The sequence below is a fragment of the Scyliorhinus canicula genome, chromosome 25, assembly GCF_902713615.1.
Source record: "Scyliorhinus canicula chromosome 25, sScyCan1.1, whole genome shotgun sequence".
In the NCBI taxonomy this organism is placed as follows: Eukaryota; Metazoa; Chordata; class Chondrichthyes; order Carcharhiniformes; family Scyliorhinidae; genus Scyliorhinus; species Scyliorhinus canicula.
In genome coordinates this window covers 14,699,896-14,802,877 of record NC_052170.1, presented here as the reverse complement: position 1 = coordinate 14,802,877, position 102,982 = coordinate 14,699,896, and the positions used below count along the sequence as shown (strand labels likewise).

Sequence of the window (102,982 nt, the reverse complement as noted above, 5' to 3'; positions counted from 1 at the left end):
CTACTTGTGACACGAATAAAAATTAAAAAGATAGTGAGTTGGGGTGGTCCAACAGCAAACAGAGTCTATTTACATATTCTCCCAGCAAACAGAATCTATTTTACCACCAGCAGAGTCTATCATCTCCATCATAGCCATGACCTAATTGTCGAGTCTCTGTAATGTAGCATAAAATAAAATCTCATTTACTCTTAAATATTACTCGTTAACCTATGAGAAGAATGAGTCAGTGGAATGAAAGCTTTATTTTGTTAAGATACAATTTGTTAGGAATTTTAAATAACTCGAAAACAGTTCAGAAAATTTCAAGAATACTTTCCTTTGCAAGCATAGGTTTTTTTTTTACAGTGCAGGTAAATGTTATTCATAATGCTTACACTTCAATCCTGAAGGTGTCCGATTTTTACATATTTAGTGCAGACAGGTAAGGCTTGTGGTACACCTGGTGATCGTTCAATGTGTAAAGTGACATTGCAGTTAGTGCAAACAAGCTAGAATGCCCCAAACCTGGTTACCGTTAGCGATGAGTCAACCAATCACAGTCAGGGAGGCACTAAGGCATGATGGTCATCTGGAGAGCCAGTGTAGGCTGGATGAGACAATGGCCTCTTTCTGTGCCGCGACCATTCTGTGCGCCAGTAGGAATGCTCAGATTATGAGTGGTCGCCTCAGCGGTATCTACGTGTATGAGTGTGAAGTGTGTCTTTCTGTTGTGTGCATATGTGCGTACGTATGTGTGTGGGGGTTTGGTGCACGTATATACATCTGCATGACCACAAGTTTGTGCGATGTGTATGTGTGCGTGGTGCTATGATTATGTTCAACTCTAATGCCCTTCACTGGGCGGCACGGTGGTTAGCACTGTTGCTTCACACCGCCAGGGTCCTGGGTTCGATTCCCAGTTTGGGTCACTGTCTGTGCGGAGTCTGCACATTCTCCCCGTGTCTGCGTGGGTTTCCTCCGGGTGCTCCGGTTTCCTCCCACAAGTCCTGAAAGACGCGCTGTTGGGTGAATCGGACATTCTGAATTCTCCCTCCGTGCACCCGAACAGGCGCCGGAATGTGGCGACTAGGGGATTTTCACATTTTCACAGTAGCTTCATTGCGGTGTTAATGTAAGCCTACTTATTACAATAATGAAGGATTGTTATGGGACCACAATGTGATGCCTCCGCAGTGGAATATCTCAAAGCCAACTACTTGAGCTCAGTAATGGAAGATAGCCGGGCAAAACTTGAAAAACAATCGAGCAAAGGTCCAAGTTGCGTTTCGACGACGCGCCCGCTCACTCACTGTCACGCTGGCACAAATCACGGAGACGCATGTTGCCGCCGCCTCTCGAGCCCCCAGGTTGGCTACGCTGCTTTCGTCTGAATAGAAAAACAATGGAGGATTGTTTAACCTTTGTGCCTTTCCAATCTGCAGTTAAGAAGCAAAATTATTGGCCCGGGGTTCGCAGGGTCCGCAGGAGGGCACCTCAGTCACAACAATACCCATCTTGGAAAGAGCACGCTACCCAAGCCCACACCTCCACCTTATCCCCCTAACTCAGTAACCCCACCCAACACAAAGGGCAATTTTGGACACTACAGGCAATTTAGCACGGCCAATCCACCTAACCTGCACATCTTTGGACTGTGGGAGGAAACCGGAGCACCCGGAGGAAACCCACGCAGACACGGGGAGAACGTGCAGACTCCACACAGACAGTGACCCAGCGGGGAATCGAACCTGGGACCCTGGAGCTGTGAAACAATTGTGCTAACCACAAAGGAAAGAAGGGAAGAATTGGGAAGGAGAGGGAGTTAGTCAACTCACCAAAGCTGCTTCCGACGGCACCTTCCAAATCCCGGGACCTCCAGCACCCAGAAGGACAAAGGCACGGGAACACCACCACCTGGACATTTCCCCTCACACCACCCTGACATGGGGGTCACTGTTCCTCCAGTGTCGCTGGGCCAACATCACGGGGACACCTCATCATCACCTGCTCAAGGGCCATTAGGGATGGGCAATAAATGCTGGCCTAGCCAGTGACGGCCACATCCCCTGAAGGAATTCCAGAGAAAGTGCAGTCTTAGGGAATCGCCCTAACGCATCTCCCCCCCATGCTCCTTTCCAAGGCAACTTTTGTGAGGTTGTCACGAAGAGTCCAACACGAGTTTGTGAGTCAAACAAAATGTAACTTTATTTACGCTAATATTTACACAGCACCAGTACTTCACTACTGGTCTTCGCTCGAGCCGGTACCTAACTGGCCGGCTCTATTTATTCAACAGAAAAAGTTAACCATAGCCCCGCCCCCTTTTCGGGAACGCTCATATTCTCCAAGACCCATGGGGTCACCAATTGTCTCTGCCCAGTAGGAACTGTGCAGGTTACCACAGTAACCAAGAAACAATGGAGTCCCAGCAGCACCGGATCTCCTGCTGGTTTCCAGCTGGTTTCCAGCTGGGATTACGGCAGACAACGGATGCAACTCCCATCAAATATTTGGCTGCAACTTGACAGGATGTGACGATGGATTTGCTGGATTTGGTTAATACTCATTCTCCCTCTCTTTCTCCCTCTCTCCCCATCCTGGCTTCAGCCCAGTGCCACGTAACCCTCACAAACCCTCTCCCCACCTCTGCCGTACATCGATCCAGCTCCTGCCGAGAAGACCCCCCCCCCCCCCCCCCCCCCCAACACATCTGGTTCCCTAATGTCCTTTAGGGAAGGAAATCTGCCATCCTTCCCCTGACTGGCCTACATGTGATTCAAGGCCCTTACCTGGTCTGGTCGACATTTACAATCCATAAAATTCCTATCGTGCAGAAGGAGGCCATTCAGCCCTTCGGGTCTGCGCTGACCCTCCGAAAGAACACCCTACCTAGGCCCACTCCCCCACCCTATCCCTGTAACCCCTCCTAACCGGCACATATTTGGACACTAAGGGGCAATTGATCATGGCCAATCCGCCTAACCTGCACATCCCTGGACTGTGGGAGGAAACCGGAGCACCCGGAGGAAACCCACGCACACACGGGGAGAACGTGCAGACTCCGCACAGAGAGGCCAGAATCAAACCCGGGTCCCTGTGAGGCAGCAGTGCTGATCCCTGCACCACCGTGCCGCCCATTTGACTCCGGCCACTCAGTTCAAGGGCAATTAGCGACGGGCAACAAATGCTGGCCTTGCCCAGCGACCCCCACGTCCCGTGAAAGAATATTTATGGCCCTGCTGATTTGGTTTGATTGGTGAGGTATGAATTCATTTCCCAGAGGTGGATTGTTAAGATTTTACAGCACAGGTTGGAATGTTTTAAATAAACCTGTTCTCTTGTAGTATTAACGCTCAGAATAAGAAAACGCCTGTATTATTGTATCTGGCATGCACTCATAATTTATTTATAATAGTTTACTATAAGAAACGATGGCACACAAATTTATTACATTCACTCATGAGAAATCACCAAAATACTTATAGTTTCAATAAGTTCTCATTAATTCTGATATGCAATGGCAGGTGGAAGTGGGTCAGTGGGAAGTGGGGTCTTTTTCCTCATGCTGAGTGGTCTGTGGACAAAATGTCTGACCAGCTGCATATTTTCCAATTCCGATTCTCTTCCTGCACCTAGTGGTCACTAAGGCAGACTTTCGTCAGTTTCCGTAGCCAGCAATTCCGGAACAGGTCGCTAATTTGCCGCCAAGGTGCCTAAAAGGTTGGGGGTGGGGTGTGGGGGACCCATTCCTCATCAGACATGGCCAACCAGGAATCTCTCCCGTTCTCGCCGCCAACCTGCTGGCGCGTCTGGAAGGATTTATGCAGGTTGACGCACTCAAACCAGTTTGGCCGCGTTACGGGCGCACCGCCCTCGGCCGTCAAGTCCTGGGGTGGGATTCGAACCCGGAGGATCCGGCTGAGAGGCAGGGGGCGCTAGCCCACTGCCCCACAGGGCCTCCCTCCGCCGGTACATGGACCAAATATTATTGTGCACCCATCGTTTTCCTGAAAAACGCATCTTACCTCGGCAGAAGTCATCACAATATTTGTGGTGTCGGTGAGGGAGGCTGCACGTGTCTTGACAAACAATCTCAGAAACTCATTCTTCACCTTGAATAATAGGAGGACAATGCGGTCAGTTACTGTACTCAAAGGAAGTTGGACCATGTCAGAGTCCTTCCTGTTTGTTCCCTTTTTAGTCCCTCTATTTCCCGGTGCTTTTAGTTTTGCCGTTACATTTTTGATCCATGGATGATTCATGGACATGTGTCTTTAAGTGAGCCTTTAATTCAAACAGAGGATTACAGCAGTGGGAGGGACCCCTGTGTTATTCTGTGCTGGTACAAATCGGAGCTGTGGACCCGTCCGGCCCCAATGGCCGAGATTGACCCCGGAACTCGGTTTGATTGATTTGGCCAACGAATTGGTCCAAAAGGTGGTGCCCAGCCCCGTAACAAGTGGCGATTGGATCGGAACCCACCGGAACGTTTTCAGAGTTGCCGAGGTTCTCAGTTTGCATGCAGTTTGACTCCTGGTGACTCAGAGAGAGGTCCCGGTCTCCCTCCCCTCTGTTGTCCCCGGAAAGGCTGGGTTTGTGCACTGGCACAAAGCCTGGATGAATCTATCTACAGGAGAAACATTGAAGGCTGTGCAGGCCAAGTCTTCTAACGCTCTCCAGAAAGAAACAGCTAGCTGAAGTTTGATAAAGCAGGGACACTATTCCTCCGGGAAAGGTGTGAGGATAGGCTGCAAAACAAAGGCTGTGATTTAATAGCTTCCTTTGTGGAAAACATGCTCCAGAACCACCGTTTGAAGTGAAGACTCTTTCTTTTGACCTTCATCCATATTACTTTTACCTCCCCGTGTTTTTCTGTCTTGTGTGTGTGGGTAGAGGGATTTGTTTGGATTGGATTTGTTTATTGTCACGTGTACCGAGGTACAGTGAAAAGTATTTTTCTGCGAGCAGCTCAACAGATCATTGAGTACATGGGAAATAAAGGGAATAAAAGAAAATACATAATAGGGCAACACAAGGTACACAATGTAACTACATAAGCATTGGCATCGGGTGAAGCGTACAGGGGTGTAGTGTTAATGAGGTCAGTCCATAAGAGGATCGTTTAGGAGTCTGGTGACAGCGGGGAAGAAGCTGTTTTTGAGTCTGTTCGTGCGTGTTCTCAGACTTCTGTATCTCCTGCCCGATGGAAGAAGTTGGAAGAGTGAGTAAGCCGGGTGGGAGGGATCCTTGATTATACAGTGGGACAGTTAAAGTGGGGTTTTAGGTATTAGCTTGTCGTTAACCAGTTGTGTGTACTGATATTTCAAGCTAGTTCTTTAAAAAATTTTTTTTAGAGTACCCAATTATTTTTCTCCAACTCAGAGGCAATTTAGCGCGGCTAATCCATTTAACCTGCTCATCTTTGGGTTGCGGGGGTGAAGCCCAGGCAGACACGGGGAGAATGTGCAAACTCCACACGGACAGTGACCCGGGGCTGGGATTGAACCCAGGTCCTTGGCGCCGTGAGGCAGCTGTGCTAACCGTCTTGCTGCCCATTTCATGATAGTTCTTGGTACAAATAAACAGAAATCGTGTTTCAACTTACAAACCCGGAGACTGTAATTATCGGGCAGCCAAAGGCCAAAGATGTGGGGAATTTTTGGAAGATTTATTGGTTAATTGGCTTGTGCTGTGACTCGGGGCATATGGTGCTGGAATTGACCGCGCACTTGCGCAGGATGGCGTAGGAACTAAGCTTGTATGGCACCAGGGCTGGTGTACGCTGTGGTTATTAATGGCCTTTCTACTACAGAGTGGTCATGGAAATATTGGTGAAGGGGAAAAAAAGATTTATCCAAATGATATCAGAACGTAAATGTTTGATCCAGCAGGAAGGATAGAACAGGCTGGGGATCTTCACGATTATGGAACGATTTGATAGTTGGATGCAGAGAAGATATTGCCACTTACAGATAGGGCAGGAACTAAGGGGCCATAAATATAAGATCATCACTTATAAATCCTGTCGGGGTTTCAGGAGAACTTCTTTCACCAGCGAGTGGTGAGACTGTGGAATTCACTACTACAGGGAATAGTTGAGGTGAATCGATGCATATAAGGCAGAAGCATTGCGAGGGAGAATGCACCAGTTGATGGTGACTGACAGTTAACGGCCAAGAATTGTTTGATATTTAAACCAGGCAGCTTGATTCTGATTGGCCGAAGTATTGCCATGAGGAATGAACTGGCGAATGGCTGTCCCTTATTTTGTTTAGCTGAAACAGGTGCGACTTGTGTTCATGTTCTCAGATTTTATCACATGAGGGGGGGGGGAAGGGAATGAGGATATTGATGGGTTAATTGAAGAGGGGTGGGAGGTTGTTGATATGATATTGGCATAGACTTGTCAGGTTGAATGTCCTGCAAAATAAACCTTAGCTTCAGCAATACTGATAAATGACCTGGGGTGGCACCCCTACTGGTATAAGAGGCATTTGCTGTTTAGAAAATGCTCTTAATGCAGTAAAAACACCCAAGTCAATTATTGTGACTGTTCTGTAGGCAAGACCTGATCTAGTGATCATAAATATAAAATAGTAATTAATAAAATCCAAAGTAGTGTTTAGGAGGGAGTTCTTTACACCGGGTGTGGTGAGATTGTGAAACGTGTTGCTATAAAGTACGGTTGAAACCACTCATCTAGATGCATTTAAGGGGAAGCTAGATAAACAGTTATTTGGGAATGCAGAATTTGAGTACTGCTGAGAGAAGGGACCTTTGTTGTCAAAGCTTTTTAGCTTGCACTCATCCTGACATTTGCACAAATACTATGTAGGGGAAATCAACACATTTATACTGTGTGAAGAGGGAATGCTGATTGGTTGGAAAGTGGGCTCTGATTAGTAGAGGCAATGCCATGGAGAATGCACCAGTTGATGGTGACTGACAGTTAACTGCCAAGCATTATGTGAAGTTTAAACCAGGCATATTGACTCTGTTTGGTCAAGGCTTTTCCCTGAGGAATGAACAAATAAATGGCTGCCGCTTAATGTGTCTAGCTGAAACAGGTGCAATGCGTGCACATCTTCTTTCTGTCTGCAAGGAACAGGGCCACGTGCATTAATATGTGCGCATTAATATTTGGCAGTTAGCTGTCAGTAACCATCAACTGGTGCATTCTCCATGGCAATGCTTTGATTTCCCCGATTGGGTATTCTCGCAGAGTGTCCTGATGGGTGCAACATGAACATTTCTGACAACATTGTCTCTTTCTCAGCAATAAGCAAGTTAGAGAAGCCGATGAAGGAGAAAGGAATAGAAGGTTATGGCGATGAAGGGTGGGTGGAGGCTCATGTAACCAGTTGGACTGAATGGTTTACATTATATGTAACGCAATGTACCAATTTGGATCTCTCCATCTTTTATTCTTCTTCAATGTCGGAACAGGCTCATGATACTGAATGGCCCACTCTTGCTCCAATATTCCTCTATTAAAAGGACATTTGAGGAGGATTAGCAAGGTGTGATAATAAGCTAGAATTTTAGGATACATGGGTGGGTTGGCAAGTGTACGGGAGTGGGTATGGAGGTGTAAAACTGGGCAGCATGGCATGTTGTGCCTGTTGCCTATCCACGCACATCCACCTGCCCCCACTGCGATTTTACCAGTGGCCGAGGAGGCATCAAGTGGCTTGATCGCCCATGTTGCCCAATTAACGGCCACTCAAGGGCCACCTCCCCCCCCCCCCCCGCCACTGGAGATTTACCTGTGGCAGGAGAGGCCGGTGCCCAGTATCCAGCCTGCCATGCTGAATAGAGTCATAGAGTTTTACAGCACAGAAAGAGGCCCTTCAGCCCATCGTATCTGTGCCAACCATCAATGGAACCCCATTTTCCTTGTATGCTGCGGTGAGTCAAGTTTAAAGTTAAGTTTGAAATAAAACCAAAACATTGCGATCGATACATGAATCGATACAGGGCAGCAGGGTAGCATGGTGGTTAGCATAAATGCTTCACAGCTCCAGGGTCCCAGGTTTGATTCCCGGCTGGGTCACTGTCTGTGTGGAGTCTGCACGTCCTCCCCCTGTGTGCGTGGGTTTCCTCCGGGTGCTCCGGTTTCCTCCCACAGTCCAAAGATGTGCAGGTTAGGTGGATTGGCCATGCTAAATTGCCCATAGCGTCCTAATAAAAGTAAGGTTAAGGGGGGGTTGTTGGGTTACGGGTGTAGGGTGGATATGTGGGTTTGAGTAGGGTGATCATGGCTCGGCACAACATTGAGGGCCGAAGGGCCTGTTCTGTGCTGTACTGTTCTATGTTCTATGTTCTATGATACGGGTCGGCACAATCGAGGTCAGGGACTGCACACAAGTCCTCCAGAGCCACAGGTTGCTGGACGCTTGCACACATTCATCAGACTGGTGGCAGCCATTCATTAGACTGGTGGCAGCCATCCACCACCAAGATCTCACCCGCACTCATTTCCACTGGCCAATTTATCCTGTTACGTGCCACACATATATCACATGCAGGCAAGTCTGCTGCGTTTGTAACTGTGATGAAGTCTTACCTGCTGATTGAACACACAGTAAACAAGGAAAATAAAGAGGCCCTGGAGAGTGTTGACAACAATGAATATGTAGGAGAGGAAGGTGGTGTATTCATTGACATTAAATATCCCGAAGATCCAAGTGCATCCCACGACAAATAACCGCGCAGATGCCTTAAGGGTCAATGTTCTACAGAAAGAAAAGAAAAGAATATTCACGTGAACAGACCTCATTATAATTGTTCGCAAATCAGTTATACGCTACACTTCATGGCCTTCGCAGTCCCAAAACACCCAATTTGTACGCAGAAAGCTCCCAAACACTGCAATGTGCCAATCTGATTTAGTGATGTTGGATGGGGGATAATTAATGTCCAGGATGTCTTGCCTCACAAGTGGACATCTCCGACAGTGCAGCACTGGGTCTAACCTCAGGGGTGCTCTCTCGGCTCTCAGTCTGAATGGCAATTCACGGGCGAGCAGGGTAGCATGGTGGTTAGCATAAATGCTTCACAGCTCCAGGGTCCCAGGTTCGATTCCCGGCTGGGTCACTGTCTGTGCGGAGTCTGCACGTCCTCCCCCTGTGTGCGTGGGTTTCCTCCGGGTGCTCCGGTTTCCTCCCACAGTCCAAAGATGTGCGGGTTAGGTGGATTGGCCATGCTAAATTGCCCGTAGTGTCCTAATAAAAGTAAGGTTAAGGGGGGGGGTTGTTGGGTTACGGGTATGGGGGGATACGTGGGTTTGAGTAGGGTGATCATGGCTCGGCACAACATTGAGGGCCGAAGGGCCTGTTCTGTGCTGTACTGTTCTATGTTTCTATGAAACCCCCCCCCATCTGAGACAGGATTAAATGATGCTGTGATCTGAAGGCCACAAATCCTGTGCTAGACAGGGTGGCACGGTAGCCAGCACTGCTGCCTCAGCGCCAGGCAACCCGGGTTCGATTCTGACCTCGGGTGGTTGTCTGTCCGGAGTTTGCACGTTCTCCCCGGGTCTGCGTGGATTTCCTCCGGGTGCTCCCCCTACAGGCCAAAGATGTGTCGGTTAGGTGGATTGGCCACGCTAAATTGCCCCTTAGTGTCCAATGGTTAAGGTAGGATTACGAGGATAGGGCCTAGCTCATAGGGTGCTCTTTCCGAGGACTGGTGCAGACCCGCTGGGCCAAATGGCCTCCTTCTGCACTGCAGGGATCCTCTGATTCTGGATGTTTACCTGGTATCTTTGATCTTTGACACGTTCACATCGCGTGTGGACAAATGGTACTGCAGTAGGCACATTGTCCAGATAAACAAAACCACGTTCACCTGGGGGGAGGAAGAGAAACAAAAGGTTTGGTGAGCAATGGCGCACTGACATCGTCTATAAACGCAGCACACAGAGCAAGGAATCCGCTGAAACACTGCCATATCGGTCTTCCATTCTTTCTATTTCCTCTTTTTAAAAAAATCATCGTTGGGATGTGAACGTCGCTGGTAAGGCCGACATTTATTGTCAATTCCTAATTGCCCTCCAGCAGGTGGCGGTGTGAGCCGCGTTCTAAGGCCGCTGCAGTCCACGTGGCGCAGGTACAGTGCTTTCTCCTGCCCCAGTTAGATATCACTGAGTGTCTTCCTGGGCCGTTTCAAAAGGTAGTTCAGAGAAGAACCATGAGCGGGATTCTCCCGCATTCGGCGGGATGGCCCGAGGCTGGAGTCAAGGACGGCGCGAACCACTCCGGCGTCCGGCTGCCCGGAAGTTGCGGAATCCTCCGCACTTCCGGGGGCTAGGCCGGCGCCGGAGTCGTTGGCGCCATGCCAACCGGAGCCTGAGGGCAGAACCGCCGGCCTGTTCTTGCGCGTGCGCAAGGGATTTCTTCTCCGCGCCGACCATGGCGGAGCCCTACAGAGTGCCCCCACGGCACAGGCCCGCCCGCAGATGGGTGGGCCCCGATCGTGGGCCAGGCAATTGTGGGCCCCCCTCCCCCCCCGGGGCCGGATCCAACAGCCCCCGACCGGCGCGGCGTGAACCCCTCTCCCGCCCGAAATCCAGCGCCAGAGAATTCGGCAGCCGGCGTCGGAGCGGCGAGGCAGGATTCACGCCGCCCCCCCCCCGGCCGATCTCCAACCCGGCGGGGGGGCGGGGGGGGGGGGGGTCGGAGAATCCCGCCCCATATTCCTGTGGATCAGGAACCACATTTAGGCCAGACCAGATAAAGATTGCAGATTTCCTTCCCTAAAGGTTATCAGTGAACCGGATAGATTTGTGATTGTTGTTAACAAGACTATTCTTTCATTCCAGATTGATTAAGGGCGGCACGGTAGCACAGTGGGTAGCACTGTGGGAGGAAACAGTGGGTAGCACTGTTGCTTTAAAGCTCCAGGATCCCAGGTTCGAATCCTGGCTTGGGTCACTGTCTGTGTGGAGTCTGCACGTTCTCCCCGTGTCTGCGTGGGTTTCCTCCGGGTGCTCCGGTTTCCTCCCACAGTCCAAAGACGTGCAGGTTAGGTGGATTGGCCGTGCTAAATTGTCCTTAGTGTCCAGAAAGGTTAAGTGGGGTTACTGGTGCTCTTCTTTAAGGCTGTTGCAGGCTCGATGGACCGAATGGCCTCCTTCTGCACTGTAAATTCTATGATTATCCATGATGATCTCTGAATTTTAAATTCCCGCAGCTACCTATGTGGGATTCGAACCTGAATCTCCCAGGCCTCCCTCACATCTTCTCTTTGTTGATGTATAGCTTTGTCTCTGATTCTTTTGCTCTCTCTTCCTTTCTTTGAAATACTTCTTGTCTGTGTAGTTGCATTGTGTATTTATTCTATGTCCAATGTTTTTCATGTAAGGAACGATCTGTCTGGACTGCACGCAGAACAATACTTTCACTGTACCTCGGTACACGTGACAATAAACCCAAATCCAATCCAATCCAATCCCTTTGCACAAGCGGATGGAATGTCCTTCCCATTTGCACCCTCTCGCGTTCTTAGTCCACCTCAGGGTCCGTTCTTTATGCTGGTACCTTATGGGGCCTCACGATTATCGCCCGCAGTGATTCCCCTGCTCTGGGTCGCTGCCGAAGCGACCGATGTGCGCGGTCTACGTCTGGGGGCTTGGCGAAGCCCTCCTTGCCAACCAGCTTCCCGAGCATCGCTGCTACGTACCCCGTGGGGCTCCTCCCTTCCACTGCCATCTTGGCGGCTGCCAGGAGGCCTCCTCTCATCTCCTCCCTGTGTCTCTGGAGTTCGGAGGTGATGAAGCACGTCAGCTTGTCCATCAGCACCTGGAAGCTCTGCGCGGCCCGCCCTGCCCGGTTCCGTGCCAACGCATGTGGCTGCCAGCTCCGAGGCGGAGCTTTCCCTACCCTCATCCTGGCTGGATGTTTGCTGGGCGGCTGACTTTTTCCCATCTTACTTGGCAGTGCGACGGACGAGGGCTAGGCTGGGGGGGATTGGCGGTACTTTTGGTGCCTGCTTCCTGCGGTTGAAAAGCTGTAATCGAAGATCTCACATCTTTCGTGCGACCGATCAGCTCATGGCTGCCACCTAAAGTCCCCTTTTCTAATTTTCAAAGCATTCTGCCATAACATCCCGAACAACAGATCCTAGGAATTTCCCTACAACAGATGGTAGGCTAACTGGCCGATAGTTTTCTGTTTTTTTTGTCCAACTCCTTGCCTGAATAAAAATATTACGTCTGCTATTTTACAATCTGTTGGCACCTCTCCAGAAAGTAAGGAATTTGGGGAGATTATAACCAATGCCTCCACTTTCTCTGCAGCCAATTCTATTAAGACCCAAGGATGCAGTCCATCAACTCTCGCAGACTTGGCAGTCTGGTCCAATAGTTTCCCCCGGTGATGGTAATTGTTTTAAGCTCCTCCCTCTCTCTTCCCCTCTGGCTTTTTAAGTATCTTTGGAAGTTTTCTAAGACTTCAAACGTGAAAGCATACACAAAAGACGTGTTCAAAGCTGCCACCATTTCCTTGTTTTCCATTATTAAATTACTCTTTCCTGTTTACCTACTTGTAGAAACAATTGCTATCTGTGTTTATATTACCAACTAACCTTCTCTCATACTCCAACAGCTCCCTCTTTATTTTTTTCAATCAGTTTTTCCTGGTTCTTAAAACCTTTTGACCTACCATTGATCTTTGCAGATTTGTACAGTCTTTCTTTCAATTTTTTTAAAATTTAGAATACCCAATTTTGTTTTTTTCAAATTAAGGGGCAATTTAGCGTGTCCAATCCACCTAGCCAGCACATTTTGGGTTGTGGGGGGTGAAACCCACGCAGACACGGGGAGAATGTGCAAACTCCACATGGACAGTGACCCAGGGCTAGGATTTGAACCCAGGTCCTCAGCGCTGTCGGCAGCAGTGCTAACCACTGTGCCATGTGCCGCCCTAGTCTTTCTTTCAATCTGACACTATCCTTAACTTCCTTAGTTAGCCATGGATGATGTGTCCTTCTCAAATGTTAATGTGTTAAACTGTGAAAATGACCAATGCTTCAATAAAATATTTTCTAAATAAAAGTTGATGCGTCCTTCTCAAAGATTCACATTTTTTCACCAGATAAATCTTTGTTGAGAGTTTTAAATAGCTCCTTAAACGTCTGTCACCCTCCTACCTTAGTTTGGTTTCCCAGATTGCTTTCGCCAACTCTGCCTTCAGATTCTTCTAATGACCTTTATTTAGGTTTAACACACTCATCCTCGACCCACCTCCAAACTGAACATGAAATTCTATCATATTGTGATCGCTGTCACCTTGAGGCTCCTCAAACCCCTGTCTCATTGCACTTAACCAGGTCTAGAATAACCGGCTCCCTGGTTGGCACGAGATCCTACTGCTCTAAGAAATTGTCCAGAATACCCTCTATGAGTCCATTTTCCAGGCTAGAACATAGAACAGTACAGCACAGAACAGGCCCTTCAGCCCTCGATGTTGTGCCGAGCAATGATCACCCTACTCAAACCCACGTATCCACCCTATACCCGTAACCCAACAACCCCCCCCCCCCTTAACCTTACTTTTTAGGACACTACGGGCAATTTATCATGGCCAATCCACCTAACCCGCACATCTTTGGACTGTGGGAGGAAACCGGAGCACCCGGAGGAAACCCACGCACACACGGGGAGGACGTGCAGACTCCGCACAGACAGTGACCCAGCCGGGAATTGAACCTGGGACCCTGGAGCTGTGAAGCATTTATGCTAACCACCATGCTACCGTGCTGCCCCAAAAGGCTACCTTTGTCAATCTGATTCACTCAATCTAAAGATTAAAGTCACTCATAATGATTGCGGTATCCTTCTTACATGCCCCATTTAGCACTTCCTGTGTACTCTGTTCAGCAGTATAAGTCCTGTTTGACGGTCCATAAAGTATTCTTACCTTTTCTATTTCTTATTTCAAGCCAAGCTACATCTACATCTTGCTCTATTGTTCTAAGGCCATCTCTCACTACTGCGCTAGTGAAATCATTAATTAACAGAGCTACCCACCACCAATTCTAGCTTCCATTATCTTTTCAAAATGTCAAATATCCTTCAATATCCAGGTCCCAGCTTTGGTCACCCTGAAGCCATGTTTCTGTGATGTCTACGAGGTCATCCATTTTGTTATGAATGTTGCGCACATTCCTATACTGAGCCATTAACCTGTCTTTTTACCATTTTTGCCATCTCTGGTCTTATCTGCTGGTGTGTTCTTAAGTCTGTACTCTCTGCCCCTTCCTGATTATCATGACTTAAACCATTATCCTTTCTTTGAACTCATTGTGTCCCTTTGATTTACAGCATTTCCTCTCTCATGATACCTTCGCCCAACAAAACCCTTTGCCAGACTCCTAGTTATACAAGTCACCAGAACACTGGCCCCAGGCCGGCCTCGCTGAAAACCGCCCCAACAATACAGCTCCCACTTTTCCCAGTACTGGTGCCAATGCCCCATGAATTCAAACCCATTTCTCCCACAACAGTCTTTGAGCCACTCATTCATCTCTATCATCTTACTTACCCGACGCCAATTTGCTCCTGGCTCAGGCAATGATCGCGAATTTATGTCCTTTGAGGTTCTGCTTTTTAATTTAGCTCCTACTCCCTATGAAGACCCTTGTTCCTAGTCTGGTCAATGTCGTGGGCAGCATGGTAGCATGGTGGTTAGCATCAATGCTTCACAGCTCCAGGGTCCCAGGTTCGATTCCCGGCTGGGTCACTGTCTGTGCGGAGTCTGCACATCCTCCCCGTGTGTGCGTGGGTTTCCTCCGGGTGTTTTCCGGTTTCCTCCCACAGTCCAAAGATGTGCAGGTTAGGTGGATTGGCCATAATAAATTGCCCTTAGTGTCCAAAATTGCCCTTAGTGTTGGGTGGGGTTACTGGGTTCTGGGGATAAGGTGGAGGTGTTGAACTTGGGTAGGGGGCTCTTTCCAAGAGCCGGTGCAGACTCGATGGGCCGAATGGCCTTCTGCACTGTGAATTCTAAAAAATTCTATGACATGGACCACAGGAACTGAATCCCCCTCCTCCTCCCACTGCAAGTTCCTCTCCAGCCCTGAGCGGATTTCCCAAACCCTGGCCCCCGGCAGGTGTTTTGGACCCTCGCTCTCAACTGCTGAAAAGTGTGGCTACCACCTTCGACTCTCATCCATAAGAGTGGCAAGACCTTTGAACCTGTTGTACCATTGTAAAGGGCGCTTCACTTCCACCTTCTCAATCCCTAACGCTGTCTCACCCGCCATCACAATCTGCTGCCCCTGGACATTGACTAAACCAGATGACCCTATGCTAAGGGTCGTGGCTGCCTTCTGAAACAAAGTGCCCAGGTAACATTCCCCCGCCCTGACCCGTTACAGTGTCTGCAGCTCAACGTTCGGGTCGTTGACTCTGAGCTAAAGCTCGTAGACACCTACTGCCCCGGATCACACTGGCGTCCACCAGCGCCCACATACCACAGCTGCAACACACCACCTGCCCTGCGATCTTTATCATGTGTTAATTGATTTATTTTTTTCTCGTTTAATAAAACCCCCAGTACTACTAATAAACATTCCAACTGCGAGTAAACCTCACTGCCTCTAATAAAACGTTGAGATTTTTTTTTGGAATGCCTTGAACCAGCACACTAAACTCTCCAGTTCTTCAAAGTCTCACTTACCACAATCACAAAGCAAACTGGTCCTTGGAAACTCCATCGAAACCCCGACTCGAGGTTCAACCAGCAGCTGTGGAGAGCCAGAGGATTCATTAGTGAACGTCAGTCAGCCGTTGAGGTACTTGCGAAGGGCAGTCAGTGTTGTAATGGAGGAAACACAGAAGCCAATTTGTGCACAGCAAGCTCCAACAAACAGTCGGGTGCTATTGATCAGGCAGCCACCAGTGTTGTGGGGAGGCCACCAGTGGGGATGGCACGGTAGCACAGTGGTTAGCACTGTGGCTTCACAGCACCAGGGTCGCAGGTTCGAATCCCGGCTTGGGTCACTGTCTGTGCGGAGTCTGCACTTTCTCCCCGTGTCTGCGTGGGTCTCCCCCGGGTGCTCCGGTTTCCCCTCACAGTCTAAAGGTGTGCAGGTTAGGTGGGTGGGCCATGCTAAATTGCACTTAATTGTCCAAAAGGAGGGTAAGTGGGGTTACTGGGTTACGGAGGGTGGGGTGGTGGTGTGGGCTTAAGTAGGGTGCTCTTTCCAGGGGCCAGTGCAGACTCGATGGACCAAATGGCCTCCTTTTGCACTGTAAGTTCTATGATCTAGGGGGTAATGAGGGTGATTCTGAGCCTGGACTAGCCAGTCTGCAGTGACTGTGACACAGGCGGACACTCGGGGAGAATTGGGAAACGTGATTCTATCCGGAGAGACTGCACTTCCCAATATTCCCCATCCCTTGCAGGCAACGCCACAAGGCTCATAGACACAAAGGGCGTGGACAACATTTAAATAGATTTTAAAGGGTTTGAATATTAACCAGCACCCCCGCCACATGATACCCCCTCACTCAATATTCACACCTCGCCAATGTGATGTCTCGTCGGAGAGGTTAATAATAGGTTTGATGTGGACTGCACTCGATGCTGGGAAGCTAGAATCAGACGTCTGACACTGGAGAAGGTCCAACACTGTTTTATTCAACGATAGAACTGATAAACATATTCAGCTGTGGGTCGACACGATACTGAACTGACTGGAGACCTAGTAGCAGCCTGACCAGACTTACTAGCTACCACATGGTGTTTGCACTGACTAGCTCGTGGACTCTGACTGTCTCAGAGAGAGCGGGAAACCTACTGCCTTCTGGCTTTATAGTGGTCGTGTCCACGTGGTGATTGGCTGCCCTGTGTTGTGTGTGCTGACTGGTCATCCTGTGTGTCAATCACAGCCTGTCTACACTCCATTATATACATGAGTGGATATTATGACAGGAATCAGTCGAGGGGATTCCTCCAGGGGCTCAGATGTAAGCATAGCCCCCTGGGGGGTTGCCCAGCTGGTGCCCTGGCATTGCTCCTGGCACAGGTTACTGCTAGGTTGGAGTGCCAAACTGGCAATGCCAACATGGAAGTGCCAACCAGTGTCAAGGGGCAGTGCCATGTGGAGGTGCCAGGGGTAGACCCTAGCGTGAGACCCTTGGGGGTTTTATTTTGTGTGGTGGGGCAGCTGGCACTGACGGAGGGTGGGGGTAGGGGAAGTTCCCGCGATACCTCCGTAGTGGTGGTGGTGGTTGGGGGGAATGGGTGGGGAGAATGCCAGTGATGATTGTCGTGGCGGGGGTGGAGGGAGTTGTAGGGGAATGCCGGCGATGATTGTCAGGGGGTTGGGGGGAGGGCTGGGGATGATTGTCAGGGGGTTGGGGGGAGGGCTGGGGATGATTGTCAGGGGGTTGGGGGAGGGCTGGGGATGATTGTCAGGGGGTTGGGGGGGAGGGCTGGGGATGATTGTCAGGGGGTTGGGGGGAGGGCTGGGGATGATTGTCAGGGGATTGGGGGGAGGGCTGGGGATGATTGTCAGGGGGTTGGGAGGAGGGCTGGGGATGATTGTCAGGGGGTTGGGAGGAGGGCTGGGGATGATTGTCAGGGGATGGGGGGAGGGCTGGGGATGATTGTCAGGGGGTTGGGGGAGGGCTGGGGATGATTGTCAGGGGGTTGGGGGAGGGCTGGGGATGATTGTCATCAGGGGAGTTGGGAGGAGCGGCTGGGCTGGGATGATTGTCCAGGGGGTTGGAGGAGGGCTGGGATGATTGTCATCGGGGATGGGGGATGGGCTGGGGATGATTGTCAGGGGGTTGGGGGAGGGCTGGGCATGATTGTCAGGAGGGATGGGAGGAGGGCTGGGATGATTGTCAGGGGTTGGGGGGAGGGCATGGGATGATTGTCAGGGGGTTGGAGGAGGGCTGGGGATGATTGTCAGGGGGTTGGGAGGAGGGCTGGGGATGATTGTCAGGGCGGATGGGGGGAGGGCCTGGGGATGATTGTCAGGGGGATTGGGGAGGGCTGGGGTATGATTGTCAGGGGGTGGGGGAGGGCTGGGGACGAATTGTCAGGGGGTTGGGGGAGGGTGGGATGATGGTCAGGGGGTTGGGGGGAGGGCTGGGGATGATTGTCAGGGGTTGGGGGGAGGGCTGGGGATGATTGTCAGGGGGTTGGGGGGGAGGGCTGGGGATGATTGTCAGGGGGTTGGGGGAGGGCTGGGGATGATTGTCAGGGGGTTGGGGGGAGGGCTGGGGATGATTGTCAGGGGGTTGGGGGGGGCTGGGATGATTGTCAGGGGGTTGGGGGGAGGGCTGGGGATGATTGTCAGGTGATGGGGGAGGGCTGGGGATGATTGTCAGGGGGTTGGGGGGAGGGCTGGGGATGATTGTCAGGGGGTTGGGGGGAGGGCTGGGGATGATTGTCAGGGGGTTGGGGGAGGGCTGGGGATAATTGTGGGGGACGTGGTGGGGACGGGAGGGGGGACGGGGGGCAGTTAGATTTCACTGCTGAGTAGGTCAGCCTTTAAAGATGGTGGCCAATCTTGGTGGAGCTGGTTGCCGGCTCTATCAGGCCCCGCCCCGCAAAAAGTGACAGCGTAAACCACGCCCACTCATTATTTTCTTTACAGAGGCTCAATATTTGGGGAGAAAACTGGGGCTGGATTCTCCGATTGTGAGGCTATGTCCGGAGGAAGTGTCCAGTTCTAGGGTGAAAAAGTCGGCGAGGCCCCAGCGCGGACCCTCAGGCCGCTGAGGGGCTAGCAGCCGCTCCAGGTGAAACACACGGCCTTAATCAAATAAAAGGCCGGAGAATTGCCGGGCCCGTGGCCGCGCATGGCGACGACCTTCAGCATGGCGCCGACCCGCACGTGGATCCGACCTGCCAGATAGTGCCCCCCTGCACACCCCTTCACCATCCCCCGGGCCATCCTCCATCAACCCCACCAGCCCTGGCCAAAGCCCCCCCCCCCCCCCCCGCCCCCGGCCAGTGGCGTGGCCCCCTCCCCTCCCCAAGACTGTGGGCACAGTCCGCAGCCGCCACGCCTGGTTCACGAAAACTGAGAGCACAGGTGAACTTCGCCGTCGGGAACCTGGCCCATCGGTGGCTGAGCATCGGGGGAGGGTCTTCAGCTAACTTTCTGAGGCCGTCCCAACAGCTTGCGGTGTACTCCCCGATGATGCCGTTTTGGAGGGGGCGGAGCATCTGAAAACAGGCACTGCCCCCCCCCCGATTCGGCCGTAAAAGGGATGCTCCGCCTGATCGGCGATTACAAAATCGGCGTCGGGAAACAGAATCCGGCTCTTGGTCTGTGCCAGTGGAGAGCTGCAGGCCAGTTTCCTGTCTGAGCCTGAAACTGGTAGGATTCGGCCTATCTGGTTCAAATATCGGTTGAGGAGATCACAGTTCTGGGTCACCGGGGAGAACTCCTCCCCCCAACACTGATGGCTCTGCTTCATTCTCTCATTCAGAGAAATAAAACTCCGGAGAGACACTCATCAGAATCTGTTTTTATGTTAATCGCGCCAAAGCCAGGCCCACACCCGGTGACCTTCCAGCGGGGTCGCTAGGCAACGAACAGCCAGGAGAATTCGGGCCTACTGCAATCCAAAAAAACAACTGCTGATCGATAGGCAATCGGCAGATTTGTGTTTGGTGAGTGTTGCAAGAGGATTTGGGTCAAGGTATGGCGGGACTGCCAAGTGAGGAAAGATGAAACCGGTGGGGTCTGTAGTCCTTGGAGTTCAGAAGAATGAGAGGTGTTATGACTGAAACATTGACGATCCTGAGGGGTAAATGTTGGGAGGGTGTTCCCACTCATGGGAGAGTGTAGGACCAGAGGGCGTAGGCGCAGATTTTGAGGAAGAATTTCTTCTCAGAGCGCGGTGAGCCTTTGGAATTCTTTACCCCAGGAAACTGTGGGAGGCCGAAGCCGAGGCCTTGAGTGTGTTCAAGGCCGAAGCCGAGGCCTTGAGTGTGTTCAAGGCCGAAGCCGAGGCCTTGAGTGTGTTCAAGGCCGAAGCCGAGGCCTTGAGTGTGTTCAAGGCCGAAGCCGAGGCCTTGAGCGTGTTCAAGGCCGAAGCCGACGCCTTGAGCGTGTTCAAGGCCGAAGCCGACGCCTTGAGTGTGTTCAAGGCCGAAGCCGAGGCCTTGAGTGTGTTCAAGGCCGAAGCCGAGGCCTTGAGTGTGTTCAAGGCCGAAGCCGAGGCCTTGAGTGTGTTCAAGGCCGAAGCCGAGGCCTTGAGTGTGTTCAAGGCCGAAGCCGAGGCCTTGAGTGTGTTCAAGGCCGAAGCCGAGGCCTTGAGTGTGTTCAAGGCCGAAGCCGAGGCCTTGAGTGTGTTCAAGGCCGAAGCCGAGGCCTTGAGTGTGTTCAAGGCCGAAGCCGGCGCCTTGAGTGTGTTCAAGGCCGGGATCGATAGGTTTTTAATCATTGGGGGAAGTTAAGCGTTACAGAGAGACTGCAGGAAAGTGGATTTAGTGAGTGTTAGATCCGTCACAATCATATTAATGGTTCTCAAGCTATAGTGAGACCCCATTTGTAACACTGCACAGTTTCGGGCACCACACTTGAGGAAGGATAGATTTGCATTGGGGACGGCACAGCAAGGTTCATGAGATTGGTCCCTGGGACGGGGGAGGGGGGGGGGGGGGGGGTTGTCCTATGGATCGAGGTTGAGTAAACGGGGCTTATAGAAGAATGAGAGATGGTCACTTGTTTCGAAACACGCAAGATTGTGAAGGGACTTGATCGGGTAGACGCTGTAGCAAGTGGACAGAACAACGTCCACCCCCCCGCTCGATTCCACGGTGTTGACTAAATATCAAACGACTCACTCTTTTTCTGATCCATAGCCACTGGGGCGTATCGCTGCCGAGATAATCACTATCAGCGCCGAAACAGCATAGCCAGAAGGGTACAGGTACCTCCGCCTGATAACGTGCCTGTGAGTGAACGCTTTGACGGTCAGATGTCTGCACGCAATGAAAAGCTGCAAGGCGTCCAGGAGCATCCAGGCGAAAACAGTGAGGAAAAGGTAATGTAAACATCCTGCAATTAGGGCACAAAGTATCTGGAGAAAATATCAGAACAGTTGGTTAGGTTCCAACTCTGTGCAGGGCCAAACATTGTGTGACAGAGGCACGCACGCAAGCGCAGGCAGGACACGTACAGGACTAAATGCGCGGACAGACATAAAGGCAGGTATAGACAGGCAGACACACGCAGACAGGGGGGGGGAGGGGGGGGGGGGGGGGATTGTCCAGCACCGCCTGTAGGCAGGATGTTCCAGTCCCACCATGGTCAACGGGGCTTCAAATGGAGTTGCCGGGGAAGCCATGGGCAACAGAGACAGGCATTTAGACAGACACGCGGAGGTATGCAAACAGGAACACACAAGAGGCACAGCCAAAAGCCAAAAGTGCCCATACAGGCACAGGCAGATAGAACAGTACAGCACAGAACAGGCCCTTCGGCCCTCGATGTTGTGCCAAGCAATGATCACCCTACTCAAACCCACGTATCCACCCTATACCCGTAACCCAACAACTCCCCCCCCTTAACCTTACTATTAGGACACTACGGGCAATTTAGCACGGCCAATCCACCTAACCCGCACATCTTTGGACTGTGGGAGGAAACCGGAGCACCCGGAGGAAACCCACGCACACACGGGGAGGACGTGCAGACTCCGCACAGACAGTGACCCAGCCGGGAATCGAACCTGGGACTCTGGAGCTGTGAAGCATTTATGCTAACCACCATGCTACTGTGCGGCCCCAATCACCCACATAAACACACAGACATGTACAGAGAAACGCAGACACAGACAGACACAACACAGGAAGAGACACAGACAGACATGGATAGAGACATATGAGGGACCATTAATTAAAAAAAAAAAAAATTTTTATTGAAAAATTTTGAATTGATACAACAACAACGAACCATAATAAAATACCAAAAATAACAATAATATTAGCAATCATAAACATTCGCCCCACCATTAATGATAACACACACTCATACAGACACACACACACGCATACAGAAGCAAGCAAAGCTCACATCTTATGAATGGATTGAACAAAAAAAGGGTCAAGGGTCAGGAGCCGAGCGAATCTGCCTGATGGTGGCTGGAATTGGCTGGGTTAGGAGAGGTTCGCCTGATGAATTAGTGACGTCCCGAAAACCTACACATTAACTTTGGAACGTCCCGTTCGGTGTGCTATTGGGCATTAGTTGGTAGATAGATTGACCAGTGCAGAAGGATTATAACGGAGTGGCCTGCATGGAGTAAGAGAGGGTCTGTAGTGCGAAGACCGACGATCGGAGGGATCGGGCCTCACGGAAAGTCAAATCAAAGACTGTTTCTTGATATCTATGGTGGCCTGAATGGGACGTGTTGTCAGCTGAGGGAGCTACTGGAGAGGGGAAGAGTGGCCGTCAGGCCCTCTGGCATCCAGGGGGGCCGTCAGTTCCTGCGGCCGGGCGGAGGGATGCGGCCTACAGATGGCGCTTCCTTACCTTGTTTCCCGCGTGGATCCCCGTCAGGAAGAGGAGCTGCGCAAGGAAAAGGTTGACGCTCAGGTGCTTGTGGACAGTGGTGTTGGCATTTTGGATGGAGCGGCACTTGGTGAAGACAACAATGGAGGCCGCCAGGCACAGCAGGGACACGATGAGCCCGATGGTGCTGATCACCATCATGGAGAAGTCATCCTGCAGGGAGGACAAAGAGAGAATCACATCTGTGTCCGGCTCTGACTGATGTCAATGCTGCACATGATCCTCCCCCTATCACCTCACCCTAACAACATCATCTTCTCTCCCATTCTTCCTCATCTGGTCATCTAGATTCCCCTGATATAGCTCTCTGGTAGCCAGAGTAGTTCTAATTACTCTTCAAGTAAAGATGCTTCCACTGAATCCATCGAACCATCGAATTCCTACAGTGCAGAAGGAGGCCATTTGGCCCATCGGGGATGCACCTACCCTCTGAAAGGCCACCCCTTAGGCTCAGCCCCCCCTCCCCCCCCCCCCCCACCCTAATCCCGTAACCCGACTCGCATCCACATCTTTGGACACTAAGGAGACATTTTAGTCCACTTGACCTGCACACTTTTTGACTGCGGGGGGAAACCGGAGCACCCGGAGGAAACCCACACAGACACGGGGAGAAAGTGCAAACTCCACACAGACAGTGACCCAAGGCCGAAATCGAACCCAGGTCCCTGGCACTGTAAGGCAGCAGTGCTAACCATTGTGCCACCGTGCCTCCCCGCAGTGAATTAAGTCATCTCGAAGTCTTGTGGCGCAGTGGATAGCGAATCTCCTCCAAGCCAGAAGTGCTGGGCTTAAATCCCACCATAGGACTCGATGATCATAGGAGGCGTGTTCATTAGGGCAGCACGGTAGCATTGTGTTTAGCACAATTGCTTCACAGCTCCAGGGTCCCAGGTTCGATTCCCGGCTTGGGTCACTGTCTGTGCGGAGTCTGCACGTCCTCCCCGTGTGTGCGTGGGTTTCCTCCGGGTGCTCCGGTTTCCTCCCACAGTCCAAACATGTTCAGGTTAGGTGGATTGGCCGTGTTAAATTGCCCTTAGTGATCAAAATTGCCCTGAGTGTTGGGTGGGGTTACTGGGTAATGGGGATAGGGTGGAGGTGTTGACCTTGGGTAGGGTGCTCTTTCCAAGAGCCGGTGCAGACTCGATGGGCCGGATGGCCTCCTTCTGCACTGTAAATTCTATGATAAAATCTATGATTATGTGGCCAAGCGCATCGATTTGCAACTCAAAAGGGAAAAAGTCCACCTATGGCAAGGAATAAGACTGGGAGAGGTTCCTGGTCAACCAGGACCATCAAGTAGCTGCAGTGTTACGCCACCCCCCCTAGTTAAAATACTCCACGCATGGGCTCCATGGCCAGTTCACATTGAGGGACTGGTAGTGAGAGAAATATTGAGTTTAACTATAAAATATTGGGGGTGATTTTCTGGGGCTGTTGCTCTAGCCGGCTGATAGAAACCAACTTTTCTTATAGATAATAAAAGTTTAAGGGAGGAAATGATTTAGTGACATTATACTATTAAAAATCATATATTAGCCATGACAGCAGAAAATGCTGAGAGCATGGGAAAAGATCTGATAGGAAAGTCAGTATTCAAACTGACTACCCACGTTACAGAATAGACTCATTGTTATCATTACTGGGAAAACATCGCAGTTTTTGAAAACATGGTGGGAAACAGGTGGTTCGATCACACCATATTATAGAAACATAGAGAAGTTTCCCCATGCCACATTATCTCTTAAAACTTGATAGACATTTTGATCAATTAGATGAATTATAATTATTTTCGCCCAATCACAGCCAGAAAGGGGGCAGAACCTAAAAAGATTATGATTTCCTTATGAGACAGGGAGAGAACCTTTTTATGCTCTCTCCAAAAATTATCTTTCCGCTCTCATCTCTCTCTGAATTCATCTTTAACCTAACCTTTGAACCCTAGTCCTACTTTCCTTCGCAAACAGTTATTTCCTTTTGTTTCATTTTTGTATTGTGCATTTTGATCTGAAGAAATTTCCACGAACTGAATTGTATTTTGAATTCAACTCATTCACCTGTATTGGCGTTGGACAAACACCTTTCTAGATTCTGTATTCGCATAGAATTTGACTTGATCAGTAGACTTTGAAACTGACATAAATAAAGCTGTACTTGACTTCACCCAAGCAGTTCAGTCTCGAGTTCTGTAAGATTGATTATATAGTGCGTTGATGCGTAAATATATGAACAAAGTACAGATCCATCACTGGGATTCCCGCTGGCCTGTTGAATCGGGCGTGAGGCCCAAAATGGGATTCTCGCTGGGAATCAAACCCGTTGCGAGATCAGGTGCTCGCCCCCAGAAACGGCGAGAAATTGAAAAGACCTCATTAGCGTTGTTAGGACTGTTCCCGTTGAGCCCATTAATTCCTCCCTCTTTCATTTTGCCCCTTTTCATATTTGATCCATGGACCTTTAATGGAGATATGCCTTTAAGTTGATCGGCGAAATAAGGAACACACAGTGTCAAAATAGTACACTGCGTTATAAAGTTTTGTATTTTGGACGGAGGAACCCAGACTTTATGGCACCCAAGAGATTGGAGAGGTTCATTTTGATTGGGTGGCTGATGGCCAAAGGATTGACCAGGATCAGCAATTGGCTCCGGTCAGGTGGGGTGTTTCGGAGAGAACCCAGGAGAAGCCACCAGACCCTGAAGGACCCTACTGTCTGAAGGCAGAAGCTTTAGACCCTGAAGGAAGAATCTCTCTCTCTCTGTCTCTCTTTTACTGGCTGCCTGATATTACAAGCTCAAAGAAAAGATAACATCCATCTGAAATCCGAGAGTGAAGAAGAAATTCACTGGAAGACGTCCGTCTGAAAAAATGACTCTTTCTTTTACTTTCAACATTCATTTATAGCCCTTTGCGTTTGTTTGCCTGTGTGTGTAGAGGGTGGGATGAGTTAAATGTGGGGGGGGGGGGTTACTAGAGATTAGATAGTAGTTAACCAGTTATATTTGTTGCCTAATTGATTATAATTAATGTTAACAATAAAAAGTTAATTGTGTTTAAATTTACAAACCTGGTGACTGTACTTATTGGGTAGCCGAAGACCTCGGATATTTTGAAATAGAAATTCATTTCAACCGTGTTGCGACTCAGGGTCAAGTGGGGCTGGTAGTGACCGCACACTGTCCCAAGGTGTCGTAACAGCATCCATTTCAATCTCATTAGCAAGATTGTTGTTGCTAACCACAGTGTTTTTTAAAAAAGAGGCTCTTTCTTTGCTTTGAAGTGCTTGCTGGAAAGAACAGGTGTTGTTTCTGCCCGCAATTTTTTCATCAAGGCCTTTTCGTTGTTCAGAATTCCTACCTCGAAAGTCCAGGTGTTCTGTCTGAGTGCATGCCCCCCAGAAACCTGGCAGTTCCAGCTTGCCGGGGGCAGCACTCAGACAGAGCACCTGGTCTTTCTAGGAAGCACTTCAGAACAAAGGAACAGCTGCTTTCAAAGAACTGCGGTTACAATCAACACCTGCTCAAAAGAGGAAGATCTTCAGAATTAATGAACTGTGAAGAGCTATAAAAACAAACAAAGCTTATCCACCCTTTGCAATAATATAATATTATATTCAAGAAAGTCCAGAACACCTGGACTTTCAAGGTAGGAATTCTGAACAACGAAAGGCCTTGATGAAAAAAAAGAGGCTTGTAAAAGGTAATGAACCATGAAATTGAATGTAAATAATGTAGTTCAAAGCTTTTAGGCTTTTATTTGGCGTTTGGCGCTGCCCAGAGGCTTGAAAAAGTTAAAGGTGAATGAAATTGAATGTGAAAAAAACACTTCAAAGGTATCCAACACATCTGATACATCTTTTATCTTGGCATACTGAAGAGTTTAAAGGTTTTCTTTCTTTTTTAAATTTAGAGTACCCAATTATAATTTTTTCCAATTAAGGGGCAGCTTAGCATGGTCAATCCATTGAAGCTGCACATCCTTGGGTTGTGGGGATGAAACCCACACAGACATGGGGAGAATGTGCAAACTCCACACGATCAGTGACCGAGGGCCGGGATTCGAACCCGGGTCCTCAGCGCAGTGCGCAGTAGCGCTAACCACTGTGCCACATGCCATCGAGTTTAAAGGTTTTCAAGGCTACATATGGAAGGCGTAACACATTATCCCAATCCCGGGAATGACCCCCGACCTGAGCCGCTCCAGTTCCTACCAAGCCTCCCTGATCCCCACCCCCCTGAAGGTCCCTCCCCGGCACCCCAGAGGTAAGTGTAGAGAGGGTACTCACCCCCTCACGCCCTTGACCCCCTCGGAGACCACGGCGCCAGATTGGCACTGCCAAGAGGTGGGTACAGGAGGGGTGGGGATCGTGGAAGACATGAGGGGCCTGAACTAGGGCCTCTGGAGGTGGGGTATTTGGTGAGCCCATTACTGGGTGCTGCTCACTTCGGTGGGGGGAGGGGGGTGCCTTGCCAGCGATTTGGGGGTGGGTGGGTGGTGTTGTAGGGTTATTCTGATATCAGGGCACCATTTAAAACATCACCCCGATCTCTGAGGATCCGGCCGTGCCAGTTTCTGTGGGTCCCAGAGCATGAATCTCCTTCCTGGCTCCAAATACATTTCTAAGAATGGGTGGATAACGCCCTGGATCGCGCCGATCCACACGGCGGGAATTGCACCTTGTCCCCTCCGGATGACAATCCTGATTCTTTTGCTGTCAGTCTGGTCTCAATAAAATTTGAGACGGATTTTCAGGTATCAATTATTTATTTTTAAACAACTTTGAGGGCTGACCTGCTCTATAGAGATTCAGAACACATACAGTCTCCTGAAGCTCCCAGGACCGAGTGAGGTCGAAGTCAAAGAGATCTCTGCACATATCATTCAAATGGCATCAAGTTTCACATACAAGATTCCCATAGGTCATTCGATACACCTCCTGACCTGGCCATATATCCTGATTGGCTCACTTTGCATTCCTCAACCCTGGGCCTTTTGTTACCCAGCATCCTTTTCTCCATCCTCTGCACGAGGCTCCCCTCCCCCCTTTCTGGCCATGCTTTGCTCAATTTCTTTGTTCTTTGTCTGTGAGCTCACTACCATCAGACCGGCTCTATCCTCTACATTATTCTAACTAATTATCCTATTTTATATCAGATTCCTCACGGAGACCTCACGTTTTGGGGAGAATCGGGCCCGTTATCTTCCATTTATTTTTCCTAGTGTTGCTCGAACCCCTCCCCATATTGGATGGCATGACCTGTGCCAGGCATTGCAACAGGGTTGGGTGGCGCAATGCCCAGCAGTCAGTGCCAGTTGCAGCGTTCGACGTTTCCATTGATTCTACTAAAGTCCAGCGATGCGGAATCTGGGGTCAATATTGACATTTGAGACAAACGTCCCCGGTCGTCTTTGAAGTGGTGCCCTTGTGATCCGTTACACACGCTGGAGAGGGCTAGACGGGGCATTGGTCTAACATCTCCTCTGAAGACCAGAGCCTCTGACAGTGCGGCACCCTCTTAGTGCTGCACAGGTGGCATCGGTCTAGGTTGAATGCTCAAGTCCATGAAGCCGGATTTGAACCTCCCGCCTTCCGTACTCCGAGCCAGGAGGGTGGGTCCCACTGAGTTTCCCCGGGCGAACAGAGCGCCGCGCCGTTCATGGGAGGCGAAGGTGTTCACCTCCCTCTTTGACCCGGGTTAGAGCCAAGATTTACCTCGATCTCAACTGGCGCCATTAAAATGGCGAAGCTGGTCAGATGGTCACATTGGCACATTACATGGGTTTGATTGGTGCCAAACACGGTGCAGCCCTCAGAGGACCAGATACTCTCCACTGCCGTCCTCTTCCAGTAGACGCACTCTACCTTCTGGTTGGAGTTTTTGCCCTACACACAAGAATGAACTCTGTTAAACATCATCAAAAACACCCACCCGTCACAACAAGACTAAAACGTACCCAGTCCAGAAAACATTCAGTCAGTGTACATCACGGGGTTAGATACAGAGTAAAGCTCCCTCTACATTGTCCCCATCAAACACTCCCAGGACAGGTACAGCACGGGGTTAAATACAGAGTAAAGCTCCCTCTACACTGTCCCCATCAAACACTCCCAGGACAGGTACAGCACGGGGTTAGATAGAGAGTAAAGCTCCCTCTACATTGTCCCCATCAAACACTCCCAGGACAGGTACAGCATGGGGCTAGATACAGAGTAAAGCTCCCTCTACATTGTCCCCATCAAACACTCCCAGGACAGGTACAGCACGGGGTTAAATACAGAGTAAAGCTCCCTCTACATTGTCCCCATCAAACACTCCCAGGACAGGTACAGCATGGGGCTAGATACAGAGTAAAGCTCCCTCTACATTGTCCCCATCAAACACTCCCAGGACAGGTACAGCACGGGGTTAAATACAGAGTAAAGCTCCCTCTACATTGTCCCCATCAAACACTCCCAGGACAGGTACAGCATGGGGCTAGATACAGAGTAAAGCTCCCTCTACATTGTCCCCATCAAACACTCCCAGGACAGGTACAGCACGGGGTTAGATACAGAGTAAAGCTCCCTCTACACTGTCCCCATCAAACGCTCCCAGGACAGGTACAGCACGGGGTTAGATACAGAGTAAAGCTCCCTCTACACTGTCCCCATCAAACACTCCCAGAACAGGTTCAGCACGGGGTTAGATACAGAGTAAAGCTCCCTCTACACTGTCCCCATCAAACACTCCCAGAACACTAACAACACGGGGTTAGATACAGAGTAAAATTCCCTCCACACTGTATTAATAATGTGACTTTCCTTTGGTCTCTATTTCTAATAAAATAATGTTGGTTCTACAACAATTGGTGACACAACTGCACTGGAATAACTCCTCTTGTGACCATGCAGTGACCTCCCCAGCTGCCCGTTCTGGCGAGTGTCCATTTCCTGCTTCAGACAGCCTTGTTCCTGTTCTGAATGACTGTTAATTGAGAGGCAATGACCTGACCTAACATGTTACTCCGACTCCCGCTCCATTCATATCGGCAAATCGCAACTGTCTGGAATTGAATTGGGGCCTCCAAACCTCGCCTAACTTCCCATTCTTTACTGAAACAAAAGGAAAATATCGCAGATCGTGGAAATTGACCGAAGAAAACGGAAAGTTCTGGAAACACTCAGGCAGCACCTGTGGCGGGAGAACCGGGGTTAACGATTCCGAACTCTCTTCGGAACGATCATGTCCTCAGCATCCATTTAATGCATGGCCAATGTACAATGACTGGGTGCCGGCGGAGAACATCAATTTTGATTGATCCTTTCCCTCTTTCTCTTCATTACCCCTTCCTGTCTCTGTCATCTCCTCCGACGTCACCACCCTCCGAGATTTCTGAACTCCTCTAATTCTGCCTCCTTGAGCACTCCCAATTTAAAAAAAAAAAATTTGAGAGGACCCCAATTATTTGTTTTCCGATTAATCCACCTCCCCTGCACATCTTTGGGTTATGGGGGTGGGGGTGAGACCAGTCATGGCGAGAATGTGCAAACTCCACACGGACGGTGACCCGGGGCCGGGATCGAACCCGGGTCCTTAGCGACGTGAGGCGGCAGTGCTAACCACCGCCTTGGACCCGAGTTCTGGAACGTCCAACCCACATGAAAACGCACCTCTTGGAACTTTTCGTGTCAACTGACCTAATTTCTCCTTGCGTGTCGCGGTGCGATACTTGTTTTAGTACGCACCTGCGAAGCCACTTGGGACTTCTCGTTATTCCGGGCGCTATATCGATGTCAGTTGTTCTGGGTTCTCGAAGTGCACGAAATGTCAATTCTAGTACTCAACCTCCCCGGCTAACCCAGACTAGGGATCAAGCCCGTAGCTTTCCGGGTCGGGTTTTTATTCTTTCACGGGATGTGGCCGTCGCTGGCTGGGCCAGCATTCCTGGCCCACCCCTAATTGCCCTTGGGAACGTGGTGGTAATTCAACTTCTTTGGACCCTGGCAGTCCCCGTGGAGTCGGGGGGTCCCAGGATTTTGGAATCCACAGATTCCCAACAATGCAGAAGGAGGCCATTCAGCCCATCGAGTCTGCACCGACCTTCTGAAAGGGTACCTAGATCCACTCCTCCCGCTCTAATCCCCGTAACCCCATCTAACCTGAGGACACTGAAGGTCCAATCCACCGAACCTGCAGATCTTTGCATAAAAGCAAATTACTGCGGATGCTGGAATCTGAAACCAAAGGGAAAATGCTGGAAAATCTCAGCAGGTCTGGCAGCACCTGGAGGGAGAGAAAAGAGCTAACGTTTCGAGTCCGATGACTCTTTGTCAAAGCTAACAGACAGAGAGAGTGGGAAATGTTTATACCGCGGAGTGAGAATGAAAGATGAGTCATAGCCACAGAAACCCAGGCAAACGGGGTGTTAATGGCCACAGAAACCAAGGGAAGAGAGTGCTAATGGCAGTCCCCAGAGAGAACAAAAGGTGTGAAAGGCCAAACAGCAGGGAAACTAACATCAGAGGATGAACTGTAGATGTGGGGGGAGGGGAAGGGGGAAGCAAAGAGGAGAAAGGTGAAGGAAAGGTGGGTGGAGGGGGGGGTGGGGGAATTAAATATATATTAAGAAAGAAAGAAAGGGTAAAAGGCAGTTAAAATGAAATGGGATGAAAACAAATGGGTCGAGGTGGGGCTGATCATCTGAAGTTGTTGAATTCGATGTTGAGGCCGGAAGGCTGTAACGTGCCTAACCGGAAGATGAGATGTTGTTCCTCCAGTTTGCGTTGAGCTTCACTGGAACATTGCAGCAGGCCAAGAACAGACATGTGAGCATGGGAGCAGGGTCTTTTGTTAAAATGGCAAGCAACGGGAAGGTCAGGGTCCTGAATGCTCACTCCTTCGCCTCCGTTGCATTTGTTCCCATGATGCCATTTTCCAAAATGGTGCTTTGAAAATGTGTTTCTTCTTCCTCAACCGTGATTTTCCACCTACAGTTGTGGACAGGGTCCTCAACACTGTGTGGTTCATCTCCCGTGCCACTACCCTCGCCCCCTCCACGTCCTCCCAGAACAAGGATAGAGTCTCCCTCGTTCTCACATTTCATCCCACCAGCGTCCGTATACAAAGCATAATCCTCCGCCATTCGAAACGTTAGCTCTTTTCTCTCCCTACAGATGCTGCCAGACTTGCTGAGACTTTCCAGCATTTTCTCTTTCGCTTCATATCTTTGGACTGCGGGAGGAAACCGGAGCACCCGGAGGAAACCCACGCAGACACGGGAGAAATTACAAACTCCTCACAGACAGTCACCCGAGGCCGGAATCGAACCCAGGTCCCTGGCGCTGTGAGGCAGCAGTGCTAACTGTGCCACCGTGCCGCCCATTTTGATCCGGTGACAGTGAAGGAATAAGTTAGGACTTGGAGGGAATCTTGCCGGCCTCTTCCCAATTCTTGTTCCGGGATAGGATTTTTTACGTTCTCACATCAGCGTTTTAGCTCATTATTCCAGGTGTTGACTGCCATTTCCAAGTTAAAAAAGCAAATAAAGTTGTGTGGTGTTCTTTGTGGTTTAGATCCAAGGATGGTTGGCGTAGTGTTCACAAAGACCACAACTAACTTTTATATTAAACAAAGCTAATGATTTACTTACACTACTTAATTGAATTTGACTCTTACTTCTATATAATAAACAATTGACAATACAATCTACACTCATGCATCACGAATTTCTACATTAATACAATAACTATGATCTGCTCTCACTCACACTATCTTTCCTACAGTCTGCCTTCGAGCCTTCTCCTCAACTCTCTCCCAGAAGTCTCAGCATCAATGCTTTATATAGGTCTGTATCTAGCTCCCTCAAGTGGTTGATTCGGACGTAACATTAATCCTTACGGTTCTGTACATTTCTCATAATGGCGCAGATTGGAAAAGTCCAGAGTCTTATTTACAAACCTGGTTGAGTTTCAGTGTAAAATTGACCACTTCCGACAGTTCATCGCTGGCTGCTCTGTTGCTGATTGTGGCTGTTATCACCTTGGAGTTTAACGGGACAGTGTGCGTGGCCTTTTGGGCTCCCCCACTGCTTTCTCCACGTATCTCGCTGTTCAAAATGGATTCCATGTTGCTGAATACGAGCAAGGAGACGGCAGCAAAGTCTGGTGGAGCGTAAGGGTTCTGACATTAGTGAACATGAAGAAATCGGCAGCAGAAGTGGATCTGGCTCCACGGCCAAGTCTACAGCGCACTGGCCCGTATCTGCAGATAGTCAGAGGCTGGACGTTCTCCAAAGATGTGGGACCTCCTTGGAGTGTCTCAATGCACTGACTCTGTGGGAATGGCCCAGGAGGTTTGGATTTCTGATGGGCAATTGCCCTGCTCCCTGGGACCCTCTCAGAAGCCATCGACAGATTCTGAATTACTTAAAAAAAAATATTTGTATTCTCCACCTGGAGAATCACCCATAGTCACCATTAACATATACAGTCCTTCCCCCCCCCCCCCCCAAAACCTCCCAACGCCCTCCCCACCCTAATGTTCGATGTTATCCAATTCTTGAAAGTGCTTAATGAATAACGCCCATGAATTGTAGAACCCCTCCCTCCTTCCCCTCAGTTCAAACTTAACCTTCTCAAGAGTCAAGAATTCCAGCAGGTCCCCCCGCCACGCCAGGGCACAGGGTGGAGAGGTTGCTCTCCATCCCAACAGGATCCGCCTTCGGGCGATCAACGAGGCGAAGGCTACAACATCCGCCTCCGCGCCCGTTTCCAACCCCGGCTGGTCCGACACCCCGAATATGGCCTCCCGAGGGCCCGGGTGCAGTTTCACGTGCACCACTTTAGAGATTACCCTGAAAACCTCCTTCCAGTAATCCTCCAGCTTTGGACAGGACCAAAACATATGAACGTGATTAGCGGGGGCCCCCCCGCAACGTTCACACACATCCTTTACCCACTCAAAGAGCCGGCTCCTCCTCGCCTTCGTGAGGTGTGCTCTATACACCATCTTCAGCTGTATCAGCCCCAACCTTACGCACGAGGTGGAGGCGTTCACTCTCCGGGGCACCTCACACCAGAACCCCTCCTCCATACCCTCTCCCAACTCTTCCTCCCATTTTGCTTTGATCCCTTCCAGAGGTGCCTTCTCCTCTTCCAAAATAGCCCCGTAAACCTCCGACACTACCCCCTTCTCCAGTCCCCCGTCGTCAGCACCTCCTCCAGCAATGTGGAGGCCGGCTCCACCGGGAAGCTCTGTATCTCCTTCCTGGCAAAATCCCGAACCTGCATGTATCTAAACATTTCCCCCTGCTCCAGCCCATACTTCGCTTCCAGCTCCTTCAATCCTGCAAACCGACCCCCAAGAAACGAATCGTTTAGGGTCTTAATCCCCGTCTCCTCCCAATTCCCAAAATTTCCGTCCCACGTCCCTGGCTCAAATTTGTGGTTCTCCAGAATCGACATTTCCCCTGAAGGTTCTGAATTACTTACCTGGATTTCCATTCTAATTCTCTTCCCGCACCCAATACAGACCTTTGTTTCCATAGCTACTAACGCCTGGAAAAGGCCGCTAGTCTGTCGCTGGAGGCTTGAGGGGTGTCACTCTACTTCCAGCATAAATGTCCAGTAGCCTCTCCTGCTCTTACCGCCAGCCATTGGTGTGTTGGGAAGGATTTTGCAGGTTGACACACTCAACCTGTTTGGCCGCGTTATGAGTGCACCTTCCTTGGCCGTCAAGGGGTAGGACTGAAACCCGGGGCTTCTGACTCAGAGGAAGGGGGGCGCTAACCCACTGCCCCACAAGACTTCCACTTCCCTCAATAGTTACCCAGGAAATGAAATGAAAATCGCTTATTGTCACGAGTAGGCTTCAATGAAGTTACTGTGAAAATCCCCTAGTCGCCACATTCCGGCGCCTGTCCGGGGAGGCTGGTACGGGAATCGAACCGTGCTGCTGGCCTGCTTTAAAAGCCAGCGGTTTAGCCTGGTGAGCTAAACCAGGTTCAACAGGAAAGACACATGGATAAATATACACTGACCCTTCTCCGCCCCCGACTACCTGGCCCCCACCGACCGAACCTGATCTGACCTCACCACCCTTCCCAACCACCACCCTACCCCCTTACATACTTATGTCACCCGTGTTCCCACACTCATTCACTGTCAAACGGGAAAGATGCTTCAGAATCCCAAAGCTTTGCATTTTGTAAACAAACTATTACCTGGATTGTTCAGAAAACAGTCATATTCAATTGTGTTGTTTTGTGTTTGTTGGATCTTTCCGTTTAAAGTGGTAAAACTATAAATGCCTCACGGGTGGCATGTAGCACTGGGACTACAGCGCTGAGGACCTGGGTTCGAATCCCTGCCCTGGGTCACTGTCCGTGTGGAGTTTGTACATTCTCCCCTTTTGCGTGGGTTTCACCCCCACAACCCAAAGATGTGCAGGCTAGGTGGATTGGCCACGCTAAATTGCCCCTTAATTGGAGAATTAATAATTGGGTACTCTAAAAAATTTATAACAAATAAATAAATTATAAATGCCTGAATAAAATATTTTCTAAAAAAAAAAGAAAACAGACATATTGTTGAAGCTTTTCGTCTTGCACTTATCGGGACACACCGCAAGGATCCCAGATTGTAACGGGGATGCCAAGTTATACTGCAATTTGGACTCCTTGCGATGTGGCCTGATGAGTGCAAGATGGAAAACTTCGACAACACGTTTCTTTTTTTCACGCCAATTCTCTACCTCCGTCCGACCAAACGACTAATTTAATTGCCAGAATGCGGCAGCTGGTGCCACGAAAAGGGGGGTTGGCGTCCGCGGGGCTTCCCTCTGCCGATGCCACCGGGTTTCCCTGCATTGAGTTCTGTGGGATCCTCCGCCGGAATGATTGAGCAGAAACATCGGAGGACGCTAGGTGGGCGCTTTTTTCTTTTCTCATTGCCTGGCCAGGGTTCATAAGGATACGGGGAGTCCACACCCAGTAAAATAAAGAACTTAGAATTATTTACTATAATGCTATATATGGTGGATCCCGACCGAGTTGCTTCTCTGGTGGGTGTCTTACTTTTATATAAAGGTTAATAGAGTTCGCCCTCCTCCTCAGCGGTGAGTTTGTGCTCCGCGAGGACCACGGGGAAGATAATTCACACCCCGTAAGTCCAGGTTTGGAAATAGGGGTCGCGACCCTTCCCGGAAGGTTCGGAACGTCGCCGAGTGTTTCAAAACATAAAAATCCTTAAGAGTCATAGAAAATAAAATTTGCCCCGATTATTACCAAACTGCTGCCCAGCCAACTGTGCCCCCAAGGAAAGAATAGGATACACAATACAGGAACAGGCCTTTTGGTCCATACCTCCACCTCGCTCGAACCTGACCTCGCCTATTCTCCTCTTTTTTTCTATTCGATCACTGGACGGCTGGGCCAGCATTTGTTGCCCATCCCTGAGGCCATTTCAGAATCGACCGCATTGCTGTGGGTCTGGAGTCACATGTAGGCCAGACCAGGGTAAGGACGGCAGATTTCCTTCCCTAAAGGACATTAGTGAACCAGATGGGTTTTTAACCACAATCGACAATAGCTTATGGTCGTCGTTAGACTTTTAATTCCAGGTTACGATTCAAATTCCAGCATCTGCCCTTGTGGGCTTCGAACCCATGTCCCCAGGCCCTGGATTACTAGTCCAGTGATAATACCACTACGCCACTGCATTCATCTGACCATCGAGTCATCTCGTTGCACCATCTTAACTATCTACTCCAGGGGTGGGCAAACTTTTCCGTGCAAGGGCCACATTCAGAAATTCACAATTTTAAAGGGCCGCATAAGTAAAATAATTAATATTTTAAATAGCCAAAATAAAAGGTCTTTAAAGAAAAAAAAGCACATTTATTTGAAAAACAAAGTAACTCAGTAAGTAACAGAACAATGTCAATGAGAATGATGCATCTGACTGCAGTCATTTACCAGTTTGTTGAAATCAGGTGTCAAGTTGCTTGTGCTGATCCTTAACACTGACAGAAGCACAGCCTAGCCGAGTCAACGATAAAAACGCGCGTAGTGGGGTGGATGAGTGGGGCTGCCTTATTGGTCGGTTTAGTTGGGTGTGCGACCAATAGGAGTCCAGGTTACAAACAATAATAAGGCTTATTGTTTGTAACCTGGACTCCTATTGGTCGCACACCCAACTAAACCGACCAATGAGACAGCCCCACTCATCCACCCCACTACGCGCGTTTTTATGCGGCCCGTCAATGAGGTGCCCGGAATCATAACCGGCATTTTTGAAAAGCCGCCGGGGAAAAGCCGCTGAAGTAAATGCGCTTATTCAATAATTTTATTCAATAAGCGCATTTACTTCAGCGGCTTTTCCCCGGCGGCTTTTCAAAAATGCCGGTTATGATTCCGGGCACCTCATTGACGGGCTACATAAAAACCTTTGTCGGGCCGTAGTTTGCCCACCCCTGATCTACTTCCTCCTTTGTCTTATTTCTCCTTCAATTAATCTAGACTGCGCGCTTCAACCACTTCCTGTGGTAGCGGGTTCTGCCTTCTCATCACTCTCTGGGTAAAGAGGTTTCTTCCGAATTTCCCAACCGCATTTCATGGCGACATCTAATACCGCTGGGTCCACTTCGGCAGTTCCCCATTCGGGGAAACATTCTCCCTCGGCCAAAACCTTTCATCGATTTGATGTCCTCTGCGAAGTCACCTTTCACAGCCTTGTTTTCTCAAGCGACAATTTTCTAGTTACTCTTTTCTCGACACTCGACTCATTCCTGGTCTCACCCTTTGTGTGCGACTTCTCTGCCTTCCCTTCACTGCCTCTTCATCCTTTAGAGGATATAACGAGTCGAGCTGCACGTAATACAGAAGGCTCGGTACACGTTTAGTGTAACTTCCCCAATTTTCTTCTGCCCAAAACCTGTCTGCACCCTTTCACCTGACCTCAATGATCAGAATAGCTCCCTGTGTGGTCTACCCGAGGCTCAATGCTGGTTTAGCATAACTTATTAAATTCACAACTCTAACCCTCTAGAAATTAACCCTCATGCTTCAGTCGCTCTTTTTTTTTAACAGCCTCGTTACCCGTAGAATTGCAACTGTGTAGAAGGAGGCCATTCGGCCCATCGCATCTGTACTGACTGTCTGAAAGTGCACCCTACCCCAGGCCCACTCTCCCGCCGCCTATCCCTGTAACCCCACCTAACCCGGACATTTTAGGACACAAAGGGGCAATTTAGCATGGGTAATCCACCTAACCTGCACATCTTTGGACTGTGGGAGGAAACCGGAGCACCCGGAGGAAACCCACCCAGACACGGGGAGACGGTGCAGACTCCGCACAGACAGTCACCCGAGGTCGGAATTAAACCCGGGTCCCTGGAGCTGTGAGGCAGCAGTGCTAACCACTGTGCCACCGTGTCGCCGCAGGGTGAATGGTAGACGTGAACTCTGAGATCCCTTTGTTACTTTTCCTAACCTTCCTTGAACTTTCCAAGTAATAGGAGCTGGTTTAGCTCACTGGTCTAAATAGTTGGCTTTTAAAGCAGACCAAGGCAGGCCAGCAGCACGGTTCAATTCCCGTACCAGCCTCCCCGAACAGGCGCCGGAATGTGGCGACTAGGGGCTTTTCACAGTAACTTCATTTGAAGCCGACTTGTGACAATAAGCGATCTTCATTTCATTTCATAAGTCTATTCTTCCTATCAAAATGTACCGCCTTACATTTATGAGTGTTGAATAGCGGAGGGGGTGGTGGTTTAGTATAGTGGTATTGTCGTTAGACTGATAATCCAGAGACCACCCCCCCAGGACTGGGGTGCACAATCCCAATTCCAGGATGGTGAGATCTGAATTCAATAAAAATATGGAATTCATAGACTCCCAAGTGTACAAGGAGGCCATTTGGTTGTCGAGTCTGTACTGAGTCTGAAACAGCATTGGCCAAGATCAATTGCCCCTTGGTGTCCAAAGATGTGCAGGTTACATTACGGGGATAGGATGGGCGAGTGGGCTTGGGAAGGGTGCTCTTTCCAAGGGTCGGTGCAGACTCGATGGGCTGAATGGCCTCCTTCTGCACTGTCGGGATTCTATGGGAGTCGGGCAGAGGGGCGGAGAGGTGTGTGGACCAACATGCGCCGCCAACATGAACTTAAGCCGCCTTTATGAAGAAATGGGAAGCATTTCTAAACATGGAAGGGCTGCAAAATACAAGCTGGGTTCGAGAAAGGGAAAGAATGTTACCCGAGTGGTTCACCCCAGTCACTGTTCTCCAGTTTATCTCCATTGTGTTGTTCCACACCTGCATCACCACCAAGCCGTCCGTGCTCTCATTCTGCCCTCCGGACACCTGGATCTTGAGAGCTGAGAGAAAAAAGTAAGATCCCGTGAAGTAAGCGGATTGTCCTGCCTCTCTCTCACAAGTTTACCTGTCCCGATTGATGGGGGGGTGGGGGGGGGGATTTTCCGGCCCAGGATTCAGCGGGCGGGATGGCGGGCGGGGGTGGCTGAGAATCAAGGAATCCCAAGACGGCTTTTACAAAGGCGGGATTTCCTCGCTCAATCACCCCGCCTCCCTCGCCAGTGGCATAACCCGGTCCCCCCCCCCCCCCTCCATACTATGAAAGGAACCCCATTCAAATTCATTTACATATAATTAGCGGGCTACTCGCTAGAAAACCCCCCTCCCCACCATATGGAAGGGGGGGGGGGGTCGCACGCAGGGGTATGGGGGAGGGGCTCATGCCCGTGCAGTATCCCGGGGCACTGTCCCCCGGCACTGCTCAGCCACTCCCCCCATGACATTTCCCCTTTGCACTGCCAGGGGTCACTTCCAGGGGGGGTGGGGGGGAGGGCCTCATGTCGAATCCGCCCCCTCAGCATGACGATGCGGTACCCGCCTCCAGGCGTTCTGTTTTGGCAATGTGTCAGAAAATGTAGCGGGAAGAGCCGGCAATCCTGCCGACGGGCGGGGCACCACCTTGCCCGGCCTGACATGACCAATTGTCAAAAGGAAGAGAAAATTCCTCTCATTGACTCTGTGGCCTTCTCTAGTTTCACCTCTTTCCCAGAAGCTTTCGGGCCTATGTTGACAGGCCTCTGGGTACCGCTCCTCTGAAACGTCCTGATCAGGCTTTCGGAGGTTCCACTTGATCGATTCGTGACTCTGCCATTTGGCTCTGATCGCCTGGGGTTCACCTTATTTCCGCCGGGTCAACCATCAAGGTTACAGTAGGTGGCAAAGTCCCCAGAATTGGGAGGGCACCAATGAACCTCAGAACCCTGTTCCTTAGCGTTACTTCACTGAAGCCAAATAAATATCTGGTTGTTGGACGCGGACGCGACAGAATCATAGAAATTGATGGCCACTCGTCCCATCGTGATTCTGGCTGTAAAAGCTCACATTCCAGCTCTTCGTCCATCGCCCCGTGGGTTACGTCATTGCAAAAGGCTTTTAAACGTAATGAGGGTTTCTGGCTCTTCCAGGCAGTGAGTTTGAAGGCCCATCAGCCTCAGGGTGAAAGGATTATCCTCAACTTCCCTCTGATCCTTAACCAATGAAAGATTGAGTTCAACTTTGATAGTCCCTATGGTCTAAACCTCACCCACACTCATTGGCAATAGCTTAGTAGCAGCACTCCTACCTTCGAATCCGAAGATAGTAAATTCGGGCCTCACTCCAGAGTCTTGGGTACAAAATGCCTGCTGATACATCATCGCCTTCGTGTCGCAAACAGGATTGCCAATGAAGCACATTTTAAAAAAATTCTCTCATGGAATATGGGCATCGCCGGCTAGTCCAGCATTTATTGCCCATCTCTAAATGCCCTTGAGAAAGTGGTGGTAGCCACCATCTTAGAACATAGAACAGTACAGCACAGAACAGGCCCTTCGGCCCTCGATGTTGTGCCGAGCAATGATCACCCTACTCAAACCCACGTATCCACCCTATACCCGTAACCCAACAACCCCCCCTTAACCTTACTTTTTAGGACACTACGGGCAATTTAGCATGGCCAATCCACCTAACCTGCACATCTTTGGACTGTGGGAGGAAACCGGAGCACCCGGAGGAAACCCACGCACACACGGGGAGGACGTGCAGACTCCGCACAGACAGTGACCCAGCCGGGAATCGAACCTGGGACCCTGGAGCTGTGAAGCATTTATGCTAACCACCATGCTACCGTGCTGCCCCTATTCGGTGTAGGTACACCCACCATGCTGCGAGGCAGGGAATTCCAGGATTTTCCAGTGAGGTTCCAAGGCGGGATGCGACGTGGGAAACGCGGCAGCCAATTTGCGCACAGCGATCTCCCAGAAATCAGCAATGAAGATAATTGATTGGATAATCTGTTCTAGACACCAGTCGAGGGACACAGGGTCATAGAATCCCTACAGTGCAGAAGGAGGCCATTCGGCCCATCGTGTCTGCACCAGCCCTGCGAAAGAGAACCCACCCAGGCCCAATCCCCGCCCTATTCGCATAGCCCCGCCTAACCTTTTGGACACTCGGGGACGATTTAGCGTGGCCAAATCCACCTAATCTGCACAGCCATAGAGTGCGGGAGGGAACCGGAGCACCCGGAGGAAACCCACGCAGACACGGGGGCAGGGTGCAAACTCCACACAGCCAGTCGGCCAAGGCCGGAATTGAACCCTGGTCCCCGGCGCCGTGAGGTAGCAGTGCTACCCGCTGCGCCACCGTGTCGCCAGCCTAGCTGTTGGTCAGGATGTCGGGGAGAAACCTTTTTCAAAATAGGGTTGTTGAGAGGGCGGGTGGGTGGGGGTTGGGGGAGAGGTGGGGGGGGGGGCTCGGTTCAACGGCTCTGGGAGACAGCCATTCTGACGCCACGGATCTCCCTTAATACGTCAGCCTGGATCATGTGCTCAAGTCTCTGGAGCGGCAATAATATTGCTATTGACCCAAAGGTGACACATGTGCAAGCGAGAACATTGAGTGTGGCCTATGGGTGTGTTCGATGGTGGAAGCTTGTTCCTGATCAATATTCATACTAATCACTTTCAAAGAACTAGTAACCCTATGGCTCCCACATGCAGCAACCCTCTCAAGGAGAGATGAGGTAACCCAGCACAAATCATGTGAGACCTACAGGACTTCCTCTCGATGATTCAACACCACCAGAAAAGCCACAAGCTTGTATTTGTTCCTCAAAACTAAATGCAGCAAGTTATTTCTAAAGACCACATCAGCCAGTTATTAATTGTTGCGTTTCTTAAAAAAATAACACGCCAAATAATTCTCGGGAAACCCGGGACAATAAGACATGAAATGAACCCCCCCCCCCCCCCCCGCGTTAACCTTAGCCTTGATTAAAAGCGAATTTTACAAACTCCCATCTGTGTCAGCTCGACGCCTGCTGAGCAAGGCCAGCCGGTTAGCGTTTTTACCAATTCTCTTTTACCGAAAGAGGTTTCTGAGATTGTCTGTTCTCCTGGATGAGGCAAAGTCAAAGCAATTGCCATTGCTGTGTTCTCCATGAGATCCAAGATGGCCGCTGCTGTATTTAGTCGCTGAGTCACCTCCATGTTGGCCAACTCTGAACTCCGATTGAGAAGGCCGTTTACAAATTCTGTGACGGCCTAAGGACGGAAAGAAAGCTGGTTTGTGAGTTAATGGATCTGTATTCTTTCCCTCACTTCTTTTAATTTTCTCTCTTCTCTCATTCCTTTTCTTTCTCCATTCTCCCCTGAGCCACTGTAATCCCAGATGACCATAGGCTGCTATCCTCCTTGAGGGGGAGAGCTGACTGGTGATGATTTAACCTGAGGTTCCAAATTAATTCCCTATTCTCTGAGGACCCTATTCCTATTGTTTACCTCCCAGGCAACTTGGTCACGGGATCAGTTCCTGGAAGCAAGGTGTTTTAACAGCCCCCGACATCTCCATGATGTGGGCTGGGGACCGTTTGGCTGCAGCGCTGTTGGGGCACTATCTTTAAAGATGGCTCACCTGTCTGCCTGGAGCTTGTTGCCGGCTGTATGAGGCCGTGGTGTAAGGGGCTCAAGATTCCGTGAGAAAGCTGGTCTGTGCAACTGGAGGGGTTCCACGCCAGTTTTCTGCCTGAGAATGCCACTTTGCCAAATCCTGGTAATTTTCCGGCCATTGCACCCAAACGTGCTCATAGCACAAAGATAGGAAGGAAATCAAGCTGAGAGGAGGACACAAAGAAACCTATTGAAACATACAATATTTTGAGGGTGTTTGATAGGGCAGATGCCAAGAGGATGTATCCCCTTGTGGGGAAATCGAGAACTTAGGGACACAGTTTGAAAGTAAGAGGCCTCTCTATAAGATGTCGGTGAGGAATTTCTTCCTCTTCTACTTGCTTTAGGGGCAGCACGATAGCACAGTGGTTAGCATTGTTGCTTCGCAGCAGCAGGGGCCCAGGTTCGATTCCCGGCTTGGGTCACTGTCTGTGCGGAGTCTGCACGTTCTCCCCGTGTCTGCGTGGGTTTCCTCCGGGAGCTCTGGTTTCCTTCCACAGTCCAAAGATGTGCGGGTTAGGTGGATTGGCCATGATAAATTGCCCTTCGTGTCCAAAGGGGTGGGGTTGCCGGGTTACGGGTATGGGGCAGAAATGTGGTCTTAAGTGGGGTGCTCTTTCCAAGGGCCAGCGCTGGCTCAATGGGCCGAATGGTCTCCATCTGCACTGTAAATGTTCTATGTTCTTTGCCTCTGTTCTAAAAGGGGGTATCGCAAAAGCTCTATACAGTTGTAGCAAGATTTCTCCGCTGCCACACTGCAATAAAATCCACTTGCAATAAAATCCAACCTACTATTTGCCTCCGGAACCATTTCTACAGACAGAAACGGCCACTGATATGATGGAAAAGACTTCTTTGAAAACGCTGACACAATTCTGAGTGCGACCCCAGCCACTTCTGCCTGAGGGGTCAGACAATAGCCTAACCCTGCTTTTCTACCTGTTTAACTGAAGTCAAATAGAATTCCAGTATAAGAGCAGACTGGGGTTTTAAACAGGAAAGGGTGGAGGCCACTCGGCCCCTCGAGCCAACTCTGCCACTCAATCACTTACCCATCCTATCCCCATACCCCTCGATGTCATTGGTCTCCAGAAATCTATCGGTTTCTGTCTTTTTTTTTTCAAATTTCAAGTCCCGATTCTTTTTTTTCCCAATTACGGGGCAATTTAGCATGGCCAATCCACCTACCCTGCTCATCCTCTTGGGTTGTGGGGGGTGAGACCCACGCAGAAACGGAAAGAATGTGCAAACTCACAGTGGTTAGCACTGTTACTACATAGCGACAGGGACTCGGGGTCGATTCCCGGCTTGGGTCACTGTCTGAACGGAGTCTGCACGTTCTCCCCGTGTCTGCGTGGGTTTCCTCCGGGTGCTCCGGTTTCCTCCCACAAGTCCCGAAAGACGTGCGGGTTAGGTGAATTGGACATTCTGAATTATCCCTCTGTGTACCCGAACAGGCGACGAGGATTTTTACAGTAACTTCATTGCAGTGTTAATGTAAGCCTACTTGTGACACTAATAAAGATTATTATTATTAATGCCACACGGACAGGATCCGGGGCCAGTATCGAACCCGGGTCGTCGACGCCGTGAAGCAGCAGTGCTAACCGCTGCGCCACCATGCCACCCTATCGGTTTCTGTCTTGAACATGCTCAATGATTGAGCTTCCGCAGCTCCTCTGGGGAGAAGAATCCCAAAGATTCACCACCCTCTGAGTGGAGACATTCCTCTTTGTCCCAGTTGTGCATGGCCATCCCCTTAGTCTGAGTCTGTGTCCCCTGGTTCTAGACTCACCAGCCGGCGGGGAATCATCCAATCAACAGCTACCCCGTTGCACCAGGTAAGAATTTTGCAAGTTCCAACAAAATCATGCAACCATTCTTCAGAACTCTAGGGAATACAGATTCCCCAACCTCTCCTCATAAAACAATCTCTCTATCCCAGGGATTAACCTTTAGAGCCTTAGTTCGGCCACACTTGGAGTATAGTGTTCAATTCTGGTCGCCACACTACCAGAAGGATGTGGAGGCTTTAGAGAGGGTGCAGAAGAGATTTACCAGGATGCTGCCTGGTATGGAGGGCATTAGCTATGAGGAGCGGTTGAATAGACTTGGTTTGTTCTCACTGGAACGATGGAGGTTGAGGGGTGACCTGATAGAGGTCTACAAAATTATGAGGGGCACAGACAGAGTGGATAGTCAGAGGCTTTTTCCCAGGGTAGATGGGTCAATTATTAGGGGGCAAGGTTTAGAGGAGATGTACGAGGCAAGTTTTTTACGCAGAGGGTAGTGGGTGCCTGGAACTCGCTGCCGGAGGAGGTGGTGGAAGCAGGGATGATAGTGACATTTAAGGGGCATCTTGACAAATACATGATTAGGATGGGAATAAATGGATTCGGACCCAGGAAGTGTAGAAGATTTTAGTTTAGACGGGCAGCATGGTCGGCACGGGTTTGAAGGGCCGAAGGGCCTGTTCCTATGCTGTACTTTTCTTTGTTCTTTGTTCTTAACCTCCATTGCAGTCCCTCTATGGCAAATATATCCCTCCTTAGATAAGGGAGCCAAACTGTACATAATACAGTTCTATGTAACTGAAGCAAGATATCCTTACTCTTATCGCCCAAGTTCCCTGGTGATGAAGGCCACTTGCTTCCTAACTGCTTGTCCCCCCCCCCCCCCTGCATGTTAACCTTTATTGACCCATGATTAAGGACACCCAGGTCCCTCTGAACACTCACACTTGACAACCTCTCACCATCTGAGAAATGTTTTGCCTCCCTGTCCTTTCTCCCGAACTGAATAACTTTGCATCTATTCACAATGTATTCCACCTGCCATGTTCCATCTCCTTCCTGAAGCCTTCCCCTCACTCCTTACGTTACCTCCCAGCTCGCCACCATTGGCGAATTTGGAACTATGACAATTAGTCCTGCACATTTCAAATTATTGGTCTGATTGTTGGATAGATTCCATGTTATCCTGACTTTGATACATGGGTCACTCCAGTGCATCCAATGAACAGCTCAAATTCTACTCCCCTGTGTTGGCACAGTGTGGCACAGTGGTTAGCACTGCTGCCTCACAGCTCCAGGGGTGCGGGTTCGATTCCCGGCTTGGGTGGCTGTCTGTGTGGAGTTTGCACTTCCTCCCCGTGTCTGCCTCGGTTTCCTCCGGGTGCTCCGGTTTCCTCCCACAGTCCAAAGACGTGCAGGTTAGGTGGATTGGCCATGTTAAGTTGCCCTTAGTATCCAAAAAGGGGAGGTTGGGTTACGGAGATAGGGTGGAGGCTTAAGTAGGGTGCTCTATCCAAGGGCCGGTACAGACTCGATGGGCTGAATGACCTCCTTCTACACTGTAAATATTATGATTCTATGATCAATTGCGTTTAATTATAAGAAAATGAAAAGCATTAATTGATGTGCCACTTGAGCCCAAATAACGAGTAGCTTACTGACATGGTGGGTGATTGGGTTCGGAGGCGTATGCTTCTAAGTGTTTCATTCTGCAAATAAATGTTAGTCTGTGAGTAAAGCTTGTTTCCAGTATCCCGCTGCACCCACTAGTTTTCGAGACCATAACATTCCGCACTGGAAATCATATCACTTTTGCCAAATATAAAATTCCGGGCCTGTAATTCCTTACCTGGGAATCCTTTGAGACATTGAAATTCTGACAGACTTTGTCGAGGAACCTGTGAGCTACTTCCATCGCGGAGCAGGACCCGTTATCCCAGGAGTTTGGCTGGACAGTGGAACAGGGCAACAGTTAATCAGCAACCTTTCCCAATGATAACCTGGAAAACTGGCCAAATGTGTGAACACTTCCCGAGAGCCGAACTCCTCACAATCAATTTAATATCTTCTGGGAACAAATGCGCAGAATCGACGCCATTGGCGCCAGCGTGGTCGGCGCCGCACCGGTCGGGGTGTGTGCCGATTCTCCGGCCCGGGCCGGCGTGCCGATTCTCCGGGTCGGATGGGCCAAGCGGCTGTCAACAAAAAGTCGAGGCCTGTCAGCACGATTCTAACCTGCTGTGGGCTGGCGGGGCCTCGGCGTTGAAGGGTCCGGGTGCGGCCTGTGGGGGGGGGGGGGGGGGGGGGGGGGGGGGGGGGGGGGGTGGGGGGGGGGGGGGAGTGTTGTCCGACCCCAGGGGAGGTCTCCGTAGTAGCCTGGCCCACGATCGAGGCCCACCGATTGGCGGGCCGGCCTCTCTGCCCCCCCCCCGGGCCTCCTTTCCACCACGCTGGTTCCTACAGCCCTGCGCCATTTGCCGTCGGGGCCGCCGAGGGGAAGAAGGCCACTGCGCGTGCGTTAGTTGGCGCCGGCTCAACTGCGCATGCTCGGACCCCGCGGTGCCGCGTTCAGGCCGGGATCAGCAGCTGGGGCGGCGGAGGCCTCTCCAGCGCCGTCCTAGCCCCCAGTGGGCCGCAGAATGGGGTCCCGGAACGGGAGCCGACGCCAGAGTAAAACACTCCCGTTTTTACTCCCCCGTCGTCACTTAGCCGCTCGTTGGGAGAATCCCGCCCAAAGGACCTAAAGTTCATTGGTGAACCACCCCCCCCCACCCAGCTCCTCTCCCCCCCTCCCCCCCCCCCACCCAGCTCCTCTCCCCCCCCCCTCCCACCCCACCCCCGCCACCGCACCATGGCGGAGGCCACAGACAATGGGAAATCCCACTGACAGCCCGTTGTTGGCCTATGGCGGCTGGCTTCTGCTGCTGGGTGGGGGGGGGGGGGGGGGGGGGGGGAGCATCGGAAAATCCCACCCAGCCGAGTTTGCCCCAACAGCGACGTGACAAATGATTGCATAATCTGTCGTCAGTCTTCTGTTGAGGAATAAATATGGACTTGGACCCAGGGAGAGTACTCCGGTGCCAAAGTGATCTTTATTCAACCCAAGAGGGAAGACTGGGTGTGTGGGGGGTGAGGGGTGGGGGGGGGGGGGGGATTCTCACTAATTTGGGGGTCTCAGGCCTCAAGCCTAGAGGTTGGAAATTTCCTGTACTCTTTATTGACGATTAACCGTCAGGATTCCCATTTCCCCGCGCAGCCCCGCCACTCACCGCCACACGGAAGGGGTGCTGCACTGTTGGCGATACCGTCTTTCAGGTGGGACTTTAAACCAAGGCTCCATCTCAGGTGGGTGTATGGATTATCCCAGCACTGTGCAAGGAAGGGCTCGGGAAGCCCCCCCCCCCCCCCCCCCCCCCCCCCCCCCCCCCCCCGCTGTACTGGCCAACATTCAGCCCTCAACGAACTTTGCCAAAACAGATTATTGAACCACTATCCTCCTGTTTGTGGGATCTTGCTCTGCACATCGGCTGCCATGCTCCCCGACGCCGACCGGGCTTTATTCACGGCAAGGGGACACACCTGGCCTCTTAACGGTGATCGATAAGTGCAAATGCTTTTTTCTCCTTCGTCCACAGTAACGGGAGCTCTTTCCACCTCAAAGACTGGATGGGTCATTGCGGCGGTAATGTGGGAGGGGAAACAGAAACTTTGGCCCTCCAGCCGAATCTCCATTCACCCTCGGAAAGTGCGAGCGAGGAGGACAGATTTCGGCCAATGTAAAGATCGTTAATCCGGATTTCAGCAGACGACAAAAGTTGAGAGAAAGCCTCTGAGGCTGGACAATGTCACAGACAGAAGTGAGCACAGATGCACTCAAAGGGAAGGATGTGGTGAAGGCTTTGTGACCGAATATACTTCTGTGTAAAAATAGTGATGAGTTTGAGAGGGTAGGCGAGTAAGAAAGAAACCTCCCAAACTAATTCAATGCGCAAAGGTTCGACTGAACCTTTGGGGCAGCACGGTAGCATGGTGGTTAGCATAAATGCTTCACAGCTCCAGGGTCCCAGGTTCGGTTCCCGGCTGGGTCACTGTCTGTGCGGAGTCTGCACATCCTCCCCCTGTGTGCGTGGGTTTCCTCCGGGTGCTCCGGTTTCCCCCCACAGTCCAAAGATGTGCGGGTTAGGTGGATTGGCCGTGATAAATTCCCCTTAGTGTACAAAATTGCCCGTAGTGTCCTAAAAAGTAAGGGAGGGGGGGTTGTTGGGTTACGGGTATAGGGTGGATACGTGGGTTTGAGTAGGGTGATCATTGCTCGGCACAACATCGAGGGCCGAAGGGCCTGTTCTGTGCTGTACTGCTCTATGTTCTATGAACTGTGCATGAGCGTTTCGCAGGGGCTTTTCACAATAACTTCATTGAAGCCAACTTGTGACAATGAGCGATTATTATTATTGGAACTTTGACTGGTGACACGATGGCCTGGACCGAGAAGGCAACTTTTGCGCTGTTCCTTTCGGAAGTAGGCCTCGTCGTGCGCAGCCGAGAGACCAAAACAAATCCCATCAAAGAAAAGTGCCGGCGAAGGTTGCAGGCCCGAGAGGGCGGAGTTTCATACCCCCTAGCGGCTGGGGGTTGGATCTGAAAGATGTGGTGAGCCGTTTGAAAGTCCATTGATTTTGGCGGGACCGGATCGCCCTGACGGCCGCAGGATCCGCAAAATTCCGCCTTCGTCATAGAATCATAGAGTTTTCATACCACAGAAAGAGGCCCTTCAGCCCATCCTGTCTGTGCCGGCCATCAAGCACCTATCCCATTTTCCAGCACTCGGTCCGTAGCCATGTACGCTCTGGTGTTTGAATCGCTCATCTAAAAGCTTCTTAAATGTTGTGAGGGTTCCTGCCTCTCCCACCCTTTCAGGCTGCGAGTTCCAGATTCCCACCGCCCTCTGGGTGAAATAGATTTTCCTCAAATCCCCTTTCACAAATCTACGTGCCCTGGTTATTTGCCCCCTCCACTCAGGGGAAGCGCCCTGTCTACCCTCGCTCTGTCCTTTTTGTACACCTCGATCAGGTCCCCCCTCAGCCTTCTCTGCTCTGCGGAGAACAGTCCCAGCCTGGCCAGCCTCTCTTCAAAGCTGAAACACTCCAGCCCAGGCGACATCCTCTGCACCCTCTCCAGTGAAATCACGTCCTTCCTGTAGTGTGGTGACCAGAACTGCACACAGTACTCTAGCTGTGGCCTAACCAGCATTTTATACAGCTCCATCATAACCTCCCTGCTCTTATATTCTGCACCTCGGCTAATAAAGGCAAGTATCCCATCTGCCGTCTTAACCACCTTACCTACCTGTCCAGCAGCCTTCAGGGATCTTTGGACATGCACTGCAAGGTCCCTCTGGCCCTCTGTACTTCCTAATGCCCGACCATTCATTCTGTATTTCCCTCGCCTTGTTAGTCCTCCCAAGACGCATCACCTCACACTTTTCAGGGTTAAACTGCATTTGCCACTGTTCTGCCCGTCTGACCAGCCCGTCTATATCGCTCTGTAATCTAAGTCCTTCCTCCTCACTATTTACCACAATTTTCGTGTCATCTGCAAACTCATTGATCATATCCTCCACATTCCCCTCTAGATCATTAATGGGCTCCACATACATCAAGGGACCCCCAACACCTATTCCTGAAGTACAACACTGGTCATTAAGGGACCCCCAACACCGATTCCTGAAGTACAACACTGGTTGTCACAAAAACAACCTTTGACCATTAAGCCAATTTTGGATCCAATGTGCCAAATTGCTCTGGATCCCATGGGCCCTTATATTCCTGACCAGTCTCCCATGTGGGAAAAGCCTGACTGAAGTCCTTGTAGACCACATCAACTGCGCTGTCCCCAACCTAGTCACCTCCTCGAAAAATTCAATCACATTTATTGGACATGATTACCTCTTGACAAAGTCATGTTGTCTATCCTTGCCTTTCCGAGCGATGATTGATTCTGTCCCTCAGAAATGTTTCCAATCATTTCCCTACCACTGATGTTGGACTCACTGGCCTGTAATTTCTTGATTATTCCCTGATGGCATTCCTTTAGCTGTCCTCCACTCCCTGGCTCCTTACCTATGCCCAGAGAAGTTTTGAAAATTAACGTCAAGGCCCCTGCAATCTCCTCTCTTGCCTCACACAGCAGCCTAGGATACATCTCATCTGGGCCTGGGGGTTTATCCACCTTTAATCCAGCTAACACGTTCTGCCTCTCAATGCTTAGCTGTTCAATTATATCACAGTTCCTCGCCCTGCTTTCTATATCTATATTCTGGAAATATTTGGGGCAACAGGGTAGCATTGTGGTTAGCACAATTGCTTCACAGCTCCAGGGTCCCAGGTTCGATTCTGGCTTGGGTCACTGTCTATGCGGAGTCTGCACATCCTCCCCGTGTGAGCGTGGGTTTCCTCCGGGTGCTCCGGTTTCCTCCCACAGTCCAAAGATGTGCAGGTTAGGTGGATTGGCCATGTTAAATTGTCCTTCGTGTCCAAAATTGCCCTTAGTATTGGGTGGGGTTGCTGGGTTATGGGGATAGGGTGGAGGTGTTGACCTTGGGTAGGGTGCCCTTTTCAAGAGCTGGTGCAGACTCGATGGGCCGAATGGCCTCCTTCTGCACTGTTAATTCTATGATTCTATTCTATGTCGTGCTTCTCCATAGTTAACACAGCTGTAAAATACTCATTTCATACCTCATGTATGTCTTTTGACTCCACACACAGTTTGCTACATTGGTCCTGAATGGATTCTACTCTTTCCCTGGTTACACTCTTGCCCTTAATATACTAATAAAACACCATGAGATTCTCTTTGATTTTCCCTGCCAGTGTATTTTCGTGCCCTCTTTTCTATCCTTATTTTTTTAAAGTACTCCCCTACACATTCTATATTCCTCTAAGGCATCCACTGTTTCCAGCCATCTATATCTCCCATAAGCCTCCTTTTTTTTTCCTCATCCAATCCTGCATTTCCCTTGATATCCGGGGTTCTCTGGACCTTTTGATCCCACCCTTTACCTTTCGGGGAACATGTTGGCCCTGTACTCTCTCTATTTTATTTTTTTGAATAACTCTCACTGCTCTGATATGGACTTTCCTATACGTTGCTGCTCCCGGTCCACTTTGGCCAGATCCTGTCTTATCCTATTACTCCCAATTCAGAAACTTTATTTCCAGTCCACCTTTGTCCTTGTCCATAACTACATTAAATCTTACTGAGTTATGATCACCATCACCGGAATGCTCCCCCACTGACACTTCTCCCACCTGCCTTCCCCTAAGGGAATATAATTGGGTACCTTTGTGCTTTTGAACGAAGTTTCACAGGACAGTATGGTTTACCAATATAATATTCTGATCCCATTCCTTGGAAAGGAGAATAAAAGATTGAGCACAATGGGGACCTGTGCCGCATTCGAAGGAAGCCAACCCCTTTAACTGGCGTAGGGAGATCTCAGAGCAAGAGGAAACCGGGCTAAACACCAGGAAAAGAATTGACCACCACAGGGCTTCTCGTGATCGTATGACCACGGTGGCACAGTGATCAGCACTGCTGCCTCACAGCGCCAAGGACCCGGGTTCGATCCCAGCCACGGGTCACTGTCCGTGTGGAGTTTGCACATTCTTCAGCCAGAGGGTGGTGACTCTGTCGAACTCTTTGCCGCAGGAGGCTGTGGAGGCCAAATCACTGAGTGTCTTTAAGACAGAGATAGATAGGTTTGCGATGAATAAGGGGATCAGGGGTTATGGGGAGAAGGCAGGAGAATGGGGGATGAGAAACATATCAGTCATGATTGAATGGCGGAGCAGACTCGATGGGCCGAGTGGCCTAATTCTGCTCTTATGGTCATCATAATGATGTTCCTGTAACTGTTTCAAATGCGTGTCTCATGCTTTGACTTCAATTAGATTAACCCTATTGAGCGAGTTAGCTAGTAATTCTCCTGAAGTTCAGAGATCTAAAGGACTACAAGGAGGGGCTCCCATGTAGACGTTGCTCTGGGGGCTGGCAAGCAAGGCCAGCTGCATGTTGGAAAGAGGGCAAAATGGGACTCATACCTGTTCCAGGTTTTTGAAACGTTTCGGATCACACGGCACAAGAGTAGAATTCTTCCGTTTCTCAGGGTTAGGACAGTTAAGAGGTGACTCTGCGGGAATAAGAAATAGATCATTGTCTCCATCACTGCCCATCTGCAAATCTGCCATGTTCCTGCCACAGATTCTTAATGCCAGCCTGACCACCCCAGGGCAGACAGGACCTCGGATTAACATCTTACCTAAAGGGTGCTCCTCCAACAGCGCCCTCCATTTGGGGCGCCAACGTAGCTTACGCTCCAGTCCGATAGTATGGTGCTTGGCACCATGACCTTCTGACTCCTGGGGCGCGAGCCTCCGGTGAGGAGTTGGCATCACGGGGTGGGATGGTGCGAGCGGAGCCTGATTTTGAGGCATAAAATGGACACAAACCATACCAACAAAATGGGTAGAGATTGGTTCAGGAGAGGCAGTGGCGTAGTGGCACTTTCACTAAAATAATCCCAGGGTAACGCTCCGGGGTTGCGGGTTCAAATCCCATCCAGGGCAGATGGTGGAATTTAAATTTAATAAATATCTGGAATAGTCTGACGACCACAAAACCATTGCCGAAATTGTCACTAATTTCCTTCAGAGAAGGAAATCTGCCATCCTGACCTGGTCTGGCCTACACGTGACTCCAGATCCACAGCCCAGGGATGGGAAATAAATGCTGGCCCGTCCATCGATGCCCACCTCCCTTGGACAAGTAAATAAAATTATACTTCCGAGGGTCAATTTTTAATCATCCAACAGGTCTGTCAAAGAGGGGGTCCCTCGTGCCTGCAGGATAGTTGACTATTTTAATTTTAATATGTTTCCGACACAACCCCTCTCCTCTTCCCAGTACTGGCCTCGAGGTCAACGGCAGTTGGCTGAAATTAACGAGCTGCTGGCGGAGACGCGACAGGCCTCGAGGTTGAGGCCTTAGGCCCAGTTTCCTAGGCCTCAGGCCTCTATGGTCAGACCGGGAGCTTCTCCTCCAGCAGGTGTCCGGGCATAATAATGGACTCAAACTAATTTCAATCCCTACGAGTGCAGTGCTCTCCCCCCCTCCCCCCCCCCCCCCCCAGCCCCAAAGATCCTTTATGCGCTGCTCTCTCAGTATTAATTTTACCTGGGGTGACTGGCTTTGGGCGAAATCCTGCGTCATAGATACAGCTGTAACTCCCAATAGAATTCTGACAGGTTGTATTCTTGCCACAGAGAGCTTCCTTCTTACACTCATCCACGTCTGCAATGGAGGGAGGAACAACAATCACATCAACCACTACACTTACAGAGCTGGACTGAAGGGGAGATGCCAATTGCTCTCCCACACGGGTTAACTGCCTGGATCTCTTGCTGCTTATAATCCAAATTAAATAGATTTTACAACAAAGAACCAGGCCATTCGGCCCAATAGGTTGATGATGGTATTATGCTTCATACCAGCCTTCTCGTATCCTGTCTCACCCATTAACATATCTTTTTATCCCTTTCTCTCTCTCATGTACTCATCCAGCTTCTAGAGCAGGGGTGGGCAAACTTTTCCGTGCAAGGGCTACATTCAGAAATTCACAATTTTAAAGGGCCGCATAGTATATTAAGTAAAATAATTACTTCACCCGGTTATGATTCTGGGCACCTCATATAGAACATAGAACAGTACAGCACAGAACAGGCCCTTCGGCCCTCGATGTTGTGCCGAGCAATGATCACCCTACTCAAGTCAACGTATCCACCCTATACCAGTAAGTAACCCAACAGCCCCCCCCATTAACCTTAAAAAAAATTTTTTTTTTTTTTTAATGACTTGGTGGGCCGCATAAAGACCTTTGGCGGGCCGCATGCGGCCTGCGGGCCGTAGTTTGCCCACCCCTGTTCTAGAGCATGCATCTATTATCAACTACTCTATGTGGTTCACGTTTCAACCACTCACTGGAGTGGGCGGCACGGTGGCACTGTGGTTAGCACTGCTGCCTCACAGCTCCGGTTCAATTCCGGCCTTGGGTGACTGTCTCTGGGGACTTTTCACTTTCTCCTCATGAGTTTCCTCCGGTTTCCTCCCACAGCCCAAAGATGTGCAGGTTAGGTGGATTGGCCACGCTAAATTGCCCCTTTGTGTCCAAAAGGTTGGGTGGGGTTGCTGGGTTAGGGGGATAGGGTGGAGGATTGGGCTTAATCGGGTGCTCTTTCCAAGGGCCGGTGCAGACTCGATGGGCCGATTGGTCTCTTTCTGGCACTGCAAATTCGCTGATTCTAAAGAGCTCTCTCCTGAACCCGTCACTGGATTTATTAGTGACCATTTAGATATCTGTAACCTCTAAATTTTGACTCACTCGAAAGTGGGAACATCCCTTTTATTTTTTGCCTGGAAACACCTTTCTGGAGCCATCAGGTCACCCTCCAGCCATCTCCTCTATCGAGAAAAGAGGCAAAGCCTGTTCAACCCTCACTGATAGATTACTGTTTTATTGATTCATTGAATTCTGTAGTGCCTTTAAAAAATGATTGAGTGCATAGTCACAGAATCCTATTATTCTCAAGGCCATGAATGTGGAAAGATAGTCATTGTTTCAGGTAATGAATAATATATTGCCACGTTTGTCTCATGAAATTTTGCATAAAGGTTTCATGTTATAAATAGACCATTGATCTTCAGTACATTTAGTAATGAAAATGTAACAAATATTTAACAACAGCAAGGTTAATGCAAGCACCTTCGCCGGAATTCTCCGATCCCCCGCCGATCGGACAATACGCCGATCCGACACCGGGAAACCGCGCCCGTGGGGTCGCCGCCACGCTGGTCAAGGCCCCCCCCCTCCCCCCACCCCACCGGCGATTCTCCGCTCCTCAACGGGCCGGGTGCCTGCCGAGTTCGGCCGAGTTTGGCCGGCGTGGGTTATGTATGGCCCTAACCGGTGGGACCTCGGAGTTCTGGCTGCGGGGGCCCGTCCTGGTGGAGGGTGGGGGGATCCAACTCCAGGGAAGGGGGGGGGGGGGCTCCACGGTGGCCAGGGCCTCGATCGGGGCCTACCGATCGGCGGGCGGGATAATTCCGTGGGGGGCCTATGTTCCTCCACGCCGGGCCCCTGCCATATTGCCCAGGGGCCGGCGCGGAGACAGCAACCTACGCGCATGCGCGGACCCACGCCAGCCCTGGCACAGTGGCTTTCGAGCACCGGAGCAGTGAACACCATTTCTGCGCCGTACTAGCCCCCTAGGAAGGGCTGAATGCCTGGGCCTGGAGGCCCTTTGACGCCGGAGTCGCTCACACCACTTTTGACGCCGACATCAGAACTTGGCCGCAGGATCGGAGAATCCCGGCCCTTATCTTTGTGAGATTGGCTCACGTGGGCTGGCGCACGTAGACTCAAAATTAATTTGACGGACATTAGCAAATCTTAAGTAATGACCAATGTTTGATTAACAAATCATTTTCTATGTGACTGACAGTTATTTGCATAAATCAGGGAATCTCAGCGGGGGAATTAGAAACCAATGAGAATAAATGAGGGATTAGACCATTGATAAGAATTTCTTTAAGCATAAGACTTATGCCGTGGGGCAGCACAGTAGCATTGTGGATAGCACAATTGCTTCACAGCTCCAGGGTCCCAGGTTCGATTCCGGCTTGGGTCACCGTCCCCATGTCTGCGTGGGTTTCCTCCGGGTGCTCTGGTTTCCTCCCACAGTCCAAAGATGTGCAGGTTAAGTGGATTGGCCATGCTAAATTTCCCTTAGTGTCCAAAATTGCCCTTAGTGTTGGGTGGGGTTACTGGGTTATGGGGATAGGGTGGAGGTGTTGACCTTGGGTAGGGTGCTCTTTCCAGGAGCCGGTGCAGACTTGATGGGCCGAATGGCCTCCTTCTGCACTGTAAGTTCTATGATTAAGGTTTTGTTCTGAATTTATGCCTTGATGGAAATTCTGAACCATTTATTGATTTTCTAATTTTCTTTTGTTTTCCTTACGCTTTTGCTTAACTCTTCTCACTATGTTCTGACCAGTTTATGTATTATTTTGATCAATGTTTTTGATTTAGTTTTCATGTGAGTGAATCCAGGTGAATGATTAGCCAATAAAGTTGTATTTTGGACACAACCAACCAACCGGACCGTTGATACTTATTTGAAGGGGCAGCGCGGTAGCACAGTGGGTAGCACTGTTGCTTCACAGCGCCAGGGTCCCGGGTTCGATTCCCGGCTTGGGTCACTGCCTGTGCGGAGTCTGCACATTCTCCATCGTGTCTGCGTGGGTTTCCTCCGGGTGCTCCGGTTTCCCCCCCCCCCCCCACAAGTCTCGAAAGACGTGCTGTTAGGTGAATTAGACATTCTGAATTATCCCTCTGTGTACCCGAACAGGCGGCGGAATGTGGCGACTAGGGGCTTCTCACAGTAACTTCATTGCAGTGTTAATGTCAGCCAACTTGTGACAATAAAGATCATTAATAAAAAAAAGAGATCAGGGGCTGGGTTCTCCGCCGGCGGGAGGCTCCGTTCTGCCGGCAGCCCGGGAGTTTCCCGACGGCGTGGGACTGCCCCACAATGGGAAATTCCATTGACCGGCCGGCCTAACGGAGCATCCTGCCGGGGTGCTGAAACAGAAATGTGGTGTGGCGTGACGGAGAACCAGCCCCCTATATTTACTGACAATTATAACCTCTCCGCTCGATGGCAAAACTCTTTTGCTTTATGTGTCACACCTGCAGATTGCACCATAGCCGGTTAGTGATAGAGTCGGCAGGGTGCGGGGGGGGGGTAAATAAATGTCCTCGTGGTCATTCTCCTGGGCCGATTCAGGGTTTGAAAACATTTGAATGATGACACTCCGAAATTATTACCGTGCCGCGGGGCAAAAATGGACCATGTGACTGGGGAAACAATGCAGTCGCCATGGGAGGTCGTGGGGGAGGGGGGTCGTGCCCACCCCCGTGGCCTGTGTTCTGGTGGCAGTGGCGGCTCGCCATTGGCTGCCGGTGAGATCATCCGGTCCCTCCGATGTCTCCGGTATTTTGCCTGGATACCCGTCCCACCGCCCGGCAACCCGCCGCGTGCAGTCACATTCGGTGGACTGGAAGTTCCCAGCGGCAAGACAGGGCCAGAAAGTTCAGCCCAATGGTTTTTGTTATTAATGTTGATTCATGGATAAATATCGATCAGCACAATGAGGAGCTCTCCCTGTCATTCCTGTTTATTCCCTCTTTATTCCCTTGCTTTTATTTTTTGCCGTTACATTTCTGATTCGTGGACGATTAATGGACATGTGCCTTTAAGACAAGTGGCCTGTGCCTTTAATTCAAGTTGCCGATTTCAGCAGAAGGACAGATCACTGTTCTAGTCTGTGCCGGTTCAAACTGGAGCTGCGGACTGACCAGCGCCAACAACCGAGATGGGCTGGGACTCAATTTGATTGATTTGGCTGATGGCCAATGAATTGGCCCAAAAGACTGCGCTCTGCCCAGTAATGGGTGGGGGTGGGATTTGATCCCACTCAAATGTTTCCCAGCCTCCCAAGGCTTGAGTTTGGTTTCGAATTTGGTCTCGGCAGCCCCAGGGGAGGACATGCAATCCTCTCCTCTCTGTCTTCCTTCAGAAAGGTTGTGTTTCTGGACTGGCCGAGGGCCTGGATGAATCTGTGTACAGGCAGAATCCAGAACCGACCAACACCCCCTCCAGAAAGATAGAGGCCTGAATGTGGCCCAGTTTGATGAGAAATAAGGTGTCGCTCCAGAAAGCCTGCTGCCTGTGAGTACTGCACTTTCTGAACGACAGGGAACCCGAATAAATGAATGACTCTACAAAGAAGACCTGCAAACCAGAGATTTTAATCGGCAAGCTTGCTGTGAATAAAGTGTGCCAAAGAACTAACATTTGAAGCAAGGATCTTATCTTTTGACTTTCATCCTTACTATTTATTTCCCCCCTTTCCCCCCTCTCTGTGTTTTTCTGTCGTGTGTGTGTGGGAAGACGATGGGGCAGTTTAAGTGGGAGCTGGGCGATAGGTGATAGTTCACCAATTGCATTTACTGTCTTTTTCCACGTAGTTCTTGTTATAAATAAACAATAATTGCATTTAAATCTACAAACCCGGTGATTGTGATTATTGGCCAGCCACGGGCCCAAGGCTTTGGGTATTTTTATCAGAATTATTGGTTACTTCACTTATGTTGTGACTCTGGGATGGGCGGGGCTGGAATAGATCACGCACTTGGCGGGGGAGGGGGGGGGCATAACAAAACTCATACCTTGACAAATTGTGTTCTTGCCGGCGCCCCCTGGAGTAGCGATAAATCCTTCTTGGCATAAACACGCATAGGTCCCAACAGAATTCTTACATACCATGGATTGACCACAGGGTGAGGAATCACACTCGTTGATATCTGTGCAAACATTGAAAATCTTTCACAATTGGATTTACCGCTTTGCTCCGTCAAGATCTTAAGATGCAAAAAGGGCAGGATTAGACCATTCGGCCCCTCGAGCCTGCCCCGACACTCAAGCGGATCATTGCTGATCTGTTTATGGCCTCAACTCCACTTGTCCACCTGCTCCTCCCCCCACACCCCCCCTCCCCCCCATTCCCTCCAACCCTCACCATAAGATTTGACCCTCTTTGTCTGCCTAACTCAGTCCTGAATATACACAGCGGTTAGCACTGCTGCCTCACAGCGCCAGGGACCCGGGTTCGATTCCAGCCTCGGGTGCCTGTCTGTGAGGAGTCTGCACGTTCTCCCCCGTGTCTGCGTGGGTTTCCTCCGGGTGCTCCGGTTTCCTCCCACAGTCCAAAGATGTGCAGGTTGGGTGGATTGCCCATGATCAATTGCCCCTCAGTGTCCAGGGATGTGCAGTTTAGGTGGGGTTATGGGGTGGGTGGGTGGGCCCGGGTAGGGAGCTCTTTCAGAGGGTCAATGTAGCCTATTTTCAAAAATAAATTTGCAGTACACAATTCATTTTTTTTCCAATGAAGGGGCAATTTAGCACGGCCAATCCACCGACCCTGCACATCTTTGGGTTGAGGGGGCGAGACCCATACAGACATGGGGAGAACGTGCAAACTGCACGTGGACAGTGACCCGGGGCCGGGATCGAATCTGGATCCTCGCGGCGCGAGACAGCAGTGCTAACCACTGCGCCACCATGTTGCCCTTGGGTCAGTGCCAATTAGATAGGCCGGGTGGCTTCCTTCTGCACTGTAGGGATTCTATGTGAAACTCTAATGAGTGTCGGCACCAACTTCCCTTAAAGGTTAGACAATCCCTTCCTCCCAGGAATTAAACCCAGGAACGTTCTCTGAAATGCCTTCAAATTCAAGTATTTCCCTCCTTAAACGAGGGGACCCCAACTGCACAAAGCAGCTGTGCTACCCTATGTTTATGCTCTATCCCCCTTGCAATAAAGCCAATTTTTGTTTTTACATGTATGTTAAAAAATAGCTTTCGGAACCAGGCCACCACTGCTGGGTGGGGGTGGTGATGGGCGGGCATGGGGTGGGGAGGGTTGGGAGGGGCATATTACCCAGTGCTCGTCTAGTGAGTGCCACAGTGCCCAAGAAGGCAGGCTGCATATTCCACGTTGGCCGCAGGGGGGAAACCTTGCCTGTTGCCCTTAAACCTGCCGCAGTTTCTTCAACTTAAACTTACCCACACATAAATAAACTGGATGATGCTTGAAACCTAGGGCACAGTCCTGATTCTTGCGGGAAGCAGGGCCCGAAACGCAGTAGCAGCAGTGGAACACTAGGAGCAACAAAAAGTCAACAATCAGACACGTGGACGCCATTTTCCCCTCCTCCTGTCCAGCCCCAATGCTTCGTCCGTCTTTCTCCACGTGCAGGTCAGGGATTGGGGGATCGAACTGAAACCCTGGGCGGGATTCTCCGGTCCGGCGGCAGTATGTTGATGCCGTCGTAAACGCCGGACTTCGCGCAGCTTCAGTTGCTGATACGGGCGGCGGCGTGGGCGGCGCGGGTCCGTGCGTGCGCGTGGGCTGCCTTCTCCGCAGGGGCCCTACAGGGGTCCTACAGGGGCCCGGCGTGGAGGAACATAGGCCCCCCCACGGAATTAGCCCGTCTGCCGACCGGTAGGCCCCGATCGCGGGCCTAGCCACCGTGGAGGGCCCCCCCCCCCCCTCCCCTGGAGTCGGATCCCCCCTCCCCCAGACCAGGACAGTCCCCGCAGCATGAAGGCCGAGGACCCGCTGAGTCGGAGGACACGCGAGCGACGCCCGGGGGACTCGGCGGGCACTCGGCCCATTGAGCGCGGAGAATCACCGGGGGGCCCCCGACCGGCGCTGTGGTGACCTCGCCGCGCAATTGGTACCGATTCTCTCTGGTCACTGGAGAATCGGCGGACCGGCGTCGGAGCAGCATCGCGTGATATGCGCCCCCCTCCCCCCGGGCAATTCTCTGACCCGGCGCGAGGTGGGAAAATCTTACCCCCTCTTTTCTTAGAGTTAAACTGGTTTAATCGCCAGGGCAACCGTGGCTTTGGAAAATTCTGGCGGCAATTATCTGTGTGTCCATAGCCTTCGTGACAAAGTAAACCAGCTGCGGACGATGTTGGGGGGGGCGGGGTCGGCATGCAACCCACCTGGATTACGGATGCGGCCCCCACCAGTCATTGTGTTGACCGTTGCCCATCCTCTGGGTCGCCACATTCCGCTGATTTCCGCCCGTGTAGTTTTTTTTCCTACCGATCTGACTGAAGTGACCCCCCACGTAAAGCGAGGGCGAGTGGAGTGAGGAGCGAGCTGATTGCTCACGACATCGACCGTGAGAGCCGCGGGCTCCCTCCGTGTCCAATCAGAGCCGAGATATTCTCGGCCACTTGGTGAAGAACACACGGAGGATCAAGCCCGAGATCAGAGGTGATGCCTCCTCTTGTTAACTTGGAAACTTTGTATGTCTCTCTTCTGGGGACCCTGAATTGGATTGAATTTGAACTTGAATTAGTATTTGGAGAGAACAGGGAGATGGATTAAGGGCTTGAACAGTCCACTCTGCGTATTGGCTTTGTAACTCTGAGAAAGGAATACAATTTTTGTAACGGTAATTACTTCTTTTGGAATCATGGAATTCCTACAGTGCAGAAGGAGGCCATTAGGCCCATCGAGACTGCACCGACCCTCTGAAAGAGCACCCTGCCTGCACACTGTCCCCATCACCCCACCTAACCTGCACATCTTTGGACACGAAAGGGACATTTATCATGTCCAATCCACCTAACTATTGTGTTAGGTACACTGGTCTAACACTGGCTGCAACTGGATGCAGTTTAGATCAGAAAGATACTCCAGACCTTGAAGTTAGTTCAATCAGGTTTATTGAACCATTAGCACAGTTAGCACAGTCCTCTGTGAGTTTGACTCTCTGCTAACTTAAGTGTGGTTACTCTGTCTGACTGAACCAGACTAGCTCTTAGCCACGTGGTGGAGGTGTGAGATTGTAACAACACCCTTGACTGACTCTCTAGATGTTGATCAGTGGAAAGAAATGAAAAAAAATGAAAATCGCTTATTGTCACGAGTAGGCTTCAATGAAGTTACTGTGAAAAGCCCCTAGCCGCCACATTCCGGTGCCTGTCCGGGGAGGCTGGTACGGGAATCGAACCGTGCTGCCGGCCTGCTTGGTCTGCTTTAAAAGCCAGCGATTTAGCTGAGTGAGCTAAACCAGCCCCTAAGAGGCAGAGTGTGAGCGCCTCGTGCCTTTTATAGTCAGATCCCACCCCTGAGTGACCTGCTTGCTTATTGGTCATGTCCTGTCCTCTGTGTCCATTAGCTGCCTGTCTGTATATCATTATGTGTGTGTCCACATATCATGACATCTCCCCTTTTCTTTATGTTTGGATGACATATGTGAGCATATTTACAAGAATAGGTCAATATTAACATATATACATGCAGTGGGCGTGAACATATGTACATGTGAAGCTGTCTAATGCGAGAACACAGAACATAGCAAACAGAATAAATGTTCATAAGCCCAGACTCTGTAGCTTGTGTCTGATCCTGGTCGACCGCCGGAGAGGTGGTGGTGGGGAAGACGGCACCTTGATGGGCGGGATTGAAGCCGGACTGGTGGCCTCGTGAGTCGAGGTATCAGGAGGTGGCAAAGCCACAGAAGGAAACGGAGAAGGATGTGGTTGCGGGCAGGCAGCTTTGCACAGTGCCCGTCTGCTTCGTCGCACAACAGAACCATCAGCCAGACGCACAACATACAAGCGGGGGGCAGCCTGTCGAACAACGACAGCTGGAGCTGACCAGCCACCATCAGGGATCTTGACCCGAACAGTTGTCTGACGGGGATAACACGGGCAAATCGGTGGCATGGGCATCATAGCCCTGTTTTTGCCAGTCTCGGAGTTGCTGCACCTTCTGCAGCACCGGGAGGTGATCCAGGCCGGGCACGTGTATGGCTGGAAGTGTCGTTCGCAGGTCCCTGTTCATCAGGAGTTGGGCCGGCGACATGCCAGTGGACAGTGTGGTCGCCCTGTACGCAATCAGTGCAAGATGAATGTCAGACGCTGAATCCGCGGCCTTGCAGATGAGCTGCTTTACTCTGTGCACCCCTTTCTCAACCTTCCCGTTGGACTGCGTGTAGTGTGGGCTGGAAGTGACGTGTTTGAACTGATACGATTGGGCAAACAGAGACCATTCATGGCTGCAGAAACACGGGCAAAGGCATCTGTGCCCAGCTTGAACTGGATTGGGCAGTGATTGACCTTCATCACTGCTCGCCATTCGTCCTCGGAACCCACGGCTAGGATGGATTGGACTTGCGATGTGTCTGGTGTGGCATATTCACACTTTGCAATAATGCCCACACGGTGGGCGTTACTCATCATCTGGATCCGCTACACTGCCAGGATCGGAATCCTGGAGGCGTTGTTGCCCACTCCAGATGCGCCGTCGTCGGAATTGGGAGCACCGGCTCCTGACTGGTGGGGCAGATCTGCACAGGGCTGCATAGTGGCCTGGCTTCCTGCAGTTTAAACAGCGTCTGCCTCTCGCAGGGCAGTGTTTCTTTAAATGGGCGGTGCCACAGTTCGAACACGGCATGATGTTGGCGCCCTGATGCTCCGTGCTCCGTTGCACAATGCGCAGTGCGGTTCTCAGACGTCTGCGCAGTGCGGGTTTCGGCCGGAGGTCTGCCCATGTTTAACCTGAAGCCATGAGACTTCATGGGGCCCAGAGTCAATGTTGAGGACTCCCAGGGTAACTCTCTCCTGACTGTATCCCACTGTCCCGCCACCTCTGCTGGGTCTGTCCTGCTGGTGAGACAGGACATACCCAGGAATGGTGATAGTGCTGTCTGGGACATTGTCTGTAAGGTATGATTCTGTGAGTATGACTATGTTGTTTGACTAGCCTGAGAGACAGCTCTCCCAACTTTGGCACAAGCCCCCGATGTTCGTCAGAACTTTGCAGGGTCGGCAGGGCTGGGTTTGCCGGTGTCGTTTCTGGTGTCTGGTTGGATGCCGGGTTCTCAGTCCCGTTTCATTCCTCTTTTGTGTTTTCGTAGCGGTTGAATAGAACTGAGTGTCTTGCTGGGTCATTTCAGAGGGCGTTTAAGAATCCAACACATTGCTCTGGGTCTGGAGTCACTTGTAGGGCAATCCCCCTAACCTGCACATCTTTGGACTGTGCGAGGAAACCGGAGCACTCGGAGGAAACCCACGCAGACACGGGGGAGAACGTGCAGACTCCGCACAGTCACCCCAGGTTAGAATTGAACCCGGGTCCCTGGCGTTGTGAGGCAGCAGTGCTAACCACCGTGCCACCCCAAAAGAGAGCAAATAATTGACACGTTCACTCACTCGCACACATTCTGTTGGACACACTCACTCACTCCCTCGCACACTTACTACCTCCCTCACACACACACCCACTCCCTCACACACATATTCACTCCTTCACGCACACAAAGACACTTCCTCAGACATACTCATTCACTCCCTTATGCACACTCACTCTCTCACACGCACTCTCAGACTCACTCACTCACTCCCTCACACACATATTCACTTTTTCATGCACACACACATTCACTCACGCATTGTCACTCAAACACATTCACTCTACTCACAAACTTACTCACTACACACTTCCTCAGACACACTCATTGACTCCCTCGTACACATTCACTCAGGCACATTCTCTCACTCTCTCACAGACGCTCACTCTCACACACTCTCAGACTCACTCACTCCCTCACACACCTCCGCTCACACACATATTCATTGACACTCACACTCTCCTATGCACTCTCTCAGACACACTCACGCAAACACTCAATCACTTTCTCATGCACAATTCCTCAGACACAATCACTTAGTCACATTCACACACTCTTACACGCACACTCTCTCACACTCACACTCACACTCTCACACACACTCTCACACACAAACTCTCGCACACACATTCACACACACACACACTCACACACTCTCACACACATTGGCATACACACACACACTTTCACACACACATTCAAACACACTCTCTCACACACTCTCGCACACACACACACACTCTCACACACACAGTGGCGGACTGGCCAGGGTGTCAGCTTGCCCGATGGCAAGTGGGCCTCTGATGAAGTGGGCCCCCTATATCAAATAAAAATGCAATAAAGAAACAAACACAGACAACTGTTTTAGTAATAAAAAGGAATAAGAAAAAAAAGAGAACAGGACACAAATAAGCAGTGCATGAAAAGGAACGAAGCAGGGGAGGTAGTGGAAGGATGTGGAATAGGGGGGCCCGGGTCGGGCATAATTAAGGAAATTCCATGTTTTCAGCCAGAGTGTGTGAATTTAAAGATAAAGTTACAATTCATGACTTCAAAGGATATCAAGCAGTAGTCTTGGTTCAGCCGGTACATCGGTCCGGGGCCCGGAGAGCCAAGAAGGGGCCCGTGAATCTCTGAAGGGCCCTTAAAAATTATAATTAATTAGATAAATAAATCTCCAACTTCTTTCCTGAGATTTGTATTCTAACTTAATAAAATATAATTGTTTTTAAAAAGAGCAATACCAAATAAAAATGCAATAAAGAAACAAACAAATAATCACTCAGTGTATGAAGAAACGAAGCAGCGTTAAACGGATGTGAAAAGGAGTGGGGGGGGGGGGGGGGGGGGAGGGGGGGGGGGGGGAAGGCTGATTCACCCGTGTCGGACATAGTTGGAAATCCACGTTTTCAGCTAGAGTGTGTGAATTTAAAGATAAAGTTACAGTTCGTGATTTGAGATGGTCGGCAACTTGAAAGGATATCAAGCAGTACATAGGGTCGTGAGGTCACCGAAAAGGAGAAGCGGTACCTTTGACCGTGAATCATGAGGTCAAAGATATTGAACTGATAAGCCATGATCGGTAAACTCAAAGGGTTGCGACTTGTAACACTACACTGGTATCAAACTGGACATGTTAACTTTGGTCGTGGGACCATTCTTAATGTCTTACTATAGTCGGACCAAACTTCTAAGTTTCAACAGTTGTCTCAGTTGCTTGCTGGTGTGAACACTGGACAGTGGATTGTCTCCTCTTCTGAAGCTGCATAGGCCACAGTAGTATTGACTAATGAATATAGCCTGTTGAAGTGTAAGTAAGTTATTTTATATTTTTTATCAAGTAGGGGTTTATCTGGCGTTCCTTCAAGTTATTCTTGCAATCATCAATATTCTTTTTTCCCAATGTGGGCTATTTTTAATTAAGTTTTTATTTCAGGAATATTACCCCTACCAGCATGGAAAAGAAAAAGCATAAATCTGGGTCACTAAAACGCAAAGAATAAAAAGAAGCAGAAAGGAAGGAATCAGCCAAGCGACGCAGGCCTATTACAGAGTTTATAATACCACAAGCACAATCCACATCAATATCCAGTTCTGCAACAAATAATCAAGAAGCAAGAAACAATGCTCATGGTGATGATGCAATGACATGTGAGTTACAAGAACAGAGAAGAGCTACTTTGAATGTAGAGACAAATACAAGTGCATCCATTACTAATCAACCCAGGCCCAATATTTCTTCTGGCTTCCTTGTTCCGGTATCTGTACTGCCTGTAGTTGCAACATCTGAACACATAGCTTCAACTAGTGACAGGGAATCAGATATTCCTTCAAGCATAAATGACTTGGTTTCTGAAGCACATCCTGTAAATGAACCTACGCAAGAAAATGAAAGATCAATTACTGGAATCTTCCAATATCCATCACGAGCAAAGCTAAACAGTTTTTTGCTGAACATCCACTTCAGCCACTTGATGATCTGCCATTTGATGCTCGTTTGTATGAGAGGAAAATTATGAATGACTCAGTCCCAAGAAAATGGCTAACATATAACAAAGAAAATAGATGCTTATATTGTTCATACTGCTTAGCCTTTGAGTTTCCCAACACTTGTAATCCATAACCCTTTGTACGTGGCTTTAGTAACTACAGGCGTATTAGCCAGAGCTTGACGTTACATGAATCGACAACAACACATGTCAGAAATGCTCAGCAATATATCAGTGTGGTTAATGATGGCACCTTAGATAGATTTTTTTGCAGCGTCACTAATTAAAAGGAAAGAAGAAGTATTGAAGCAGAGAAGTATTGTCATGAGGATTATAGACATCATAAAGATGTTAGGCAAGCAAGCACTTCCTTTTCGAGGTCACAGAAATGAATCGGCCTACACTCTAGATAATGACAATTTTTTAGCTACAGTGCAATTGATGGCAAAATATGACCCCATTATGGCAGCTCACGTTTCTGCAGTGCAAAACAAGTCTAAACAAAGAATCAAACGATTAGAGCAACAAGGAAAGGCTCAAAGTAAAGGCCGTGGTGGACTTGTTACATACCTGAGTAAAACAACTATAAACATGTTAATCAAAATTATGAAGAATATGATATAAGAAAGAGTTAGTCATGAAGTTTCTCAAGCAAAATATTATTCTATTCAGGTTGATTCAACACAAGATAATTCATCCATCGATCAGTTTAGCATTATTATTCGGTATATGCTTAAAGGTATTATCTGTGAGCGACTACTTTCAGTTGTGCCAAGTAATGATGGTACAGGACAGGGACTTTTTGATCTATTGATTGAAACATTACAGCATCTTAAATTGACCCCCAAAAATGTTTATCTGATAGCACAGATGGTGCTGCAAGCTACCATGGCCAGTATAATGGTTTACAAAGTAAAATTGCTGATGTGGCTGATCAACATGTTCATATATGGTGCTATGCCCATGTCTTGAATTTGGTGATAACTGAAACAACAAAATGTTGTGTGCCTGCAGTTTCTTTTTTCAATTTGCTCCAGAATATAGCAACTTTTTGTGAAAGCATCACACAAGAGAATGGCTGTATGGTTAGAGGTATGATTAAAGTTAATTGGTGAGATAGATGGTCAGGAAAATCCAATGCAGCAACAACTATATTTGGACGTTTTGATGATGCTGCTGCCAGTACTTTCGTAAATCTATTGACATGCTTATCAATGATACAAGATTCAGAAAAGTTTGATGCAAAAACAAAACATGAAGCAAATGTTTTACTTCAAAGTCTTCTAAAGTTTGAAACCATATTGACAGCATTTACTTCTATATATTTGAAACTACAACCCCGTTATCAAGTTATCTACAGACAAGTAGTTTAGATATGTTTACTGCATGGAGTTTGGTAGATTCAGCTACAACAAAGTTGAAGGAACAGACAAGAACATTTGATAACATTCACAGCAAGGCTTTGGAATTTGTAAATAAATGTAATGACAGGATTTCACAGATGAATATCAAACATTGGAAATTGATGCGTTGGAAACAGCATTGCCAGTTAAGAGGCAGAGGAAGAAGAAAAGAATGGCAGATGAGCTTATTGATGATGAAAGAAATTCCTCAGATTCTCTAGCTGATTTTCGAGTAAATGTGTTTAACCTAATAATGGATTGCATTGTCCAGTCACTAGAATCACGCTTTGTACAACACAAACAGTTGTATAAAGATTTGTCCTGATTGGACCCAGCACAGTTTAAAACTATTGCAGAGAAGGGCCTTGGAGATGAAGCATTGGAAGATATTATTAAGCTGTTTCCACAAATCAGCAAAGATCAAGTAATATTGGAATTGTTTTCTTTTGCTTCAAACTTTGATGTATTAAAGCTATTGCTTAATGATGGTGAGAATATGGTTTCCAGTTGCAACAATTATAAAATTTGCAGCACTTGCCCATCGTGTGTACTAAAAATTCTGGCATCCAACAGACTTCATGACAAGACATATGATAACCTTTATGAACTTTATAAAGTCATCTGCACACTATCAGTTACTCAAGTCCAATGTGAGAGGACATTTTCAAAGCTAAAGATCATAAAGACAAGGTTAAGAAATTCACTGTCTGAGGAGAATTTGGTATCATACATGTTGCTATCCATTGAAAAGGAATTGTTAGATGAATTGGATGCAGAAGCAATTATTGGCAGATTCGCACAATCATCTAGCGAACACAAACGATGGCTCTTAATATAGTGGACTGCATGCAATACTCTATTGTGCTTTTGAACGATCTGTTAATGTGTAAATTGTGCAGTAAACTATTTAAAAATATCAACCAATTACTTAAAATAAAAAAATAAAATAAAAAATTCAATTATAACATTCTGTATTTACATTTGGTATCTACTGCCAGTAATGTGTACAGTACATGTACACTGTAATTATTAAGAAATACACATTTTTTCCACAAAAATTTTAATTGTACCTTTTTTCCATATGTATTTTTTGAAAATTTTATTTATTCGTTATGAAAATTAAATGATAGCATTGTAGTTGTGGGTGGGCCCCCTTTGTCTCCTGGCAACCAATATTTTTAGACCCAGTCCGCCACTGCACACACACACTCTCACAAACACTTTCACACACACACTCTCACAAACACTTTCACACACACACATTCACACACACTTTCACACACACACACACACATTTACACACACTCTCGCACACATACTCTCACACACAAACTCTCTCACACACAAACTCTCACACACATTCACACACACACACACTCTCACACACAAACACTCTCACACACACTTTCACACACACACATTCACACACACTCTCGCACACATACTCTCACACACAAACTCTCTCACACACAAACTCTCTCACACACATTCACACACACACACTCTCACACACAAACTCTCTCACACACATTCACACACACACACACACATTCACACACTCTTGCACACACACTCTCACACACACTTTCACACACACTCTCACAAACACTTTCACACACACTCTCGCACACTCTCATACACACTCTCACACACACACTCACACACATTCACACACACTCTCGCACACACACTAACACACAGACTCTCACAAACACTTTCACACACTCTCACAAACACTTTCACACACACTCTCACAAACACTTTCACACACTCTCGCACACTCTCACACACAAACTCTCTCACACACATTCACACACACTCTCACAAACACTTTCACACACACACACACACATTCGCACATACTCTCACACGCTCACACACAAACTCTCTCACACACATTCACACACACTCTCGCACACACACATTCACACACACTCTCACATACAAACTCTCTCACACACATTCACACACACTCACACACACACTCACACACACACTCTCACAAACACTTTCACACACGCACACACATTCACACACACTCTTGCACACTCTCACACACAAACTCTCTCACACACATTCACACACTCTCGCACACACACTCACACACACATTCACACACACTCTCGCACACACACTCTCACACACACTCTCACAAACACTTTCACACACACTCTCACACACACTTTCACACACACACTCTCACAAACACTTTCACACACACACTCTCAGAAACACTTTCACACACACTCTCACACACACTTTCACACACACATGCACTTTCACACACACACATTCACACACACTCTCGCACACACTTTCACACACACACTCTCACACACACTTTCACACACACACACATTCACACACACTCGCACACACATTCACACACTCTCACACACAGACTCTCTCACACACATTCACACACACTTTCACACTCTCACACACACATTCACACATACTCTCGCACACTCTCACACACACACTCTCACACACACTTTCACACACACACTCTCACAAACACTTTCACACACACACTCTCAGAAACACTTTCACACACACTCTCACACACACTTTCACACACACATGCACTTTCACACACACACATTCACACACACTCTTGCACACACACACTCTCACACACACTTTCACACACACACACACATTCACACACACTCGCACACACATTCACACACTCTCACACACAGACTCTCTCACACACATTCACACACACTCTCACAAACACTTTCACACTCTCACACACATTCACACACACTCACACACACACTCACACACACATTCACACACACTCTCACAAACACTCTCTCACACACACTTTCACACACACACATTCACACACACTTTCACAGACACACTCTCACACACACTTTCACACACACACACATTCACACACCCTCTCGCACACACTCTCACACACTCTCACACACAAACTCTCTCACACACATTCACACACACTCTCACAAACACTTTCACACACACTCTCACACACACTCTCACACACACATTCACACACACTCTCACACACTCTCACACACACACTCACACACACATTCACACACACTCTCGCACACACTCTCACGCACACACACTCACACACATTCGTACACACTCACACATGCACTTTCACACACACACTCTCACACACACATTCACACACACACACTCACTCACGCTCTCACATACTTTCACACACACTCTCACACGCACACACTCTCACACACATTGGCATACACACAGTCACACACACACACACTTTCACACACACAGTCACACACACTCGCACACACACTCTCACACACTCTCGCACACACACACGCACTCTTACACACACACTCTCACACACATTCACACACACTCTCACAAACACTTTCACACACACACTCTCACACTCACTTTCACGTACACACACACATTCACACACACTTTCACACACACATTCACACACACTTTCACACACACATTCACACAAACTCTCACACACACACATTCACACTCACACTCACTCCCTCACACACACACTCTCTCACACACACTCCCACTCTCTCTCTCACACACACACACACTCACTCCCTCACAGACACACTCACTCTCTCACAGACACACACTCTCTCACACACACACTCACTCCCTCACACACACACTCACTCTCTCACACACACACTCACTCTCTCACACACACTCTCTCACACACACACACTCCACTCTCTCACACACACTCACTCTCTCACACACACACTCACTCTCTCACACACACTCTCACTCTCTCACACACACACACTCCACTCTCTCTCACACACACTCACTCTCTCTCACACACACTCACTCTCTCACACTCACACTCACTCTCTCACACACACACTCCACTCTCTCTCACACACACACACTCTCTCACACACACACTCACTCTCTCACACCCCCACTCTCTCTCTCACACACACTCACTCTCTCACACACACTCCCTCCCTCACAGACACACACTCACTCTCTCACACACACACTCATTCTCTCACACACACACACACTCACTCCCTCACACACAGACACACACACTCACTCTCACACACACACTCACTCCCTCACACACACACTCACTCCCTCACACACACACTCACTCCCTCACACACACACACACTCTCACACACACACACACTCACTCCCTCACACACACACTCACTCCCTCACACACACACTCACTCTCTCACACTCACTCACACACACACTCACTCACTCACACACTCACTCTCATACACACACACACTCACTCTCTCACACACACACTCAATCACACATCACTCACTCACACACTCACTCACTCCCTCACACACTCACACACACACTCACTCACACACATCACACACTCACACATTCACTCACACATCACTCACTCACACACTCACTCAATCACACACACACTCACTCATTCACACACTCACACACATCACACACACACTCACTCACACACACTCACTCATTCACACACTCACTCACACACTCACTCACACACATCACTCACTCACACACTCACTCACTCACACGTCACTCACTCACACACACTCACACACACTCACTCAATCACACACACACTCACACACACTCAGTCATTCACACATCACTCACTCAAACACACTCACACTCTCACTCACACACACTCAGTCACACACACACACTGATTGACACATTCTCACTCAAACACACTCATACACACACACCCTCACACACTCACACTCACTCAGTCACACACACACACTCACACACATTAAGTCACACACACACTCACACACTGTCACTCACACACACGTCACTCACTCACGAACTCACACACACACACTCACACTTACTCAGTCACACACTCACTCACACACACTCACTCACACACACTCAGTCACACACACTCACTCACACACACTCATTCACACACACTCACTCACTCACACACACTCAGTCACACACACACGCTGACTGACACACTCTCACTCACACACCTCACAGACTCACACACAGTCATTCACACATTACTCACTCAAACACACTCACTCACACATGCACTCACCTCACACACACACTCACACACACTCAGTCACACACATCACTCACACACACACTCTCTCACACACACTCCCACTCTCTCTCTCACACACACACACACTCACTCCCTCACAGACACACTCACTCTCTCACAGACACACACTCTCTCACACACACACTCACTCCCTCACACACACACTCACTCTCTCACACACACACTCACTCTCTCACACACACTCTCTCACACACACACACTCCACTCTCTCACACACACTCACTCTCTCACACACACACTCACTCTCTCACACACACTCTCACTCTCTCACACACACACACTCCACTCTCTCTCACACACACTCACTCTCTCTCACACACACTCACTCTCTCACACTCACACTCACTCTCTCACACACACACTCCACTCTCTCTCACACACACACACTCTCTCACACACACACTCACTCTCTCACACCCCCACTCTCTCTCTCACACACACTCACTCTCTCACACACACTCCCTCCCTCACAGACACACACTCACTCTCTCACACACACACTCATTCTCTCACACACACACACACTCACTCCCTCACACACAGACACACACACTCACTCTCACACACACACTCACTCCCTCACACACACACTCACTCCCTCACACACACACTCACTCCCTCACACACACACACACTCTCACACACACACACACTCACTCCCTCACACACACACTCACTCCCTCACACACACACTCACTCTCTCACACTCACTCACACACACACTCACTCACTCACACACTCACTCTCATACACACACACACACTCACTCTCTCACACACACACTCAATCACACATCACTCACTCACACACTCACTCACTCCCTCACACACTCACCACACACACTCACTCACACACATCACACACTCACACATTCACTCACACATCACTCACTCACACACTCACTCAATCACACACACACTCACTCATTCACACACTCACACACATCACACACACACTCACTCACACACACTCACTCATTCACACACTCACTCACACACTCACTCACACACATCACTCACTCACACACTCACTCACTCACACGTCACTCACTCACACACACTCACACACACTCACTCAATCACACACACACTCACACACACTCAGTCATTCACACATCACTCACTCAAACACACTCACACTCTCACTCACACACACTCAGTCACACACACACACTGATTGACACATTCTCACTCAAACACACTCATACACACACACCCTCACACACTCACACTCACTCAGTCACACACACACACTCACACACATTAAGTCACACACACACTCACACACTGTCACTCACACACACGTACTCACTCACGAACTCACACACACACACTCACACTTACTCAGTCACACACTCACTCACACACACTCACTCACACACACTCAGTCACACACACTCACTCACACACACTCATTCACACACACTCACTCACTCACACACACTCAGTCACACACACACGCTGACTGACACACTCTCACTCACACACCTCACAGACTCACACACAGTCATTCACACATTACTCACTCAAACACACTCACTCACACATGCACTCACCTCACACACACACTCACACACACTCAGTCACACACATCACTCACACACACACTCTCTCACACACACTCCCACTCTCTCTCTCACACACACACACACTCACTCCCTCACAGACACACTCACTCTCTCACAGACACACACTCTATCACACACACACTCACTCCCTCACACACACACTCACTCTCTCACACACACACTCACTCTCTCACACACACTCTCTCACACACACACACTCCACTCTCTCACACACACTCACTCTCTCACACACACACTCACTCTCTCACACACACTCTCACTCTCTCACACACACACACTCCACTCTCTCTCACACACACTCACTCTCTCTCACACACACTCACTCTCTCACACTCACACTCACTCTCTCACACACACACTCCACTCTCTCTCACACACACACACTCTCTCACACACACACTCACTCTCTCACACCCCCACTCTCTCTCTCACACACACTCACTCTCTCACACACACTCCCTCCCTCACAGACACACACTCACTCTCTCACACACACACTCATTCTCTCACACACACACACACTCACTCCCTCACACACAGACACACACACTCACTCTCACACACACACTCACTCCCTCACACACACACTCACTCCCTCACACACACACTCACTCCCTCACACACACACACACTCTCACACACACACACACTCACTCCCTCACACACACACTCACTCCCTCACACACACACTCACTCTCTCACACTCACTCACACACACACTCACTCACTCACACACTCACTCTCATACACACACACACTCACTCTCTCACACACACACTCAATCACACATCACTCACTCACACACTCACTCACTCCCTCACACACTCACACACACACTCACTCACACACATCACACACTCACACATTCACTCACACATCACTCACTCACACACTCACTCAATCACACACACACTCACTCATTCACACACTCACACACATCACACACACACTCACTCACACACACTCACTCATTCACACACTCACTCACACACTCACTCACACACATCACTCACTCACACACTCACTCACTCACACGTCACTCACTCACACACACTCACACACACTCACTCAATCACACACACACTCACACACACTCAGTCATTCACACATCACTCACTCAAACACACTCACACTCTCACTCACACACACTCAGTCACACACACACTGATTGACACATTCTCACTCAAACACACTCATACACACACACCCTCACACACTCACACTCACTCAGTCACACACACACACTCACACACATTAAGTCACACACACACTCACACACTGTCACTCACACACACGTCACTCACTCACGAACTCACACACACACACTCACACTTACTCAGTCACACACTCACTCACACACACTCACTCACACACACTCAGTCACACACACTCACTCACACACACTCATTCACACACACTCACTCACTCACACACACTCAGTCACACACACACGCTGACTGACACACTCTCACTCACACACCTCACAGACTCACACACAGTCATTCACACATTACTCACTCAAACACACTCACTCACACATGCACTCACCTCACACACACACTCACACACACTCAGTCACACACATCACTCACTCACACACTCACTCACTCACATACGCATCACTCACACACACATCACTCACACACACTCACACACACAGACTCTCTCACACACATTCACACACACTCTCACAAACACTTTCACACTCTCACACACACACACACACATTCACACACACTCTCGCACACTCTCACACACAAACTCTCTCACACACATTCACACACACTCTTACAAACACTCTCTCACACACACACTTTCACATTCACACACACTTTCACAGACACACTCTCACACACACTTTCACACACACACACATTCACACACACTCTCGCACACACACTCTCACACACTCTCACACACAAACTCTCTCACACACATTCACACACACTCTCACAAACACTTTCACACACACTCTCACACTCACTCTCACACACACATTCACACACACAGACTCTCTCACACATTCACACACACTCTCACAAACACTTTCACACTCACACACACACACACACATTCACACACACTCTCGCACACAAACTCTCTCACACACATTCACACACACTCACAGACACACTCACACACACATTCACACACACTCTCACAAACACTTTCACACTCTCACACACACACACATTCACACACACTCTCGCACACTCTCACACACAAACTCTCTCACACACATTCACACACACTCACACACACACTCACACACACATTCACACACACTCTCACAAACACTCTCTCACACACACTTTCACACACACACACACATTCACACACACTTTCACAGACACACTCTCACACACACTTTCACACACACACACATTCACACACACTCTCGCACACACACTCTCATACACTCTCACACACAAACTCTCTCACACACATTCACACACACTCTCACACACACACTCACACACACATTCACACACACTCTCGCACACACTCTCACGCACACACACTCACACACATTCGCACACACTCTCACATGCACTTTCACACACACACTCTCACACACACATTCTCACACACACACTCACTCACGCTCTCACACACTTTCACACACACTCTCACACGCACACACTCTCACACACGTTGGCATACACACATTCACACACACACACTTTCACACACACATTCACACACACTCGCACACACTCTCACACACTCTCGCACACACACACACGCACTCTTACACACACACTCTCACACACATTCACACACACTCTCACAAACACTTTCACACACACACACTCTCACACTCACTTTCACGTACACACACACATTCGCACACACTTTCACACACACATTCACACAAACTCTCACACACACTTTCACACACACACACACACACATTCACACACACACTCACTCCCTCACACACACACTCTCTCACACACACCCCCACTCTCTCTCTCACACACACACACACTCACTCCCTCACAGACACACTCACTCTCTCACACACACACTCACTCTCTCACACACACACTCACTCTCTCACACACACACACACACTCACTCCCTCACACACACACTCACTCCCTCACACACACACTCACTCTCTCACAGACACACACTCTCTCACACACACACTCACTCTCTCACACACACTCACTCCCTCACACACACACTCACTCTCTCACACGCACACTCACTCTCTCACACACACACTCACACTCTCACACACACACTCCACTCTCTCTCACACACACTCACTCTCTCACACACACACTCACTCTCTCACACACACTCTCTCTCTCACACACACACTCACTCTCTCACACACACACACTCCACTCTCTCTCACACACACTCACTCTCTCACACACACACTCACTCTCTCACACTCACACTCACTCTCTCACACACACACTCCACTCTCTCTCACACACACACACTCACTCTCTCACACCCCCACTCTCTCTCTCACACACACTCACTCTCTCACACACACACTCACTCTCTCTCACTCTCTCACTCTTACAGAGTAAAGCTCCCTCTACATTGTCCCTATCAAACACTCCCAGGACAGGTACAGCACGGGGTTAGATACAGAGTAAAGCTCCCTCTACACTGTCCCCATCAAACACTCCCAGGACAGGTACAGCACGGGGTTAGATACAGAGTAAAGCTCCCTATACACTGTCCTCATCAAACACTCCCAGGACAGGTACAGCACGGGGTTAGATACAGAGTAAAGCTCCCTCTACACTGTCCCCATCAAACACTCCCAGGACAGGTACAGCACGGGGTTAGATACAGAGTAAAGTTCCCTCTACACTATATTAAACTTTTGACATTTTAACCATTGAGAAATGTAATTACTTGCAGAATTATCTTGTCTCCCTGAGTTTGTGAAATTGGGTAATTCAGCATAATCTGAGCTTGCTGCGGACAAGCATGACAGTCCACTTCATCCTGTAAACCCCCCCCCCCCCCATCCCCCTCCACCCTGGCCCACTCCGCCATTCGACTCCTGCTGTCCTTTAGCAAGCTGGAGCTTGCGCGGTCGGACGGGAACGCAGCCATGGGCAGGCACCCTGCAGGCACTGCAGCGTCAAACAAAGTGGCCACGCAAACTCAGGCACTTGCTCCAGGAACCATTTATACCATCGAACGTTGTCCCCGAGCGCAGTCCCCCCCGCGCGCTATTTGGCGCACGCACATTGAAGCTTCAGGCGGCCGTGATGGCGAGTCTGAACCCCTCAATGGCATTGGCCCCCGGTGATTATCACGGTGCATGGCCTGCTGTCGCTGGGGGAGGGGGGGGGGTGGCGCGCTGTCAAAGAGGACGCGGAGAAAGGAGAAGTGGGGGACAAGAGGTGGGGGGGGGGAGTGAGAATGGGGGATGGGAGGAGGGAGAAGGGGGCGGGGGGGAAAATACTCAATAAATGCATTTTACCCAGAAATGCAAAGTAGCTGATGATTCTCATGATGGCCAGAAGCAGATTCCTTCGAGTTCTCTTGGTCTCCCAGCGTGGCGAGGCAGGTTAACCTCGCTCTGCATCATTTTTAATTCACATCGATTTAATCAGCAGGAACAGGAAGTGAAACGTTTTCCTGTGAGTTCTGAGCACATCCAGCATGACCCAATGTCAAACTGTTGTTGTTTAGGTGTGGTCACTTCAACCGGGGCCTTGTACACCAACAGGGCCTGGTCTCCAGGTCAACGGTGGTCTGGGAACAATAACAACGGTATCAGTGGGCCTTTAAGGCTAACATCAGTAAATCCTGCAGCCAATTAATGCTTTGCTTCTGACAGGATGAAGTGGACTGGCATGCTTGTCCACATCAAGCTCAGATTATGCTGAATCAACCCAATTTCACAAACTCAGGGAGACAAGATAATTCTGCAAGTTCTTACATTTCCTTAACAGTTAAAATGTGAAAAGTTTAATATAGTGTAGAGGGAACTTTACTCTGTATCTAACCCCGTGCTGTACCTGTCCTGGGATTAATGGGGACAGTGTAGAGGGAGCTTTACTCTGTATCTAACCCCATGCTGTACCTGTCCTGGGAGTGTTTGATGGGGACAGTGTAGAGGGAGCTTTACTCTGACTCTAACCCCGTGCTGTACCTGCCCTGGGAGTGTTTGATGGGGACAGTGTAGAGGGAGCTTTACTCTGACTCTAACCCCGTGCTGTACCTGCCATGGGAGTGTTTGATGGGGACAGTGTAGAGGGAGCTTTACTCTGAGTCTAACCCCGTGCTGTACCAGTCCTGGGAGTGTTTGATGGGGACAGTGTAGAGGGTCCTTTACTCTGACTCTAACCCCGTGCTGTACCTGTCCTGGGAGTGTTTGATGGGGACAGTGCAGAGGGAGCTTTACTCTGCATCTAACTCCGTGCTGTACCAGTCCTGGGAGTGTTTGATGGGGACAGTGTAGAGGGAGCTTTACTCAGTATCTAACCCCGTGCTGTACCTGTCCTGGGAGTGTTTGATGGGAACAGTGTAGAGGGAGCTTTACTCTGTATCTAACCCTGTGCTGTACCTGTCCTGGGAGTGTTTGATGGGGACAGTGCAGAGGGAGCGTTACTCTGTATCTAACCCCGTGCTGTACCTGTCCTGGGAGTGTTTGATGGGGACAGTGCAGAGGGAGCTTTACTCTGTATCTAACCCTGTGCTGTAACTGTTCTGGGTCAGTACAGAGGGAGCTTTACACTATCTAATCCTGTAATGCCGCTGCCCTGTGAAGGTGCTGAAATGAATTTACTCTGCAGGTTAAGGAGGCACCTTGCCCTCATGAACCTAATCCTGATGTACAGATGTTGCAGGTTATAGGAATGACGATGAACTTTATTGAGGATCAGATGTACCATCCGTGTGAAGAGATGTGAAGCCATGACCTGGTCTCCCTATTTATCATCCCATTGCCCTCAAGAACGAGAAGGAATATTCCCCTCAGTCTTGTCAGGGCCCAAGGAGATAGATATAGTTCTGATAAAAAAAACAATTTGAAGGGAAATGGGGAACAGGCGGGGATGTGAGTCTGAGACCAGGAATAGTGAACTGATTGAATGGGCGGAGAAGGTTCGAATGAGTGAATTGCCCACTTCTCCTAATTCCTATGATTCTGTTGATTCGATGGATGGTGGCTAAGGAATTGGTCAAAGGCCATATTCTGCCCGGCGACAGGCGGTGATTGAGTCCTACCCGAGCGGAATGCTTGTCAGAGGCTGCAGGAAATGAGGGTCGGGTCCTGGATACAGAGTGGAACAGCCGTGAGTGTCTGTCTCTCTCTCTCCCTCAATAGCAACAATGCCTATCTGCTGATTGCCGAACCTTGAGACCCTGGGAGAGCTCGCGTTCAATTCCAGCCCACCTCGTCCCGGAGGAGAACACAGAGTAAACATGTCGGATCTTGGCCCCAGGCTGCTCCAATCAATTACAGGCCCCAGATTTGTAAGTGAAACAGTAAGAAACGGTTTATCTATAACTAGGAAAATATATAATGATAAAAATGGAACAATGGTTCACCAATCTACCTATTCCCAAAAACCCTTCAAAAATCATCAGTGTTAGGGATGGGTTAACAGAACCATCCAATGCAATACTAATTTGATGTCAATTATCCAATAGAAGTTATTGATATATAAAGGGGTTACAGGTGGCACTGTTTTTTTGGTGGAGATTTGTGTCTGAAGTTGGATCAAAGAAATAAAGGTGTTTCGTGGAGAGGCAGAACTCTTGTCTCTAAAGCAAATTACTGCGGATACTGGAATCTGAAACGAAAGGGAAAATGCTGGAAAATCTCAGCAGGTCTGTCAGCATCTGGCGGGAGAGAAAAGAGCTGATGTTTCAAGTTCAGATGACCCTTTGTCAAAGGTAAAAGACAGAGAAAGTGGGAAATATTAATACTGTGGAGTGAGAATGAAAGATGAGTCATAACCACACAAACCCAGGGAAACCGGTTGCTAATGGCCACAGAAACCAAGGGGACAGAGTGCTAATGGCAGTCCCCAGAGAGAACAAAAGATGTGAAAGGCCAAACAGCAGAGAAACTAACATCAGAGTGAGATGTATCCTCAATAATGACATGAGAGAGTGTACTCGTCAATGAAGGCTTTAATAAGCAGAGAACTTCGCCAGCCAGAGAGATGAGTGCTCACTGAGCGCCGCCCACAGGACGTTACCTTATATCTGGAACCCTGGGAGGTGGAGCCAGAGGCGGAGTTTACCAGGGTTCCAAACCTGGTCTTAAAGGGGCATTACATGCATCGGTCTTAAAGGCACATTACCCATTCATCACAGAGGTAAACTGTGACAGATGTAGATGTGGGGGGGGGGGGGGATTGGAAGGGGTAAGCAAAGGGGAGAAAGGGTAAGGAAAGGTGGATAAGATGGGGGGGGGGGTAAATATATGTAAAGAAAGAAAGAAATGGTAGAAGACAGTTAAAATGAAATGGGATGAAAACAAATGGGTCGAGGTGGGGCTGATCATCTGAAGTTGTTGAATTCGATGTTCAGGCCGGAAGGCTGCAGCGTGCCTGACCGGAAGATGAGCTGTTGTTCCTCCAGTTTGCGTTGAGCTTCACTGGAACATTGCAGCAGGCCAAAGACAGACATGTGGGCATGGGAGCAGGGTCTTTTGTTAAAATGGCAAGCAACAGGAAGGTCAGGGTCCTGAATGCGCACAGACCGAAGATGCTCAGCAAAGCGATCACCCAGTCTGCGTTTGAACTCTCCGATATAGAGGAGACCACATTGGGAGCAGCGAATGCAGTCGACCAAATTGGAAGAGATGCAAGTGAAACGCTGCTTAACCTGGAATGAGTGTTTTGGGCCTGGAATGTTAAGCATGGAAGAGGTAAAGGGGCAGGTATTACACCTTCTGCGATTGCATGGGAAGGTGCCATGGGCGATGGGAGAGGTACTGGGTATGGTGGAGGAGTGGACTAGATTGTCTCGGAGGGAACGGTCTCTGCGGAATGCTGGCAGAGGGAGTGAAGGGAAGATGTGTTTGGTGATGGCATCACGCTGGAGTTGGCCAAATGGCGGAGGATTATGCTTTGCATATGGAGGCTGGTGGAATGAAATATGAGAACGAGGGGGACTCTATCCTGGTTCTGGGAGGGAGGGGAGGGGGCGAGGGTAGTGGCGCAGGAGGTGGACCGCGCACTATTGAGGGCCCTGTCCACCACTGTAGGTGGGAAATCACAGTTCAGGAAGAAGGGACACATTTTCGAAGCGCCATTTTGGAAAGTGGAAAACACTGATAACGGGGGTCTCCAGAGGCCAAACTAAATAGCACATCTGCCGGATGGAGGCAGTTTCAGTACTTGTTTTAAAAATTAAAAGTTTAGCCCATCCGAAAGGCGTAAATCTCAGCAACTCTGCACATGGGGAAGAGGGCCGACTGCCTGGGTTTCGCTTCCCTAATCGCCCGCTGGAGAATCCTGCTCGGCTGGTGATCAGCACCACCACCCACGGCTGCAGACTGGCTGGCACACCCGGCGGAATTTCTCCATCTGGAGAAGAGCAAGTGCACCGTCCAGGGGTCGGAGTAAGGCTTCCACAAAACGTGGGGGCCCAATTTGTCGGCCTGTTCCAAGACCTGTTCAAGGCCAACAGCGACTAGGGACAGAGCGAGAGACGGGAGAGAGCAGACAAAAACGCACAACACTGGGAGGTACAAAAGGGGAAGGGGGGGGGGGGGGGGAGGAAACCTAGGGGAACCACAGGAAGAAGCGTGGAGGAGAGGGGGGGGGAGAGGGGGCAGGAAGCACTCCCCTCCTGAACCCACAAGGCCTGCAACAAAAACCACAGAAGGAAGGGGAGGAAAAAGGGGAGAAAGGAACTCAGTGATAGAACACCCAGGGCGAAAGACGGGGATACCAAGGTGGGGTCATGGGGGAGGGGGTTGTAGGGAGATGGGGAGGGGGGGAGAAGATATATCAAGAAAGTTGTATATATATATAAGAACTGGATAAATTGTAAATATCGGAGGCAAAGTTTCACCGTGTAAAATTGAAAATGCCAATAAAAATATTTTTTAAAAAAATCTCACCAACAGTCGAGGCACAAAAGGTATAATAATAATAATCACCTATTGTCACGAGTAGACTTCAGTGAAGTTACTGTGAAAAGCCACATTCCGGCGCCTGTTCGGGGAGGCCGGTACGGGAATCGAACACCCGCTGCTGGCCTTGTTCTGCATTGCAAGCCAGCTATTTAGCCCACTGTGCTAAAGCAGCCCCTTGCAAAGAATAGCAACGAATATCAGAAAGATAAATGGAATACATGAGGGAAACCAGGTTTAAATAGAAGGATTCTTTGGGGCCTCACGCTAGCATGGTGGTTAGCATCAATGCTCCAGGGTCCCAGGTTCGATTCCCGGCTGGGTCACTGTCTGTGTGGAGTCTGCACGTCCTCCCCGTGTGTGCGTGGGTTTTCTCCGGGTGCTCTGGTTTCCTCCCACAGTCCAAAGATGTGCGGGTTAGGTGGATTGGCCATGCTAAATTGCCCGTAGTGTAAGGTTAATGGGAGGATTGCTAAATTGCCCGTAGTGTCCTAAAAAGTAAGGTTAAGGGGGAGTTGTTGGGTTACGAGTATAGGATGGATACGTGAGTTTGAGTAGGGTGATCATTGCTCGGCACAACATCGAGGGCCGAAGGGCCTGTTCTGTGCTGTACTGTTCTAAAAAAAAAAATTCTAAATACCCCCCCCCCCCCCCCCCCCAACCCCCACCCCCGTGCCCATACAAGAATGAAAAGTCAGGACACAAATGTTTCGTTACGAGGTTTGTAAGACATGCAACCCCAACACATGCCGATCTAAACTAGCCCACATTATACAAGTCCCATACATTAGTCATCAAATTATGTGACAGCGTATCAGCTATTACGTTATCCTTCCCTGGAATATGTACAACTTTCACATTGAAAAAAAGAATAAACTCCAGCAAACAATCTTGCGGTCCGCGTTTAAATGTCTCAATAGAGGCAAGGGGAAAACAGTCCCAAGCGGCCAGCACCGATTCGTCCTCCCAACATGGCTGCCGATCGTCCAGACTCGTTCCGTGGACCATGGCTGCCGATCGTCCAGACTCGCTGCGTTCCGTGGACCACGGCACTTGTGCTCGATTCTTCAACACGGCCGACATACCATTGTTCCTCAGTCTCCAACCGAGCCAGTGCCTGGGGTTTTTAGATGAGATGGATGTGGCCTGAATGGTTCAAATTGTTTTGAGGCCCGACCATGGGTAGTTGACAGAGTTCCCACACGGGGCTGCAAAGTGGACGGAGCGGGGCGGGTATGGACCAGGATAGGAGAGCCCTTGCAGACCAGATGCACCTCTTCCTGCACTGTCGGGAATTCTGTGATAATTACACTCCCAGTGCTGACACATCAGTCACCGGAATTAGGATTTAATGTTTCACTGCGAGTTTCTTCAATTGCCAAATTGTTCCCCCCCTCCCTCGAACAATCCTCCTCCTCATTCACTCCTCCTGCATCAGTATCTGCGATTCACCAGCAGAGGGCTCAGGCGAGCTATAGACAGCTCTTTTTGCTGTCAGTGGCCCCACGAGCCCCACCCTTCAGCCATGGCTCTCAGAGGCAATGGGACTCCCACCCCAACCACCTTCTCAGGCAGAGGTTCGAAACATGAGACAAAAGTTGGGTTTGCCATCCCCCCCCCCGTTTTGTTATGCTCTTGACATAGCATAAGCTGCTTCCTTGATGTGCACTCTGACAAAGGAAGGTTCAGACTTGGAGATAGCTTTAACACATTTATTAAACTGTTAACAATTCTCCTAGAAGTCAGAAGAGTGGTGGTGGATGGCAAATATTCAGCCTGGAGCCCAGTTATCAGTGGCGTACCGCAGGGATCAGTTCTGGGTCCTCTGCTGTTTGTGATTTTCATTAACGACTTGGATGAGGGGGTTGAAGGGTGGGTCAGTAAATTTGCAGACCATACGAAGATTGGTGGAGTTGTGGATAGTGAGGAGGGCTGTTGTCGGCTGCAAAGAGACATAGATAGGATGCAGAGCTGGGCTGAGAAGTGGCAGATGGAGTTTAACCCTGACAAGTGTGAGGTTGTCCATTTTGGAAGGACAAATATGAATGGGGAATACAGGGCTAATGGTAGGGTTCTTGGCAATGTGGAGGAGCAGAGAGATCTTGGGGTCTATGTTCATAGATCTTCAAAAGTTGCCACTGAAGTGGATAGAGCTGTGAAGCAGGCCTGTGGTGTGCTAGCGTTCATTAGCAGAAGGATTGAATTTAAGAGCCGTGAGGTGATGATGCAGCTGTACAAGGGGGCAGCAGGGTAGCATGGTGGTTAGCATAAATGCTTCACAGCTCCAGGGTCCCAGGTTCGATTCCCGGCTGGGTCACTGTCTGTGTGGAGTCTGCACGTCCTCCCCCTGTGTGCGTGGGTTTCCTCCGGGTGCTCCGGTTTCCTCCCACAGTCCAAAGATGTGCGGGTTAGGTGGATTGGCCATGCTAAATTGCCCGTAGTGTCCTAATAAAAGTAAGGTTAAGGGGGGGGTTGTTGGGTTACGGGTATAGGGTGGATACGTGGGTTTGAGTAGGGTGATCATGGCTCGGCACAACATTGAGGGCCGAAGGGCCTGTTCTGTGCTGTACTGCTGTATGTTCTATGTTCTACAAAACCTTGGTAAGGCCACATTTGAAGTACTGTGTGCAGTTCTGGTCACCTCATTTTAGGAAGGATGTGGAAGCTTTGGAAAAGGTGCAAAGGAGATTTACCAGGATGTTGCCTGGAATGGAGAGTAGGTCTTACGAGGAAAGGTTGAGGGTACTCGGACTTTTCTCATTAGAACGGAGAAGGATGAGGGGCGACTTGATAGAGGATTATAAGATGATCAAGGGAATAGATAGAGTAGACAGTCAGAGACTTTTTCCCCAGGTGGAACAAACCATTACAAGGGGACATAAATTTAAGGTGAATGGTGGAAGATATAGGGGGGATGTCAGAGGTAGGTTCTTTACCCAGAGAGTAGTGGGGGCATGGAATGCACTGCCTGTGGAAGTAGTTGAGTCGGAAACATTAGGGACCTTCAAGCGGCTATTGGATAGGTACATGGATTACAGTAGAATAATGGAGTGTAGATTAATTTGTTCTTAAGGGCAGCACAGTAGCATTGTGGATAGCACAATTGCTTCACAGCTCCAGGGTCCCAGGTTCGATTCCGGCTTGGGTCACTGCCTGTGCGAAGTCTGCACATCCTCCCCGTGTGTGCGTGGGTTTCCTCCGGGTGCTCCGGTTTCCTCCCACAGTCCAAAGATGTGCAGGTTAGGTAGTTTGGCCATGAAAAATTGCCCTTAGTGTCCAAAATTGTCCTTAGTGTTGGGTGGGGTTACTGAAAATGAAAATCGCTTATTGTCACGAGTAGGCTTCAATGAAGTTACTGTGAAAAGCCCCTAGTCGCCACATTCTGGCTCCTGTCCGGGGAGGCTGGTACGGGAATATGGATTATGGGGATAGGGTGGAGGTATTGACCTTGGGTAGGGTGCTCTTTCCAAGAGCTGGTGCAGACTCGATGGGCCGAATGGGCTCCTTCTGCACTGTAAATTCTATGATAATTTATGACTAATCTAGGACAAAGAGTCGGCACAACATTGTGGGCCGAAGGGCCTGTTCTGTGCTGTATTTTTCTATGTTCTACTTGGATTCGACTCTTCTGTTAATCCTGCTATAGCTACTCAGACTAACCAGTCTGCTACAATCCACGTGATGGGTGTGATATGTTTCAAATCAACCCTGTGTACTCACTAAGTGTCTCCACTGGAAAGAGGAAGATCATGTGTGCTGTGTCCTTGTATATGGGTTGGTGTAATTCCCCCCTGTGGTAGTGTCACCTCTGTGTGTATCGTGAATGCCCATTGGTCGTGTCCTATCTTACTGGCCTATTGGTTGAATGTCTGTGTGTCATGTCTCTGGTGTCTATCTAGTCTATGTGTATTTGCATGAACCCCTTGCGTATTTACAGTGATACATATCACCACACCCCCCCACCAACACCCCCTCTCACGGCATTATTCCAAGAATAGTAAACCAATGTGTGTTTAACTCCCACCCTGGTGGTTTGGGAACCCGAGCACAGCCCTTAAACTCCTAGAAAGGTAAAGCTGGTGGGCCACTCGGCCCATCGCCCCTGTGCTAGCCCATTTGAAAGAGCTGCTCATTTAGCCCTACTCCACCGCCCTCTCTACCCACACCGCTGACAATGTTTGCCTTCCAAGTGTTTCCCAATTCCCTTTTGGAAGTCACGTCGGGATTTGCCTCCACCAGCATTCCCCATCCGACCGGCGCCCTGTAAGAATGTTTTCCTCCCCAATCTCTTGTCTTCTTCTCTTGCCAGCCGTGTGAAATTGGTATCCTCTGGTCTTGTCCCCCTGGCCAGTTTCTCCTGCAGTTTGCTCTCTCAAACCCCTTCATTATTTTGGATGCCCCTCCTGAATTGCCCCATATTGCTCAAGGGAACAATCTCATCTTCTCCAGTCCCTCCTCCCGATTCCGGTGAAGTTAAATCCCTTCAGCACCCTCTCCCAGGACTGGGCACCTGTCCAAAAGTGCGATCACAGGATCACAGAATTGTTACGGTGCAGAAGGAGGCCATTCGGTCCATCGTGTCAGAACCAGCTCGCCACATGAACATCGTGACTTGGTGCCCATTCCCCTGCCTTCCCCCCCCCCCCCCCCCCCCCCCCCCACCCCCACGCCCCTGCACATTGTTTCCATTCAAATAATCACCTACGCCCCTCTCCAACGCCTCGATTGAACCGGCCTCCACCACACGTGCAGACAGTGCGTCCCAGACCCAAACGTGTCGCTGTGAGAAAAAGTTTTTTCTCGCATTACAATTTGCTTTCAATCTCTGCCCCTCGTTCTCGATCCTGTTAAGAGCGGGAGCCGTTTCTCCCTGTCTGCAATGTCCAGATTCTGAACCTTTCGATCAAATCTCCTTCCTCTCTCCCAGGAGAACAGTCCCAACCCCCGATGTTTAAGAGGCATCGTGACAAATACATGAATAGGATGGGAATGGGGGGGGGGATACAGACGGCAGAAGTGCAGAAGGTCATGGTTTAGACAGGCACCATGTTCAGCGCAGGCTTGGAGGTCTTTGTTCTCTGTTCTCTCCAACCTACCCTCATAACTAAAGTTTCTTATCCCTGGAACCATTCTTGTGAACCTCTTCTCCACTCTCTCCAAACAGTTCACATTCTTCCTGTAGTGCGGCACCCAGAATTAGAACATAGAACATTACAGCGCAGTACAGGCCCTTCGGCCCTCGATGTTGCGCCGTCCTGTGAAACCCCTCTAAAGTCCCTCTACGCTATTCCCTTATCGTCCATATGCCTATCCAATGGCCATTTGAATGCGTTTAGTGTTGGCGAGTCCACTACTGTTGCAGGCAGGGCATTCCATGCCCTTACTACTCTCTGAGTAAAGAACCTACCTCTGACATCTGTCCTATATCTCTCTCCCCTCAATTTAAAGCTATATCCCCTCGTGCTGGACATCACCATCCGAGGAAAAAGGCTCTCACTGTCCACCCTATCTAATCCTCTGATCATCTTGTATGCCTCAATTAAGTCACCTCTTAACCTTCTTCTCTCTAACGAAAACAGCCTCAAGTCCCTCAGCCTTTCCTCGTAAGATCTTCCCTCCATATCCGGCAACATCCTTGTAAATCTCCTCTGCACCCTTTCCAATGCTTCCACATCCTCCCTATAATGCGGCGACCAGAACTGCACGCAATACTCCAAATGTGGCCGCACCAGAGTTTTGTACAGAATTGTACACAATTTTCCAGCTGAGGGCTAACTAGTTGATGTACCATCAATTGAACGCGAGACGAGTTGCTGAACAAAAGTATGGCTTTAATATACTAGATGTTAAGCCCGGCGGTCGATTACAGTAGAAGGACGACCGCCGGGAGTACTGGGTATTTGTACCCCGCCCTGGAGGCGGGGTTAACTCAGCCTCTCGACCAATCGGGGAGCCGTCACATGACTGGTCTCAACCAACCGGTCGAGAGGCACATGACCGACCAGGGCCAATGGTAAGCCGGTGTTCTGCACCAATGGCAGGCAGCTATGCTAATCATACCACCACACTAGTGTCTTGTGTAAGTTCAGCATAACCTCCTTGCTCCTGTACTCTGCCGCTATTATTAAGGCTTTGAATATTGTCTGCTTCATTGATTGTCCAGGCCCAGGCACTAACCAGTGATTTGTAAAGGTTTAGCACAATTCCTTTGCTTCTCTACTTGGTGCCATTATTTATTCTGTGCGAAGAAGCCTTTCATAGCTGTTCCTGCCACCTCCAAAGGTAAATCCTCTCACAGAACGTTTAATATTTCTCTCTCTCTTGCCAGGTCGACTGCTTCTCTGTGACCTGATACATTGAAAGGTCAATTATCCTTATCGTTTAACCAGGGACCCGGGTTCCATTCGGGCCTTGCGTGACTGTGTGGAGTTTGTACGTCCTCCCCGGGTCTACGTGGGTTTCGTCCGGGTGCTCCGGTTTCCTCCCACAGATGTGCAGGTTCCGTGGATCGGCCACTCCAACATTGCCCCCCCTAGTGTCCAAAAGGTTGTGTGTGGTTACGGGCTTGGGGGTGGGGGCTTGGGCCCAAGTAGGGTGGTCTTTCAGAGGGTCGGTGCAGACTCGTTGGGCCAAATGGCCTCCCTCTGCTCTGCAGGGATTGTATGACCTGTGGAAAGTGTGTCTGACACTCGCTGGCAAAAACATACAAGGAAGAATGCTGCAGGTGCCTGAGAGAACTCCAGGGGGAGCCCTTCTACAGGCTCACCCAAACATTGAGGCAATTGAGAAAAGGCGTCAATAAATGGAGGAACCGAGGGGGACGGAGTGAGGTGATGGAGTGATTTTATTTATTTTTTTTAAATAATTTTTATTGAAATTTTTACAAAATATAAACATCTCAACTCTATTAACAAAACAACCGCGGTAACATCCCAAGAACAATACCCACCCAACTTCAAAAGCAACTACAAACAAAAGAATAAAAAAACAAAAGAACACCCAAACAACAAAAGGGAAAGAGATAACACCCTCCACATCCCACAAACCCATGTACACAGTTCTCCCTCCCCCCCCCCCCCCCCGGGTTGCTGCTGCTGACGGCCTATTTCCCTACCGTTCCGCCAGGAAGTCCAGGAAAGGCTGCCACCGCCTAAAGAACCCTTGTACTGATCCCCTCAGGGCAAATTTCACCTCCAATTTGATGAACCCCGCCATATCATTGATCCAGGCCTCCACGCTTGGGGACTCGCATCCTTCCATTGGAGCAAGATCCTCCGCCGGGCTACTAGGGACGCAAAGGCCAGAACACCGGCCTCTATCGCCTCCTGCACTCCCGGCTCCACTGCAACCCCAAAAATTGCGAGTCCCCAGCCTGGCTTGACCCTGGATCCCACCACCCTCAACACCGTCCTTGCTACCCCCTTCCAAAACTCCCCCAGCCCTGGGCACGCCCAAAACATATGGGCGCGGTTCGCTGGGCTCCCCGAGCACCTAGCACACCTGTCTTCGCCCCCGAAAAACCTACTCATCCTCGTCCCAGTCATGTGGGCCCTATGCAGCACCTTGAACTGTATGAGGCTAAGCCTCGCACAGGAAGAGGAGGAATTCACTCTCTCCAGGGCATCAGCCCACATCCCCTCCTCAATCTCCAATTCCCCAAGCTCGCGAACCTCCCCTCCACAAACAGGTCCCTCAACCTCCTAACCCCTGCCCTGTGCCGTCCCAGAAATTTGCCATCAATGCTCCCTGGGACAAACCGATGGTTCCCCCGTATCGGGGCCTCCATCGAGCCCCCCACTTCTCCCCTATGCTGTCTCCATTGCCCCCAAATTTTGAGGGTAGCCGCCACCACCGGGCTCGTGGTATACCTCGTTGGAGAAAGCGGCAACGGTGCCGTTACCAGCGCCTCCAGGCTCGTGCCCACACAGGACGCCACCTCCATCCTCTTCCATGCTGCCCCTTCCCTGTCCATTACCCACTTACGCACCATCGCTGCGTTGGCAGCCCAATAGTACCCACAGAGGTTGGGCAACGCCAGCCCCCCCCTATCCCTGCCCCATTCCAGGAACACCCTTCTAACCCTCGGAGTCCCATGCGCCCACACAAATCCCGTAATACTCCTGTTGACCCTCCTAAAAAAGGCCTTCGGGATAAGGATGGGGAGGCACTGGAACAGGAACAAAAACCTCGGGAGCACCGTCATATTAACGGACTGCACCCTCCCCGCCAGTGACAGCGGTAACATATCCCACCTCTTAAACTCCTCCTCTATCTGCTCCACCAACCTTGTGAGGTTGAGCTTGTGCAGGGCCCCCCAGCTCCCTGCCACCTGGACCCCTAGGTATCTGTAGCTCTTCCCTGCCTGCTTCAGTGGGAGCCTACCAATCCCCTCCTCTTGATCCCCCGGGTGCACCACGAACAACTCGCTCTTGCCCAGGTTCAACTTATACCCAGAGAAACCCCCAAATTCACTAAGAATCCTCATCACCTCCGGCATCCCCCCCACCGGGTCCGCCACATACAGCAACAGGCCGTCCGCATACAACGACACTCGATGCTCCTCCCTACCCCGCACCAGGCCCCTCCAGTTCCCCGACTCCTTCAATGCCATGGCCAGGGGCTCAATCGCCAATGCAAAGAGCAAGGGGGTCAGGGGGCACCCCTGTCTCGTCCCCCGGTACAACCAAAAGTACTCCGACCTCCTCCTATTTGTGGCTACACTCGCCATCGGGGCCTCGTAGAGCAGCCTCACCCACCGGATAAACCCCTCCCCAAACCCAAACCTCTCCAGCACCTCCCACAAATACTCCCGCTCAACCCTATCAAAGGCCTTCTCCGCATCCAATGCCACCACTATCTCCGCCTTCCCTTCCACAGCCGGCATCATAATGACATTGAGGAGCCTTCGCACGTTCGCATTCAACTGCCTTCCCTTCACAAACCTCGTCTGGTCCTCGTGAATGACCCCGGGCACGCAATCCTCTATTCTAGTGGCCAGGATCTTTGCCAGCAGCTTAGCGTCGGCGTTTAGCAGCAGAATCGGCCTATATGACCCGCACTGCAGAGGGTCCTTATCCCACTTCAGGATCAAGGAAATCAGCGCCCGTGACAGAGTTGGGGGCAAAGCCCCCCCCCCCCCCCCCCCCCCCCCCCCTCCTTGCCTTGTTAAAGGTCCGGACCAACAGGGGGCCCAAATACCTTTTATAAAATTCCGCCGGAAACTCGTCCAGCCCCGGCACCTTCCCTGACTGCATGCTCCCTATCCCTTTGACCACCTCCTCCAGCTCGATCAGCGCCCCCAGTCCCTCCACCTGCTCCTCCTCAACCCTCGGGAATCGCAGCTTGTCCAAGAAGCGCCCCATTCCACCCCCCTCCACCGGGGGTTCCGACCGGTACAGTTCCCCATAGAAGTCTCTGAAGACCCCATTAACATCTACTCCCCTCCGCACCACCTTCCCAGCCTTATCCGTCACTCCCCCAATCTCCCTGGCGTCCCGCTTTTGGAGCTGGTGTGCCAGCATCCTGCTCGCCTTCTCCCCGTATTCATACACCGCCCCCTGTGCTTTCCTCCACTGAGCTTCCGCCTTTCTGGTCGTCAGTAGGTCAAATCTGGCCTGAAGGCTACGCCTCTCCCCCAGCAATCCCTCCTCTGGAGCCTCCGCATATCTCCTATCCACCCGCACCATCTCCCCTATCAGTCTCTCCCTCTGCTCCCCCTCTCCCTATGGGTTCGGATGGAGATCAATTCCCCCCTCATCACCGCCTTCAATGCCTCCCAGACCGTCCCCACTCGGACCTCCCCGTTGTCATTGGCCTCAAGGTACCTCTCGATACACCCCCGAACCCTCTCGGCCACCTCCTCATCTGCCAGCAGCCCCACCTCCAAGCGCCAGAACGGACGTTGGTCCCTCTCTTCCCCCAGCCCGAGGTCCACCCAGTGCGGGGCATGATCTGAAATGGCAATGGCGGAGTATTCCACTTCCTCCACCTTCGAAACCAACCCCCTGCTCAGGACAAAAAAATCAATCCTCGAGTAGGCCGTATGTACGTGGGAGAAAAATGAGTATTCCCTGGCCCTTGGCCTCGCAAACCTCCAGGGATCCACCCCTCCCATCTAGTCCATAAACCCCCTCAACACCTTAGCCGCCGCCGACCTCCTACCCGTCCGGGACTTGGATCGATCCAATGGGGGATCCAGTACTGTGTTGAAGTCCCCCCCCCCATGATCAGGCCCCCCACCTCCAGGTCCGGAATGCGGCCTAACATACGCCGCATAAACCCCGCATCGTCCCAATTTGGTGCGTAAACATTCACCAACACTACCCGCTCCCCCTGCAGCTTGCCACTCACCATCACATACCTCCCGCCACTGTCAGCCACCACATTTAACGCCTCAAACGACACCTTCTTCCCCACTAGGATCGCCACCCCCCTACTCTTCTCATCCAGCCCTGAGTGAAATACTTGGCCCACCCACCCCTTCCTCAGCCGAACCTGGTCCACCACTCTCAGGTGTGTCTCCTGGAGCATGGCCACGTCCGCCTTCAGTCCCTTCAGGTGCGCAAATACCCGGGCCTGTTTGACCGGCCCATTCAGCCCCCTCACATTCCAGGTTATCAGTGATGGAGTGATTTTAACGCAGGGATGAGAATTTTAAAACTGTGATGTTGTTGGACAGGGAGCTAACATTGGTCAATGGGTACAAGGAGCCACGGTGGATTGGGGGAGGTGGTGGGGTAGTTTAATGACAATATAATTATTCTAGGCCGAGTGCTCTGGGGGCACGGGTTCAACTCCTGTGGATCTCAAACGGTAGAACTCCGAGTCAATGAATAGAATCTGTAACTGAATTAAAGCCGCAGTGTTGGGGAAATTCAGCTTCCAAACCGTTGGCCCCCAAGGGCGTCTCTTCTCTGCCCAATCAGTAGAGACGCTGAATAAGAAAGCCATCAAGCTGATCGAGGCTGCCCCACAGAGCAACTTGGGTTTCTAAAGATTGAGGCATCCCTTTTAGAGGCCGCCCCGATACCACAAAAAAAGGAAAAATAGAATATGTGGGCAGGAAACGCGTTGTGGGCCTCTTGGGGAATTTTCCGTTACTGCCTTTGGTCCCAACCAACGAAAATGGGAGCGGACAATCTCGCCCGCCCTGACCGGTCGGGTCGACATGTGTATCGGGGGTGTATCGGATCGGTGTACCGGGGGTAGGGGGGGTGGGGGACCTTTCCTCGCCCACTGCAGTGGCCTGGGTGGGCTGGCAATGCTGGCATTGCCAACGACACCCACATGTCATAAGAGCACAAGAACTAGGAGCAGGAGTAGGCCATCTGGTCCCTCGAGGGGCTCATTCAGTGGCTGATCTTTTGTGGACTCGGCTCCACTTTCCGGCCCGAACACCATAACCCTTAATCCCTTTATTCTCCAAAAAACTATCTACCTCTATCTTAAAAACATTTAATGAAGGGGCCTCAACTGCTTCACTGGACAGGGAATTCCATGGATTCACAGCCCTTTGGGTGAAGAAGTTCCTCCTAAACTCAGCCCTAAATCTACATCCCCTTATTTTGAGGCTATGCCCCCTAGTTCTGCTTTCACCCGCCAGTGGAAACAACCTGCCCGCATCTATCATGGAAGGAGAGAGAGTAGGAGTGCCTCGGGTTAGGAAGAGGTCTGGATGAGCTTGGGTTTACGGAGTGGGAGCACAGCCAGGAGAGCAATGGGCCACGTCTCGTGGTAGCTGAAGAATGAATGAGTGTTTGGGCAGAAAAAGAAAGAGAAAGATTTGGATTTCTGCCACGCCTTTCATCGCCGTTGGAGAATCAAGATTGCTCTCTCGCCAAAGAGCTGTTTTCAATCTGTAACTGCTGTACTGTAGGAAACACAGTTAGAGAGGCAGGTATAACTCCCCCCTGGGTGGCACCTTGGCACAGTGGTTAGCGCTGCTGCCTCACGGCGCCAGGGACCCAGGTTCGAATCCAACCTCGGGTGACTGTCTGTGCGGAGTCTGCACGTCCTCCCCCTGTGTGCGTGGGTTTCCTCCGGGTGCTCCGGTTTCCTCCCACAGTCCAAAGACGTGCAGGTTAGGTGGATTGGCCATGATAAATTGCCCCTCAGTTTCCAAAGATAAGTGGGCAGCACGGTAGCATGGTGGTTAGCATAAATGCTTCACAGCTCCAGGGTCCCAGGTTCGATTCCTGGCTTGGGTCACTGTCTGTGCGGAGTCTGCATGTCCGCCCCGTGTGTGCGTGGGTTTCCTCCGGGTGCTCCGGTTTCCTCCCACAGTCCAAAGATGTGCGGGTTAGGTGGATTGGCCATGCTAAATTGCCCATAGTGTCCTAAAAAGTAAGGTTAAGGGGGGAGGGGGGTTGTTGGGTTACGGGTATAGGGTGGATACATGGGTTTGAGTAGGGTGATCATGGCTCGGCACAACATCGAGGGCCGAAGGGCCTGTTCTGTGCTGTACTGTTCTGTATTCTATAAGTAGGTTACGTCAAGGGGTCATTGGGATAGGGCGGGGGAGTGGGCTTAAGTGGGGTGCTCTTTCAGAGGGTTGGCGCAGTCTCAATGGGCCGAATGGCCGCCTTCTGCACTGTAGGGATTCTATGTTCTCCAAATGATGCCGTTGGGACGTTTTTGATTCCTTGAGCAGCACCTTCTAAACCCACGACCATTATCATCTTGTGGACCCTCAGCACCACTGTGGAGTGTCAGCCTTCATTGCCATGGATACAGAGGCCCCGGAGCACAGATATCGGACCTACGAGGATACATCTATCAGGAAAGGCCGAGCGGGCCAGAATTCCTCTGTCGGGAAAAAGAAAGAGTTTGAGAGGGAAGATGTAGAGAGGACGGAGGCGAAGGCGGGGTAGTGCCAGAGAATTGAGAATGATACGCTCGCGTTCAAGAAGGATAAAGCTTGCAACTACACAGCAGGCAGTTTGCGTTTGGTCGGAGGCAAACATCTGGAAATTGTAGCTCTGGACAAAATCATAGATTATCATAGCATTTACAGTGCAGAAGGAGGCCATTCAGCCCACCGAGTCTGCATCGGCTCTTGGAAAGAGCACCCTACCCAAGGTCAACACCTCCACCCTATCCCCATAACCCAGTAACCCCACCCAACACTAAGGGCAATTTTGGACATGGAGGGCAATTTATCATGGCCAATCCACCTAACCTGCACATCTTTGGACTGTGGGAGGAAACCGGAGCACCCGGAGGAAACCCACGCACTCACGGGGGAGAATGTGCAGACTCCGCACAGACAGTGACCCAAGCCAGGAATCGAACCTGGGACCCTGGAGCTGTGAAGCAATTGTGCTAGCCACAATGTTACCGTGCTGCCCCCACTCAGCCACCATTTAGACAAGGGCAGGGTGATTAAGGAAAGCCGGCATGGATTCATTGAGGGAAAATCACGAGAGGTTTGAAGAAGCAGCAGAGAAGGTTGATGAGGGCAATGCTGTTGATGTGGTGTATGTGGATTTTCAAAAGGTACAGTGCCACATAACAGACTTGTGAGCACAGTTCCAGCTGATGGAATAAAAGGGAAAGTAATCTCTTGCATAAGGGACACGCTGAGTGACAGGGGAGTAGCTGTTGTTCAGATTGGAGGAGGTTTCAAACTGGAGTTCCCCAGGAGTCAGCGTTGCTTTTAGATAGCGAAATACAGCACAGAACAGGCCCTTCGGCCCACGATGTTGCGCCGAACTTTTGTCCTAGGTTAATCATAGAATTTTGGACAATTTGTCATGGCCAATCCACCCAACCTGCACATCTTTGGACTGTGGGAGGAAACCGGAGTACCCGGAGGAAACCCACGCAGTCACGGGGAGGATGTGCAGACTCCACACAGACAGTGACCCAAGTCGAAATCGAACTTGGGACCCTGGAGCTGTGAAGCAATTGTGCTATCCACAATGCCACCGTGCTGCCCTTAAGAAGTTAACCTACACTCCCTTATTCTACCCTAATCCAAGTACCTATCCAATAGCCGTTTGAAGGTCCATAAATTTTCCGACTCAACTACTACCACAGGCAGTGCATTCCATGCCCCCACTACTCTCTGGGTAAAGAACCTACCTCTGACATCCCCTCTATATCTTCCACCATTTATCTTAAATTTATGTCCCCTTGTAATGGTGTGTTCCACCCGGGGAAAAAGTCTCTGACTATCTTTTCTTGACCTATATTAATGACTGGTGTTCGGGGCATGATTTCAAAATTTGCGAATGATACGAAGATTGGAAGTGTTGTCAACTGTGATTAGGGTAGTCTCGAACTTCAAAAGGACGTCGACATGTTGGTGGATCGGGCAGGCAAGAGGCAGGTGAAGTTTAGCACAGAGTTTGTGAGGTGATTCGTTTTGGCAAGAAGATTGGAGCGAGACAGAATAAAAGGGAGAAACTCGAAAGAAGGTGCAGGTACAGAGGGGCCTCGGTGTATACCGGGCGGCACGGTAGCACAGTGGTTATCACTGTTGCTTCACAGCATCAGGGATCGGGGTTCGATTCCCGGCTTGGGTCGCTGTCTGTGCGGAGTCTGCACGTTCACCCCGTGTCTGCGTGGGTTTCCTCCGGGTGCTCCGGTTTCCTCCCACAAGTCTCAAAAAACGTGCTTGTCAGGTGAATTGGACATTCTGAATTTTCCCTCTGTGCACCTGAACAGGCTCCGGAGTGTGGCAACTAGGGGATTTTCACAGTAACTTTATTGTGGTTTAATGTAAGCCTGTGACACTAATAAAGATTATTATATGTACAAGTTATTGAAGGTGCCAGGGCAGGTTGGAAGAGCTGTTAATGAAGCAAACGTATCTTAGGTTTTGAGTAGAACAGCAAGGAGGTCACGACGAACGTGTTCAAGACACGAGTTATGCCTCAACTGGAGACTGCGTCCAGTTCCGGTCGCCATACTTGAGGAAGGATGTGAAGACATTGGAGAGAGTGCAGAGGGGATAGAAGAGTTATTCCAAGGATAAACAGCCATAGTTATGAGTACAAATTCACTGGAGAGGTTGGGACTGTTTTCCTTGAAGAAAAGGAGGCTGAGAGACAATTTGACAGAGACATTTGAGATCTTGAGGGGCGTGGACAGGGTAAACCGATCCCACTTGGAAAGAACATTAAGAACAATCGGGACCAGATTCAAAATAATTTGTCAAAAGGGGTAAAATTGATGTGAGGAAAATCTTCGTCATCCAGAGGGTGGTGGAGGCACGTTCGATCGAGGTATTCAAAAGGGAATTGGATTGTTATCTGAAATGAGAGAATGTGCGGGGGTTAAGGCAGGGGAGTGGGACAAGGTAGAATGCTCTTTCAGAGCCGGTGCAGAGTCGAAACGCCTCCTTTTGCACGGCAGCGATTCAAAGACCAAAAGTGGCGCGATTCAACCCATTTTCAAGTGTCATTTTTGGCGTGTTTGGTGGGGTGTTTCCCACTGGCTGCGTTGGCGAGATTGTGGCCCGTATTCAACGGCTCATCGGGCCGAAAATGAGCCCCCGCAAGATTCCTGCCGCCTGGTTCGCCCGTCTCGCATCGTCTCGCCGCTAACAAGCGGCAGCTGCTATTAAACGGTTCCTCACCTCTCCCTCCCAGTCAACACGCAAGCATGGCAGGGCGCAGACCCGCTCCTCGCTTTGGCGATGCCGACCTGACCAGACTCCTGGACGCTGTGGGGTGAGAGGCTTCACGTTTTTGAACAGGGGTACGAAACGACTCCCGCGTGACTTCCCGCTGGGCAGTCGGATAATTCTCAGGAGGCCGCATCATTTGACTTCAATCTCGTTAATGAAATTGAAATGAATGCAAATGAGGGTTAATGACCTCACCATTTCCGGGTGAGATCCGGAACTTTCCGTCGGCAGCGGGCCAGGCGAATTACAAAATCGTTCGCTCCCGGCCCAAATCTCGATTTTGGTCTTACCCCCTATTCACCCTGTGCGTCCTCAGCCGCGCCGGCACACCGCGATCGCTGAATAGCGCCCCGGAGGTCATAGGGCAGCGCGGTAGCACAGTGGCTAGCACTGTGGCCTCACAGCGCCAGGGTCCCAGGTTCGATTCCCGGCTGGGTCAGTGTCTGTGCGGAGTCTGCACGTTCTCCCCGTGTGTGCGTGGGTTTCCTCCGGGTGCTTCGGTTTCCTCCCACAGTCCAAAGACGTGCAGGTCAGGTGGATTGGCCGTGCTAAATTGCCCTTAGTGACCAAAAAGGTTAGGAGGGGTTATTGGGTTACGGAGATAGGGTGGAAACGAGGGCTTAAGTGGGTCGGTGCAGACTCAATGGGCCGAATGGCCTCCTTCTGCACTGTATGTTCTATGCAAATGTTAAATAGTCACTAATAGATCAAATTGGACACTCCGTGAAGGCTCCTTTTACCCAGAGAATGGTGGGAACGTGGAACTTGCTATCACATCGGGTGGTAGAGTCTGCTGCAGGGAGGGAAGGATTATGGGAGCTTTACCCTGCTCGCTGGCCTGAGAAGGAACGCTGACGCTGGCCACCTGAAAAGGGCTTAACTCCATAACAGGGGACACCGAGAAATGTGGCCAAAGTTATAAAAAGAGAGTGAATCAACGCTGACCATTGGGAAAGTTAAGTGAGTTTAGAATTTTATAGCTTTAGGAATGTCAGACTGCTCCCTCCCCGGGGAGAGGGCACAGATAGTACAGCTCAGGGACAGGATGTATCCTGTGAGTTCACTCAGTCCTCATCGGATAAGGACAAAATCTTCCTATAAATACATAAACAGCTCTTATCAGCCGGGAACGAGCCTGAGAAAGGGCAGTGGGAACGCAGACTCTCACTTGCACAGGCTTGGGAACTGAAAGAGGCCCTGAGAGAAACCTCCAGGGGCCTGCAGCCAATGGCCTAGGGTTGAGCTGACCTTTCCCCTTTCGCTCTCTGCTTCCCTCCCAACAAAGGTCTCCCCCCCTCCGCCCCATCCCCGGCCCCTTGCTCCTGACCCTGCATCACGGGTTACCCTCCGCGAAGAGGATTCTTTTAACTCCGGCCTTGGGCGAGGAACTGCCCGTGTCCTCCCCCCTCCCTTCCCCCTGCCCTCCCCACACCCGCCCACATTCCAGTTGCGGCCTAGCAGAAGGCTTTCCGTGACCATGGAGTGGAGGGAACCCCAAGCCGGCGGGGACTCCCCCCAGCACCCAGTTATCTGGATGCTCGAGGGGCAACTTGCCCTCAATCGCTGCCTCCGGCATTGTAAAAATGCCGCGAGCCACTTCGCAGGGGCCTTGTCGGAGAAAACCTTTGCTGGATTAATATTCAGCCAGGTTTGTCAGTCACCTGCTCAGTGTTTTAGGCTGCACCTTAAAGACGGAGAAAGGAGTAGCGACACAGTGAGGATTAGACCGAGAATTCCAGAACCTTCGGCCTAGACACCGAACATCACAAGAACAGGAGGAGGCCATTCAGCCCCTCAAGCCTGTTCCACCCATTCAATTAAATCACGGCTGATCTATATCTTACCTGCCTTAGTTCCACAGTCCTTGCCTGAGAAAAGAAAAGCCATCCAGCTCAATTTTAAAGAATTGTAGATTTCCTCCGTCTACCCAGTCAAATCCTTTTAATCAGCTGTAACACCTCCTTCAGATCACTGTGGCGGTTGTCCCTTTAAGGGCAACACAGCAGAGTTAGGGTCACCTGACCTGGGTGACCAACGGGGACGCAGAGTGGAGATCGCCCCAGGGATGGGGGTGTTCTCTGAGGCAGAACTAGCTGCAGACATGCCGCTGCTCATGTAGACCTTCGTAAATAAAACCTTGGCTGCTCGCGAGTGAAGGGGCGGGATTGGCCAGAGACTAGCCTCCGACGGCAAAGACGGTAGACGCCAGGTTTGACGCCAAATCGGGATCCTCCAGCACCCCGAAAATGGCGTAAATGTGTCGCTCGCCACGCAGCGTTTAAGCACCGTTGGCATATCATTAGCGCGCCTGACCCTCTATTCTCCGGATCCTCCGCGATTCACCGGCGCCGATGGGCCGAGTTGCAGACTGTGCCCAGCGGCGTGCTGCTGGCCGGGGTGGGGGAGGGGGGGGGGCTCCCACGAGGGCTGGGAGGACTGGTGGGGGGTGGCCGGGGGTGGTCGGGGGGGGCAGTATTTGGCAGGTCAGATCGGCGCACAGCTGGCGCCATGTTTACAGCGCGCGCACCGCAGGACGTCGCCGTGCGCATGCATGGCCACGGACCCGGCCATTCTCCGGCCGCTCTGGTCCTGGCAGCCGGGAGTTTCACTCGGCGCGGCTGCTACCCCCTCACCGGACGCAGGATTGGTGAGGGTTTGGCGCCGGGTCTTCCATTGTAAAACGCCGCAGCCCCAGCCCTTTCCCCACCACCCCTCCCCCACCCATCACCTCACCTCCACAGACCTCCCCTTTCCCCACCACCCCTCCCCCACCCATCACCTCACCGCCACAGACCTCCCCTTTCCCCACCACCCCTCCCCCACCCATCACCTCACCTCCACAGCCCCCCCTTTCCCCGCCACCCCTCCCCCACCCATCACCTCACCGCCACAGCCCCCCCTTTCCCCGCCACCCCTCCCCCACCCATCACCTCACCTCCACAGCCCCCCCCCTTTCCCCACCACCCCTCCCCCACCCATCACCTCACCTCCACAGCCCCCCCTTTCCCCGCCACCCCCCCCCACCCATCACCTCACCGCCACAGCCCCCCCCTTTCCCCACCACCCCTCCCCCACCCATCACCTCACCTCCACAGCCCCCCCTTTCCCCGCCACCCCTCCCCCACCCATCACCTCACCGCCACAGCTCCCCCCTTTCCCCACCACCCCTCCCCCACCCATCACCTCACCTCCACAGCCCCCCCCCTTTCCCCACCACCCCTCCCCCACCCATCACCTCACCTCCACAGCCCCCCCCTTTCCCCGCCACCCCCCCCACCCATCACCTCACCGCCACAGCCCCCCCCTTTCCCCACCACCCCTCCCCCACCCATCACCTCACCTCCACAGCCCCCCCTTTCTCCACCACCCCTCCCCCACCCATCACCTCACCGCCACAGCCCCCCCTTTCCCCACCACCCCTCCCCCACCATCACCTCACCTCCACAGCCCCCCCTTTCAACACCACCCCTCCCCCACCCATCACCTC

At 50.4% G+C, this 102,982-nt stretch overlaps 1 protein-coding gene across 3 annotated transcripts; it reads right to left on the bottom strand.

Moving 5' to 3' along the window:
* Positions 1-226: 226 nt before the first annotated feature.
* On the bottom strand, positions 227-79,359 carry LOC119957227 (adhesion G protein-coupled receptor E1-like). 3 transcript variants are annotated; one of them, XM_038785062.1, is made up of 17 exons: positions 79,248-79,359; positions 60,054-60,149; positions 58,659-58,793; positions 53,546-53,662; positions 52,414-52,502; positions 46,164-46,262; positions 41,939-42,116; positions 38,757-38,876; positions 32,462-32,664; positions 28,237-28,407; positions 22,489-22,680; positions 20,799-21,034; positions 15,663-15,729; positions 9,740-9,831; positions 8,549-8,717; positions 4,008-4,094; positions 227-1,369 (listed from the first exon to the last, which is right to left on the bottom strand). In XM_038785062.1, exons 1-17 carry the CDS (start codon positions 79,276-79,278, stop codon positions 1,355-1,357), a joined length of 2,097 nt encoding a protein of 698 aa, XP_038640990.1. In that variant the 5' UTR covers positions 79,279-79,359; the 3' UTR covers positions 227-1,354. The 3 variants fall into 3 exon arrangements, with proteins under 3 accessions (XP_038640990.1, XP_038640993.1, XP_038640991.1); XM_038785065.1 differs by lacking the exon at positions 60,054-60,149 and having other exon boundaries at positions 79,248-79,352; XM_038785063.1 differs by lacking the exons at positions 227-1,369; positions 4,008-4,094 and adding an exon at positions 4,282-4,730.
* Between the last annotated feature and the right edge of the window lie 23,623 nt (positions 79,360-102,982).

Excerpts from the sequence above, each read along its gene's own strand:
- LOC119957227 (XM_038785062.1), bottom strand. The coding sequence starts at position 79,278 with ATGAGAATCATCAGCTACTTTGCATTTCTGG. Across the intron at positions 53,663-58,658 it reads CAAGAACACAATTTGTCAAG|ACGTGGATGAGTGTAAGAAG; the intron begins GTATGAGTTTTG and ends CCTCCATTGCAG. Across the intron at positions 38,877-41,938 it reads AATCTCAGAAACCTCTTTCG|CTCTCAAGATCCAGGTGTCC; the intron begins GTAAAAGAGAAT and ends TTTTTCTCTCAG.